The sequence below is a fragment of the Maylandia zebra genome, linkage group LG4, assembly GCF_041146795.1.
Source record: "Maylandia zebra isolate NMK-2024a linkage group LG4, Mzebra_GT3a, whole genome shotgun sequence".
Classification (NCBI taxonomy): Eukaryota; Metazoa; Chordata; class Actinopteri; order Cichliformes; family Cichlidae; genus Maylandia; species Maylandia zebra.
Window position 1 is genome coordinate 7498128 of NC_135170.1, and position 143461 is coordinate 7641588.

The window sequence follows — 143461 nt, forward strand, 5'->3', positions numbered from 1 at the left end:
TTGTTGGTAGACGTAAAGCCCATCTTGAACATCCGATGACCTGTATAGTGCACTCTATGTAATATTTTGTATTGAATTAATTGAAGACTGGGATTTCTAATTAGATGAAAGGTTTTTAAGCAAATCTGAGACCAGAAGTTTTGGTCTAAGTTAACTGATAAATCCGCTTCCCATTTTGCAATAGGAAGTGATATTGATTCATCTGTTTTAGAAAGCATTCTGTATATTTTGGATAGTAATTTGGGGGTTTTAAGAGTAAGAAATTGAACCACACTTGGTGGTGTTTGTAGTTCAACTTGACCCGGTTTAAATTTCTTTTTTACTATGGATTTAATTTGTTGATATTCTAAAAATCTTTTCTTGTTGATCCCATATTGTGTAACTAGTCCGTCAAATGAAATAAATTCTGTTCCTTCTAGTATATGTTCTAAATATTTGATTCCTTTACCACTCCAATCTGAAAAGTTTATCATATTATTGTTTTGTAATATGTCAGGGTTGTTCCAGATAGGTGTACGTTTGCATGGGATTAATGAAGACGCCGTCAATTTTAGAAACTCCCACCATGCTGTCAGAGAAGAGCTGATGTTGATGCTTTTAAAGCATTCATGTCGTTGGATGTTTGAGCTGATAAATGGTAGGTCTGAGATCTCTAGATTATTGCAAAGTGCTTGTTCTACATCTAGCCAAGGTTCATCTAAGAGGGTATGTTTTAGCCATCCTGAGATAAACTGAAGCCTGTTGGCTAAGAAGTAGTGCTGAAAGTTAAGCAGTTCTAGTCCTCCTTTATCCTTGGTCTTTTGTAGTGTTTTTAAGCTTATACGTGGGGGTTTATTTTTCCAAAGGAATTTGGACATACATGAATCCAGAGATCTGAACCAATCTTGTGGCGGTTTAGTTGGGATCATTGAGAATAAATAATTTATTTTTGGTAAGACCGTCATTTTTATAGCGGCAACCCTTCCCATGAGTGATATGGGTAGACATTTCCATCTAGCCAGATCATCTTCTACCTTCTTTAAAAGTGGGATATGGTTTAATTTAGTTAGATCTGCAAGCTTGGGAGAAACATTAATACCTAAATATTTTATATTTCCCGATTGCAGTGGTGTAGAAGAGGAATTATGGAAGGAGCAATTAATCGTTAGAACTGTAGATTTTGACCAGTTAATTGAGTAATCTGATATTCTTGCAAAAGAGTTTATCAATTCAATCACCCCAGAGATATTGGTTTGTGAATTTTGGAGAAAGAGTAACACATCATCCGCATAAAGGCTGATTTTATGTTCCACGTTCTTGCATTTTATGCCCTTAATTACTGAATTCTGTCTAATTGCTGCTGCTAGTGGTTCAATAAAAATTGCAAACAGTGAAGGGGAGAGTGGGCATCCCTGCCTGGTGCCCCTCAAGAGACAGAAGCTGGAGGATGTTTGGTCATTTGTTTTGACACAAGCTGTTGGGGAATTATATAATATTTTTAACCAGTTTATGAAAGAGGATCCAAAACCAGATTTGTGTAATTTTGCAAATAGAAATTTCCAGTTAACTCTGTCAAATGCTTTTTCTGCGTCTAAAGAGAATATTGTAGTTTCTAGGTTTTTACTGTATGAGTAGTCTATCAAATTAAGTAATCTACGTGTATTTGTTGATGAGTGCCTACCTTTTATGAAACCAGTTTGGTCAGGATGAATTAAGAGGGGGGTTATTTTCTCCAGTCTCTTTGAGAGAGCTTTGCAGATTATTTTAAGGTCTACATTTATAAGGGATATTGGACGATAGCTTGAGGGATATACAGGGTCTTTGCCTGGTTTTAGCAGGAGATTAATGTTTGCAGAATTCATATTTGATGGAAGTCTGCCCTTTTCTTTGATTTCCAACAACGTTCTGTCGAAAACTGGTGCCAGAATCGACCAGAATTCTTTGTAGAATTCTGCAGGAAAGCCGTCTGGACCTGGAGCCTTATTATTGTGCATACTTATCAGGGCTTCCTGGAGTTCACCTGGTGTCAGTGGTGAATCCAGTGCCATTGCTTGAGTGTCCAATAATTTTGGAAGAGTTATGTTGTCCAAAAACTGATCAATTTCTTTTTTAGATGGGTTTATTTGTGGTGAATACAACGTTTTATAGAAATCCCTGAAAATGTTGTTTATTTGTATCGGATCATATATTGTGTTCCCAGATGTTGAACAGCACATATAGTTGTTTTTTCTTTCTTTATTTTTAGCTGGTTTGCTAGAAATTGACCGGATTTATTACCATGTTCATAATTTTGTAGGCGTAGTCTTTGTACTAAGAATTCTGTTTTTTTTATCAATTATCTCATTTAATTCTAGTTTTGTTTTGCATATTTTGTTCAATGTTTCCTGATCTTGGTGGGACGCATAGGCTTCTTCTAGTGATTTGATGTTTTTTTCTAATTCCTGAATATTTTTGTTTTCTTTTTTCTTTTTATGTGATGAGAAAGAAATTATTTTACCTCTCATCACAGCTTTCCCTGCTTCCCATAGAACAGAAGCTGATGTTTCGGGAGTGTCATTATAGTCCAAATATGAAGTCCACTCTTTTTTAAAATATTTAATAAAGTCTTCATCTTTAAGTAGTGATATATTAAATCTCCAGTTTTTTCTTGGCGTAGTATTATTCTTGTGCATTAGTGTTAAAGATACAGGACCATGATCGCTGACAGCTATAGGATGAATCTCAGTGTCTGAAATGTCGCTCAGCAGTGAGCTGCTGACCAAAAAATAACCCAGACGAGAGTAGGAGTGATGGACAAGTGAGAAAAAAAGTATATTCCTTACTGGTGGGGTGAAGGGAGCGCCATGCATCGCAAAGACCAAAGTCGCTCATATACTGTTTGATTATATTTGTGGACTGCCAATTACGCTGAGTTCCTGCTGTATTGAGCCTATCCATGTCTTCATTTAGTCCAAGGTTGAGGTCGCCTCCAAGAACAAGTGTGCCATCTAAGTGTTCAGAGAGTGCACTGAAAAAACCATGAAAGAATGAGGGATCATCAACATTTGGACCATATACACTTGCAATACATAGCTTTTTATCAAGTATAGATAGTTTAATGATTAAGAATCTGCCCTCTGGATCTATAACTGTATCGAGTACTGTGAAATTAATATTTTTATGTATTAAAATTGCTACTCCCCTTTGTCTAGAATTATAACAAGCTGAGAACACATTGGGAAACTCAGGTGTTTTAAGTTCATTCGAACCTCTAAGAGGTCTGTGGGTCTCTTGTAATAGGACAACATCCGCCTGTAGTTTTTTGAGTTGGTTAAATATTTTTAACCTCTTTTCTCTGGAGCCAGCTCCATTTATATTCCATGTAATGAACCTCAGTGTACCCATAGATGTTTGTGTATAACTAGGGATGTATGCTGTGTGCGTCGCTTAGACAGGTGGAGAGAATACGTCACTTGTTCATAAATAAAGAGAAGGAGAGAGAGAAAAAATGTGTGGCGAGATGCTCCCTGAGTCTGACTATGTGTTTGCATATTTACTAATATGAGTAGGCTTGGCTTAAGTGTGTGTATCCTAAACGACTGTGTGCGCTGTCTGACTGATGTAAATGTGCTGCCGTTGAGTGCATGGTATGTGTTGTATGTGTCGAAATAAAGGATGTTTGTGGATGAGTGTCGAAGCAGGTGATCGAGGCAGTGAAAGGAATAAAGAAAGAAACCAAGGACAGGGGTGAGCAGCATAAAACCAAGAGGGGGAAAGAGAGGGAAAAGAAACGAGAAGAAAAAAAAAACAGAAACAAAACGTAAACATTCCAATTAAATCACTGACGGAGAGTGACGGTGTTAATTCTGCTATGAAATCACACTTTAAGGTGCGATTTGATACCGGTAAGTTAAACAGATGTTAATGCAAGTTAGTGTGAGTGGATAGGGAAATGGTGTAGCTGATTCTTATCTGGTGTGAGGTTAATACAGCCACGGAGTGATGTTGGGGTCGCGGTGGAGCTGTCCGTCCACGTACAGCCGGTCCACAGCGATGACAGCGCGGGAGCCCTTCTGGTTTAAACATCTTAAAAATGTTTAAACCTTCTTGTTTTCTACTGACACTACTGGCGATCTAGCGAATTTTGCAAGTGCCTGAGTATTTTGGCTCTAGTTCATCTGCCTGTTTGTTTTGGCCGTTGTCTCCCTCGGATCCTTACACCTGACTGTTTGGCTTACCTGACTGTCCGTGATGTGGCCTAGCAGGATCTGCGTCTTGCTCGTGTGGGTCTGGATTTTTATGTCATTGGTCTACCGACCTAGTGCTGGACGTTACCAATACTCAGCTGATGAGCTTCTCCGTCTCCGCTTTCACCTGGCTTCTCCACCGCTCAAACTCATAGTACCCCTGTGTCTAATGGGAATTATGTTAGTTTCTGCTTTTATGTGATGAAGTTTTGTGGAGAAAAAAGAAACCCTGACAGTTTCGACCATGTTCGCTAAGCTTTGGTACTAACATGGCCCAGAGCCAAGGTGGCTAAGGTCTATCATCCCACCTAGACAATGGTGAAGCCAGTGCTTAATACCAGCCAAAAAGTAAAGGCTATACAATATTCATTTTTGTGTTATTATTCTTTCGGAGCAAACATAGAGAGATTCTTACAGTACAACATTATTGCATGAAGACGATGATTACATATGGTATGTTTCCTCAAATGTCAAGGAAAGTTCGTTTTAAATGTCAAAGGGTAAACGGATCTTCTGACTGTGCTCAGTGATGGAAGTTTTGGTTGTAATTTAAGGATCCTCAACATCCTCATCATTACTGAAGCAGTGTGGGATCATCTTAACAAAAAAGGCAGCTAAGATCCCAAGAAGCACCTCAGGATGTCTTTCTTCTTCTACAGGGAGTGCAGAATTATTAGGCAAATGAGTATTTTGTCCACATCATCCTCTTCATGCATGTTGTCTTACTCCAAGCTGTATAGGCTCGAAAGCCTACTACCAATTAAGCATATTAGGTGATGTGCATCTCTGTAATGAGAAGGGGTGTGGTCTAATGACATCAACACCCTATATCAGGTGTGCATAATTATTAGGCAACTTCCTTTCCTTTGGCAAAATGGGTCAAAAGAAGGACTTGACAGGCTCAGAAAAGTCAAAAATAGTGAGATATCTTGCAGAGGGATGCAGCAGTCTCAAAATTGCAAAGCTTCTGAAGCGTGATCATCGAACAATCAAGCGTTTCATTCAAAATAGTCAACAGGGTCGCAAGAAGCGTGTGGAAAAACCAAGGCGCAAAATAACGGCCCATGAACTGAGAAAAGTCAAGCGTGCAGCTGCCAAGATGCCACTTGCCACCAGTTTGGCCATATTTCAGAGCTGCAACATCACTGGAGTGCCCAAAAGCACAAGGTGTGCAATACTCAGAGACATGGCCAAGGTAAGAAAGGCTGAAAGACGACCACCACTGAACAAGACACACAAGCTGAAACGTCAAGACTGGGCCAAGAAATATCTCAAGACTGATTTTTCCAAGGTTTTATGGACTGATGAAATGAGAGTGAGTCTTGATGGGCCAGATGGATGGGCCCGTGGCTGGATTGGTAAAGGGCAGAGAGCTCCAGTCCGACTCAGACGCCAGCAAGGTGGAGGTGGAGTACTGGTTTGGGCTGGTATCATCAAAGATGAGCTTGTGGGGCCTTTTCGGGTTGAGGATGGAGTCAAGCTCAACTCCCAGTCCTACTGCCAGTTTCTGGAAGACACCTTCTTCAAGCAGTGGTACAGGAAGAAGTCTGCATCCTTCAAGAAAAACATGATTTTCATGCAGGACAATGCTCCATCACACGCGTCCAAGTACTCCACAGCGTGGCTGGCAAAAAAGGGTATAAAAGAAGAAAAACTAATGACATGGCCTCCTTGTTCACCTGATCTGAACCCCATTGAGAACCTGTGGTCCATCATCAAATGTGAGATTTACAAGGAGGGAAAACAGTACACCTCTCTGAACAGTGTCTGGGAGGCTGTGGTTGCTGCTGCACGCAATGTTGATGGTGAACAGATCAAAACACTGACAGAATCCATGGATGGCAGGCTTTTGAGTGTCCTTGCAAAGAAAGGTGGCTATATTGGTCGCTGATTTGTTTTTGTTTAGTTTTTGAATGTCAGAAATGTATATTTGTGAATGTGGAGATGTTATATTGGTGTCACTGGTAAAAATAAATAATTGAAATGGGTATATATTTGTTTTTTGTTAAGTTGCCTAATAATTCTGCACAGTAATAGTCACCTGCACACACAGATATCCCCCTAAAATAGCTAAAACTAAAAACAAACTAAAAACTACTTCCAAATACATTCAGCTTTGATATTAATGAGTTTTTTTGGGTTCATTGAGAACATGGTTGTTGTTCAATAATAAATTTATTCCTCAAAAATACAACTTGCCTAATAATTCTGCACTCCCTGTACTTAAAGAACTTTCATGAATGCTTACCTAACAGAGTTCAGACTGTTGAAGAATAAACTGTTTTTGCTTTATATGCAGCATTTCCATTTGTTTACACGTTTTCAATAAATCAAGAAGGAGTCCTATCGGGCTTGGTTAGCCTGTGGGACTCCGGAGGCAGCCGACAGGTATCGACAGGCCAAGCGGAATGCGGCTCAGGCAGTGGCTGAAGCAAAAACTCGGGTGTGGGAGGAGTTCGGAGAGGCCATGGAAAAAGACTTTCGGACTGCCTCGAAGAGATTCTGGCAAACCGTCAGACGTCTCAGGAGGGGAAAGCGGTGCTCTACCTGCACTGTGTATAGTGCTGGCGGAGCGCTGCTGACGTCGACTGAGAAAATTGTCAGGCGGTGGAAGGAATACTTCGAGGACCTCCTTAATCCCACTGACACGTCTTCCGAGGAGGAAGCAGAGTCTGGGGATGAGGGGAATGACCCGCCAATTTCCGGGGGCGAGGTCACTGAGGCAGTTAAACAACTCCTTGGTGGCAGAGCCCCTGGTGTTGATGAGGTCCGCCCCGAGTTCCTGAAGGCTCTGGACGTTGTAGGGCTGTCCTGGTTGACACGCCTCTGCCATGTTGCGTGGAGATCAGGGGCAGTACCTGTGGACTGGCAGACCGGGGTGGTGGTCCCCATCTTTAAGAAAGGGGACCGGAGGGTGTGTTCCAACTACAGGGGGATCACACTCCTCAGCCTCCCTGGGAAAGTCTATGCCAGGGTGCTGGAAAGGAGAGTTCGTCCGTTAGTCGAACCTCGGATACAGGAGGAACAATGCGGTTTTCGTCCTGGTCGCGGAACACTGGACCAGCTCTTTATCCTCTCCAGGATACTTGACGGTGCATGGGAGTTTGCCCAACCAGTCTACATGTGTTTTGTGGACTTGGAGAAGGCATTCGACCGTGTCCCTCGGGGTGTCCTGTGGGAGGTGTTGCGGGAGTATGGGGTGTCTGGCCCATTGCTACGGGCCATTCGATCCCTATACAACCGTTGCAAGAGCTTGGTTCGCATTGCCGGCAATAAGTCGGACTCGTTCCCGGTGGGTGATGGGCTTCGCCAGGGCTGCCCTTTGTCTCCGGTTCTGTTCATAATTTTTATGGACAGGATTTCTAGGCGCAGCCAAGTGGCGGAGGGCTTTCGCTTTGGTGGCCTCAGAATCTCATCTCTGATTTTTGCAGATGATGTGGTTCTGTTGGCTTCATCGGGTGAGGGCCTCCAGCTCGCACTGGAGCGGTTCGCAGCCGAGTGTGAAGCAGCGGGAATGAGGATCAGCACCTACAAATCTGAGGCCATGGTTCTCAGCCGGAAAAGGGTGGAGTGCCCACTCCGGGTCGGGGATGAGTTCCTGCCCCAAGTGGAGGAGTTCAAGTATCTCGGGGTCTTGTTCGCGAGTGATGGGAGAAGGGAGCCGGAGATCAACAGACGGATTGGGGCTGCAGCTGCAGTAATGCGGACACTGCACCGGTCCGTCGTGGTGAAGAGGGAGCTGAGTGTAAAAGCGAAGCTCTCAAGTTACCGGTCGATCTACGTCCCTACCCTCACCTATGGCCACGAGCTGTGGGTAGTGACCGAAAGAACGAGATCGCGGATACAAGCGGCAGAAATGAGCTTCCTCCGAAGGGTGGCTGGCCTCTCCCTTAGAGATAGGGTGAGAAGTTCGGCCATCTGGGAGGGGCTCAGAGTAGAGCAGCTGCTGCTCCACATCGAAAGGAGCCAGCTGAGGTGGTTCGGGCATCTGACAAGGATGCCCCCTGGGCGCCTCCTGGGTGAGGTGTTCCAGGCATGTCCCACCGGGAGGAGGCCCCGGGGCAGACCCAGGACACGCTGGAGAGATTATATCTCTCGGCTGGCCTGGGAACGCCTTGGTGTTCCCCCGGATAAGCTGGAGGAGGTGGCTGGGGAGAGGGAGGTCTGGGCCTCTTTGCTTAGGCTGCTGCCCCCGCGACCCGGCTCCGGACAAAGCGGATGAAGATGGATGGATGGATGGAATAAATCACTGCATCCGTTTCCCCATTTCATAAAATGAGGGGTGGCTCAGGACTCTGTACTGTACAACTGTTATTTGACACTCTGTACAACATTTAAATAAAGACAACAAAGTAGCCTTTATGAAACAAATGTGTCTTTATTGCTTTTTATTGGGTTAAAATGTTACACAGTATTGTAATCAACTGCACTTTGGAGTTTGTTTAGCAGGGAGTGAAATTTATATATTTTTTAAAAATAATGTGATCATTATGATTGTCAGTGCACTTCCAGCTTGGATCAGAGAAAGGTGTTCAGGCCTGCTGGGTGATCATCTTCAGCATCTGCAAGGCCATAGGTCCCTGATCTGAAGGAATCTGTGAGGACAGACAAAAAGGATGACATTTTATGTTAAATATTAATATTAATAAAAAGAAATGAGGTTCTGTTTATCTACATTTCATCAACTGACTCATTCTAGCTTACCATGTGACCAGCTTTGAGAATCCAATAAAAGGCAAAGTTCTTAAAAGTCTTGCAGAAAGCTCCAGTAACGCCCGGGGTGGCAGGATCATCGAGGGGAGTCCACTTAAGCTCGTTAAAATTACGAATCCCCTCCCACTTTAGCTGCTTCACCCACAGCTCCTGACCTGTGAGAAGACAAAGATCCAGGTGATTAGACTCAACAGGGACATATACAGGGTGGGCCATTTATATAGATACACCATAATAAAATGGGACTTGTCTGGTGACATTAAAGTCCTGTTTGTGGCACATTAGTATATGTGAGGGGGCAAACTCCTGAATATGGGTGGTGACCATGGTGGTCATTTAGAAGTCGGCCATCTTGGATACAACTTTTGTTTTTTCCAATAGGAAGAGGGCCATGTGACACATCAAACTTATTGGTAATGTCACAAGAAAAACAATGGTGTGCTTGGTTTCAACGCAACTTTATTCTTTCATGAGTTATTTACAAGTTTCTTTGTTCACAGCCATTGACATGTCAGAAAGGTTAGGAGTGGATAGAAAATGTGTTGATATCTGGTGAACGCAGTAACCGGGTCATTGCAGCCGATTTCAATGCAAGACACCCTACGAGACCACCCATCTCCCATGCTACAGTTAGCAAACTGCTTGCTAAGTTTTGTGAAACTGGTTCAGTGTTGGATTTGCCAAAATGTGGACGCAAGAAAACTGTCACTAATGAAGAAACATCAGTGGCTGTCCTAGCTTCATTCAGCAAGAGCCCACAGCGTAGCACTCGCCGCATGTCACTGGAGAGTGGCATTAGTCGAACATCCCTTCGGCGGATATTAGCTACTCACAAATGGCACCCTTGCAAACTCCAGCTACTGCAGCATCTCAACGAGGATGACCCAGATCGGTGCACAGAATTTGCAGAATGGGCAAAACAAAAATTGGAACAGGACCCTCAGTTCACGCTGAAGATTTTGTTCAGTGATGAGGCAAACTTTTATGTGAATGGTGAAGTTAACAAACAAAACCACCGCTATTGGTCTGACACTAACCCACATTGGATGGATCCCTCCAAGACTGTTGGAACAACAAAAGTGATGGTTTGGTGTGGTATATGGGGTACAACGATAGTGGGTCCATTCTTCATCAATGGAAACCTCAAGGCCACTGGATATTTGAAATTGCTACATGATGATGTGTTTCCCTCTTTATGCACTGAAGCTGGCACGTTCCCTGAGTTTTTCCAGCAAGATGGTGCACCACCACATTATGGGTGCCAGGTCCGAGCATTCCTAGATGAACAGTTTTCTGGAAAGTGGATTAGTCGTCGTGGGCCAGTTGAATGGCCCCCAAGGTCTCCCGATCTGACCCCCTTAGACTTTTATCTTTGGGGTCATCTGAAGGCAATTGTCTATGGTGTGAAAATACGAGATGTGCAGCACCTGAAACTACGGATACTGGATGCCTGTGCTGGCATTTCTCCTGCGGTGTTGCTATCAGTGTGTGAAGAGTGGGAGAAGAGGGTTGCATTGACAATCCAACACAATGGGCAGCACATTGAACACATTTTATAAGTGGTCAGAAACTTGTAAATAACTCATGAAAGAATAAAGTTACGTTGAAACCAAGCACACCATTGTTTTTCTTGTGACATTACCAATAAGTTTGATGTGTCACATGGCCCTCTTCCTATTGAAAAAACAAAAGTTGTATCCAAGATGGCCGACTTCTAAATGACCACCATGGTCACCACCCATCTTGAGGAGTTTGCCCCCTCACATATACTAATGTGCCACAAACAGGACTTTAATATCACGGTGTATCCATATAAATGGCCCTCCCTGTACTTGGTGCGTCACCCATCTTCGTGATTTACTGAGTAACTAACCCAAAGTGTCCACAATGAGATCAAGCTGTCCATTGTAGACTGTGACTTTAACTCCAGCAGTCAGCAGCTGGTCAACTATGTCCACCACTGGCTTCATAAAGTCTCCTGCCATGTTAGTGAAGACCTCATCAGCCTGACCTGAGGTCACAGCAAAAACAGGAGAGGGAACAAGGTTTTATGATGTTTAGTATTTTCAAGCATCTAAAATGAAAGGACAAACAGTTCCTTGATCTTTCACTTCAAGAAATCGTACCTCCCCATGTGACATTGTCAGGAATGATACCCAGCTTCTTCCTTATTGGTCCATTCATCAGCTGACTCAGGGACTGGCTGTGGAGGGGGCGAATGTGACGATGTTTCTGCAGACCTGGTATAAAGTAGGAAGAGCATCAGTAGATAGTCATCGAAATTTTTTTTTTACTTTTTACTTTTACTTTACATTTAGACTTAAGTAGGACAGGTTTATTTTAAAATCACCAAACCCATGTGGTCTAGTTTACTAACTAGATGGAATCATTTAGATCAGAGTCTTACTGATAAAGTCCAGCCCTGCAGAAGAGGTGAGCTTCTCATCTGAACTCTGAGTTAGGATGTTGTAGAAGTTGACTCCATTGGTATTCTTAAGGAAAACCAAAAATAAGACAAAACAATACATAAATATGGCAAAAACTACTTTATTAACATTTTGTTTACACAAAAATATAACATATCTTCAGTGTGTATGCTCCTAGCCAAAGGTGACCATATTAATATATAGTTGTACTAATAGTCAGCTCAGTTAAACAGGTTATGCATGTATAACAGAATAAAAGCTAAAAGCAACAGCGATTCCATACACACACTATCTTATAACACTGTTGAAGAGATCATATCAGTTTCCACTATCAGTCAGATATGTACATCAGAAGTTTATGATGTACATAGGCAAACATGGCTTCTCAGCTTGACAGGCTGAAGCCATTTTTATTGGGACACAGATTTGCCCATGAAAACATTGGCCGATGCAGATTCCAAAGAATGGAGTCAAGCAGAGTTAATTCTGCTTCCAGAGCCATGAACAAACTATGGCCACAAGATGGCAGTAACTTCAAGAACAATGCAAACAGGTGAGAAGTTTTACGACAAGGTTGTTTGAGATGAAAGGAGAGATGCTTTCTCTTTTGTATGTTTAAATTAATGTCTGTTGGTAGATTTTACTAGACAAGCACTGCTTGCCCTGATTGCCCCGATGGAACACCACTTCCATAAAGCAATTTAAGATTAGACAATGCATTAAATATCCAGCAAGCATTTTCTCCAAATTATGTAGTGTTGTACAAACCCGCTCTACGGCAGACTCCGTCATAGACCACAGCTCAGTCGCTTTAAGAAACTGGCCCTGCTCCACGGCTTGCTTCACTGCCTCTGCTGCCTTACTGACATCTGCCAGGCCGTAATCATCCAGGAGGGACTGCAGACAGAATCATATGGAAGCTCAACACAATGGACAAAAAGACTCTGTGTTACATACACTGTATATGAAAGATCATCGTAGCTTCATAATCTCAACAGTGTCATCATTTTTTGTAAATGATGACACTGTTGAGATTAGATGCTAATTTCAGGTCATAGTGAATGCAAAATGGAGTTCATTTAGTAAGTTATGATCACTATTAGAGACAGAAAGGAGGATAAACTGATTATGCTAAAGGAAAAAGAACCCAATGATAAGTGGTAGCCAATGAGCTCGCAACGTTTTTCAGTCAGATCCATGTTTCACTCATCACATCCGGTTTTAAAACCCCAAGATCGCAATGGTGAAAATGCAGGATTGTACCAACTGGTGACATCAAGACAGGTTCATATATGCAGTCTATGGTGTGTTACTTACAGTGATGTAGAGATATGGTCCCCATGTCATAACAGAGTCTGTGGATGAAACAAAAGTGTATCAACAGAAATTCACTCAGCCTTGCTTGAAGTTTTACATAAAAGAATTCTCAGTTTTTAACGCCAACAGCAAAAACCTGCCATTTGTTCTCATCCTATGGTTAAAATGAAGTCTTTCTTGGCACATGGTGTTGATACTTAATATCTGATACTGACCCAGTGGTGAAATCCATGAGTCTCCAAGTGCCACACCAGAAAAGTTGCATTTGACTGTCCCTTGGGTTATGGCCTATAAAAAGATGAGAGACACAAATGAATGGTTTTATTTATTTTTTACTAATTTCTACATTGTAGATACATACTGACGACACCAAATATATGAAGCAAGATACATGGAATGATGTAACAAAGAAAAATATTGATAAATAAATATGTTTTATATTTCAGATTCTTCAAAGTAACCACCCCTTTGCTTTGTTGACAGGGCTGCAAACCCTTGGCCTTCTCTCAGTGAGCTTCATGATGTAGTCACCTGAAATGGTTTCACGTCACAGGTGTGCTGTGTCAGGGTTCATTTGTGGAATTTTGTGCCTTCTTATTGGGGTTGAGACTGAGAGACTGTGTTGGACAGAAGTCGTGTTAGTACACAGCTGACAGTCCCATTTGATAACTGCTAGAATTCATATTAGTGCGAGAACCAATCAGCTAAGTAAAGAGAAACAGCCCATCATTACTTTAAGAACTGAAGGTCAGTCAGTCCAGAACATTGCTAACTTTGAATGTGTCCCCAAGTGCAGTCGCAAAACCATCAAGTGCCTTAATGAAACTGGCTCACATGAGGACGCCCCAGGAAAGGAAGACCAAGAGTCACCTCTGCTGCTCAGGATAAATTCATCCGAGTCACCAGCCTCACAAATCTCAAGTTAACAGATTAGAGCTCAGATAAATGTCACACAGAGTTCCAGTAGCAGACACATCTCTACATCAACTGTTCAGAGGACACTGTGTGAATCCGGCCTTTATGGTCAAATAGCTGCTAAGAAACCACGACTAAGAAAAAGCAACAAGCAGAAGAGGTTTGTTTTGGGCAGAGAAACACAAGGAATGGACATTAGACCAGTGGACATCTGTGCTTTGGTCTGATGAGTCCAAATTGGAGATCTTTGGTTCCACCCACCATTTCTTTGTGCAAAGCAGAAAAGGTGAAAGGAAGTTCCTACTGTGAAGCATGGAGGAGGAGGTGTGATGGTGTGGGGGTGCTTTGCTGGTGACACAGTTGGGGGTTTGTTCAAAATTGAAGGCACACTGAACCAGCATGGCTACCACAGCATCCTGCAGCGGCATGCCATCTCATCAGGTTTGTGTTTCATTGGACCATTCTTCAACAACAATGACACCAAACACACCTCCAGGCTGTCTAAGGACTGTTTGATCAAAAAGGAGAGTGATGGAGGCCTGGCCTCCACAGTCACCTGACCTAAACCCAGTGGAGATGGTTTGGGACGATGGTCTGGGAACTCCTTCAAGACTGTTGAAAAACCATTATAAGTGACGACCTCATGAAGCTCATCCAGAGAATGCAAAGAGTGTGCAAAGCAGTAATCAAAGCGAAGGGTGGATATTTGGAAGAATCTAAAATATAAAACATCCTTTGAGTTGTTTACTATATAATTCCATATGTGTTCATTCATAGTTTTGATGCCTTCAGGGAGAATCTACAATGTAAACAGTCATGAAAATAAAGAAAACCCATTAAATGAGAAGGTGTGTCCAAACTTTTGACTGGTGGTACAAATGGCCATCATCTGATTTCATACAGCATACCTATCAATTTAACATTGCGAATGTCAGCTATATTTATAAAGCACATTTCATGTTACTTAACTCAATCAATGTGCTTTAAACAGAATATAAATCATTAACAGCTCTAAATATCTCTCTCATAAAATATAAAAAAATATGTGACCAGCTAAAAAAATAAAACAAACTACAATAAAAGTTATTGCTTAGTTCTCCAGAAGAACAGGCTTTTTTTTCTTTAAACGTCACGTTGTCTCTACTTCCCTTTTCTATCACATGACATCTTTATTACTGGGACTTTCCAATAGCAGGGAGCTCACACTGAACTGAATGCTGTGCAAAGAACAACAGAAAGATCCCAAAATAAGTCACCTCACCTTGCTGAGCTCTAAGGAGATAGCAGCTGCCATCTTCCCTCCATATGACTCAGAGAAAATGTAGAAGGGGATGCTCTGAAAAGAACAGAACAGTACACTTTAGGTCCTTTAATACTAATGTGTTTTGGAGTCACTTTAGACAACGTTTGATGAGCCCATCTTTCTGACAAACAGGCAAAAATAAAAATAAAAAATGCAATAATGGACATACCTGGAACTCAGGCTTTTCTGAGAAGAAGTGTTTGAGCAGCACCAGCATGTCTGAGGCTACAGTGGACACATTGGTAGCATAGGCATCTGGCCTGTCTGTGTAGCTAAAGCCAGTGCCCACAGGGTTATCTACAAATAACAAATTGGCTGCCTGGACCTAAAGGTGACACACACACACGTCAGCATGCTAATCTATTCATTCATACTTTCTTTGAAGCACTCTTCAGTTACAGTAAATCTTTACCCAGCTTGTTTTTCTGGGCTCTAGATCTCTGTTCAAGGGTCCAATTTCCTCAAAGTTGCCAAAGCCAGTTCCAGATCCTCCTGGGCCACCCTAAAACACACACACACACACACACACACACACACACACACACACACACACACACACACACACACACACACACACTTATATTTGCCATTTAACTCAGCACAAGCCACATTCGTATTAAATGAGCCATTAACGTACACGTCTCTATTACTGTTTGTTTGTTTTCGGTGGCAGGGGGTGGGATCAGAAAAATAATGCAATACAAGGTCATAAAGTGGAAAGTTTAAAATTAGACCATAATTGTTCCTCTTTTGTAGTTAGGAATAAAAACAACACTGCCATTACTCACTCTTACCACCTCTCAGTCTGAGCCCCATTCCATTTTTAACCAAAGGCCTGATCATTTGATCAGACAGGGACACAATCTCTGAACATCACAACTTCCTGCAGACATCACTGTACAGGAAGATGGAATGGTAGCATGATGCTGCACATGTTTGAGAATGCAACCATGCATGTGCTCGATTTGTCACAGACCTGATTGTTAAGCGATTAATGATGCTCAGCAAACAGCTTCAGGGGATTTCTTAGCTTCCTGTGGACTTTATTATTTATTCAATCAGTATTTGCTTACAACGGGCAAGACAGACAGTTGATATGGGATGAGAATCACTAAATAAGACATAAATACTTGAAGCATTATTAGTCTTGTGGACTTTTGTTCCCCCTCAGAAACATACAGACAAGACTGACCCCCACTTTCCAGTCTTACTCCAACTAATAGTTGAACGCTTGAGTGTCTGGGGATGGATCACTCTCTGTGTCCAGTACAAAAAAAACTTTTGCATGCTTCAACTTGAATGAACTACAAAAATATATGATACCCTACAGACAGTGCAGGTATTGTAGGTGCAGACTGTAGACAGCCTACTGCCTAAATGAAAAATAACTTTTTAAGCTGTCAGCATAAGGTCGTGGGGGAAGTTGCAGGCAAAGTTAGGAATTCAAAGTTTAAATTGCTATATAGGTTATTTATTTATTCGTGTAAAAAGAAAATCTCATTGACAATTTATTTGGTCTAAACGTAATGGGACTGATACTAAGCGACTAAACACGCGTAAAATGTTCGTAAATGGGACGAATCGGGAGTTTGATTGAAATGCTGACAACGCTGGAAGCCCAGTTAAGGTGGAAAACAAAAATCATGAAGTCCTACCTGCAGCCACATGACCAGAGGCAGGTCCTTGTACTGGGCTTGTACACTGTCAGCATAATAGAGCCACCAAAACATGTGGGCCCCGTCTCTCACCTCCACATAGTTCCAGGCTTCTTTGCTCCGCAGAGCAGAGGGGAGCCCTGCGCAGAATTCAATCACATCCACTTTGTTAACTTGGTGTTCGGTTACAGTGTGACAGTGTTACATCGTCATTCTACCAGAAACAATAAACCAGTCTGTGATGAGCGATCAAAACGTTACTTTCGTTTTGAAGTCAAAGTGGGAGGTAAAAAAAAACCCCGAGAAGAAGTCTGTAAGAGCCTCGTCCACAGTGCGGATATCTTACCTTTAGACAGCACAACGCTGAGTAAGAAACACAAAGTAAAGTCTACTCGGAAGGAACCCATCGTTAAAGTGTCTAGCTGTAAAGGCTCCGCATAATTTCAACTGCAACGAGAAATCACATGACCAAACCCGTGGTCAGCTGACCGACACGTTTTTTTAAATATTGCGTCACAAAGTAAAGTTGGAATAACCTCAGAGCACTGAAGGGAGTAAAGTGACCTACGGACTCTGAAAAACCTCAATGAACATCAAAAGAAAAGAAGAAAAGACGATGAGTTTGATCTAACATTCATTTCAAATCCCAGACACACTTAATTTATCCCCAAGGGGCAATTAACAATTAAAACAGGCACAGAGAGCACTGCACCTCGTAAGACAGACATAAAGCATCAATATAAATGCGCACAGTTCAGACAAAGTGAGCAGTTCAGTTATAAAAGAAACGGCAAGGAGGCAGGAAAGGCTCAGAGTTTAGGTGCAGAACTGCTGTATTGGGATAAAAGTGACTCTCCTACTGTGTCCTACAGAGACATACACGCTGATAATAGCTAGAACCATTTTAGATTTGACTTGTTTCCCCTCATTTTCAATCCAGTTTTTGTGTACTATGACATACTGCAGCCTTAGGAATGGCTTGTTTACAGCGACCTTTTCATTCAGACCATTTCCGACACGACTTTGGCCAAGAGTAGATGGATCAAGGTCTTAATATATCTCTTTTTTTATTTTTCCAGGTCTTGCTGGATTTTTCCTATTTCTAGCAGACATGGATTCCAGAAACTGGTCATCTGATGTAAGACAGTGCATCTAGGCTTGCCACTTTTTCTTTGGTCCTAATGTTTTTCTTTTTCGTTTTTTAAGGAAAATCTGATAACCATGCTGATATAAGTTGTCTATTATGTGTAGACAGACCAGTGGTTCAACTGTGCATTTTTAATGCTTGAATGAGTCATAAAGTCAGTTTTAAGGACTTTAACAAAAAATCCCAAGAAGAATAAGCTTTTATTCAAGTCATTTTTCAGTTCAGTTTGAGCTTAGTTTAAAGTTACGACAAGAGCCTCTGGTGAATATTTGGCTGCGATGGAGCTCTGTAATAATTCAGTACTTCCTCCACGCCGGCAGAGGTCAATATTGTAAACGAGGGTATTGACAGCGCCAAACACGTGCGCCTCACTTCCGTTGAAAAGTGATAATTTAAAATAAAAGTCTGAGACTACAAACGAATACGTGATAAGTTGATATGATGTGGGTATAGCTGTCATTACAGAGTTATTATTACTATAATAATCTTTTCTTTGAATAGGGAAATGAAATACATTTGAGTTTGCACTCTTATTTTGAAGAGCGGAAGTGTCGTCTTTGAGCTCGCAGAGGGAGTACAGCAGCCGGTGTGTTTTGGTGCTGTAGCCGTCATGGCTGCCCACAGTAACAACTTTATCCGACTGCGCCTGTACTTTGACTACCCGCCGCCGGCTGTCGTCGGTTGCCGCATGTGCTGGCTGCTCGTAGACCTAAACGTGTGTCGCGTGGTGGCCGACCTGGAGAGCGTCATCAGGGAGAAGTTTGAATTCAGCGGCGGGAGCATCCTCAGCCTGTTCATAGAAGACTGCTACCTGCCGCACACGGAGAGCATCTACGTGGTGCGGGACAACGACAGCGTCAGGTGCGCGTGCTTTGTTAGTTGTAACTTTCAAAGCGCTGACAGATCCTGGCATATTTAATACGAGTTATTTAGTTACAACATGTCTCTAAACACTCAGCTAGTACCATGTGGACGCTGCTTGCTTGCCTAGCTCTGGGTGGTATGAACAAAAACCTGGATCGTGGCACGGTATATCATGATTTTTTAGACACTTTGTCGTCATAAAGGGGAAAAACGTTAATAAAATACAACTAAAAACATCCTTTCAGTGTTATCTATTCTTAGGCTCTGTTTGCAAAAATGAAATACGCGTATTTGGCACAGGGCTATTGAGTGAAGTGTGGATTTGAAACAAACTTCATGTAGACTTAATTTTCCAAAATTTGTGGCACCATTTATTCTCCTGTCACCCCAGAGTCTTGAGTCTGTACTAATCTAATTTGAAGTATGCACCAATGTAACATACTTCAAATGACCAACACACCTCAAGTTTGTTAAGTTTAAGTCTTAACATAAGCGACACAATATTTAAATTCACACGTATTCATTTTGTTAGTTCAAAAGCTACAACAAACCAAATGCTGTATGCTTTACAACAGTCAGTTTTTCAGTATTCTGCACTGCCATCTGGGGTTCAGATCTGTGTGGGTTTCCTCTCACAACACAGAGATCTGCATGTTGGACAGACTGCTGATTCTAAATCATGTGTAGGTTTAAATGTGCTTTTGTGGTTGCCTGCTGTTTCTCAGTGTTAGCCCTGTGTCATCAAGAGTGTGTCTTAAGGTTCCAACTTCCCTGTAAGGGTTGGATAACTAGTAACTAAGTAAACAGGTTTGACGTTCATTTCGGTCATCTGTCCGTCCGTGAGAAGCAGGGTACACCCTGGATAGTTTGCCACTGACCTTTTTATTTGTGTCAAGGAAATTTGACATAATAAATCCATTGTATAATGTATAATGTTCAACTATTCCTTTAAGATGTGTTCTGTTTTTGTGTCAGGGTGAAGGTGGGCTGGATGAATGAGTTGAATGGATACAGCAGTCATCCAGATGCAGCAAGTGAAAGCGGCAGAAAGAGACGGCGAGCCACAGAAGACACTGTGCCAGAAGAAAATGGAGTGAGTGTCGAATGGAAGAAGAAAAAGAGGAAGAAAAATAACGAGGACAGAATGACAGACGGTGCCAACCTAGTGGCAAGTGATGACCAGAATGAGAATGTACAGGGAAACCCCACAGAGAAGAAAGAGAAGAAGAAAAAGAAGCCAAAGAAAAAAGGTGCTCCTGCTTCTCCCAAACCAGCTGATCTCCCGAAGATTCCAGCTGCTGTCAGCCGGCTGAGTAAAAGCACCAAGAAGCTCCAAGCATCAAAACCACAAAAAGCCTCCTCTTCAGATTCCAGTAGTAGCAGCAGTGATGAAGATGTCGTACCCAAAAAAACAACAAAAACACCCACCTCCACTCCTGCTCCCTCCAAGGTCCCATCAAACACAAAACCTGCCCCCAAAAAACCTCCACTGTCATCGTCATCCTCTTCAGAAACAGAGTCTTCTCCTGATGAGGCTGCCAGTGTGAAAATCCAGCCCAGAAACAAACCTTTAAAAACCACGGCTACCAGCTCAGAATCAAGTCAGGCTCCTTCAGCCCCGCAGCCTACAAACGATAATCCAGAACAGACCACCAGCATAGCCGAGCCACCTCATACAGCAGCAAAGGGTTCCAACTCGGACAGTGAAGACGAGATCCAGCTGGTGATACGAAGGCCGCTGCAGCAGCCCAGAGGTGGCATAGGTATTCAGTCTCCTTGGCAAGGCCGCGGCAGAGGGAAAGCCAGATGTGGCGGTGGTCAGGGAGCAAGTGTTACGGGTGGGGGTAGAGGAGGAGCAAGCAGAGGGAACAGTAGCAGCTTTGGGTCCAGCTATAATGGAGCCACAGAGCCGTCTTACCAGAATGATTCACTGACCAACACGTCAGTGATCCTGCAGGTTTGTCTGCATCTGAAGCCTAAAATTTAAGTGTAATATCTGCTCTCAAGTAAAATGAATTAAAAGGCATTCTTGACTTTCTGTCTCCATTTATAGAAGGAAGCTGTGAGTGTACCCAAGCAGGACTACAACTCCATGCCCCTGTTAGCTGCTCCTCCACAGGTGGGGCAGAGGATTGCCTTTAAGGTGGGTGTTGTAAGCTGCAGTCATCTCCAGGTTAAAAATGAAAGCTATCAGCCCTCGTACTGTTGTTCTGAAGGAGTTTTAGGGCTACACTAAGAAAAAAAATACTATTGATGATTTTGAGAATAATGTCATACTTTTATTTTGAAAAAAAAAGTCTAAATCTGCTGTACCCTCTGCCTTCTGTAGATGAGGTAGTGAAACAGGCTGATCAGCCCTCTTACAATACAGCATACTCCCTCTTTAATGCACAAGGATGTAGACATCGATGACCTTGCATCTGTCCACTGCAAGCCATTTCAATTTGTACAAATCAGGTCAACTCTTCCAAGTTTGCTTTTCTGTGCCTTGTTTGTTCAACATCCTTATCAGCTGTAGTACACTGTTGTAGCTAATATACTGTAGAACACTCAAAATTAGCTTAACTATGGGGCGGGGGGACAGTTATCAAAGATTTTCTGTTCAGGTGTAAACTTATGTGAAAAATCAAAATGCTTCACAGACATAAGCCATGAGTTTTACTTACAGTGCAGTATTTTATGTAATGTTTAAATCCAGTGTTCTCTAAGCAAATACACTGTTAGTGAGCCTCTGGGATTTTTTTCTCCTCTGCAACTCTTTATAGAGAAGTCGAAAAAGTGACTGAATAGCAGCAGTTTGCCCTGCCTAGCTAGAGGCTAGCTCGTTAGCTACAGTGGTTCAGAAGCTAACCACTATGGGTAGCAGTCGCTAAGAATTAGGAACCATGTTTTACAAAGATTTTTGTGAACCCATTATTAGCAGCTTTTTATGTTGTTTAAAACTGCATCCACAGTGGAAGCAGTTAGTTTGTTGCCCATGTCTTTGAAGCTGATGGCAGGTCACCTTTGAGTATTTCAGTTGCCTAGGTAACCCACTAATATATTTAAGTAGCTCATAAGTCAATCACCAATTTTCAGCTTTTCTCATAGGTAGTCCTTGGATTGTTTATCCTGTCCACTTTGGATCACCAGTCAGGGCTCCAGAGTGCGACCAAATTTTTCAGTGGTGCGACTAAAAAAATAATTGGTCGCACCACTGCGACCAACTGTTCGGGTAACAAAAAAAAAAAAAAAAAAATCTCTGCAACTCTCCGTGTGGTCAACAACAGACACACATTATGCCCCTATTGTGGACTAAACCAATCAGAGATAGTCAGGGGCGGGACCTCTCAAATTGGCCATGGTCCAGTTGAAAGTGCAGGTGGAAGTGGGAGGTGAGTAGCTTGAATAAAGTGATATTGATTCATTAAATCCTGAATCGACTTTTAAATATAAATGTGTTTTACCAGAAACGCCAGATTCTCAGATTAAAGCTCACAAAACTATTTCTACAACCACCAAACAGCAAATGAGAGCAGGTACACGGATTCCACACAAAGACGTAAACACAGACCTGACCCGACGCATCAGAATCAGCTTTCTCTTTCTCGGCTTTCTCACCCGACGGCCCGTAGACGGATATGTTGTCGGAGCTCAACAATCCTGATGCGTCCGGTCCGCTCTGTGTTTACGTCTTTTTGCGCTGATTCTGAGCTGCAGGTTTTGTCTCTCCAACCAAACTTCACCGAGCCAGCAGCAAAAGAAGCAGCAAACTACGCTTCACATTTGATCAATGTCGTCATGAATTCCCTCTGACTTTTGCTGTTTTGCTTCCACCATGATAAAAATCACACTTCATGCACAGCTCTCTCTCTCTCAGTTACTTTCACACAAAGGCATCTGCTGTGATGTTCACAATTCTGATGAAGTCTCACATGTATCAGTACTGATAAATGATCAGAATTAGAATATTTCTGACTGTCTGAGGCTAAATTGAATAGAATCAGGACTTTGAGAACCGGAATCGAATGGATTATAGAAATCAGTGATGATACCCAGCCCTAATGAGCAGCCTAGGCCTGACAGAAGTGGATGTAGCTGTGGGTAATAAGAAAAGATGAAAAGAAAGCACTTTAAGCACAAGATTGTTAGTTAATAGTTTAGAAATGAATGTTGTCAGTATGGACTGCAATTTCCCCCCCAAAAAAGTGCACATGTAAAACTGCGGTGTTAAGCGATGCGGTTGAAAAATTTGAGTGCGCCTAACTTTTTAAAGGTGCGCACCGGTGCACCCATGGCAAAAAGTTAGTCTAGAGCCCTGCCAGTGGTTATTTTGCCCATAATTGCCTGCAGTTGCTTGTAGCACACACACCTCCCACCTCAGGTCTCAGCACGTCTTTTATCGGGGAGCCATGGCTAGATGATGGAGCTCAGGTGTGTGTCAAACTCCCCTGACAGGCACCCTGAACCCGCTGCTCCACCCCTCCCCTGCGGCTGAGCCACAAACCACACCCTGCCGCACTCACATTTTTTCAGCTTATTGAAACCAAAGATTTCGGCCATTTCTGCTTCAATTCTATTTTTAAAGATAATAAAATACATCATTTTAGTATGTAATGCTTAAAGGTCAAAGGTCAGACATCAGTGTGTTGTTATAAAAGCAGGGTAATATTATAATTATGAGGGCATATTGTAATAAAATAAAATAAATACATGGCTGGCTGCTTCATGTCAAATTTCCTTGGGGAAGATACTAAGTTGCTCTCTGATGCATTGTAATAAAAACATAAAGCATCACAGATGTATTACAGCCCTCGCTCTTCGAGGGGAGTTGCGCTGTCAGAGTGCTTTTGTTTCCTCTGTGTTATTGTAGCGCCTCTGCCTTACAGAGTAAAGCCCCCTTAAAGCGACTGCTGTTGTGATTTGAAGCTATATAAATAATAATGTGTGAATAAAAAAGTGAATTGCATTCATTTCCTAATTCTATGTGTTTAAATGCAGCTGCTGGAGCTAACTGAAAACTACACACCAGAGGTATCTGAATACAAGGTGAGGGCAGTCAGTTGTGATGACCTAATCACAACCTTGGAATGATGTTACTAATAAAAGCTTATTTAATAATATCTAATATGGTATAAACTGTCATTCGTACTCTATGACCAACTATGGTTCTGTTTATATTAGGAGGGAAAGATTGTGAGCTTTGACCCAATCAACAGACAGATTGAACTTGAACTCCTTAATGTCTCTCAAGGTAGGAGATCAGTTCACCGCTGGCATACAATATCATAACTGTGTATAATCATGCCTTTTTAAAAATAATGTATCATGTAAGTAATTATATCAAAATTTAAAAGACGACTCCTGATGTCTTTGAATTGTCAGCACCTAATTAAACTGGTCATGTCACTGGTAGTGATATATAATACGTTACAGTGAAAACCTTTTCATTTTCAGAGAACTGAACACTTTCTCAGAAGAAGTTAAGAGATTTAAGAATTAACCTTCCTAATTTATTTCTGTTTCTAATGATTCCTAACTTGTTGCTTCTTCCAAAGCTTCCGGAGAACCTGGAAAATTTGATCTAGTCTATCAAAATCCAGATGGCTCCGAGAGGGTGGAGTATGCTGTGTCCAGAGGGTCTTGGGTAAGACTTTATGTGCTGTTAATAACCCTCTGAAGCCACAGGTAGTGTAAAAGTAAAGCCAGTGTGGGTGTGCTTTAAATCTGCTGTTTTTTAATGGAGCTGGTCACAAAGTGCACAGCAGATTTATCAGAGCTACTTGAGTCAATCTGCTGCTGCTGAATGTGACACTGATAAGAGCAAAATAAAACCATGAGATAAGAGGCTAAATATATATGTATGGATGCTGATTAGGGTGATAATTCTGTGGGTGTGACCCTTTATCAACCTTTTTACATTACATACATTAGTCAGGGGTGTCAAACTCAAATACACAGTGGGCCAAAATTCAAAACTGGAACAAAGTCGCGGGCTAACGTTAATATTTATTGAAATATATTTATTCCTCCAGATATAAGAATGAATCTTTTCTTATGGACTCAAACACGCTTTGCTGAAAAACTGAATATGGAACAAGCAAAGCTTAATACTAAACAATATATATATTAGCTGTATAATACCAGTAGGCCAGCTCTGATAGTAATTTGGTATGACTTCACGGGCCAAATGTAATTAGGCTGCGGGCCAAATTTGTCCCGCGGGCCAGAGTTTGACACCGATGCATTAGGTCATGTTACTTTATTATTTATTATTTAATGAATAAATTATTATTCCCCCCCCCCCCCATAAGGTGTGATTGTTTTAGACATTTCTCTTCTTTCATGAGTTAACAGGACCACATATCACTCGTCTTAGCTGCCAGTCAGTTTGAGATTGATTTTAAGGTTTTACTGTTTGTTTTTAAGCCTTTGAATGGGTAAGTGCTGTTTCGGTTTTTGTAAAGCCTTTACACTCCGAATAGATCAAAATCAGAATACTTTATTAATCCCTGTGAAAATTATGTGGTTACAAGTTTTATTTTCGACCCTCTGGATTGAAACGTGGGTCGCTGGTTTCCTGGTCCTCCTCAAGTCCACAATCATTTCCTTGGTCTTTGTCACGTTGAGCTGCAGATGATTCTGCAGCTCCACAGCCCAGTACTCTGTCTCATTGCCCCCACTGATGCATCCAGCTAGCATCCTACAACCATCATCTGAAGATGGCTGGTCTCTGTGCCGTGGCTGAAGTCTGTGGTGTAGAAGGGGAATAGGAAAGCGGAGAGCACAGTCCCTTGTGGTGCTCCAGTGTTGTCAGACTCGGACACAGTGCTTGCCCGCTGGTCTACATCATCGTAGACACGATTGAATTTATTGTCTTGCATTGTTCTGTTCTCTTAGCTGCACAGGTCTTATTTTTAATTGTGCTGTATAAATAAATCTGACTTGACTAGTCCTTAAATTAACATGTTCACTTTCTTCTCATAGGTGACAGAACGGTGGGAGTCTCTGCTGGAGCCAAGACTCATCATTTAAGTTTGAGAGAAATAGTGAATTCATACGCCCACATAGTTATTTTTTTAATGACCTGGACTTATCTTTTAAAAGCTAAAACATCCAATGGTTTTGATTCTGGTCCATTTAAACTTTCTTATCTGTGCTTCTCTGTTAGCACATTTTTAACAGCTCTGTTTAAACTGGGTTTAGAGATGAAATGGTTTTTATGCTTAAATCAGCTGAAGGGATGAGTAATGATTTTGAGCACTGGGCCACACTGTAATGGTTTTATTTTTTGTACAGAGATGTGACTGTGATAAGTCTTGTATAAACTGTTTTTTCCAATAAAAAAAACTGCATTCTCAGCCACATCCTCAGGGCAAAATTTTAGTGTGTTATCCACAAAATAATATTTTGCATATTCATTATCTGACTGTTTTATTTTGTAACAAAAAGACCTTGCTGAGAATTGATTTTGAAAAAGTGTTTAACCTAAAATGTAATTATGCTGATAATTAACAAAACACACACTTTTCAACTTTAACTGTTGTGATTTTCTTTTTTCCCTCAAATCCAGCACTTAAACGATTATTGTGTTTTCACTGACTGTTGTCATTTTGTTCTCAACAAATTACCTAATGTACGTCAGTGAAGGTTTTCAAGGTGAACATTTCATTCATCTAGATCCAACCGGTGATTTATGTGTTCCTTTAATTTTTTGAGCAGTATTTGTCCGCTTGAAATATTACCGTTTCCAAATAATACATTAATTCTTAAGTTTTCTTATTCAGTTTTCTGGAAGTCAGTCATATACTAAAAATTCTTTTTACGACGTGGTTAGTTCAGAGTTCAGTTATAGTAGCTAACATTTATGTTAATTTGTACTATTTATACTAATTTTATGTTTAAATTAAGTCGACTTTTTTGTTTCCCAATGTTAATTAAATATTCTTATTGCTTAGTTTTCATGTGGTAGGCTAAATAGTCTTACATGGTATGATTGAGTATTTCAATCTTGTGTGTCATATAGTTCTTTTATTATTGGCCAAACTGGGCTTCCATACATTTTATACATTGTCGTCAAAAGCGGGAGGAAAGTGACAGCACACCTGGATTATGAATTAGCAACTGGCCTGTGACGTAATGCCTCGTGACGAACTCGTAAGTCGTCGCGTATTTCCGACACTCCTCGCGCCTCTTGAGCGTGCCGTGCTGCTTGTATAACAGTAGCGGTACCAGTCGGTCCGGCGGAGCTGAAGGCTGGGATGGTGATGGCGACCGTCGGAGTCGGTGTCTTGCAGTCCGTTTGATTGAGGAAAACCAGAATATAAGCTGTGTGTGTGTGCAGCGCGAAGCCTGTATAATGGAAGGACGTGCCTTTCCCGAACAAGAACAGCTCCTACAGTTTTTGAGGAGGCTCAAGGAGGTTTTCGACGTCTGTGACGAGGATGCTGACGGCTTCATCCGGGTGGAGCACTTGATGGACCTCGGTCTTCAATTCGGTCAAGGAGACGAGGTGAGAGGCTGGAAGGGACTGGGTAACAAAGGACAAATAGCACATCTGCATTCATATTCGTATAATGTTTCCAATATGGTGAATCTGTAATACGTGGAGCTTTTAACAACAGACAACCTGTCCTGCTTATTAACAGTCACAGGTGTGTTAGAGGTGCCAGCAGCTTATTTGCTGCGGTATGACATAGGACAGGCTACAGGAGACTTGACATCCTCGGTGGTGGCTGACATGCTTTGTCTTGCGTTTCCCATTCACTTAAACTGTTCCAGCCTCACAACATTAGGAAAGCTGAAGACTGACGACAATGGGGGCATTACAGCCTCTGTAAAATTAGAAAGCCTAATAATGCAGCTTTACTGCTTATAGCTACACTTTTATCAATGATGAAGGTCTTCTGTAATCCCCCCTCCCCAATAGGGGTTAACTAATACATCAGTCTCAGTGGCTGTATAAAGTCAGTGCGGGGGAAAACAATTCTGAAATCTGATTTTTGCAGCATCATAAAATACATTGCTTAATACAGGTGCTCTGATTTTGTCAGGATAAGAAACATGTTTGGCTATTTTAAAAACATAGTATTGTACAATATTGTAATATTATCCTAGATACTGACTGTACTAATAGAAGAAAGTGGGCAAATGCAGGATCCTGAGCAGTGCTTTGTTCTCCAGTCTGAATGTTTAGACTGGAGTGAAGAATTTCATTTGTCATTTAAACCTTGATAAGAAACATACAAAGTGAAATGGCTTTACATTCTGTGTGCAAGATCAGATATCAGCGTGTTTGTGTTGTTCCTAAAACACTGTGATAAATGTCGCCCTGAAACCTTCACTGCAGCTAAACAGTTTGTCCACACCTGGGACGAGCGTGTTTAAGGGGATTATGCCAGAAGGCCGAGCCACACGTAGATTTCCACACATAGTTACCGTGATTAACCATCGATGAGCCTTGCTTCAGTGGTCAGAGTTGATCCTGGAGATGCACCATATCTTTGTCATGCTTCTGACCCGTTGAGCTGTCAGGGAGCAGCTAATGAAAAATGTGATGCTATGTAACATTTTATTACAGCCCCAAATATGTGAAGTGATGTAGTATTTTATCAAAGAGTATTTAATATTTTCTGTAGCAGAATTATATAATTTTCCATATTGGATGATGATTTTTGTGTGCCATGATAATAACCCCAAGCAGGGCTATAGTCCCGAACCAGGGACCTAACTATATATATATACACACACACACACAGAGTAGATCTTCAATTTATTTAGAAATATGCTTGTTGTTGTTCAGGTTTACATAAATAAGAAAGCTATATAAATAATAACTGATGACTTTAAGTGGGCTTAGTCTGCAAGTGTTTCCAGTCCTTTGCTGATTGAGTTTACATATTTGAAAAGGTGGAGTGATGTCTGCTTGTGACTGTGGAGTTTGCTTTAAAGTGCAACAGCGGCTGAAAACCCAGGACACATCACTAAAAATAGCTCAGCCATGCTAAAATGAAGCTACTTCCTCATGTCGCTCCTCCCCTCGTGCACTTCCACTCATCTCTGTGCTTTGTCTCCATGGGAACGGGAGCTTCACTAGATCTCCGCAAGTGGATTGGTTGATTATTAAGTAATTAAATGATCTGCTCAGCTGCTCAAAACAACTCAGGAGAACACCAGCAGCTCTGCATTTCTGTTTGTTCCAGCAGCGTCTGTGGATCGTGGGTTATACACACATCCTGTATTATTTCATCATATTTTTGAAGACATATTTCTGTATGTTTTGTGTAGAAATTTACTGCTAAAGATGTACATTTTTATATTTTATCATCTAAAATAAACAAATCCTATTGTACTCATTTCGACCATACACCTGCATGCCTCTTTATTAGGTATACCTCGTTACTACTGGGTTGGATGTCATTTTGCCTTCAGAACTCCCGTAATCCTGCATGGCATAGAATTATCAAGGTGCAGGAAACTCCATGTTGACATGATAATATCACACAGTTGCTACAGATCCCCTATTCCACCCCATCCCACGCTCTATTGGACTGATATCTGGTGACGGTGTAGGCCATTTAAGTGCAATAAACTCCCTGTCATGTTCAAGAAACCAGTTTGAAATTTGTGACTTGTGTTGCATTCTGCTGCTCATAAAGTAATGCACATGATCAGCAACAACTCTCAGGTACAATGTAGGATTTATGCTCAGTTGCTACTAAAGGGCCAAAAGTCTCATAAGAAAATATTCCCACACTATTAAACTACCAATACCAACCTGAAGGCAGTGCAGGATGGATCCATGCTTTCATGTTGTTTATACAAAATTATGAGCCTACAATCTGAACGTCACGATTCGACCAGGCAATATTCTTATGATCTTCTGCTGTCCAGTTTTGGTGAGTCTGTGTGAACCGTATCCAGACTTTCCTGTTCTTAGCTGGCAGGACTCAGGCCATCTGGCACAAACAACCCTGTATGTTTGGAATCACTTAAATCACATTGCTTTCCCATTGTGGTACTCGATTAGGACTTAAGCAGGCTGTCTTTATCACATGTCTAAACACATTGAACTGCTGCCGTTCGATCTGATCAGATTATTTGCATTGATGTTCAGTTTGAACAGCTGTATCTAAGTGGCTGGTGAGTGTATGTGCATGCAACACTAATGTAGCTTTTTCATTGATCTGCTTCTGACCATAGATAATATAAAGGAGAATGTACCTATAGTAACACCCAGAGACACTAACAGCACAGAGATGAGCATTTCTGTCATCGCCACTTTGGTCTTTGAAAAATAGACGTGATGAGTGAGAGATCGCTCTTAGTAAGATTATGCATGCTTTGGTTAATGATATGTAATTGAATATACTCCAGTTATCCTCTTTTTGACAATTAGAATGATCAGAATTTACAAAATGAACTTCATGTTTTATTCAGCATGACCCAAAACGATTGGTTTATTCTTTTCAATGCAATATGTGAAAAACATGCTCATTTTAATACATAGGCCACCAATACTTCATTGCTGTTGATTTCTTTTTATACATACGAAAACACCTGATATCTTTTCATCTATGTCCACTCAACATGGCAGACTAAACTATTCATCACTTTAATGTGGACACGGCCAACTGGGATCTGGTGAGCTCTCTATTCTATATTTAGACGTTACTTTCTTCCCTCCTCTCACTGTTCTCTGAAGCGTTGCACATTTCATGTTAAGTAGATGGACACCACTATGTGAAACAAGTGCGACATTTATTAGCACAGAATCCCTCTTGTCGCAGTCGCTGGGTCTAATACGTTTCCTGGCTGAAAGCCTGACACTGAATCATTGTTGTTTTCCCCTTTGGCAGAATTATCTTCTCACTGTATGGTAAAAACTATTTTCAGACCAATTGGAAAGGTCTACCGCTGATGTACTGTGTTGTTAAATGTTTGTGAAACACAAAATCTGAGATATGAGAGCTGGCTGGCAAAGAGCACTCCACTCAGAGCTTTTATTTGGGGAAATTAAAAGCAGCATCCATAAACGTAATATGAATCCTTTTAGTTTATTAGCTTCTTGTACTTTTCTTTAGCCATTGAATACAATACTACATTTTATAGTCTTTGTAAAAACATGATATGAAATGTTTCAGCACTCTGAGCTGTATATTTCCATTTTCATCTCTCTTACTTTTTTATATTTTGCACGTTTGCACTATTTTAATGTACCCTGTAGTACTGTATGAAGGTACACGAATGAAAACTTATCTTTGTAAGGTACAGGAAGCGAAGCTAAAAGCGCCCCTAGTAGCAGCGCCCCTCTGTACCTAGTGACAGATCGAGGTACCTGTATAAGTACAATGAGGTGCTATATTTGTGTGGACTTGGTTCCCCAGTAGCCTCTCGTTGTCTTCCTTTGTTCTTGTTATTAGTTTGAGCTTGCAGCAGTCTCGTTACCCTGAGGTAAAATTAAATTATTGATAATTGTGTCAGGTTTGTGGTCTCGATCTAACTTTCCTCACATTTTTCTGATGCTACATAGAAAAAACACCTAATTTAAAAAAAAAGAAAAAAAAGAGTTTTAACCGTAATTTAAAGATGCCAAAGTAAGTTAGTGGGCTGCATTTCTATTGTGCTCTGTTGGCTGCAGTCTGTATTTCTGTTTTGAGTATTTGTTCCTGAAGCTCTCTCCTGTCTAACCGTCCTGTGAGTGTCAGATCCACAGTGGCGCTACTTTCTGGTTTTGTACAAAATACTGTTGTCATGGTTTTATTATATACATGCATTGAGTTTTGTTGGCATTGGATGGACCTTTTTTGTCTTTTGGATTAAAGTTGAAAATGAGGACCCAAGAGAGCCTCTCGTGAATTCTAATGCTGTAAGAGGTTTGTAGTGTCTGGTTTCTGCTCGTGTGACATTAAAGAGTCTTCAGGTTTTTGAAGTCAAACCAGGTAGACAGCTGCTGACGTTTACATTTAATCCTCTGTGATAACGTGACACTGAACTCCAGGACGTGTCCGTTTGTGCTTCTATAGATGCTGACATAACACAACTTGTCCCACAGTATACCCTCAGCTCTTAACTGGTTATTTTCATCTTTTTTATCCTCACTGAGAAAGCTGAGAGCAAGATCAAAGCCTGTGTCACAGAGTAGTTCCACCACTTTCCAGACCCGGAGCTATAATCCTCTTTTGACTTATTTCATCTTTGTGTCAACAGAACAGCGATCCTAAAAGCTTCTTTACTTTTACAAATAAAACTACAAATTTGTCACATTTTAGATTTTAGTTGTCAGAGTTGTCTCACTCCATTTGAGCCTCCAAGGGGCCACTCTGACATCTGACAGTCTATATCAGGGTAGTAGTAGTAGTACTGTCAGAGTACTCATTGTTGCATATGAGGATAAACATCCCAGATAATTTCTTTTTTCCAGGAAATTTTTCCTTTACAACATAGATTTTCAATTATTTTCATAAAATTTTTATATTTTTTATTTTTTTCAGTAATGTAGATACAAATAAATAGAAAAAAAGTGTTTTAAGTTCCATTTTGATGTATGAAGATAAAAAAAAAAAAAAAAACAGCCCTAATCTAAGGACATCAGTAATAGCTGTGCAGTTTATTATTAATTTTATGCAATAGGATGTTTCCTACTTTACCGTGGCTGGCATCTTCTGGAGGGGAAAACAGGGACTCGATACTTTTTATTCAGTCTGCCACTTTTTCCAGAAAAGTAGGATAAATCTGGAGTTCTTTGTGAAGTCGGCTGTTTGGTTTATGTAATCCGTAGTTACAGGCAGTCTTTGTGAACCTGGACCCTGGTGTCTCTTCAGACGCCTCTAACAGTAAAACGTGGTTGATGTACTTGTGTGAATCGTCTAATATTTTTCTATGCACACCTTTAAGATTTTTGCTGATGTCAGTTAACAAGGGTACGAGTTACCTTCTGTGTTTTTATTAAAGCGGGTTTCCTTTAGAAAAGGCTGACTTTACTTTTGTGTCTTGCAGGTGAAGAAGTTGACAAGGTACCTGGATCCTAACGCTCATGGGAAAATCAACTTCAAAGACTTTTGCCACGGAGTGTTTGCTATCAAAGGTGAGACATGGACTTTGATTGTCCTGCTCTCTGTCATGAGAAGATGTGTGAGCTTTGTAACTTTGTAACCTTGTCACATTTAGTTAAAGCTCGGTAAACTGTTTTCTACTATTTAGTTTTCTTGCTAAGCTAAGACAAACATCTGCTGACCTCACACTTGTGTTGTTTATACAGACATCATAGTGTTGTCAGCACTTTCATGTAACTGTCAGAATGGAAACAATCTGCTCCATACTCTTCTTCTAATGCTATATGGCCCATTTTACCTTGAAAATGACAAAAAGAGTTTGGATATTATAAAATGAAACATGTAAACATTGAAGATGATACCACTTTATTCACGTAGCTCAAATTACAACAAATATTCTTACTGGTTTTATTACAGAGGAAACATCTGCTTATGTTATTTCCCCTCTTATTATTTACTTTCCTCCCCACACTTGTCCTCCTAGGTTGTGAAGAAATAATGAAGATGACCGTGGGTCCTCGCAGCCATGCCTCCAGCCAGCCATCTGTCACAGACAATGGCTATATATACCAGGTGATTGGATCTTCAATGGTGCACATAATTCTGTGGCATGATGTGAAAACACACCCTGAAACGTCTCCGTTAATACTGCAAATTATTTTAAAGACACTTTTTAAAGTTTTTGTAAACTCAGATGTCAGAGTGAAAGTGGACATTGTTTACATGGAGTGAAACAGCAATAATTCAGCAGTGAAGCTAAGATCATCGATAACTGTTCATTTAGAACAGTGTTTCTCAAGGTTTAGATTTATATTCATAATAAATGAAAATCACGAGGCACTGATTTCTTACCTAAACACCAGAGTTTAAGTGTCAAAAATATGATATAGTGACTGACTTTTCAGAAACAATTTTTTTTATATAAACCTGTACTGCTGGGCTTCCATACAGCTCTGATGATGCTGCTGGTTCCTAGCATGTGTACTACCTTAAATATATCTCAATTATTTTTGTATCATAAATTTACTGTGTGAAATGTATGTTGCTGTGCGTGGCTGATTATGTCCCTCATAGAGATTAGCCTAACTGGATCGTTGCTTAGCAACAAGAGGATGAGCGAGACAAGAGCGAGACGGAGAGCGAGAGAGAGCGAGAGAGCCGAGGTGTGGTTTTGTCCCAGCTAAAGCTTCGCTGTGCTTTCTACATTACTGCTGGAGCTGCAGTCGTATTTATTTGTGTCTAAGCTCTGAGGACACTGAGCCTTCAGGCATTGGGAATACAGTAGATTTTTGTTTTTAGCTCCACCACAGCAGATGCATTCACACGTACACACTCATTAGTGTGATTTGTGACTTTGTATTGGAGATGAGTGAGATGGTGTCCACACTTATTTGGTAAGTTGCACGAATGTGTCAGACTAACTGATTTCTAACTTTTTGAAAGAGAAGATTAGTCCAATAAAGGAAAAGCACACAGACTGGCACAAAGCTTAAAGTTGTTTTTCATTTTATGTGGCGTTTCTGTGTGTGGATGAATTGGGATATATTATGTTATTTTGTGTGTATATATATATATAAATATATATACATATGCTCCCACACCCCTTCATCACAGACAAAAATGTGTTTAATTAATGAGTGAAAGGTGGGTAGCAGACCCTCAGATGCCATATTATGTCTGTCTTGTGTCTTTATATGTGAACATCCACAATCCAGCAGAATCCTAAGTAAGAACAGAGTATGGAGCCACTGCTTTTACTGGTAATGATGAGAAACTTGACTTTGTGTGTGTGAAAGAGCGCTTGGGTGTGACCTTGTCATGGTACTACAGTGGGGTTAAGCCAGACAGCAGCATGATTTATTAATAATATACTATCTGGGGCACGCTAACTCCCACATGATAAATCAGCCCAAGACACTACCTCAAATACAACTTCATCATATTCTGTTCAAATCATGAGAGCAGGTCAGAATACCAGCTGTACTGCTGTTTCTCTCTTAAAGCCGTCGCTTTGTGTCGCTGATTTAAACTCCCCTCTTTGCTTTAGTGATTTCTGGGGAAAATGTTTGGCTCACACCTAAAGCTAACCTTAATGCTAATCACAAAGGTCCAAACATTGGATATTGTTAGTAATATCCAATGTTTGGACAATTAAAGTCATCTTAAATATCTTGAGATCAAACTTAAACATCTGAAATTCTTTGAGTTTGTACGTCTCATACAGTTAGTATGTGATGGGGTATTGAAACAACAGTAGATTACAAGCAGAAACATTTTTAAATTTCTATTTAAACTGTGGTTTAACCCTTAAAACTTCATTGTTTGATTAAATCTGCTAAAATAAGCACAGGAAGGCAAGACTGATTTCTCTAAATAGCCTTTTAATAAATGTAGGCTGACATTCCTGGATCTTATTGCTGGATTCGTCTAAATGCAGTGGGATTCTTTCTAGTTTGAGGTCATCTTTGTATTAGGTTTCTTTTATTGATAGTATTTAGTTTTCTGTTTGTGTTGTTGCTGTTAATTCCTTTGTAATTTAAGTCTTGTCATTTTTGCCTTAATTTTTAGTTACTGGTTACCCTGAGCTTATTTTGGCTCCTCGTGTCTTATATCTAGTTGTCTTTCCCTTTCGTTACTTTATTGTGTGTGTATTTTGGCCTGTTTTCTTCCTTTAGCTACTTCCTGCCTTTACTTTGAAAGGTTCAGTTTTCCTGCCTCTCTTATTACCTGATTATTCTCAGCTGTTTTTTGTTCCCCAGCTGTTTTCATCGCCCCTCTTCACCTTTTGTGTTTTTACACACAGTGGTTCATGACAGTTTCCTTGTAAGCAAGATTATAATCTTCGCATTTTTTATTTGAAATGTATATTTCTAAGAACTATATATTAAGATGCTGATGATCCGTTGTTCAGTGTAATCAGTGACTAGGCACTGTATCGGACTTGTATCTCATGCATGATTTTAGCTGTTCTTTGAATAACTGTTTACTTGTGATTTTAGTAAACATCTCTGTGTGATGATGTGATTTTGAACTCAAGGGTTTCTGCTTTGAAATTGAAAAAAAAATGTAAAGTTAACTTATAATTCAATTTGTCCTGTTGAAGCGATGCCTTGTGTTGAAGTGTCTAATGTGACTGTTACTTCTATTTCTGAAGTCCTGTAAAGTTCGATTTTTAATCCTAATTCACATAATTTTTCTTGTATGTTCAGAATGGTGAGGCAAAGCTTGGTCCTCCAATTATCATGTGTACACGGTCCTACCAGGAAAGCACGTGTGCTGATGGCGAGTGCGACATGGACAGCAGCACTGAAAATGGCAACAGCTCTGACTCGCTTCACCCAACACGGCAACGCAGGTCAGTCATAACCAGTCTGAGTTGGGACTTTAGGAAGACTTAGAATTTCTTTTGATTGTGGGTTTGTTTTTTTCCCCTTTAATTGTTTTGTTTTGGAATGCAACCCTAGCCGCCTGATTGGCTCAGCGTCTGCGCCCGTCATCTCTAGAGAGGAGCAGTTTGAAGACTACGGTGAAGGGGAAGATGTAGATTTTACTCCCAGCAGCCCTTGCCCTGAAGAAGAAACACGAACAAATGGTTTCTCAGATCTTGGATCCTCGCTTCCCTCCAGGTTGGTGTCTGATGAGAAGGAAGCACTCCCTTAATCGTATGCACACGCAGAATTACATACAAACATATCTTAAGACCCAGTTTTCATGCAGAAAAAGACAAATCAGACTTTTTGGCTGTTTACTTGTCCTAAAGAGAAAAGCACAGGGCTGTTAACAATGGGCCTGTTTGATTTGAATGCAATACATTGTTTTAGACAGTACTGCAAGTTTTCTGAACCATGGCTTGAAAAAGTAGAGCAGGGGTGTCAAACTCAAATACACAGTGGGCCAAAGTTCAAAACTGGAACAAAGTCGCGGGCTAACGTTAATATTTATTGAAATATATTTATTCCTCCAGATTTAAGAATGAATCTTTTCTTATGGACTCAAACACGTTTTGCTGAAAAACTGAATATGGAACAAGCAAAGCTTAATACTAAACAATATATATATTAGCTGTATAATACCAGTAGGCCAGCTCTGATAGTATTTTTGGTATGGCTTCACGGGCCAAATGTAATTAGGCTGCGGACCAAATTTGGCCCGCGGGCCACAGTTTGACACCTATGAAGTAGAGACTGGAAGACATTTCATTGACGCATGCCAATGTGCTCTGCAGACATTGCAAATATCTATAGCTAACAGCAAGAAGCTGACTTTCACTTTTTCAGACATGCTTATTTATATTTGATTATATATGTGGACATTAATCAATTCATTCTTTATAATTCCAGTGCTGGCCACACCCCTCAAAAGATGCGGCAGCTGTATAACAGTGAGCTGCTGGACATCTACTGTTCGCAGTGCTGCAAGAAAGTGAATCTACTCAATGACTTGGAGGCTCGACTGAGAAACCTCAAGGCCAACAGGTGGAGCACACATTCACTGATGTTCATTTCTGGGAGTGACCTGGAACTGTCTTCATCCTAAGACTGAATGAATTTCAGATTTTTAAAAAAGAAAAAATGGTGTGTGTTCATCATTGGGGTATCACACTACTCAGCCTTGAGCCCCGGGTCCAAGAGGACCAACGTGGCTACCATGCTAACCGTGGAACACCTGATTACCCTTTCAAGACAGGGAAGCACTTCCGAGTATGAGGCCTTCATTTTCAGTGAGAAAACGGTGGATTCGACCCTCTGGGATTAGATAGAGATGTTTCAAGTACGCTGCAGTCTTGTTCGTAAGACTGATGGTGTAGCATCAGTGCTAATGCAGGCAGGGAGGAGAGAGCTTAGCCTAAAAGATCAAGCTTTAATTTACCAGTCAGTATAGCACATTCGTACAGTTATCTATTTTTTTGGAGCTATTGGTAATGGTAATGACTCTTGCTGCCTCAGCATCGCCCTAATGTCACAAAGCTTGGATTAGCTGTCTTAGCCATCCAGCTAAATCCCCTCTTATTCATTCTTGGCATCAGATGCTGCATCCACATCAAAGGGTGAGCTCGAGTTGTTGCTATAGCAACTGTATCCCAATGTGGCGGGATGACTGGTTGTGAGTTTTTGTGTCTTGTGTGCGAACAGCAATACAGCTGAAACAAGAACACTGACTGTGGTTAAAACTGTATCGTATGGCAACCACAGAAGAACATTGTTTGAAACCACTGTGTGAATGAAAGCAGAGGTGTCATTGCACTAATTTTACTACCAGCAAATAGAGTTGTAGCAAAGGCTTTTGGATTATTAAAATGGATAGTTGAAGCCTGTGTTACTGTCAGTATGTGTGACTCGGTTCCTCTCCTGTTTTTTCAGTCCTAACAGGAAGATTTCCAGCACGGCATTTGGACGGTGAGTGACCTGACGTTCTTACAAAGCGCCTTTTTAAATTCTTGCTGCTCTAAATCATCTGTGCACTGTAGATATCATAAACTGTTGCTTAGTTTTGGCATCTTTCTCGTTACAATATAAAAAATGCAGCCACTGAAGAACATGGTGGTAGTAGACACTAATGCAAAGCATATACGGGATTTACATGTTTATGCAGTGTAAATATGATGTCTCCTGTTTCTCGGGTGTTTTCTCTCTCCCTGCAGTCAGCTGTTCCAGGCCAATCACAGCGTGTTTGGGTCCAGTCAGGGCAGCAGCACAGAGGATCTGTTCACAGACAGTATCGACTCCTGTGACCTTGACATCACAGAGAAAGTAAACACATAATAATCTTCACCTGCTGGATGATCCTCTAGCTCATAGCACATCTCCAGAGCAGAACAAGGACTACTGTCACAAACTAAGAGTCTAACTGGTGAAGCAGCAGCCTCGTTTTAGCTAATGAAAAATAAAAACAATGCTGAAATAAATTGAAGTCTGTGAGGTGGGGAAAATAGTGTTAGTGTGTAGGAGGATGGATCAATTTAAAACGGGCGATTGATCTCCTGTTAACAACGAGCTGTGTAGAGGCATACTGGGAATGTCTGTATGCAAATGAAGAAGATGCTCTTTAACCTTTAGGCCTTACCTGTGTGATGTGTCACTCAGGTCAGCTACCTGGAGAAAAAGGTGACCGAACTGGAAAGTGACAGTCTGGCCAACAATGACCTCAAGTCTAAACTCAAGCATGACAACACCCACCTTGTGCACAGGTAAGAATACTTGAGCTGAGTGGGTGCTTTGGCTGGGTTTGGTTCCTGTACAAAAAGGCGTGGTGTTTATTTTCATACAAATAACATTAATTGCACCTGTTTGATCATTCTTTACAAGTGGTGCAGATATGAGATATATGTGATGTGAATTAGTCCATAGATCTTATATAATCCTGTGCAGCATTTTGGTTCTAGCTGACTAGTCTGTACCAGTCTGAATGACCTCTGTGTTTTTGCTTCCAAGGGTTCATGAGCTAGAGGAGCAGGTGAAGGATGCAGAGACAAAGTCTGCAGAGAGTCTCAAAGAAGAGGTGAAGAAACACCGGGAGGCTTACACCAAGATGGAGAGAGATAGAAACACAGAGATAGAGCTGCTCTGTAACAGGTAAACTAACCAGAAATTTACCTGAAGGGAAGTTTCCCCCATAATCCAACTCCTAAACAGGCTGGTGCTAGATTTGGCTCTGATACAAGATCAACTACACATCTGCTGTTAAGGCAGGCATTCTGTAACCATAAACTACCACAGACACTGATTGGCTGTAGGTCTCATGAAATGAAACTGCTGTTAGCCTTGTTACCCTGCCGTTGCCTGCTATTAAGACAGGAAATAAGGAAATGTGCAGCGCAAATTTACAAGCTGCTGTGCTGATCAAAGACGGTCAGCGTTCTGGCACTTTAAAAACACCAAGCCTTACTCATGTCTTTTAACCTCCTAGGGCCTGGCGTCCATATATGTGGACATCACATTTTGGGTTGTCGGGCCCTTGTAGAGCCCTTGTGCTCTACAAGGGCCTAATATCCGCTTACAGGGACATTATACTGCCACTTCTATCAACATTTAAAACAAATGTCCTCATTTTTGGATCTCATTTTTCTCAGAAACAAAAATCTGGTAAAAAAACAATACAAAACAGGTAATTCTTTTTATATTCATCAGGTCTCAATCAGCCCAAATAGCAAAGAGAAATTGAAAATGCATGCCATGAAAGAGTTCAGGTCTTAGGAGGTTAAAGTTCACTGGGGTACCTGTGATACCAAACTAAAGCTGTTTGCGTTTGTTCACCCTAAGGTTACAGCAGTTAGAAGAAGAGAATACAGAGATGAAGTTGAATGTGTGCAGACTCAAGTCTCAGACTGAAAAAATGGATCAGGTATGCTGAAGTATCTTCCTGTGTCATCATGATGTAATCCTTTTATTATTTTATATAAACTTCATGAGTAGTTTCACCTTGACAAGCTTTTTTCTTTTAGTTTGTCTGTACTCATCTTGGTTGCTGCTAGGTTTCCATATCTCAAATGTTGCGAATTTTCCTACATATATCATAAAAACATGAGTGTTTCTTTTTCTCAGCCACTGTTTCCTGACTTGTGTATTTTGCAGGAGAAGCAGAGGGTGACAGACAAACTGGAGGACACTAGTTTGAGGCTGAAAGATGAGATGGACCTGTACAGGAAGATAATGGACAAGCTCTGGCAAAACCGCCACGAGTTTCAGAAGGAAAAAGAGTCCATGCAGGAGGTGAGACACTCCTCCCAGGCAATCATTTCTATGAAAATAACTTCATTTCCCACTGTAGTCACCAGGTAAGATAAGAAAAGGTTAATGTGGAACATGTTAGAGTTGTTTGACCGACTGTTTTGTCTGCAGCTGATTGATGATCTCCGTCGGGAGCTCGAGTATCTGCAGTTGTTTAAACTGGAGATGGAACATCCTGGGAAAGGCAAGGGGCTGTCTGAGTTTAACGCCAAAACCAGGGAGATGGAAATGGAACATGAAGTGAAGAGACTGAAACAGGTCCACACAGAACACACTCATCCTTGTTTTTCCTCATTGCAGAAAAGACTTTCTCTTCTACTTTTAATTCCACAATGGTCAGATTTGTGTCATTTCATTTATTTCTATTTAATCCACACAAAAAATAAATTCTTGAAACATGCATATATCCAAACAAGGAGCTGCTTGAGCCCCGTTAATGTCTATTGGGAAGTAGCATACTGAAGTAGAACTCCCAAACCTGTGTTGATACACTGATGGATCGCTCAGTCCTGCTAACTTTACTTTGCTGTGTAAAAGTCCCATTCTGACCACCTGTAACGTGCGCTCCATTTCGTAACTGCTCTCACATCAATTTCGGTTTCAAACTTTTATGTTTATGTTGAGCTGCAGAGAAGCCAAATATTAGTCTTTAGTTGTAAAGTCCACAGCAAGCCCAAAGGCGCTTTGTCAGGTCAGAAATGCTCTCTGTTGTGTCCTTGTCTGTTTTTCTCTTCCCAACAGTCACAGGGTAATCTCCAGTGTTGGGCAAGTTACTTTGAAAAAGTAATTAGTTGTAGTTACTTTTTTGAAGAAGTAACTAGTAACTTAGTTACAATATTATAAAAGTAACTAATTACTAGGAAAAGTAACTATTGCGTTATGGTTAACCCTCTGGGGTGGCTGTTTTTGACTACTTTTGATTTTACCGCTTTAAAAAGTGTTTACCTCGCCTTGTTTGGTATCGTTCTTTTCAGCACAACGTCACATGTCTGAATTTACAGTTTGTTTGTTTTTTCATTTTGAAATACTGCATTAGCACAATTGATCCGAAATCAGACAAAAAACAGAGTAGAAAAAAAGTTGCATTTTTTACTGTAGCAACCACAAACGAATCATTTTCATAATTTGAAATGCAAATATACATTGTAAACTTTACAAATCTATGCACAAGTTTTGCAAACCACAAAATTGTATGCAGCTATTTACCTAAAAAAAAATTAACCATTTCAAACTATTTACAGAACAATCAGGTGTTCTACATCAATCTAGATGCCACACAAACTATTTGTGCAAAAATAATTTCTGTCCACCATGAGATAAAGGAGAACATCACAGGCCTGATACCTGCAGGCCTGACAACAGGTGTATCACTCGTCCTGTTTTCTACCTGGAGACAGCGTTTATACTGTTATCTGCCTTTGGTGGCTTTATGGCAGCAACTCATTGTTCTGACACACACAGCAAAACTATCCACTACACTACACACTAACTGGGATTTGCTATGTCATCTTAAATTGGTCATGTGATTGGTTTAACCATGACTACTCTATTCTTTCTCAGCCAATCAGCAGTACCTGTGCGATTGTTTCGCGCCCCCCCCCCCCCCCCCCCCCAAGTGTATGTGATGTTTGGAGGGAGAGTGAGACATACACCCACAGTCAAAGGCAGGCAATCCTAATCACATGTAATGGATATGGCTCGGTTATATTTGTGAGATTTTTCAAGCTCACTGCTTTCTCAAATTCACACACACATCGAGTCAGGACCGGGTCCTTTGTGTCTGTAGGAGAACCACAAGCTGCGCGATCAAAACGACGACCTGAACGCTCAGATTCTCAGTCTGAGCTTGTACGAGGCCAAGAACCTGTTCTCCTGTCAAACCAAGGCCCAGTGCCTGGCAGCTGAGATTGACAACGCTTCCAGAGATGAGGTTGGTCTGTTACTGTTGGTTGGATGAAATGGTTATTCTTGATATAACTGCGCTTGTAATGCATTCCTCTTCTCGCTCAGCTTGTGGATGCTTTGAAGGAGCAGGAGGAGATCAACCTGCGTCTGAGGCAGTACATGGACAAAATCATTTTGGCCATTCTCGACCACAATCCTTCCATCCTGGAGATCAAGAATTAAACACAATGCACATTTGTATTAGTGAAGCTGTGCTGATCTACCGTTACCTTTAGTCCGTAAAGTTGTAATCCATAACATTCCTGTCCTGGCTGAAGCTGATGGAGCTGCTTACGCTACAGACAAACACATTCGCATTGTTCACTCAGTGATGTTTTTTTTCACAGATATTGTGCACGTTTGGTCCCCCCTGTGAGATGTAAATCTTAAGCTGCAGTACAAAATGCAGGAAATGTTCTGTTGGTGGACATAAATATTTTTTCCTGCTGAACTGCAGCAAACAGTTCACATTAAAGCTTTCCTGCATTTCAGCATCAACTCTTTGGGTATCATTGCTTTTACTTGGAAGGTGACACTAACCCTGGATATTTAATCCCTTTAATGTGTGACCACTTTGAATCTGGTAACACATTTTAATGTGTGGATGTTACCACAAATTACTGATAATGCAATAAATGGGCAGTTTTTGGTTTGGGTACAATCAGAATCTGATGTCACTAAAAAGTTAAGGATTACAACTTTACATTGCAGCTAACATTCTGAATGTTTGACACTTGCACACAAATGTATGTACATTACCACAGCAGCTGGTCTCCACATCCACCCGAAGTAAACTCCTCTTTATAAGGAATCACTGTAGAGCAACTTTGCCATTTTAATCTTATCCACCGATGTTTATCACTGTATGTTTGAAAGTACATAAAAGAAAAGCATCTTTCCTGTATGTTATGTAATTTGGACAACTGTCTTTGACTCACAGGCACCAAGTGGAAAACAGATTTAAGAAGTGAAGCAAATAAAATGGGAAGGTGAACCGTTTCTGTAGTAAAATCAGAAACGAGTTGTTCTGTAGAGATTGTAGATAGCTACACAGTACATGAACACTGATGTAAGCCTTTCTGGTGACACTCAACTTTTCAGTTCTTGTGATCATTTGATTGCGTTTCTAACCCTTTAATTTAGCTGTTTGAACACAGCCGAATGTTTACATTGAACCATATGCTTTTATATCGGTTTTCAGTAGTAGTTCCAAATGTTAATGTCACTAACTACATGAAGCCTTTGCTTTCTGAAGACTTTTCACTATAGAGATATTTAAAGGTGCCAATGAACAGAATTATGTGCCAAATCATTTGTTTTCCACAAATAATCTAGTAGATGAAGAGCATCATACTGCAGAGCTGGATGGCTTACATGTACTTGTATATTAGCCAAATTAGCATGTGTATCTATGAATCCAGAACTGTAACATGCATTTATTAATAAATGTGTAGAAATGTGCGCACATCATAAAAACTGCAAGTCCAGATCGTGTCGTGCTGTTCTGATCTGAGCTTATTCCAAATTTTCTCACCAAATATGAAAATATTCAGGTTCAGGAAATTGTATTTAGCTTTGCAAGGAAATGAATACATGTGACACATGTGAAGCTCGAGGATTTTAACAGTGTGAACTAATGATGTTCTTTGCATTGAATATAGATTACAAGAAAACTCTGTGGGGCACCTTTAAAATCAGGTTCTGCACTGTAGCCCAACTATGAAAGCACATAGCACGTGATATAGTAACACACTTGTTTCGTAGGCAAAGTTTATATACCTGGAACAATGATTTTAAAATAGGGTGTAAACATTCTTGTTCTGTCAAAATTCACATGTTCACATTGATTTCTTTTATTTTTGTACCACACATGGAGCAATGGGTGACTAGATGTGTAAATAAAATCCATTCGCTTAGCACCACAAAGTTGGTCCTGGTTGCTTATTCGTAGTCTTCTTGTCTTGTTACTGGGTACAAAGTAACAAATATGTTAATGCAGGTGTGATGTCATGTTGTACACAGAATGATAGGAATTCTGTCCAACCTCAGTTGGGACATACATACAGTCACTTTAATATATTTAATGAAGTCATGTGAATTATTAACTGGGGGTTTGTCCCCACGTTACAGCGTTGAAATTTGATTCCTTTTGGGTATTCTTTTTCTTTTTAGCACTCATTTTTACATACAGGAACTGGTCACATGTAAGCATATTTAAGCTCTGTGAAAGCTGCAACTAAGTCACCATATCTAAATAACAGGATTTATTCTGAACAAGTTTGGGCATTAATATCATTTGGTCTTATTTATGTTGGAGTTTCAATAGCAGAATCCCTTAAAAAATTGTATACATATTAAATGGGTTCTGTTTTCCTATTTAAACTATGAGGGATCAAAATTACTGGAAATTACTTGTAGGCCTGTAACTTGGACCATTTACATACGAAGGTAAAATTTAGTGTGGCTTTGTTAGTTTTAGTAAATAAGTTAATTACGTTAAATGAAATACTGTCATGTTTATTACTCAAAAAGATTCAAAGAAACACTTAAAAAGTATTTCTCATGTAATTATAAAACAAGTCCTCAAAAAGTTGATATTGTTTTGGCAGCTGTTGGGTCATTTCGTTCTCAAAAAATTACACACACTGCATTATGGTAAAGATTTTCGTCAGCATCCGATGTGTAAATAAACTGCTCGCTTAGTCTTAAAACCATTGCAAAGAAAATATGAAGCTTTGGTTGAAATTTAGCGTCTATGCGTTCATTTCGCTGTCATACTCCGGTCCAGGAGGCGGCAGTAATGCTCCATACGCTTCAATATACCCGCCGCCAAAACGCTCATTTCACAGAAACAATATTTTTCTTTTCGGAAGAAGATCCCGACAAAGCGGCCCTGTTTCTTTTCAGCTTAAAAAAATAAAACATAGTCGAAAATCTGAAAACCGACGATGTACGCTCGGACAAATACCAGCAGCACACATGGAGACTTCCAAGATAGAAACGGGGTGAACTATGTTACATCGACAGAGTCTTTCGGCCACTGCTCTCAATTGTTCTGGAAAAAGGACCCCAACGACTCCGGAGTAAGAAAGCCAGCAGCTGCCATCACTGTTAGCTAGCGACCATGGGTAGAAATAGCTGCACCAAATAACTAGTGGAGCGACAATTTTACAGCTAAGCATTTAGAGCAGCCTCTCTGTTACACGTGGGTTTTGGTTGAGTGTCTGTGGGTGAGCTGAAGCTGCAGGCTGTGTCACAGAGCAGCTTCGTTAGCATTCGGCTAACGTCATGCTGAGCGGTTTCCGGCCTAGTTTGACTCATAGCTGCAGAGCTAAGTAGCTAATAACTCGTTCCTTTTGAATTTCGTTTCTGTTACAACTCCACAAACTGTTTGGCGAAATTGGATGTTTATGTCCACGCATGCTGTCATGGAAAGAGAAACACCAAGTGACTACCTGCTAGGAAAATAATGATGGAGCAGCTAAGCACCGCGGTTAAGCTAACTTCTCACAACACTGTCTCAGTCAAAGCAGAGTACGCTTAGCCAGCAGCAGTCTTTGCACATTACGACAAGACTGGAAAAACAGTTTAAATGTGTAGACTTCTACACGTTAATCTGTCTTTGGTGTAAGACCAAAACAAGCGTGCATTTCTGGGCAGTGGAACCAGTTTTACATGTATCAGGCCTACAATATTAGCGAGCAGCGCAAAGTAAACACGGCTGGCTACCTCGCAGGAAACGGGAGCGGAAGACGCCCCGCGGAGGACTGCACTTCATTCAGTCTCCCGACAGATTATCAGCGACCACAACCACACTTTAATCTTTAGAATCGAAACATAATAGTCTGTGGGACGGCCTGCGGGGTATGAACCGTTGAGTTCACTGTAGCTCCCATAGCGTCCCGTAGCTTTTAGGTCCAAGGCATCTGTTGTGATTTGTGACTTGTGGAAGTCGTTCTGCGGTGTGTCACTCTGTATTCCTTCCCCTCTCTCCCTTAGTGTCCAACAGTGTAAAGTGGACACACCAGCATGATATTTGTCTCACAGTGTATACTCTTCCACAGAAGCTCCTTAGGAGTTGATATGTAAAAACAAAACGCTTGCTGGTGTGTTGTCACGTAGCATCTCAAACATGTAGTTCCAAATATGGAAGTTTAATGTTTACATTTCTGTTTGTCCTGATGTTTTAGTCACTCTGGGGGTGAAAAAACAAGTTGTCACACAAGCAGACAGTTCTGGTGTTCATCTCAGACTCTTACAACTAACGTAGTGAATTTTTTTGGGATGCACTAGCTGTAAGAATGGTCATAGTGATACTGAGCATTAAAATCATCATTTTGCTGCTGTAATGTGTGCGGGTTTTTTCTTTTTTCTTTAATTACCCCCTTTGTGGCAGGGGGCAAGGAAAACTTGATGTGGCACAACAGATAAACAGAGAGTCCCATTGATAGATGACATCTTATTTGGGGATACACATTAGAGGCTGATATTAGGCCTGTGTTTGAACTGTCAAAGCATCACAAGCGTTGATTTATCTAATTACTCCATTCTGCTCTATGCTTGGTGTCAGTCTAATGAATGACCTGAGGATTTTGAGTTGTTAGTGTCTCCACAGAATCTGTGTGTGTTTGGTTCTAGTGTTTCTAGGCCCACAGTGTAGTTCTACATGTGGTACTGCAGTAGTTTTTCAGAATTTACTCTCAACATACTGATTGAACTTATGTGAAGATACGTATGCGTGAAAGAGTAAAATTATATGTATTAAATACATAATAAGAGTCGTTAGCTGTCATTTAATGCAAATATAATTAAATGTTGCTTAAGTTTAATACATAGTAATAAATATTTAAGAAGGGCTGTACCCTTTATTTGAAGTGTTTAGATGTTCCCACTAGGTACTGAAGCTATGTCAGATCTGGGCTCTGATTGGCTGGAATTGTGTTCTAGCAATTTTCTTGTGTAAAGCTTTGTCTCAGAACTGTCTATCATCCCAGATATCCACATATCACACCAGGCAGCTGCATGTGCAGGTTTGTCAGGTGTTTCAAGTGGTCAGAAAGAGAGAGGAGGTCAATGATGAATTAAATATCAAGACTATCCAGTGCTATGAACAAGTGTTATGATTGAATTTTTTGCATGATGAATTCATTTAAGGGAAGAAAACCTCGCCCTGTATAAGAAAGTAATTCACAGTCAGTGGTTGCGCCTTGGTAGCAGTGACTGCAATCAAGCGTTTGCACTTATCGATGAGTCTTTTGCGTTGCTGTTGAGGAATTTTTGCTCATTCTTCTTTAATGTATGAATGTAGTTAGTGTTAACATTTCCTTTAACGTTACCGTCACAGCCAAGTTCAACGATCAGCTGGTGCGATCAGCTTCCTTCATCCTCAGCAGCCCTCTCCACCTCCAGCCTCTCCTCAGCATCGCTCTCCAGCTCCAGCCTTTCCTCAGCGTCGCTCTCCAGCTCCAGGCTCTCTATGGAGTCCCAAGCACCAGCACCGGCGCCGCCACCAGCAACAACAGTGTCAGACGACATGGAATCAGACGAGAGGCCGTACGTCTGCGACCTGTGCAGCTGCGCCTACAAACACGCCAGCTCCCTGCTGAACCACAAACTCACCCACAAGACCGGAGACTTCAGGTTGGGACGTGAGGCTTGTTTGCGTAAATGCATGAAACATTCTACTCCTTTCCTTGTTACTAATGTTCACGCCATTTTCAACTCCAAAACCCAGGTGCGACTTTTGCAGTAAGCCCTACACCAACTACATGTCCTTGCGCAACCACATGCGAATCCACGGTCAGAAGCGCTACATGTGCGACCTGTGTGGGAAGGCCTTTCGCCTGGCCCGGTACCTCCGTAACCATCAGAGGATCCACGACGATGGGCCCAACCGCTTTGACTGTCCCTCCTGCTGCAAGAGCTACAGAACCATGTTAGAGCTGGCTCAGCATCGCTGCAGCGCTGCTGTGTCCAACCAGGTAGGTCTGTGTTTCTGATGATAGCGTGGGCTTAACTGATGTGACTAACACTGTAGTTCTCTCGAAGCCGTTTTTTGTGTTGTATTTGAAAGAAATGTAAAATGCAGCTGCGTTTAAATGTGACTTGTTTTGCTACAAAAACACATCCCACTGATGAGTGTGTCTATTCTACAGCGTGATCTAAAAGAAAAAGGCTCAGTGTTTTCCTGAAACACCTGGGTATCGTAGTTGTTAAACTTTACTCACAGGAGGAAATGTAGTTCGTTAGGGATTATTTTCAGTGGTAAAGTAATTACACAAGTAGAGCAATATAGAATATCATTAAAGGGAAGTCTGCTTTCTCTTTTTTCCTAGCATGAATTAATGAATACACAGACTGGTTACAAATTGACCCTTTGACCCTTGTGTTAATGTGTTGTGGGAGTTGTGCATTTTGGGTCCATTTGTCCTCTTAACTATAAGGCAGCGGTCCCCAACCTTTTTTGGACCACAGACCCGTTTATGTCTGACAATATTTTCACGAACCGGCCTTTAAGGTGTCGTGGATGAATACAACAAAATAAAACCAGTACCAAAAAAGAAGAAGATTTATTCATAACACACGGGAAAAGACCCAGGGAACAGAGTTGACGATAAAAACTATAACAAAATAACGATAAAAACGGTAAAACACCCTGAAATCCATACATTTCCCACTCGATCCTCAACTCATGGTACCAAACGAATTATGGACCGGTACCGGTCCATGGCCCAGGGGTTGGGGACCACTGCTATAAGGGACACTGCACATCAATACAAAGCTGTTCTGTGTGATCACCTTCATGATAAAATGCTATACCATCATCAGAGAAACTAACAGTTATTACAGCTTAGCTTTTAGTTGGTCATAAAGTAAGTTTACCTGCATAAGAGTGAAAAAGCCAGACCCTGCTAGCTCAATGCACTGATGTAATGTGAGCTCCATGTAAGCCAACCTTATTGTATCTGCTGGGTCCTCTGTTACAAACTCCCAGCTTTACTATGCACATAAAATACACATTAGTAAACCAACTGTTCCCAGTAACTAGTTTGTGGAATAACATCGCACTCATTAGCTAACCTCTTAAAGAGTAATCTTGCAACTTAGTGTCGTGCCTCACGTCATCGATTAAAAGACTCAAATGATGAAGCAGCAGCAGGGAGATCCTGACTTGAAGCTTTGGTATGCTGTAGCTTACACTTTGCTAACAGAGCTAGCATCTTTTTTAATAAAACATAAAGAACAATATGAAAGATTATTTATATCATTTTTTTTACCCCTTACTCCCCTTACGTTCAAGTAGCTCTAGAGCTCGATAGAGATGCTCCTGAACAGACAAAAACACACTTATTGTCTAATCAAACAAAACGTATGTTATGTTGTTCTTCACTCATGTTACAGCTGTTAACCTTTAACATTAGCGATGCACTCATTTAAAGCTACTGACGCTTTATCTGTTGTGTCACACCAGTTTTGCATTGGGTGAATATTTGAAGTGAAGAGTAATGAAGACTTTAATTTTTCAGAAAATGTGTTATGTTTTTTCTTGTAAAGACGTTTCCTTGATTTTGCTGGAACAGATGTGGGGGTCAATAATATATATATATAATAATATATGTATGTATATGTATATTAGTGGGGACACTGGCATGTATGGATGTTGATGTGTATGGCTAGGACTTTTTCTACACTGAAGTGTGTGTGCATGTAATACAGTGTAGTTTGTACTGTGTTTTCCTTCCTCTCTCCACTGACCTGCTTGGGAGAATGTTTATCCAGTCTTCCTGTAGTGGAAGTGTGCCGCGGCACTAGGGTTAGACTAGGGTTAGGCTGAGATTAGGGAAAGGCTCAGGGCTCAGATGACAGAGAATGAATACATTTCAGCTGATTTTCCTAACAAGTACAGTAATACAAACTTATATGTGTGTGTCTGTGTGTGCATGGGGCTGGTTCATAAGAACCGATTCAACTGCCCGTCCTGCTTTAAGAGCTACCGAACCATGCTGGACCTGGCCCAGCACCGCTGCAGCGCCGCGGCCAAAAACCAGGTTGGTGTGAGCGTGAGTGAGCATGTGTGTGAATGTGGCGTGTGAGGCAGAATCGGCAGTTTCAGGGAGAACCAGCGCATACGGGCATTTTAGATTTTAGATCAAATTCCTGATGCAGCCTGCTTCTGATGTACGCGCGGCTCTTTAGTAAAAAACCATCACAATGTTCTTTTTAGATCGGATCTTTTTTCCTGGCGCTGTCTTCACAGAATGTATACTCTACACTTTTGGATTCCATATTTGGAGCTTGCTGTTGACTATAACATCTAAAATCTCTTAACAGAAATATTTGAGTCTTTTTTTTCCTAACACTTGACTGCTGATATTTGAGATGGAGTGCAAGGTGGCCAAAGTGGATAACTTCAGCTAGTACTAGCATCAATGTTCGAACTCTCAAACTAAACCTTAGTCATGGGACACGTCTCAATCCAATCAAAAGTAGAGACGGTGACCAGCAGGCACAGCCTTATGGGTTCTACTTTTTTTCCACTTATTTTGGCGTGCAGGTGTGTAACAATACTTCTTTGACCATATTTAAGTAGAGTTGACGTCAGTTTACTTAGCAAACCTTTTGACTTTTTTGTGGAGCTGTGAGATCAGAGGTAACTGAAAAAACAGCACAAGTGTGGAACAGTAAAGACTACTGCAGTCATCTTCTTTAAAAAAACAAAACAAACCAGCAAAAATGAGATCCAGTGCAAACCCTGCCAGGGAGAGCTAACACATCCACAAGTCTACCCCAGCTTTGCACAGCTGTTTGATGAATGGTGAATATTGAGCAGCATCTCTGCTTGAAGTGTGCATTGCTTGTAGGGATGCAGTGACGTATCAGCAGATTTTAACAAGCATCAGCCGGTATCAGTCCTGGAAACTGCAGAAAAGAAAGAAGCAAATTAAGGAAACAAAAAAAAATATATTGATACCAAAAGAGGCCATGAGCTAAATTATTATTTTAAACAACTTCTAATTTTGCTGTTCTCAGACCTGTGGTTTATTTACTTTGGTCTGAATCAGTTGATATGTTTGTGTACTTGTAGCGTTTTCCCACGGTTTGGTTTCTTTTCATACACAGAAAACAGCAGGCGAGCCAAAATGTGTCACTACAAACCACATCAGGATGTTCAGCCTGCCAGATATGTCTGAGGTCTGTGCAGACACAAGTAAAAACAGGAAGTTGGTGTTGAATTGTGGACTAGTGGATAGCTCCTAATTTACTTAATGGGCAAAAGTGTACTGGACACCTGTTGCATCCAACTACCATAACTAGTAGTTGGGTTGAGGTCGGATCATGTTTTAACCATCAAGGTAACTGTTCTAGAGTTTGATGGAACAGGGCTGAGACCAGCTACTCCAAAGGTCCACGCCTGGAATTATAACTGTCTTTTTGCACAAATAAATAGCATCAAAGTCAAACACTGTCCAGACTTTGGTTTAAATGGACTAAATCTGAGAGTTTGTGAAAACGCCCTATCAGTGCATTGATCTCTAGTGCTTTGCAGCTTGTAATGTATTGATTATACGTGTGGTTTTCCTGCTGTGGAAGGCCGCATTTTGAATATTTAGTATGTAGCCCAAACTGTAATTTAGCACAGGCTACATTAAGCTTTCAGACAAGCTCAGTCATGTCGATTTAAATTTCTGTTACTGATTAGAAAATCAGCAGCTCAGGAAACATCTGGCTGTTAAAGCTGAAGACAGCTGCTGGAGCAGCAGACGTCAGCGGGCTGAAGTCACGCAGCTTTGTTCCTGACTGGCTCACCTTTATCAGCTGGGCTAAATTGAGTGCAACAGTTACTTTGTTTGTACTTACTGTTGCCATGGCAGCACAATACAGAATCCCAATGCTACATTATTAAAAACACATTAGTGTTTGTATTTCTAAATACTCAAACATACTTTAATACTGCCCGAGTCTCATACGTTCGCATTTGTTTTCACTTCCATGTCACTGCTCTGTATAACAGTAGACAAAAGTAAATATGAGAGATATCCACAAAGATGAGAAGGTTGTAAAACAGACAAAAAAATCAACCAACCACAAATTCCCATAAAATAGCTCGTTTTGTTAGAGGTGTGAGGAGGCAAAGGTATGGGTGAGAGGGATTTATGTGCTGCTCAGGGAAACCGTCAGAGAGCATGTTAGGTTTAAACTAATGTCAGCAGAAATCCTGACGCTGTCGGGGTTGGAGGACGGCACGATGAGACGACGGTGTCTTCCGTGATTAAATAACAGAGACGAGATTGGAGTCGACTGTCCCGTTTTAGGAGCGGCAACCTTAATAGAAATACTGAATTTCTGTTTGAATGTGTGCGTGTGTGTGCGCACGTGTATATGTTTGTGCGTGCGTGGGTGTGTGTGTAACTTTACCACTTCATCTTCATCATATTAATAGGTTTAGACAGGGCAGTGAAAGGTGTGAGATAGATGTGGAAGAATCAGGTCTGAACAGCACAAGAGGTTTGAGACCAACCTCGACAGTAACATCACATTCATCTGTCACCTCTTCTGTTTAACAGCGTGTCTAACGACAGGTACAATCACCCTTTCCTGTGTCTTTCCCTCCTACCCTTGCTTCCATCCAGTCCGGCGGTCGTCGCTCCAACTTCTCAGCTACACCTCGTCGCCAGCAGCAACAACAGCAACAGCAGCAGAATAATGCTAACTCTATGATGCAACCGCATGGTGGACATGGCCAGCCGGAACCTCTCCCCTCTCACTGCGTCTCACCAATGTCCCAAGGAGGGCAGGGTGGGGGCGTGGCTAGTCAGTCTGTTCCTGACCCCCACCAGGTAATGTCAGGAGGAGCTCTGGTGAGCGATTGTTTCTTCGTAGCTCTGTTGTTGTCGGCGTTTACGTCGAGCTTTCTTTGTGTCTCAGCAGGGCCGCCCCAGCTCAGTGTCCTCTCAGGCCAGCCAGCAGAACATGAGGAGCTCGTCCTCCAATAAACACGTCTCCTCGTCCAGTGCTACCCCGTCCTCCTCCTACTCCCTTCTTCAGCCCCTGGTGCCTGAGGTAAAGGAGATGAGCTCAGGATACACTAGGCTGAGCGCCAACCCCATGGTATGAGAGAGCACCGCCACACACTCGCTGTTTGCTTTCTGCTGGCTAGCTGCCTTTCCTCTATCTTACCTAATAACACCAGGAGAGAGAGATTAGTGCTATAATACTCTCTCTACCAGGAGCTTCTCCTCACAGGTCTTTCTCACTCTTGACAAAGTCGCAGAGAAACATTTTCTGTTGCTATTGGGAAACAGTTTCATCTATAAGAGACAGAAATGAGTTTCTGTTATGATAAAGGTGGCAAGTTCGTGGCTTCCTCTTTGCAAAGTGAAGCGGACCGTCTGTCTGCACAACGCCAAATTAGTGTCGGTTAACTGTACGTGTCATTTTCAGCTGTGTAAGCAGAACTGCGCAAAGCTACCACTGAGCCAGACTTCAAGATGCTCTCCTTCAGTGTCCACTCTCTGTGAAGTGCTCACACTGGGAAAGTTCTGTAGCGGCGAATCCGTGACCCACGCTGGATCTTAAAGAGCTGTCCGAAGAGAACAACTGTAGGCTTTTAGAGTTTATTACTGGGTAACAGGAAGAAGTTCTCATCGTGCCAACGATGGTTGAGTCCCGTGTCAGAACGCTCAACTTCAGAAATGAAATGAACAAGTTTTACAGCATGGTACAAAAATGATTTGGGTGTCTGTGAATAGCTTCCCCCTTCATAGCTGTACAGGGTGTGATTCAGAGCTGACCTTTAGCTGACCCTCTGCTCAACGTGGTCACTTGTAACTTAGGTTAGGATGTAAAACTCTAAGCTTTCTAATTTAAGGAAAATTATTAAAAGAATCCAGGTAGTTTCACAGTCTGTAACCTCACGTACACAGGCAGTGATTCACTGACTCTAGTGTATTATTATACTACATGTTAGTGTTAACTTGGTCTTTACAGTAATGCTGTAACAATACAGGAGTAAAGGGCTTCAGTCATTGCTTGGTTGTAAACAATAAAGCCAGTTTAGTGCTGATCTTCTTCCATGTCCTGTCAGCTGATAAGCCCATCTGAGCAGCACTCCTGGCTTTAATTTAAACCTTAATCATTGTATTGAATCAAATACTGACATTCCGTAAGAAGGATGTTTATTACTAACGGCCTCCAATTATGGTAGAAATTTCATTTTTCAATTAGTCAGCCAGCAAAGAAAACAGGCTAAAATGTGGCTGCTAAGGTGATCCTTTGTCGTGGGCTGTGACCTGTGGACCTTCACTGGCGGTATGAGGCTCTCTAACATTAGTAACCTGGGGCTGTGCCTTCTGCTCTTTCACACCAGTCACCCTGTGAGCTTGTGTTGCACGTTTCCATGTTGTATTTTAGGCTTTACACCATCACATACTGAAACATATTTATGACATCCATGTTCATACAGCAGTCCAAAACTAAGTTTAAAAAAGTTGGACATCTGCAACATAGATCTGTTGCAAACACTTCTAAAAACCCTGGAGGAACATGTTCCGGGTCAGACGGTCAGGACCTGTGAATGAAAGGCAGAAAAATCAGTGTAAAAACAGTTTTGTTAAGTCTTTGTGTAGAAAACCTTTCAAATGTAAAGGTTTTCCTTCTTTGGAGTAGTTTATGATTAAAAGAATAAATGCCTAGTTCTTCTAAACAAGGCATACAAATAAGATTGGAGTATTTAAAATATATTTATGCTGCTATAATTTGTCATATTATCTAAAGAAATGAGAAAACCTGCTGAAGACTGTAGGATTTGAACCCACAGCCTTCTTCTTCCACTTTTGTGCCATTATTTTATTAGACCAGGGGTCGGCAACCTGCGGCTCTTTAGTGCTTATAGTGCGGCTCCACGTGGTTTGGGAAAAGTATTTAGCTGAAGTGTATTTTATTTATGTTAGTTCTTTTTTAACTTGTACTTCTAAATCGGAAGATTATTGTGATTTTGAAATATGAAAATAAAATTATATTCTATTATTTTTTCATCGCTCAAAATAAGCGTCACACTCGCGGAAGCCGGTATACCCGCCGAAACGCCGTGCATTTATCGAGACTTTCAACCCCAGGTAGGCCAGTTATGGATCTTCGGATCCACATTATATCAGCAGCTGTTCTCCACCGTGAACTATGTTAAAAACAAACACCGCTCACGCCTCACAGACGACAGCTTACAGTCCTGCGTAAAGATGAAAGTGACTTCGTACAGCCCTGATTTGCAGACGCTGTGCGCAGAGGTTCAGGAACAGAAGTCCCGTTGTAAACATATCACGGCAGTGATTGCAGGTGCCGCTCAGGTGCGTCCTCCTCCCCTGCAGCGGCGCTGCAGACCACGCCCCGCCACACACATTAACCAGGTAAAATACATATTTAGGCAGAATTTTGCAAATATCTATTTTTTTAGCAGCATAGTGCTTTTTTTCCAATTATTTTTTTAAAAGCCAGGCCAAGGCTCCAAAAGCCCAAAGGCGATATAAGGGTGGCGGCTCACAACAGTTTTTGTTTACTACATGGATAATTTTAGTTCAGCTGGGTGTCTTTCCTTTTGTTATATTTCTTTAAGAGTTCAAAATGTGTTAATTACATAAATAAAATGTAATTTTCTCTGTAGCACTTCATGGATTTAAGCAACACACCTTAGTTGTTCACACAAAGCATGAAAGTAAAAAACAATATATACAGTGTTATCTTTAATTTAGATGTCAAAAAGTATTTGCGGCTCCCAGTGTTTTCTTTTGCGTGGAAACAGGGTCCAAGTGGCTCTTTGGGTGTTAAAGGTTGCAGACCCCTGTATTAGACTGTCCAGGCTTAGTCTTTCATAGAGTGGTCGAGTGTTTCAACATGCTGTTTATAAAAACAATAACATCAACAGGACTGACTGTGAAGTTTATTTAACACGGGCTCTTGTTCTAGAACCACCTGTAAGAGTGTTCATGAAGTAAAGCAGTGAAATAACCAAAGATTTTTCAATGGTAAACTAAAATAAACAAAGTCAGTGTGGAAACTAACGAAAACAAGAAACACTGTCGACCAAAAACGAAGCTCTCGTCATTAAATCAGGAAACATTGCCCGTTTCCTTCTGTGTAGCGCGTCCACTCGTGCACATTCCCACAGCAAGTCAAAAATGGAGTTAACTCTCGATACGAGTTACTGTGCCCTGATGGTTTAATTCCACTTGAGTAAGAAGGGAGGATATATATCACAGCAGTCAGGTGTTGTGTTGCAGCTTTTGCACCGCCATTGCTTTTTGTGTTTTGTGCCCTTGCAGTGGCTTTTTCCACCGTTCATGCATCGCTGTGACTTCTTTCCTTTTGCCTTCTCCTCGTACATCCACTGCATTATTCATGACTGTCGTTTTATTTCATCCACCGACTCTTTTTCTGCACCAGTGACACAATTCTTTGTCTCTCCACCTCCCTCTCCAGCCGAAGCACCAGGACACTTTCTCTCTGCCCCCCCAGCGACCCCTCACCACCATCAACCCCATCGGCCACTCCCTTCATCCGAACGGAGCGCCCACACTCAAGCCCTCCCCCGTGCCACGCACCATCCAGGCCATGCCCTGGGAACAGCGCTCCCTCTACAACCAATGAGACACCTGGGGAACCAACACCTCCCTGTTCGCGTCACATCTATGACCACACACCCTCCTTCTCCACCCCGACCCTCTCAGATCCAGCGTCAAGGACGGACGACTGCCGGACGCCTGCCTTTTCCTTCAGTCCTCCTCTGGAACGTTGTTTGGGATTGGGGGAGGGCACCGTTGAGAACTAGTTGAGATTGATTACTGAGTAGTTAGGTTTAAAACGATGTGTTGCCTTGACCCTCATGTATGATCTATGCCATGTACTGGATATAAGTTAAAATGTCTGTCTCCTAATCTGTCCTCACTAAGAATTTATCTCCCTCGTCCTCCTCTATCACCCTAGTTATGAAATATTTATCCTTCCCATTATGAGTAGTGTCTCCCACCACCTTTTCCGTATGTTAAATGAAGCCTATTTTTATTAAGAGTGTGTTCCAAACCCATGAATGATAATGGATTCCTGGCGCCAAGTTGTAAAAATAATTGTTAAAGTTTTTTAAACATAACATCATTTTATTTTATTTTTTCGTCCAATGAGGTTTCTGGAAAAAGTAAGGACGGAGGGAACATGAACAGTTTCTTTGTATTTTTTTTTTCACCCGCCCCTCGGACGAGCTCCAGAACGAACATTGTGTATATTGTGCGTTAGGAGGTGTAATGAATTCCGTTCTCTCAGCAAGGACCACAAAAGAAACATTTCTGCAAAAAACCCATGTCTCCCTGTTCCTGCCCGCTCAGCTCAGGTGTGCTGTGGAGACTGAAGCCACCGAACAAGGACAGTCGGGGCGCTGTTCTTTTAACACACAACTGAAAGCTCACGTTTTTCTAAACTGGTGGTTTGTGGTTATTGTAGTTTTAATAATATGTTGGCTGGGAATCAAATCTAGAAGATAACAGCAAGCCTCCATCCCTTTTGTTCCAAACTGACTGTTACCAGGTTTGTTCCTTTCACTTTGAAGCATTTGAAGAAGTGCTGTATAATTATCACGGTCTCACTTCCACCCCTCTACCGAGAGCTGTGTCTGCTGTAAAGATGTGACATTGCCACCCCCTCCCACCACCACTCGCTCACGCCATCACCAGTGACTTAGCGGTCGCACCGGGCCTGGCTCCCACACACCTCCAGCTCCTGTAGGGAAAAATCAAACACACACAAGACACCACCTGACTCACTACTCCCAGGGTTTAGTTAAAGCCTAGATTTCAGTAAGCAGCCAATCACTTCTGGCCAAGTTGATAAGAATTTAGTCCAATCTGACAGTGAAAGACTGGCTCCAGTATGTAGTTCTGTTAGATTATCTCTCGCTAACATGGTGTTCATTGAAATACCCACAGTTCTACTGACATTGTATTTTCTCTTTTTAAAGTTGTTTCTATTTTTATTCATATGTTTTCATTGTTGCTTTCTCTATCCTTGTAAAGTGTCTTTGAGTATTTAGAAAAGTGCTATACAAATAAAATGTTTTATTATTATCACCATCAGTGCTGCTCTTCTCACAGAGAGGACATAGATGTAAATATTTGACTTGGAAGTAGAATTTCTGCTTTGCTCAACAGCAGCTGTTGAGAGATCACGCTCAACTTTACAGAGTCTAAAAGTTGCCTGAAGTTTTGGAAAGTATTAAATTCTGTGTGACAGAAAAGCCAACCCCTGCTGAAGACTGTGATGCAGCTACAATTGCAGAATAAGTAAGTTTTCATCCTTGTCATCATAGTCCACACATGAGCAAAATGGGACCCGAGGAATCGGACCTGTGATGTAAATGAGGTAGTTGTAATATGCTGCTGTTTAACATCAGTCCAGTCTGCTGTGTTTTCTTAGTGACCTATGCAGGGGTGTGTATATTTGCAAGATGCGGGTTAATTTAAACGATTATGTAGCATTTAGGTGGATTTTTATGTTTGAAATATTCAGAGGTTAAACCTGTGCTCTTTGTAATGCCCAGCAGAGGACTTGTTATATTTCTAAAGACCTCTGTGGAAAAACAGCATTTCATTTCTCTCGTTCTGTGACCTCCATAAACTTTAAATGATGGGTTTATGGATTTGGCAAGTTTATTTTCTGAATTTTGGGGGAGAAAAGGAGAGCAAGGCAAACAAATGTGTAGCTCTTTCTCACATCTGTTTGCTCATCACATCACTGTCTGAAATGCACCCAAAGCACTGATTTATATTTTAATTCAAATAAAAGTGAACTTTTTGAATGAATGGCTAATCAGATGAAGATGCCTGGTCTTCTGCATGGACATGGTCACATGACAAATGGTCTTCAGGTAAGTGTCTGTAGTTTAACAGTTAAGCCACAAAGGTTTTCCCCACAAAGACTTTTTGACTTTGCCAGAAAGTCCTTATGCTAAATCTATGAATTTTCATATAACAGTTCAATACTCCAAGTCATTCTTGTCCAAATTCATACTAGGATTTGATGTCAAATACATCCAGGTGATAACCTTGTCTGCCCAGATGAATGTGAAAACAAGCGGCACAGTGCAGCTTGAATGTTAGTCTGATAAGTATAAGAAAAGAAAATCGTTGAATGGTAAGGTGCTTCAAACCTCAGGTTTGCCCCATATGAAGTAATAGGCACTTTAGGATGTTTGCATTTAGCTTTTTGTGGGTAAAAACTGTCTCTCTAACGTTAGCATGTATTATATCTTAAAGGTTCCAGTCAGGACTGAAGCCACGTGATAAGAGACCGCTGTACTGGGATGGAAGGACGTTACGTTACTTGGAGGAATTTGTATTTTTTTTTAATATACTGAATTCTAAAAACAAAGGGGGGAAGGCAGATTATTTAAATGGAGAGTGATTAAATGCCTTGGTCGTGAAAGTAGGCTAAAGTTGTACAACAAGGACGTGGGCGTTTACACTGCAGCGACATCTTTTAATCGAATAATCACAATCATTAACGTGATCAATCGGAAAACCGGGAAGCCTTACAGTAAGAGATGAAATATTTATAAAGAGGGGAATGATTTGGTTTATTATGTCAGTCTAAAGTCTGCAGGTGTCGTCACGTTAAGTCTGATCTGTCCATATAGTGTATAAGACTGCGTGCACATGCCGGGAACGCGCATTGTATTCCATCTGATGGAGAAGTGAATGAGCCGGTCGCGCGTCCTTGTCGGACCTCCGGTAGCCTGTGAACTTTCCTGCCGCGCGACACTCCGGCGCGGCTGGCAGTGAATTAATTTCCACTCGTCAGTGGATGGAGCGTTTGCTCCATATGGACGCTGGTCACTGTTGAAAAATCGTTCGCCGTTTCGATGACCAGGCTCGGATTTTTCAGCGTGTGCGGGCCTCGGTGGATCTGACTCCCGTGTTTAAACGGATCCAAATTGTCCCCTTTTCGCTGACTCACCTACAGACCGGTGTGCCATACCTGACCCCGACAACCAATGATGCACGAACCAGGGCGTGTAATATTAGCAGCTGTGTTGGTGCGTTAAACGACTCAAAAACGTGTTTTTCTTTGTTTGTTTAATACAAAATCGAAATATGCGTTGAATATGAGTGGGTTGTTACAAATTAAATTGTATAAATTTTATAAAATAATATTATTTAATGCGTGATAATAATCTAGATATTATTTTCTATAAGTTATCCATTTAATAACGAAGAAATATGACCGCCGAAAAGAGCCGTTTAGAAAAATGAAAAAGTCGAAATCCATTATTTAAATATTTTTTATGAAGAAAAAAGTTTTTTAAGTACTTTATTTCAGGCAAATGATTACGTTTCTGCGTTACTTGGTTGAGACTGTTGCGTCTCGACAGGCCTCCCGGCTGAAGGCCTCGACTTCCTCTTTCAGGCCTAACGACACAGTGCAGCGACCTGAGTCAGCCGCTTGGTGGCGGTAATGGGTCGGAGAAGAGGACAGAAGCCGCATGCAGCAAATTTACTGTGGGCTGTTTTACTTTGCAACCTCCAATCACAAGCAGAACACAAAGCTTATGTCATTTTAGGCTTCATTGCCAAGATTTAAATGCGGCAGTGTGAGATTTAAAAAATAAAATAAAATGTTCGTACAGCATATGAGGCGGGATGATTCTTGTCTAAAGGATTTGTACGGATAAAAAGGAAGTTGACTTAAGAATAACAGTTTTAGAGAGTACATAGTTCCGCCTACATCCTTGTGCTAAATCTTCTAAATCTTGATGCCACTTCATGCTAATTGTAAACACAACATTTCCAAACAATAGCCCACTGCAAGGAGTTTACAGCTCAATAAAACCGCCCATTTCCGCTCATGAAATTGTTCTTATTACGTTATACCGCCTCGTTTTCGGCCGTTTTGTTTCTTCAAATCAGCGGGTTCTTCAGAGTAGACCCCCCCCTCACTCCATTTTGCGTGCTTGCTCAAAGGTCTCGTCCCCGGGTCTTCTCGTTGTCCACCGCGTGAGAGACTATTATTCTGATCGAGGTCGTAGCCGGTGAGTCCGATACACAAACAGTTAAATTCCCTTCTTCTTCTTCTTCTTTTTTTAATTCGGTCATCCAATCCTGTCCGACCATAATGACTGTTAGATCTAGGATCCGGATCCCCCCTCTGTTTAACCTATTTCACATTAACTAAAATCCAACCAGCCATTTAAATGTCTTTTTGTATTTGACCAGTGGCAGTTAGTTGATTGGAGCTGCATCTGTTTTGGACACAAACGATGCTTTTGATCGTGATAATTCACACGGAGCTGTGATTCGTGATCAATGCTTTCATCTCATTTCACGTAGAAAGTCGTTTTCGAGTTTTTGTCCCAAGAAACGTGGAAAAGGCTTCAGTGAGGTGCTCTCAGGCGACATCCTGTTTACTCATGAATTCACACGGCTTCCCATTCAGCTTTAACGAAGTTAGTTAAGTTGCATTAACTTTGGGGTTTGATTTCTCTGTACAATCTTTTCCCGGCTGCTGTGTGGAAACTTTCTGTTTGACTCTGCAGCTCTGTAAAGCTCACTCTGCTCGGTTGTACAAATACAATACTTCACATCGCTTATAGCAGCTGAACACTTCCCAGGAAAAAGCCACCGGGTAACAAGAAAAACTTTACCACAGTTTCATCATCAGACATCAGTGAGACATACACACGGTGCAGATGTATTTCAGCTTTGGTGTGCACGCACAGGTCTGTACTTTTCATTCATTCCACAACGAAACAGTCTGTATTCAGTCCCCTGTGCACAGATTATACAGTGTTTGCTGCCAATCTTGCTTTGACAAATACAGAACAACTTCAGTTATTGTTTCCGTAAAGTTTCAAATACACTTGCATACGTTTGCATGCACGCATACGTGTTTATGTCCTTCACAGCTTGTTTGCAGCCCTCTATAAAATCAGTTGCATATTACCACATAATTATACGTGCGTTTGTTTTTCCTTGAAACGAAGAAACAGGATTTCACTCGAACACAAAGGATTTGTCATCATCCCGATGATGATGCTTCTCTTAGTGGCAGACAGCACATCCTGTTTCCATGTCGGCACAGGAAGTGAAGCCTTGTGTCATACGATGTCTCATTTGGTTTTAAAATCCTAAACATGTTTGAAAGTTAACATTTGACCTCCAAAAACGGAAGCAAACACTGACAGCCTGCTATTGTGAGAATTTCAAAATATTATTTCAGTATCACTGAATATTGAAATATTAATTTTCAAGTTTTTTCCACAATTTGAGCAGATAAAAACATTTAGTTTTTTTCACAATCAAGTCTGCCATGTTTGACAAAAACCATAAGCATGAGATTGACAGCAACGCCACGCTACAAATCATAGCAATGAATCCTGAGACTGAACTATAAATGACCTGTATGACACACACACACATTAAAAAAGGGTTTGTGGAGTAAATATTGACCAAAACGCTTCAAATGTATCCTTTTTCCAAATACTAGTTAGTAAATGAAAACGTGTATTCAGGCTCATTTTTTTCAACATGAGTATAAAGTTTTCCCAACTTTTTTGTGGAACTTTTACTTGGTTGCAATAAGCTCGAGTTGGTAGTTTTTCTTTGACCGTTTTATTGTCGTATCTTTCCAATAAGACCTGTTCTCCAACCTTTTTACACTGACCAGTGAGTAAAGAGAAAATACAATAAAAAGCTAAACAAATGTCCTTGTTCCTCCAGGAATGTGGTTTGACAACTCCACTCTGCTGGGAGCGGAGGGGAAGGGAAAACAGCTTTTTTAAATATGAAAAATGTACAAAATCTTGTAGATTTTTTTTAAATTAGGTAAATCCACAGATACAGCAAAAATTTAAATAGTTAGATTTCAAAACATGGACGAGGCCTTCACCACTGAATGATACTGTGAAAACAAAGCAGACAATCAAAACGTGAATTTTCTTCCAGATCTAAGACGTGAAACATTCTTAAATAAGTCGATGACAGAAAAAACGTCAAACTGTTTTTTCCACAGTTCCACGGGGATCTCTTCAAAACACGAGGGGACATTCGGGACAGTTTCCTCCTTTGTGTTTTATTTGAAGCTTTCAACAACTTTTACTTTTTGTTTGTGTGACTGCACACAGAGGAGTCACATATGTACCAAATCTACAGCAATACTAAGGAAGTAAAAATGTTCCTGCGGTCATTTTTCTTACTTAAAAATGATCAAATGAAAACAAGAAGTGATGAGGTTATAAATGGCACGTTCTCCTTCTTTCCCACTGAAAATGTTGCACATTTTATACATTTTCCATGAGTTCCCCTGAAGCCTTTTTCACATTCCTGTCACGTTTCATCGAACATCTTTTTAAAAACGTGCAGACTCTAGTCTGCTTGAGTACTTTTCATTACTTACATTTCTACCTACTGTTTTTGTAAAACAGAAAAAACCAACATAGCAAAGATGGTAGAAATATATACAGCTGATTTGTTTGTCTCTTTTCTCCCCCAGTGCTTGTGGTAAAACCTGAAGGAAACAATACTGGCAGAAGGATGTTTCCTCCAGGTCCATTTAGCAGCCGATGAGGAGCTTTCGGTCATGATGGGTGCCCAGTCGTCATCGCGTCCTTTCAAAATATCCTTTTTGTCTGATCGCTTCTGAGGCTGCTGCGGAAAAAGAAAAGACCAGAGCAGGTCTTCATAGAAGCAGTGGAAAGTAACTATGTACTCAACTTTAGTGCTAAGGATTTAAAAAAGTGTACTTTAGTTACTCTGGAGGTTCATATTAAACGTCCAACATCTGAATGCTTGTTTCATTTTCTCATTTCGAATTTTCTGATATTATAAAGCCATCGAACCAGAATAGATCTGTCAGAAACAAATATTTAAAGGAGCCAACATTTGTTTCTGGACCAGATTACAGAGGTGTTGGCAGGTGGCGGAGGCACATCTGTAATGAAACAACTGCCTCTTGGTTCACATCTGTATCGCTTTCACTACACTGAAGAAATCTGTGCTGTTTAAGCACGTGAAGCAGATAATACACACAAACAGTGCAGAGTGTGAATGCTGGTACTTCCACATTTACATATTAAGACTCTTCGCTGTCCAGCAGGTCACATGACTACACTGTAATAGTCCCAATCAGCCAGCAGCAACGAGGCCAGAGGTCAGAGCAGCTGGAAAGTAAGTCTGAGGTCATAATTATGAAAAGGCAACACGGGGAAGAAGCAATGGGGAGAAATGCTGAGATGAACAGGACTAACGTGCAGGCTGTGCACACTGATGGTGGATCTCATTAATCCAGCAGCAGCACATCCTCTATCGACTGTGCGTGTGCAGCAGATAGCATGGAGATCATCTGCAGAGATGTGTTTTGAACTGCAGACAGGAAGAGCTGTGACACATGACTGACATGCATGTTTGCTCTGTGCTAACCCAGAGAGAGAGAGAGGGCACTAAGAAGGAAGTGGTGGAAGAAGCCTAACTGAAACTCTTCAAACGTGACAGAAACCGAATGACTATTATACAGTGAGAATGAAAGAGTGCTCGCTTTACATTTAATAGCAAAAATGTTACGTATCTGATATTTGGAAATTGGCAAGCAGAGGGCCCGAGCTTTACGAAGAGCATATTTAGCTGACTTTGTAGAGAAAACTGGAATCTGCGGTCAAACTCTGTTGCTCATTTCTGAAAAAAGGCAAATAAATAAATAAATAAAAGCTCAGACCTCATTATTTGATTTTGAACAAGGTCTCCTCTTTTCCTGCCTGAGCAAACTCATCATTACAGTAATGAGGACTGTTGTTTGTCTTTTTGTTTTCTCCACAAAGATGCTGAAACGAGACGTTTCCTACCTGCAGGCTCTGCAAGGAGGAGCACTGGGCCTAAAACGGGCACAAAGCAGGCGAGAGGTCCGACTTTTCTTCTTGAACGTTTTGGGCATAAATGCCCTCGCAGCCTCTCAGAACAGTGATTGTGTATTTTGTTTTTTTAAGTGATGAATGAAAACTTCACGTTGGGGATTTTGCAGCTTGCCTTATTCCGACAGCATCATACGTAAAAACACTCATTAAAGGGCTGCTCTGGTTGCTCCTCAGGCTTCATGAAAACACTGAGACAACAACGTCTTCCTGCATCTCTAATACTTTACCTGCAGCTTTTAGGCCCGTGCACATTTGTTAGGCTGGGATTGTTTAGCTGACTGATGCACAGGTTTCCCCCTGTAGCTCAGTGGCACAGAGTGGGCTTTTATAGACACACACACTGATGGTTTTGATTTTTAACAGCGAGCAGATTACAATAATTCCTATTTTCACCTCACACTTAAAGGGTTGCAATTAATGTAATTAGAGATCTAAACTTTCAGTTCAAAGTGGAACGAGGTTCCTGCGATGGTTCAGCTCTGACTGGAATTCGTCTTTTGCCGGCTCCTGACGATCAGGGATACACAGCAGCTAACTGAACTTCCACTGGAATGTGGCTGTTTCTGAAATGTGTCTTCACAAAGTTAGTTCCAAAAATCAAACATCATCATTTGTCCATCCGGGTGATTTTAAAGAACGACTGTATCACCTGCAATGCAGTGATCTCACATTACAAGTGTGGCAGGAAATAAATGAGAGATTTACTCATTCACATTTCCTCAGCCTGTTCCCCTCCTCCTGCAGTTCCTCTATTGCATCTGACCTCCGCCCATCAACCCTTCTGCCTCCAACACACACACACACACACACACACACACACACACACACACACACACACACACACACACACACACAGAAGAGTAACTGCAGACAGGATCTTGTGATACAGTTTTTAGAAAGTTTCAGAGAACAAAGGAAGGCATTTGTTGATTTGTAGGAGGAATCTGGTGGTTAGCAGTGAAGTTCATCAACTTAATTACTCTGCATTTTCATTTAGATGCTTCAGCTCCAGGTAAGCACAGGAGGACACTATTATAGTTTTCATGGAAAACTGAATACAGGGGACATACGCTCTGAGACGGCTGAGAGTATCTAGACAGTGTAACAACCCCACACACACTAAAAAAAAAGTATCGTTTAACATTTTAACTCTGATACAATGGAAATTTGGATTTTAGAGGTTTGACTTCATAAAAACAACGTTCACCTCGTCAGCCAAACAAACAATTCTGTTTTTAAAAAAAATGTCCATAAAGCATAAAGGTGTGCGTTTTAACGCTACACAACAAAAACACGAGATTATGTTTGAATCTTAAACAGGCACGTATGGAAGGCCAGGTTTTAGTTCCTGGTCTTAATCACAGCTGAGGCTTTAATGGACATGTGGGGGTTGGGTGGGGGTGTCCTTTGTGCCTTATCCATCTCAGGACAAAACCCCACCAAGGCTATTGTGACGTTTCCTGCTGAGTTAAGGTGAACTAAGGCACTATGGCACACTGAGCACTTTAACATTTGTTTTTAAATGCAGCTAAACTCCAATAAATGCTTGTTGTGACTGATGTCTGTCTGTGATTGAGACAAACAGTTGTGGACTTAATCTGACTTTGAATTAAAACTGGTAACAAATTTGTTCTGAAAGGAATATGTAAGTACAGATGTTTTTAACCATCGCTGTACTAAACTAAATGTCAAACGACACTGAGGAAAAAGTGGACACTGATTAAATATATTGTTACAAAATACAGCCAGTAGGCCTAGTTTAAAAAAAAAAAAAGGGAAATATGTGATGTGCTTTTCAGATTTAATGTCTCCCCCTGTAAAAAAACAAAAACAAACAAAAAAACCCACTCCTGATGATTCAACAGTTACTGGCGAGAGCTCCATTTCTCTTTGAGGGTTTGAATCCATTTTGTGAGTGGAAGCCATTTTCTAACCAAAGCAAGCTTCACCAGAGTGCCACGTATCCCCCCGGGCGTGTGCAGTATGGCTAAAAAGTCCAAACCTCGTGCACAGAGAAAAGGGGGCCCTTTAAAAGCCAAGACCAAGCCCGTCAAAATTAGAAAACCATGAGACGAGACTGGCACAACCTGGAGAGAAGGGAGCCGATATCCACAGCCAAACTCCAGCGTGATGAGTGAGTGGGGGAGAGGCAGGCCTGCATCACGCACTGCCTCCATTTTGAGGAGACATCCACCCAGAGGGGCGCGCAGTGTGCGTGTGAAGCGTAGCGAGCGACTTCGCCATGGTATTACTTCCTGTGTGCGCCTCACACCGAGAAATGTGCAGAAATTGCTGGAGAAGAGGCTAGCGCGCCATGTTCCCGCTGTACTTTAACTCTGGGTATCGCTTGTTGGGAGCCATGACCTCACAGGGAAACTACAACACACAGTAAAGTGTTTAAAGCGAGACGAACTACGAGAGTGTGCCTGGTTGTAATGCATCGACGCCATAGCTGACACATTGTTCCAGTTGGTGGGGAAAAGGACCCTGGCGACGACGTATGAAAACGAGGACATGGGTTTCCTACCATCTTACTACAGCACACTTGTGGCCCCTAAAACAAAATGGAGGCCCCGTCCCGCTGTTTGACAGCCACCATGGGTTCACCATAGGTCATTTATGTAACGTCACGAAGACAACTTCTTTAACTTTAGCACAAATCATACCCATCCAGAGGGCGGGAACAGCAACAACAGGGGTGGGGGTGCTACGCAGTAGAATGAGCGGGCGGTGCCTTGTTATTTAAATGTAAAACGGCTATGGCCACCGAGGCCTTCCACTAGACTGAAGGGTGGAGGAAATACCCCCCAACAAAATAAATACCAACAAAGTAGACGCTCACACGCTGTCCGCTATCAGCTTTTAGCTGCAATTCTCCATATTCGCCCGTATTAAGCGCGGGTGTCTACATGTACATCGTGATGCATACCCCCCACCGCTCAGGAAAACACGCAAACTGTACTGTTATCCACTACTGTACAGCACGGAATTGGGAGTCTCGGCTTCTGTTACCATGAAGGCGCACATACGCACACGCGCTCATCTGGTGAAAACCCTGGGATGAGAGGGGGATGCCCCCTCCCTTCCGCCTTGCTTACCTACTCCAACTACACCACGTGGTTTCCTCTCTCACACAAAAAAAACGTGAATTGGAGTCGACGAGGGGCGGCGTCACCCCTCTGCCGGCAGCAGGCGGATCGCCGAAAGAGGGAAGGATAGAAAACTAGAGAGAGAGGCGGAGAGAGAGAGGAAAACATTTCTCCCGATCTGATCCCGCCATAGTTTTTCCCACTCTTCTGCCATAGACCCATCATCAGACCCAGTCCAACCCACCTCCTCCACAGCGCGATAGAGGCTATAGGCTGCTGCTTTATTCGTCTGTTGGGGCCGGCTGCAAGTCAGGGGGTTTCATTTCTTCTCCTGCTCCACTTATTCAACTGGATTTACAGCAATATTCAACGTTACCACCTGATTCTACTTTTTTACATTTTTTTTATTTGAATTTGTCATCGTGAATTCAAATTTATTTCGTACTTTTGTCCTCTAGCGTGATTTACACTTTCTGTTTGAGTGGCAAGTGTGACAATATCTTGTTGCGCTATTAGCACATTCAGCAGAAACTTTTTGCTGGCTCCAATCTTTAGTTATTCTGGGCTTTGTTTTTTGTTTTCTTTTTTTGGGCTCGGGAAAACAATTTCCACAATGCACAAGCTATACATTGGGAATCTAGGCGAAAGCGTGACTGCCGAGGACTTAGGAAAAACCTTTGACGAACACAAGATCCCATACACCGGACAGTTTCTAATGAAAACCGGCTATGCGTTTGTGGATTGTCCGGACGATCACTGGGCCATGAAGGCTATCGAGACATTTTCTGGTGAGTTAAGGTGGACTACAAGTCACCAAAAAAAGCCTTCTCTTATTTCCACCTTTAATTTCATTCATTCTATATATAGGGAAGCCGTAGACGCCGGCGCACAGCCCCGGTTGCATGCTCACCTTCAGCGGTGTATCCCAGTTTTATTATCCGTTCGCCTCCCGAGGCTCCACGCGAGATTAAATAAATACATAAATTCCTGAAATTATTTTATTGGTGTTAGAATAAGGAATATTAGTGTGTGGAAAGCTACACACCCACGGGAGCCATTCAACTTTTGCAGGAGGGGGGGCGCACGTAGTGTAAAGCTATACTGTAAAACACAGCCATTGGTGAAGCTTTCCTTGATATCGTTGTAATTTATCAAAGGAGATTCTAACAGTACTGTGCTAATTATGACACGTGCATTTCAAGCTAATGCGTGCTTCTGGTAGGCGTTTTAATATCTTGCACCCCTGAGCACTGGATAGAGTAGCCTACTCTCTTGTGATATAGGATGAAGCCTTGCTGCTTCCCCTCCCCCTTTAAGCCGGGAGTCCACTATGACAAAGGCAGAAACAAATAAATTAGCCCTTACCAAACCTGGCCTCAGACCAACCCAGAATTTACACAAACCTACCCTGCTATGGTACAGCTCGCTTTCCTGCGTGGCGACAGCTCTGTGGCCCATTTCTCATGGTTCCCTACACATGTAACGTGAGGAGGCAAGGTCGCCATGCCAGTCAGCTCCCTCTGATCCTTCCTGAACCCTCACCAAACTCTCCAAACAACCCTCTCACACTACAACCATGTGGGCTTGAAACCTTTTAACTGCCACTCAGAGTTAAACTGATAAACGTATAGTTATCGCTTGGCATTTCTGAGGGATTCAAGCAGACGGAAAGTGACGTGATGTACACTATTCACTTGCTCCCCGACTTTAGGGCATGTTTTGAGCACTTTCAACATAACTGCTTCTTAGTACTTTTCACGAGTGCTTGGAAGATCACCAGGTTTAATTGGAAATAAGTGAACCGCAAGGCAACCCACACTGTGTTCCCTGAATACAGTAGATTCCCTTCGTAGGCCTTTGCAGCTAGTACACAGTTAGCATTTAGCCACACTTTGTTCTGAACCAGTTTTCCTTTTTTCAGGTAAAGTGGAACTTCATGGGAAACGTATTGAGGTCGAACACTCCGTCCCCAAGAAGCAAAGGTACATTGAGCACTTGTATCACCCCTCCCCCTCCTTTCTCAAAAAGAAAAGGGGAAAAAACCTTTCATGTGTTGCATCACCTTATGTGGGTCTTTCTCTCATGGGGTAATAAGTGAAAACAACGACTTCACTGAATGATTTGCTATTAGTGGGACACAGATTTCGGCCCTTGCGCCCACTTGACGTTAGAAGCCATTGTGAGGCTAGCAGTGGCTAGCTTGGCTGTGTTTGTTGGTGTGGCAGTGTAGCGTGGACCCTCAACTTTGTCGGCCATTGCTGTGGAGCTGAACTGTGACAGCTTTAGCTAGGTGCCTGCCGTTCTGTGCAGTGTGGTTGGATTTTTACTCGTCCTTTTAAAATGCTGCTGTGTTTTTAGAGTGAGCTCAACAAGCACGTAGATATAGGTTCTTCGTAAAGTCGCAGTGTTGATGTGAGCACGTCCTGTGGTTTACTATATGCTCTAGGCCCAGCCTTTTATGTAATTACTCTTTCCTTACACTACAGCCACTACACAATTTCTTTAACACGATTTTAAAAATGCACTGGCACATATGTATTTTATAAATGTATAGTGGTGTGGTTTCACGTGTTGGACAACCTTTCAGTGCTTTAACGTGTGCATGGATAATATTCGCTTTTTGCTTTTATTAAAACTCTTCGGTTTAACGTTCACACTCTGAAAACAAATCAGTTTTTAATGATGCTGTGAGTTGTGACGGAAATGCGGTGTGTTGATTATTTTATTTCGTTTATAGGTTTCTTTTAGAATGTATTTGACGAGGAAATTGTGATTTAATGGAGCTGTTATTTTATTTTTTTAGTTAAATTAATAACACGTCTTTCCAATTAAAACACAGCTGTGCTGTTTAGTAATTGTAGTATTTCTTTTAAATATATAATGCTCGTTTTAACCCAGACTAGGTGCTGGGTGTGAATATTTCACATTTAAATACCTTTTGCTTCACGCCAACTCGGACACATTTATGTGGCAGCCTGATAGTGTACCTGTGGCTTCTTTGTAATTGGGTGAGTGTCAATGAAATTTCTGCGGTTCAGTAGTAGCTCTAACTGGTGTCCATTGTGCTCATTTGACCTGCTTCATTCAAACAGCACTATGCAATTCTCTTATAGCCCATCATTTATGCCCGTAACCTTTGGCACAGATACGAGTTGAGCACAGTTCTCCATGTTCCGCCATTTGGCCACATGTGTGCGTATGTATATGTGTGTGCGTATTCACCATGAGCCAAAATGGCCAGGAAATGTAGAAGATTCCACCCCATTTCCACACTTGTTGCCTTTTAATAAATGCTACGATTTGGCGTAATCACTCTTCGTGGGATTTTGTATGAAAAAGGCCGAATATTTCAAACTGAGCTGGCTTTTGGGGCGCCCGCCCTGCGCCACGAAAGCAGAGTAAAAACGTTGCAACATGGCTGTGGCACACACATCCCAGCAGCGTGGTCTTTGTGTGGATGAGTGGGGCCGAGTGTGGTCACTTATTGCCAAACTCGCCTTACACACGGAGCTAACATGGCTGTAATGCCTTCAGGTGTCTTAGCGGGTGCGTGAAGAGTCCCAGATCTTGACTGTGATCACCTTAAAGAGCCATAATAAAGGTGATTTGTGAGTGGGTGGGTGCGGGGGTACCGTGGGACGAGCTTGTGGCCCTTCGTGGCTTCACAACACGTGGTGCGTCCACGCAAAGAGGAGTTGCACCACGTCAGGCATGGAGGGCAAAATGGCGAAGCCTTGAATGAAGCAGCCACTGTACAGATTGCTCCTTATTCTTTTTTTTCCACAGTGTGTCACTTTGGGTCTCGTCAGCGCCCGGGTCGCCCCGTGGCCTACATCACGTGTTCCAGTGTGTGTGTGTGTGCTTTTCTTTTAAATTTAAGTAAATTTTAAAAAATTAGAAAAATATTAACATGACGGAAAACTGTGAAATTTGTGGAAGCCCTTTCTTAAAATGGCTGTTCGTGTAGTCCGTCAGCCAGAGCTAAATTATCCAAATTATGTCGCAAAATGATCGCGTTTAAATATTTATGCAAAACATCTGCTCATCTCCAGCATACAAGCGTGTGCGAGCTGTTTGAGCAAACGCTGATTTTACGAAATTATTTTGTAAATGTTTAAAATCCTCCAGTTGTCAAACAAAGACTGTGGGGCAACGAATCAGGCGTTTTCTGGCGACGTGCGCATTTGGGCAAAAACACTCAAAATAATAGATTCCAGCATATATTTTATTTTTATCTACTTTCACTCAATAAGCTGCTTGTTTTGATACCGTTTTGAATGTTTCTCATTTATTGTGATTCTAACGTGGAAGTAAAAGGTTTCGGGGGTGCTCGCGTTTCTACACGTGTTTAAAAGAAAGTTGCCAGAGTACATACGTTTAAACGTCTTAAAACTGCTCTCCTGCAGTTGCTTCTGAACCTCAAGGAGGGTGTTTGTGTGGGAGTGGCGGCTGTTCTGAAGGAACAAGCCCTTTGGGCTATTTGAAGGAGGTGGGGTGGGGGTGTCAGTCCCTTAACTAAAAGAATGAAGGTTCAATTCCTTCTTTATATTCCACAAGTCTCAGTGCAGGGGGCGCTGGCCCTGCCTGTCCTGACCTCTGACCGTGTTTTGAACGGTACCTTTTGCGTTTGTGTGTATGGACGTTAAAGATGGACGAGTTATAAGTTTCAGAGAGAGCTGTTTGGTTACTGTGTAAGGCTGCAGAGGGTTTGGCAAGGTGGAAAGCTGGGGTTGTAATAGCTACAGGAAGAAGAGAGGGGAGAGAAGGGAGGGGAGTTTTTGTGTGTGTGTGGGTTCTCAGAGAGAACAAGCCTCCCTCTTTGGAGAGGGGAAATGTATAGAACGCTTGCTGTTGGCGTGAAGAAAATCAGTGGTGACGCCCACCAAAAATCCCGTTAAACCCAGTTGAAATATAAATGGCATGGGTAGGTGTGTGTGTGTTTTTTTTCCATCTGTTACCCATGCTCTGCAAAATTCTGTTGCAGCAACCTGGCACTTAAAAAAAAAAAGTCTTGTTGGATGTCACAGGTAAAACGAGAGCTGCTACAGATTATAGGCTAGCTTATTTATTGTGTTTCTTTTGCGTTTTTTAAAGTCTTTGAAGTCTTGTAATAATTGTCTTACACTGATTCTACAAGAGATGTAGTCAAACAAAATATTAAAATTAGCCTTTGATTTTAGGTGCATTCCTGCAAAGTTCACATTTTTTATTACACTCCCTCTAAACATTCGCACGGGCAACTTGCAGAATATCAGTATCAACTGGTATTAGCCCCGCTGTCTGACATCAGGAAATATAATGGTATTTACAGACGCCATTGGCCAATACTTAGTTGTTGGGTCAGTATTATGCAAACAATTGTACTTTAAAACAGATCGATTATTTATTTATTTTCCACTGAAGACTTTTTCTTCCTTGCACTAAAACTATAAACAACAAACAAAGCAAAAAGAAAAAAAGTTGGAATTTTGAATAAACATAATTCACCCATAATTAGTGTGTGGCTAAAAACCATTATAATAATAATTATTATTCCCACTTTGTAGTATCTTTGTATGTCCTTGCTTCTAGAGGCAGGGTTTAGTGTCTGATTCTGGTATGCTGTGACCTTTGACACCAAAATGTTATCTTTAGCGTTCAGTGTGCTAGGATTTGCACCCCGCCTTCACCGCGACATGAGGCTATTATGCACAGCACACCAAAATTTTGTAATTTCATAATTGTGGGAATTAATTCCAGTCTCCTTTGAGTCTCGACTCATTTTTCCATTTGTATCCAAAAAGGAAATGATGATGTTGGCTCCTTTCAAAACAGGAGAAATTGCATTGGAGGCTGCAACCTGTTCTACTTTCTTCATGCATTAGTCTTCATGTGTTACAGCTTCCTGTTTGCATTTCCTTCAAAAGGAAAAAAATGCATGGAATCCTGAAAATACTGCTGCACGTGAAGCATGCCAGCATATCTGCTGTCATTGTTTCACTGTTTAGGAATCTTTTTTTTAAATAATAATAATAATTATTAATTTTCACTGAAAACCTCTAAAAGAGAAAAAGATTCCTGCGACTCATAGACTGACTGATAGATCACGTCCAAATAACATCACAGTGTTAGCAGTTAAATGGCTGGGAACATCCTCTGAAATACTGATATCCTTCCATTTTTCTTATGAAAGTGGCTTCAAAAGCTAAATGTCATTTCCTCCCTTTCTGTAATGGTGTTACACATTTTGTATTGGCTTTTTTTTCTTTTTAGCAGCTGAGTGAAGTTACTGTACATGTTGTGTCCCCCCACTTTTTTTCCCTTTAATGGATGCAACAGCTATATTCTAGATATTTTAGGCACCATTTGTTTGTCCATTCTTGTAATTGAGTTTGATGTATATAAAATCATCTCCACAACAAGCTTGGCTGTAAATGCTTTTGTAATAAACCTGCTATCTGGTTTAATGGGGCACTGTTTAGCATGCAGTGTCCAAGTCAGAAGACGAGGAAGTGGTTTTAGATTTGACCCCCCCAACCCAAAAAACAAACAAACAAAAAAAAATCTTAACACTTTCCCACTTGAGTTGTTGTTTTTTTTCTCTGAGGTGGACAAAACAGTTTCCATGATCAAAACTGCCCTTCTACTTCTGACGAGTCTAAGAGGTCTGTCAAAGTTTTTGCATCATTAGGTGATGTTGTCTTCATCGCATTAGTGAATCCCAAACTCCCTGGCTTGTAACGTTTAAACGTCCCCCTCCCTGGCCACTGTGTCAGGTCTTCTGGGGAGATGTTAAGACCAAAGTCAGAATGTCCTGAGTCTGCCCCAGACATCTAACGTTCAAGCCACCGTAATTAGATGCCTGAACTACCTTAACTGGCTCTTTCTGCTGTGGATGAGCAATCGCTCTACTATGAGCCCCTCCCAAGTGACAGCACTCATAACAATCTCTAATGGGCCCATTTCACTCAAGTTTTGCTGCACGCTAAAAGTGATGTCACATCCGGTAGTGCTCGCTGCATTTTGGCATCATGTTGGCTGGTTGTGCAGTCCTCAGTTTTTTTGAAGACATGAGTGGTTGATCATGTGACCATCATTTTAGGGGGAAATGTTGCAACAGTTTGAAAAGAGGCGATTTTCTGTGGAAAAACTTTTTTGTCTGAGTGTTGACATCTGTTTGGAAAATACTGCAGGACTAGTACTCATGCCCTCAGCACTGGTATAAATGTTATGGAGCTATGGTGACGTCACCGTTTGCGTGCAACACGACCAGTCCAGTGAGCGTTGTGGGCTCATTAGGATGAATCTGGACTTCCCTTGGAGGAAGTTAATTTTTGCCATTGTATGCATTATCTTGGTGACTACCCACAGCCTGTGGCCATAATCCACAGTTTCTCCATGACGCTGGTGTCTTCACCACAACAGACTGGTACAGCCTCTCCTGCAGACACCAGTCTGTCCATCAATTTTCTGTCTTACTCTTTCCCCACTCATGAACACGACCCTGAGATACCCAAGCTCGACCTCGAGGAAGCAAGTTGTTCTGAACCCAGAGCGCACAATCTATCCTTTTCTGGCTCAGAACCATGGCCTCAGACTTTGTCCCACCTGCTTCTAAAGTTTGAATCTCTTGGTGAAGCTAACATGTAGTGGTGTGAAAAAGCTTTCGCCAAAGCTGGAATTTTTGGTATGTTGCAGATCACTGCTCTGCTGCATAACTGAAGCGGATTTGAGCTTCTGTGCACAATCTGACTTCTGGATGTTCTCCTTTAGGATTTTCTGATAGAGAGCAGAATTCATGGTTCCATCAATTACTACAAGTCATCCAGCTCCTGAAAGCAGCAAAACAGTCATAGTCTTCATGCTTCCACCACCATGTTTGACTGTTACGTTTGTATGAAGTGCTGTATTGGTTTTATGCCAGAAGTAACAGGACACTTTTTGACATTTCTTAGCCTACTTCACCTGCCAGACAGGTTCTATTTAAGCAGTTCCTAAATTTAACAAGTTGTATTTCCAGTAGTCTGAATAAATCTTAAGCAGGCCTTTCCCCATCGAGAGGTGATGACTGTGTAAAACATCTCAATTTTATTCTCCCAAAATTATTCAGAATGTCTGGATGACCCAAGTTTACCAGTTTCCTCCACAGTGTTTAATCTCTGGTCATTTGTAGCCTCGTAGGTAAATTTGCTAAACCAGCCAGTATTCTCTTCTCCTTAAATAAACGAATGGTTTGTCCAGCATTTGGATCAATAAGGTACATGAATGCAAATGTTATATTTTCTACATGATTGTAACAAAATTGTATGGGCAGTGAATGGAGTACAGAGAAGGAATCAATTAGTGACATTTTATAACTCCATTAGCATCCAAAAATGTGTGTTATGAGTTTGTAAACTACCGGTAAGCCCAGAAAATCCTGTATACGTGATGAGGCTGTAGGTTTTGTACCACAGTTAAACTCTGTTCATAAAAAGCAGTGTTTAAAATATCAGATGCCTGAATATCTGCTGACAAAGCTTTGTTGGAATAAAGATCTTGTTTATCAGTGAACACTATGCTATCGAAACATTCAAGTTTTTTAGCAGATTTCTTTGTTTTTTCTTAGCTATGAAATGTATGCAGTGTGTGTAAATCTTTGCTCTGTTTTTCACCTCTGTGTAATTTCCCTTGCTGAAGCTTTGTGCCTTTTCCCCCATGTAAAGTGTGCCGCAGCTTTAAATGCACCCAAACGATCATGCATGTGAGGAGCTGGATGTGTGTGGCTAGCACTTTCACACAGCAGTACACAGAGCTGAAGGAGAGAGGCGAGCTATGGTTTTATTTCCTCCTCTCTCATGGCTGGCAAAGGAGGAGGGGACAAGTGGGCGGAGGGAGCAAGAGGGGTGCGACCAATCGTCTGGTAGCAGCACTGTGCCTCGCTCACCCACATGCATGCTCTGACTTTATACTTTATCCTCGGTCTCTGCTCTCTCTGCTCGCTCTCTGCTCAGCGTGTTCATGGTCTCATTGTGCTGTTTTGGTTACTCTCTGGTACAGTGTGCTCGTTTCGCCCTCTTGTTTTTTGCCGTGATCCCCGAACCATTTCAGCCCCGTCTGCACAAGAGCTGAGACCGGGTAAGGGAACGAGGAGCAGACAGACAAACCAAAAGGATCCAGAGAGAGTCACAGGAAGGAGGATGAATGTGGTTTAAATTTTGATGTCAGCTGAACTGCATTGCTCGGGGATGTTGGACAAACAGTTTTGAGGGATAGCTCAGTTGTAATCTGATTAGACAGGCTGCTGCTCTGCAGTGGTTGATGCACTGAGAGGTAAACCGTGCATTCAAACTAAAAGAATAGCTGTGGATAATTTTGAGACGGCATGAACAGATTCCTCAACTCAACTGCAGCTACGTGAAGGCAGATGAAGGACAGCATTTGTCTATGCCAGTTACAACTTCGCAGAAACAAGAATAATCCTTTTACTGTTCTAACTGGCATTCATCAGCAGTTTTATACTTCTGTTCTACTGCAGGGAGATAATGTCCCACATACTTGTGTAATTCATTTTTTCCTGCAATAGAGACAATCTGCTCCTGAAATGCAAATTATTGAAGCTACAGTTAAAAAAACAAAAACAAAACATTCCGCTTGGCAGCAACAGTCTTAACATACATCAGTACTACAATTCCTACCACTATACTACTACTAGTAATTTGCCGTCTTACTCAAATGGAAGCTTGCAGTATAAACAATTTTCCGTTTGCTGATTAAGTCGGATGTAATTTCACAGAGCTGCTGTTGTGTGCGTCTAGTGCAGTCTGTACTCTTCTATGAAAAGTATTCCAGCATCCAGACTGGGTGTATTGTGGAAGTTTATTTTCGGCTGTGTTCTGTATTTCATTAGTTTTGCAGTGAGAATAGCAAAACATTAATGAAGGTATTTAGTCATTGAGGGTCACTGTAGTCGCACAGAAGCACACAAAGAGCTGCTCTTTGTTTTTCTTTCAGGTAAAAATGTTTTGGTGATGCTCATTAAGTTTAGGTTTTGCTCACTGCATTGAAATAATAGGAACTACAGTGAAGTCAGTTTCCTATAAAGTAATGGAATTAAACTGATCTGTTTTTGTTTTTGTGAAAATCTAACCACTTATTATGAAAGCTAACCATGAATAAAAATGTGCTTTATTTTAACTTGAATTAGTGCATAAATGATCCAATCAGACAACGTAAAATCATTTTGCAGTGTGTGATATGACTGTGATATTTGAGTTCTTGCAGTAACTGGTTTCACTTGGTCTACATTTTTGGACCAAACTGGTGTCGTATATATTCATGCTGAGTCTTCCTATCTGTGTGAAAGCTTTGTTTCAAATGGGTGTTTGTGTTGCCGGAACTATTTAATGGTTTTATCCCGTTTAGTTATTATTTCTGTCAGCATACATGTAGAAATGGTGTTTTGTGCAAAGTATTTCGATTTCAAATATTTTACTCTGTAAAAACAAACTGTACTGATCCAACTATTAAAAGGTTAATTTCTACAGGCACAAGTCTGTGATATGAACTGGTCTGTTTCCTGGCCCATGACTGCTTAAAATCTTCTGTGGAGCATTGTCAGATTTTTGCTGTTTGTTTCTAAATCCAAATGTAACAAAAGGAAAGAAGCAGCATTAGCAGTGTTATCTGAGCAGCCTGGGCAATAGAAATGGTTACATGTGAGCTTAAGTGAAATTTAAAGATGTAAGAATGCATTTTCCTCTACTTTCTTATTTTGAAAGGCAAAAACAAAGAAACTTAGCTAACCACTGGTTCTTCATTTCTAAGTCTATAAAAGAGAGAAAAGACATTAAAACTTAAAGAACAATATTAATGTAGAATGTAATTACAAAGGTCCAAGCCAAAATAAGGTGAGGAGAGGGTGTAAAAATGAAGGGATGAGGACAGTGGAGGCACGCGTGTAATGTAGGTGAAGGGGTAAATGAGATCTGTCTCTTTAAGAAGACCCCCACCTACCCCCTCCACCCCATCTTTCTGATTGTTTCTTCTGTCTGGTTCAAACCATCTGTCCTCTCCCTACATTAGTTCGTGCACACACATTCAAGGGGTGGGGGGAAGAAGGAGTGATCAAGAAAAGAAGACAACAAAAGTAGGAAAGGGAGGAGGGTTGTTGGGGCCAGGGGTCGGGTGTGCATGGTGGATGGGGCCCCTCATGTTTACGTGTGTGTGTGTGTGTGTGTGTGTGTGTGTGTGTGTGCGTGCGTGCGTGCGTGCGTGCGTGCGTGCATGTACCTGAGTCCTGCCTCACTTGCACACAGTAATGCCATTAAATAGGACAGATTTCCCCCCCCCCCCCCCCCCCCCCCCCCCCCCATTCTTAGTCACTTGCTTTTTTCAGTTTTTCTAAAAAACTAAAACGTGCACATTTAAGCCCACACTTTGGTCGAACGGGTACTGAAGTTGTATGAACTGCACCTATTATTCCTCCAATATGTTAGTGCTGTATATTGCATATGATTACAATTGTGCTCTATTTATAAAATAAAGGAAGAAAAGAGTAAACTATTTAAACCATTTCACAAAGATTTAGAAATAATTGTCTGCAATAAAATCAATAAACTGAAAACTAAAACAGAAAAGTCAAGTTAAATAGAGAGAATGCAATTCTGCCACAAGATTGGTACATCTAGTCTGTAGTTGTTAAAAATGTTGTATTTATTCTCTTTAAAGGATTTTTACAGCACTGTAAAGAATTGCTTAAATTGTACTATGGCCCGTTATTGACTGACAATATTGTCAATGTGTTTTTTAACCTTTTTTCATTTTTATTTCTTATATGACATATATATATATTTAGAAGCTGACTGCTTAGGCTGAAAAGCTAAAGCTAAGCTAAAACTTTACCAACTAGTAAAAACAAGCCACAAAACCAGTGCTAACCAAATATAACACATGCTTTTATTACAGATAACGCGTTTCTTTAGCAAAGCAAAAGCTTCCCTGCAAATATTGGCTAGCCAGGTTGCTAAAGCATTTGTTCTATACATCAAGTGGTAATCTGTGTTTCTTGGTGTTTCTCAGCTTTTGGTTGAATGTGGAAGCACTAAAATAATGTTTTACAGGATGTAAGTCACTGTCATGTATTTTGAGCTGGTGTTTTCACCCCAATCATTTCAGGGTGTTACAAAGCTCAGTCAGCATTAACCCTGACAGCAGACAGTTACACAAATAAAAATACAACACCACAGAGAACACAGTTCAAAAATGCTGTAAAATTGCAAAAAATCCTACACGTTGGAATTGATTTATAACATTTAAATACAAAAACTGGTTTAATTTTATAATTTTTTGCATAAAACAATCGGAGCCACATTCATTTTAAATAGGAACTGTGATTTCAAGGGGAGCCGTAGCATGAGATCAGTTATCTGCAAAGGCGAATGACACTTTCATGTATTTCTAACAGGTCAGAAATGGAGGTCTTCCTTCGTGCTTATGCAAGGAAACTGAACTGCATTGATTGCAGACATTTTCCTTCAGCTCCTCCACTTCCGCTTCTGTTTTCCGAGAACAACAGGCCTCTTGTATAAACAGTCAGACAAAGAGCACAAAGCTTCACTTAATCTCCCGACCAAAGTGGATTTTACGTAAACCAACGAGTAGAAATCCATAACTTTACAGCACAGTTTGGATGCTTTTAGTTTTATAGAATACGTACATCAAACCTCTACGAGGAAAAAAACTAAACTTAAAAAAAAACAAACCCCTCCTTCAAGTAAAAATTTTAAACAATTACCCAGCTGCTGTAAAATGAGGTGTTGAGAATGGTGACCTAATCTGAATCAAACTGAATCTTTCTTACTATTTCCTTAACTTATTAATTTTTTTAAGTTAATGAATTTTTAATAGCTTTTTATGACCTTTTACAAACTTGAGCTCCTCACCAACAGGCGACAAAACCCCCGTTCCTGAAGGGGATGAAAACGTGTCTGTGTTTGCGTGCGTGTCTGTCAGATGGAGCTGAGGGAGCTGGGGCCCAACGCCGTTGCCCGCTAGATCTGAATTCTTGAAATTTTTGTCCGACAGGACACACGTTTGTGGACAGGAGGCATCAGCCTTGATGCAATTTGTCTTTATCTTTTGCTTTTTTTGTAGGGGGCATTTTATTTCTTTAGAATTGGGCAAATAGTCTCAAACATTATCACAACACAGCATTATATCCAGTGACACAACATAAGAGAACCATCACGTTCAGTGTAACTAGCAAGTGCTCCAGCAGCGCTCGGTGGAGTCATTTATTTACATTTGGGTCGTACATCACCACCTACTAGCATCTCTTCCTTTGTAGCCGGGTTGTACTTTAATGTGTTTCTGCCTCTGGTGAAACGTGCTTGTTGCTTCCATCTTTAGGATCAGTTTTCCTACACATTTTGCAAAATGCAGTGCTTCCTGGGAGGTGTTTGAAGTAGCTCCCTTTTAGGTACTAAATCGTCAGTGGCTGACATGAAGCTTTCAGACATGCCCAGGCTTTTCTCGCTGATCTGCACTAGGGAGCATAAAAGCATGCTGTTGCTATAGCAGCAATATCACTATCACACTTTTATATCATGAAAAAATGTACAGTGGGGCAAAAAAGTATTTAGTCAGCCACCGATTGTGCAAGTTCCCCCACCTAAAATGATGACAGAGGTCAGTAATTTGCACCAGAGGTACACTTCAACTGTGAGAGACAGAATGTGAAAAAAAAAATCCATGAATCCACATGGTAGGATTTGTAAAGAATTTATTCAGCCACAGTGTTTTGGAAAGCAAAATAGTGATGTAGAAACTAATTTTTAAAAAACATGCTAATGATATAAAACATTCAGTTAAATTGCAGATTTTCTTTTAAGTATCACAATTTCCACAATTCATCATTTAAGCAATACATCTGTTAGATCCTGCAATTCCCATAATGCAGCTGAACAGAGTTGTCATTAAGAGGTCACAGAAGACATTTCACTGCTGTTTTCACGGGCTAGTAGTACTAGTAGCGGCATGTCAAATAATCATTATGTAAAATGGGCCTTGCCTATTTAATAAACATATCTGTAAGAACACACATGAGAGTGAGTAGTTTAGAGTCTTGTGTCTGCAGACCCTCAAGAAATTCAGTGTATAAATATTAAAATGAGAATTTAAAATGTCAAGAAAGTGAAGATCTACTGATTAATAATCAATAATCAGAGGACTGGGGACAAATACACGCATTTGTCCCCAGTCCTCTGATTATTAATTTAATAAGATTGTTGCGAAGTGTTAAACACTTCTCAGTGTCTTGTAGTGATGGGGTTTCCCTTGGTGGTGTCGGTGGGGGAACCAATCAGAACATTTACACCACTTTTCCATAATGAAACTCGTGAGCTCCATAATTCAGGAATTATGTGATTTTGGGTTTTCTATTTTTTTTTTTCTCAACCTTTGATAGAAGACTAAACTTGATGTGTGGTCTGCTCTGTTTTTTTTTTTTTTTCCTCTCCTTCTTCTTCTTTTTAAATATTCTTTGGACATTTTGGCCTTTATTTGATAGTAGAGCAGTGAAGATGTGGAATACAGGCAGCAAAGGGCCACAGGTCGTACTTGAACAACTCCAGCCATGTGCAGTATAGCTGCCTGCTCACCCACTGAGCACCACGGAAGCACTGAGCTCCCATTGGTCTCCCCCTTCATCTGTAACTAATTTAAGGATTCTTAACTTTTTAAAATTGAACATTAATTTGAAAGTGTTTTTTCTGCACTCCACTTTCTTGTATTTCCTCTTGCCACCAACCAGCCGCAGTAAGTGGGTGTCCTGTCCTGTGCCTCGTTCTGAGAGGGGCCTTTTCCTGTTAAAAGGGAGTTTTTTATGGGCAGAAATCTGTGCCATCAGAAACTGAATTTGAAAAAGTTAAATTTGAATTTTAATGGCTCGGATTGAATCTGAATTGTAACTTGAATAAATACTTTTAAAAACTGAATATGAATTAGCCTAATTTGAAATTCAATTTATTGGTTTGAAAATGAATTTATTTGCTTTGAAACTGTATTTTATCCTTTAAAAGTTTAGCTCTCGAATAATCTCAGATTCACTTCACACCATTCAGTTTCAGTTCTACAATTCAGTTTTTTGGGACTTACACCCGGTTCCGGTTCAAGAGTAATGAGCGCAGATTAATAGAACTACGTTTTACTAGCGGACCGAAAGTGTTACTGACGGGAATCTACAGCATCTTGAGCTGAATTAAGAAGTCATTCGTCATGTCGAATGACCAGCGGATAAACTCTCAGGTTGGTAATAAATGTATTACATGTACATGTATTACTGTAGCTGCCTCCACCAGTGTGTGAATGTGAGAGTGAATGAATAGTGGCATTGTAAAGCACTTTGGGTGCCTTGAAAAGTGCTATATAAATCCAATCCATTATAAGAACAAGCGTCACATTAACAAATGATAGCCGTACGGTAACTTTTATGCTTCTTGTAGCTGTTAGCTAAAGATGCCAATTTAGCCTAGTTTGCCCTGAATTCAGCTTTGACAAACAAATATGATCGACTGTTTCTAGTAGAATTGCAAAGTTGTCATCTTGTACCCTGTCAGAGCCCTGTATGCTTGCAGAGACCCCTACAGTAGGGAAACATGCAAAATGGTGTCCAAACCTTTGTATTTTAGCTTTATTTATGTCTTACACAGCATCCCAACTCTTTAGCTAAAGTTATTAAGTTAGCTAAAGTGAATAGTTTTCAGCCATTTGATTCATGTTACAGCAGCTCATGAGTGAATGAACATGGTGCAATAAAAGTATTTTAGAAGTATATGTTTCCAAATACATACATTTACTTAAATTTACTTGAGTAGGGTTAGGGGTTGCCACCTCAGCATGCAGTCAAGTGCTATACTCTTGCTAATGACCTACTAATTGTATTCAGGTGTGTTGCACCAGGGACGCATGGAAAAGTTGCATGACACCGGCCCTCGAATATGACAGGTGTGGTTGAACTGCATGAAGACTCTGAAGTTTCTCTTCTCTTCTGGCAGGACAGGAATGTAACCTTGTCCTGTGAGCCACCGTAAGGATGTACTTAAAGTAGAACTGGACCATCACCGGCCGCAGGCTCTTCACCTTTTCAAAGACAAAGCAGTCATTTAGATAAAATATTAGATATTGTTTACCTGTAAATGCACAAAGAGAATTTAGAAATGTAATTATTGTCTGGGGTCTGGAGTGTGGGGCCTCCCTGCTGCTGCGGAGTCGAGGCGGTCTGCTTCTCCCCACCCCAGGGAAAAGGGTAACACCCCCTGGGTCTGGGTGCAGTTTCCCCCTCCGGGGGCAAGGGTACCTAGACCCGGTTCTTAGAGTACGCTTGGGGAGTGTGATCGTGTGTACAGTGTCTCTCTATGTCTGTCTCCACGTTGGTTGAGTGTGGAGTAATTGCATATGAGAGCATGAGGGTGGGAATGGATGTCTGTATCTGTGTGTGCCTGTATGTCTGTGTCCATATGTCAGGTTGGGTATCAGACGCCACCTCTCTGGGGACATCTTTTAACATCTTGGTCTCTTGTGTTCTGAGGGCCTCTGGATGTCTGGAGTTTTGATCTCCTCCATACCTGCTTCATGCCCTGGAGGACGGGGCTGTGGCTCCCCCACACCCTCTAGCAGATCATTACATGAAGGAACCTTTTAAATACAAGCGCGCTCATGCTCACAGGTGTACACACAGGTGCTCACACAGATAAGAAAAAAATAAAAGAGAGGAAAAAAAAGAAATGTAATTATTGTCAAGAGTGAACAAGCACTGATAGTGTAATCTACAGCTGTGGCCAAACGTTTAGAGAATGAGAAGTGTTGTTTGTTTATTTACAAAGTTTGCTGTTTCAGTGATAGTTGTATATCATATCACTTCAGAGGTGATCCAGTAATGCTGCACTAATGAATTAGACTAACTATTCACTTTAGCTAAAGTTATTAAGTTAGCTAAAGAGTTGGGATGCTGTGTAAGACATAAATAAAGCTAAAATACAAAGGTTTGGGCACCGTTTTGCATGTTTCCCTGCTGTAAGCATACAGGGCTCTGACAGGGTACAAGATGACAACTTTGGAATTCTACTAGAAACAGTCGATCATATTTGTTTGTCAAAGCTGAATTCAGGGCAAACTAGGCTAAATTGGCGTCTTTAGCTAACAGCTACAAGAAGCATAAAAGTTACCGTACGGCTATCATTTGTTAATGTGACGCTTGTTCTTATAATGGATTGGATTTATATAGCACTTTTCAAGGCACCCAAAGTGCTTTACAGTGCCACTATTCATTCACTCTCACATTCACACACTGGTGGAGGCAGCTACAGTAATACATGTACATGTAATACATTTATTACCAACCTGAGAGTTTATCCGCTGGTCATTCGACATGACGAATGACTTCTGAAGTCTTAATTCAGCTCAAGATGCTGTAGATTCCCGTCAGTAACACTTTCGGTCCGCTAGTAAAACGTAGTTCTATTAATCTGCGCTCATTACTCTTGAACCGGAACCGGGTGTAAGTCCCAAAAAACTGAATTGTAGAACTGAAACTGAATGGTGTGAAGTGAATCTGAGATTATTCGAGAGCTAAACTTTTAAAGGATAAAATACAGTTTCAAAGCAAATAAATTCATTTTCAGAATATAAAATTCAATTTAATGTTGATCATTTTCAAACCAATAAATTGAATTTCAAATTAGGCTAATTCATATTCAGTTTTTAAAAGCATTTATTCAAGTTACAATTCAGATTCAATCCGAGCCATTAAAATTCAAATTTAACTTTTTCAAATTCAGTTTCTGATGGCACAGATTTCTGCCCATAGTTCTTCTTCTCCACTGTCACTAAGTGTTTGCTTGTCAGGGGCCATGCAATTTGACTAATTCCTGGAATGTTGTAAGATGTTAAAACGTTTCACTCTTTCTGCTTCTTCACTTGATTAATTTCTGTGTGAAATTGAGCATAATTTGCAAAAGTTGTTGAAATGCTCTCTTCGGATGAATGTTCGTGCCACATAAATGCGTTGCAGGCAACTCTTTTGCCTTTGATCAGCAAAATGCGTTGACGGGCTGCTCGGTCTATATTTAGACTCAGAACAATGGTTTTTAAATTTCAGTGTTTTGTTTTGTTTTTTTAAGGTTTGTTTTTTTTTTGTTTTTTTTTTGCCTTTTAGCCTTTATTGGATAGAGACAGTGTGGATAGACAGGAAAACAGAGAGGGGGAGGGAAGATGTGCAGCAAAGGGGTGGGTGGGACTCGAACCTGGGCCTACTCTGTCTATCAATGCGACATATGTTACCCACTGAGCTAAACTAGCAACCTTTTAGTGTGACTCACTGACTGTGTCCAACATGGCTTCACTATGTCTGTCTGTCTGCGACTTGAGTTTCCACTGCTGAGAATCTGCACGAGTGCTGGGTTCATCGCATTCAGAGTGAAAGGAATAAAGAGCAGGCAAAAGCAAAAGCCATTGTCCTTGGGAGAAGGATTGTTTTTTTTTTTTTTTTTTTTTTTTGTGTGTGTGTAAATCGTGATTGTGTGTCGAGGTTTACGACCTATAAATTTATCCTAGGTATCCACCAATCAGCATCAGTGCAGAAATTCTGTATCAGCAACTTTTTTTGTTGACTAATATCAGCAAATGGGATGACACTAACCAATCTTTTGGCCAATAATGTGCATAAATAAATGGTTAAAGACATGATGAAGAGCTGAAAACCTTTTGTGCTTGACACACTGTTACTATGACATTTGTCCCTGCCACAAACAGGAATAAATGACTGCAAAAGGAATAAAATATCACTATCACAGTTATCATAACGATAACAAAATAACGCTGAAAACCGATAAAAACCCTGAAAACCATACATTTCACACCTGAGCCTCAACTCTCGCGGCCCAGTGCCGGTCCGAGGCCCGGGGTTTGGGGACCACTGGGCTTAGGAACTCGGAGAAGCCAACATTTGGTCAAATCCACTAGTGTTTTCTGCAGTATTGCTCCAAACTGCAGCAGCAACTCGTGGCTGACAGTCAGGGGAAGAGGGATTTAGTAGTAGTAGTAGTCCAGGCTTCATTGTCCAAAGGATGACGGTGGGGATTTGTGATCATCTCGCTTTTGATGTGTCAACACTGTGATTTATCGAATCATCCTGTGGCTTGATCCCTGCTGTGGACACATAAATCTGGGTGAACTCTTAACCCTGAGGGTTTCTGGACATCACTTTGTGGGAACTTGAGTATAAATGTTAGTTCAGTTTTAAATGCATTGCCTCTGAATGAACGTTAAATGAACTGAAATACATAAAGCTTTTTCCTGAGCCACATTATAGATTTTGATTGCTTTCTGTCAACTTTGCTCTTCTTTCTCCTTTCAATCTGCCGTTCTCAGAGTTAAAATAGAAGCTATGCCTGCTGGTCACATGTCTGACAGACAGGCATGCGGTGTGGCCGCGCACATGCATATGCACACTCGCACACACATGAGCTGCAGAGGGAAGAAGAAGGACTGATAGAGAAAGAAAGAGGAAACCCCTCCCCCAGCAATAAAAGTGTGCTATGCCTCTCTCCCTCCTCCCTTCACTGAAGTGGGTGTGTGCAAGTCTGGGGGTGTGCCATATCACATCCACTGCACTAGCTCACGTGGTGCTGAGGCATGTGTGTATGTGGAAGGAGGTGCCACGGTTGTATGCTGTGATGTTGGGTGAGAACCTTCGAGAAGATACTGTGAGAGTTTGAGGGGTCTGCACAGGTCAGAGTCGCTGCACAGTGTCGTCTGTTATTCTGAAACTAAATCAAGCAGGCTTCAGTTCTTCTGTCAGGGTGATGGAGAGTTGCCATGTTCATGGGCACTACGAGAGCGTATTTATTGGCTCTGCATTTCAGCAGCATGTGATGGTAAAGCTTAGGGAGTCTCAGGCGAGGTGTATGAGAGATGATCTTCATTGTGTTGGTAATGAGTTAGCAGGGAAACGGCTGGCAGACTCAGACTAAGTGATGTGACGACAGCCACTGCCAGGCAGGCTCCTGCCATAAACTTTACAGTGTTATGATGATGAATGTTTACCATCTTCATGTCTTTGTTCTTGACTGGACTGGCTTTCATTTTAAGACGAGAAAAAAACGTTTGTTTGTTTTTTTCCTCTTAAAATTATTTTTAAATGAAAGAAATCTGTGATAATGTTATAGAAGATGTGTATGCATTTTCTAATTTGTGTTAGTTATTTCATTAGTATTTTCCTGCATATTTATTCATTTTAAAATTGTTTTAAAAATCTCACATGTTGCTTTTCTTATTTTATTTTATTTTTGAGTACACTGCCTAATTAATGCAGCTGGGTTTTGTTACATTTGCAGCATGAATTTGTATTTTTACAAATCCTTTTCATTCACTTAAATCTGATGTAGCTGTTTGCTACCAGATAAGGTTTGTATGAAATACAACATGAAGACAAGTGGTTTAAATAAAGTTGGAATGAAAGCTCCCCTCATGTTTCACAATAATATTTTAAAAAGTGTTTCATAGTGACGATTAGGTGTCACTCTGCAAAACATTGTGTGTGCAGCAATTTTTCCTTTTTCTGTTTACACTTTACTGTTTTACACCTGGATTTATGAAGCATGACTTAGTTTGTACACGAGAAACTTAATTACACATCTGAGCCTGGATAATATTTGCACACAAAGGGAGAGGTTATTTTGTTAAAACTGGGTGAAGAGTTTCTCTTTTATTTTCATATTAAACTTTACTTGGCTTAAAAATTGTGATAAAACAAAAATTCAAAACAAAATATCATTAAAAACAGTTATTATAATGTTGTTATGTGTTATTATTATTTGTTATAATAATAATAATAATGATTATTATTATTTTTATTAAAACAACAAGGGAGTTAAATTGAAAGCTTTGGTAATATTTAAATATTTAAATTCAGTACATGTAAAGTGTTGTTAATTATCTGTCACGTTTAAAAAATAAAGTTGAGTCTAAGGACTGAGCTTTGATGTTGTGGGAAAACAGTTTGAAAGATTTGTTTGCACTCTGAACTCTTACTGCTGTCATGTTTGTCAGACACAATCTGCTGAGCACCACAGTCACGTCTGGGTGAGCCGTGCTGCATGCAAATGTTAACAGTGTGGGGACGCAAAACCAGGGATTTTATTCCTGCGAAAGTATGATAACGATGTGTTTTGTCATTACTATGTTTATTGCAGTACAGTTTGCAGTTGTAATATATTTATGTTGATATTCTTGATTAGTTTTCTCCTTTTTTCTCCCTGAACTGCTCATTGCAGTGACCACAGACCTAAAATTCTCATCTCAATATGAACTCAACTCCACGTTGTCAGTGTTTTGCTGGCTATGCTATAGAAACTTGTTTCACTGAGGTCTGAACAGCAGTGAGGAGCTCGATGACTCACTCGGCCCTCTGCTGTTCAAAGCTGGAAACTCAAGGAAGGAAATCCAAGGCGGTGAGACAGGAGAAGTGTGTAGTTCGTGTTAGTGTATATAATATATATATGTATATAACATACACAATTTTTTTTTTTAAATTAAAAAAAAAGTGTCTGTGTGTGTGTGTGTGTGGGCGGTGAGCAGACGGGCCCCTTTTCTTGCTGCTTTTCTATAGGCTACTCTTGGCCCCACCCTGTTCCTCACAGATTCAAAACAAAGCAGAGGCTGACATCACTCTCTCTCTCTCACTCGCTGTCTCTCTCTCAAGACAAAGCAGGAACTCCCCTCCCTTCTTACTCCTTCTCCCCCATTTTGTTTTTGAAGCGGGGAGAGGCAGAAGCTGGGCCCTCGTCCACTTTCTGTTTGCTGTCCACGAAATAAATCCTTACAAAAATGCAAAACTTGGTAACTTGTTGTTTCTGTCTCTAAAATATTAACATAAGAAGAGTCCGTTTTCTGGACATATGATGGCTGTGTTGCCTTTAAGGAATGAATATGTGGAGTGTTTGTGTTTTATGTGTTTGAAGTCTTCCAGTTCTGGACCAGAATTATTGTCCTGACAAATATTCTTTAATGAACAGTAAGAAAAAGCTCTGTGTTCTTACCCAGACACAGCTGCACAAATGACTCGATAAAAGTCTGTGGAGAGAGTAAAATCTGGAAGCTTGTTGAAGTTCCTAAATGCGCAGACGCACTCTCGTTTCATTATTTTATGACAGAAGATTAATGCTGTTGAAAAAAACTGAATCCCGAAGCTCTCGCTCAACAGTGCTTTACCTTCACAGCTGAAACCAGTGTAACAAATCAAACAATCATGTGTCGCTTTCACTCGTTTTTTCTGCACAATGTTTGACTGTATGTTTAGACAGTATAGAAAGCTGCAATGTTAAAAATCAGCTGATGGCTTTTTTCTTTAGTTCCCTGCTGACTGTGACAGGATGAATGGGCTGGACTCTGTATTTTTGTTGAGAGACATGTTATGAAGAAAGAATCTGTCTGTTTATAAAATACTAAGACCTACTCTTCTAAAAGATTATAACACAATTTTTCCTCAAAGTATTAATTTTTTTCCCTTCATATTCATGCGTCCCATTTTCAGCTTTCCCTGAAATTCCACCTTAAATATTGCTCAATTATTATTATTATTTTTAAATCATAAACATTTGACAAGTTAAAATAAATATGTGAAGAGCAAAGTGAATCCTTAAATTCTAATATTCGATTTTGGTATTTGTTATCTCTGGTTCACAGAAGTGTGCCCTAGTTTTAGACCTTTTATTTTTTTCCTTTAAAATAATGTAAACTTGGCTTTCTTTGTAACATCATCAGCTCATGTTGTTTATTTTGTAGAGGTGAGGGGATCCAACATGAACAAAAAAACCGTACTTAAAACCAGTTTGTGAGTTGACATTAAAACTGTTTGTTTGCTGTTTGCAGGTGAAAAATAGGCAGGCCTTTACTCTCATTTTGTTCTCTTGTCTGCAGGGAATCTTAATTATTCCTTTTTCCTTCTGACTGTTTTGCAACACATTTGTTATAAAACGTAAAGAAACTGGAAACAGTAAAAATATTTGCCTGTTACTTTTTTTCAAGAAATAAAGCTACCAAAAATCAGAAAAATGTAGTAATTGGATTTAGATGGTAACATTCTTCTTGATTCTTTAACCAAGATTTTTGTTGGAGTTAAATGTCTTTAATTGGTCCAAGAACTATTGTTCAAATCTTTCAATATTTTCCCGACCGTCTCCTGTCATTAAAATACATGTTATGAGCAACAGCCTGCCGTTATCAGGTTAACATGGCGGTTCACTCATATATCACAACTACAGTCACCTCAAGGCGCTTTATATTGTAAAGACCCTACAGTAACAGAGAAAACTCGCCATGTTACAGTAATTTAATATTGTCATATTATTGAGTTGTTCCTCGTGTTCAAATTAAACCCGAGAACGTGGCTCTACGTGACATTAATCTGTTTTCAGCCGCATCACAACTTTGTCGGTTGAGCTACGAAAAAATAAAAAAAATGTAGAGATGCGGTCATACAGCGGCTCGTTCTTTTAAGTGTTAAACTCGAAGCGTTCATTCGGGACCTTAAAAAACCCCTCTACAACCTTTACTCAGGTTGGAGTTTAATCGTTGCTGTCGGCTGCAAAAAGCAAACAGAAGCCGACACTTTTTGTTTCTCCAATCCTCGCGGCCACACAAACCCGAACAACAACCCCCAAACGTGTCCGCTATATCAGCCGCGAGCACTCGTGGCACACATTCTATAGAAGGCTGTTAGCCCCCTCCTCCCTCGCGCCGCTGGAGTAACTTCAGAGTAGTTTTTAAGCACTTTGTGAATGGACATGCGCGTTCCCCACTACACAGGCTGCGCGTGGAGGGGAAGCAGAGCGTTCGCGCGCGCTCACAGTGAATCCCTATGTTCAGGTGATTAAGACGAGATCGGTGTCTGCACGCACTCCCGGCCTGCATATTAGTTCCCGTAAACATTTCGTGGCGGACTTATCTCCGACAGTATGCGGAGACTGAGAGTAAGGCACCTCGCGGAGGGATGTGTTAAAGGGGTGAACCGTACTCACACCACAGCCGTGTTTTAAATATTACTCAACTGTACAGCTTATAACAGGACTGAATCAACTGTTATGGTGGTAGCTGAGAGATAAAACAGACGTATGAAGAAGCCCACAACCCAACACATCGCCTGCATGATCCCATGTTCATGTAATGGCGTATGTGGGCTCCTCGCCCTCCTCCTCTCATGTGCTGTATGTGCTCTCCGCTGTCATGTGACTGCACATTCATTGTAGTAAATGGGCGTTGCCTGGTCAACATGGCCGATGACTGGTTCTCACATGTATGTAGTCTATAGTATTATTTGTGTGTGTGTGGGGGGGGAATACAAGGAAGGAATATGCTTTTCTATTGAAGCCGCAAACCTGGCTTTCTAACACCTGTGTATACGCTGGATACCATTTCAGGGCGGACCGTAAAGCTCTCTAACTCGACAACAACGCCAACGTGTGTTTTGTCTCCACGTCGCGGGTTATCCGTGGAGACTTTATTACAATCAGCAGGAATGGCGCACAGACATGTGACCTTACAATCTGAACATGAGGAGCACCTCCGTCTCCGGCCTCGTCTCCCGTTTATCAATAGGTGACCGCTTTCTGATAAACTGTGCAACAGTGTAACACGCGAGGTTACTCCCTGATCCCGCCTGTATCACTGCGCAGACTGCATTTCCTACTATAGGTTAACGCCACTGCTTGGCTGTGGGGCCGCAGTTCCTCCGCCTGGTACAATGGTTATATGACACGGCTATAGGAACACAAAATGGCGAGAAGAGGAGGAGGGGCGGAGGCGCAGAGGGGAGAGCTGGTGGAGGTGCTGAAACGCCAACAGCTGATGTGATTATTATTAATAATATAATTTTAAATACAAAACCAAGGTTTAGACGAATGTTAAACGCAGGGATTATTTTAAGCGTAACGGGCTAACTCGTTTTCACAGAGGCTGAATCACACCTATATAAACGGCACACGTTGAATATTAAATAATTTAAAAAGTCTGATTTGGTAAGTTTGTCCACGGTAACAATGTCACAGGCCTAACCCTGAGATGGAAGCTGTGCCTATAGACCTCAAGTACAAACGGCCCACCTAAACAGCGAGGCGCAATTCAACTTCTCAAAATGGAGACCCTCGCCTCTCCAAAATGGAGACCTACCGCACGAGCAGCGGGCGGGGTCAGAGTGGCGAACAGAGCCTGAACTTTGACCCGTAGCCTACTGCTACACCCTCCCCCCTTTTTAACCTAAAGGAATTCCCAAACGGAGGCCTCTCTCGCCAACACGTTAAATTCAAAGTTCTCACAGGCAGTGAATCAGTTGTTTTTCAGTTTTCTCTCTTTTATTCTGTTCTTGTCTCATGAGTATGTGAAAAGTGTAAAAGGGAATAAAGAAATAAAAGTAAGAAATAAATGTTTTGGGGTTTTTTTTTGGTTAAAGGTTATTTTCAGTTTTCAGCAAAGTTTTTGCATATTAATTAACCAAAGTTAATAACTCTGTTATTATAAGTCGGGGATATTTACGAGTAACACACACATATTGTGCACCTTCGCATGTAGCTGTTGCACCGTCGGCTTCCTCCACAAAGCTCGCGCTGGACTTAGATTTAAGTTGTGGAACTGGGTGTTGATGGACCAATGAGAGTGCTGTCGGTGAGGGAAACAGCTTTTCCCCTATAAATCCAGGCAAATCCAGAAATGGTGACAGTTATGTTCTCAGACCTGGACAGTTCTCCAGGTCTGTGTTTAATTTTGCACAATATTGTTTGTTTTTTATTTATTAGAAAAAAATGCTGACTTGGTATTTTAGAGAAGAGAAGTTCACAGATGTAACAGACTGGATTCAGCTTCCAAATATGCTGAAGATGGGGAGTGGTACTCATCGTGGGTTTGCTTACTTATTTGGAAAACAAAATCAGTAACTAACTTATTGTTTACACACCGTTAAATTGCCAGACATCATGAACCCATTGAGAGCATGCGGTTTTCTGCCTTCTGTAATTCCACGTGGATTTACTCTTTAGGAGATGTTCCCTTCTTTTCTTTTACAGTTCTTTTCCACACCTGTGCATTAACACATATTTCCAGCTGGTAGGTGACGATCCTTTCCACTGACTGATATGCTTCACTTGTCTCTTCTATCTAGCACGGACAGGCTACGGCTTTATTCTCCTTACATTGCACCACCCCCCACCCACCCGTTCTTTTCCTCCCTCTCCCCTATTCCCACCACCTCTTGCTCAGTTTCCTCCTTCCTCCTCAGGTTTGTACTGTCTATTTAAAGCTTTCATGCATCTAAAGTTACTTCTACTGAAACTGTCACTCCGGCCTGCAGCCCTGGGGAAAACTCCAGGGCATGGAGGAAGGAGGAAACATACAGAGATGTAGAAAGGAGTGGGAATACGTATGGAAGAAAAGGATGAGACACACCTGGGCCTGGTTTTCCACACCCACAGTGAGGCAAACGAGATTTACCGGAGAGCAGATTTTCATTCTACTGGCTTTGGCATATCGCTCGAAAAGTTCTGGAAAAATATGAAGGCTCTTCAAAAGGAAGCACCACTTGTTTGCTTAATAAAGACTGAAAATAGCCCACTGTGACTGTTTTCTCATTGCAGTCTGTGAGGTTATTGTGTTTAAGTGAATTTATGATGAACCAGATTTTTAAATTCAAAGGCCGATCCACCTTTTCTTTATCTCACCTGACCATCGATGGTCATTCCGCGTCTATTTAACCTGCCAGCTCAGCGCTTTGAGGAGCACTGTCTTTGAAGGGTAACCGGGCAGAGAAAGGATGGTCTCCATCTAACTGATGGATGTACAGGTGGGACTGGACAATGGGTCTTTGGCCGGTGACAACGTTGGTGGGCAGATTGGGCCATGGTGTTTGGTCGCCATCATCCTCTCACTCCTCACTGTTAGCGATAAAATATTCATCCACGATTTTAAGCCGGCCAGATAGCTGTTATAAAATATTAACCCCCTGCACTTCTGTGCCCTTGTGCCAGCAACCAGCTTTGCTTCTTGCTAGGGGATATTTGAGTGTTGTAAGGGTTTTGTAATGGAAGCAGGTAATGACTTCTCTCTACACAATGGTCTCAAATTGTGTTCATGGGCTTTGCCAATCAGTGGTTACACACCTAGCCAAAAAATAAATTCAGTCACATATTAAAGAGATTTATTTTGTACAATAAGGCTACAGCTAGTTAGCTTAATTACAGCATATCTCTGTCTGGAAAAAGAGTCGCGCTTGTTTAGACCCACAAAAAAAAAGTTCAGTTCTGTGAAAGTTAGCCACCGCGGTCGCTAATAATGAAAGGTACAAACAAAGCAGTGAGTGTTGTTATTGGCTAAATAAAGTGCAAAGATGTTCCAGTTTGTATAATTTAGCTGTTTTTATTTTAAACCATAATAATTTTCCAGGTTTTCGTTTCTGACTATTTCTCACATTCATTTCCTTTAACACTTTTGAAATTGTAAGATTTTTGATTATCATTTTAAGTTAGACTTGAAATTAAATACATGAATGCATGAGTTTTAAGGTTTCAATTTTTAAAAATGTGAATTAAAATGGCGAATAGAAAGATTCAGAAGCATTTCTTTTAGGGGAACTTTTGGCACTTGCGATCTCCATTTGGAAATTCCCAAAAAGAAAAAGTGGAATTGTTGGCTGCTGTTAAACCTAAAAATGTATGTTGTGTTAGTGCTAGAGAAGAGAACTGTGGCTGTTTGATGTCTCATCCAGATGACAGACATTTAAAGTTGTTTGTGAGCTGCAATTGAAAAGTGTTTAGGAAATTTCTTGTGGTGAAGTCAAACTTGTGGCCTGTGTGGCCACAGGTGTTAATGCAGTCACCTTTCTCACTCATTATGTGTTAACAGACCTCTCTGCTGGAGGTTTCTTCTTTTAACAGGTTTCTACCTGTTAAAAGGGAGTTTTTCCTTCCCACTGTTGCCAAAGTGCGACAGTGGGACAAAGGGGCTCATAGCTTGCTAGAAGCTTCTTTAAGCCATACTCGCGTCTTTTGATTTGTTTATTGAGCCTGTTCGGCTCATTTGTGGTTTAGTGGTTTAGTAGAGTGATTGTAGGTGAGGTCACTCTGCAGAAAGCAGTTAATGCTCAATAATAAAAATGCAGATAAAAGACTTTGAGATGTATTGATGAGCACTTGTAGAGTAATTGGCACCATTTGTATGCATTTAGTTTTCCTATTACTGGGAGTATTTGTTTGACTGAGGTCAGTCCAGCTGCATCATCTTAATATTTATTGGACTCATTCTAAGGTTTGTTATCTGCAGACTTTAACCAAACTTTGTTTGATTTGATTTGACAAGAAACCATTCTGAACCCACATGCTGAAAATCTTCTGTCTTTGACCATGTATCCTTTCTTTTTACACTTAAGACTCTCCAAATATGTCTCATTAATATAAATGCTTATTCAGTAAGTAAAAATAGTAGCATTTGTCATCTGGGTTTTATTTGCTCTGCTGGAAGAGTTGGCAGTGAAACCTGTCAAACATGTTTTTGTGTCACTGAAAAGTCCCACTGGGAGCAGTAAAACACTGTTGAAACACATGCATGCACACATCACAGCCCTGACTGTGGGTGACTTTACACTTTGTGGCTTTGAATGCTGCCATGTTAGATTGTGTGTGTTATTACATGTATGTGCGTTTTGTGCTACTCGACTGCTGGGGACAGTTTTCATTGATTTTTCAGCTCTGAGCCTCTTTCTTTCATAAATGAAATGAAAGGAAACACTGCTGCTTGCAGTGCCATTACACACAGCGTCTCTAAAGTTCATTAAGCATAACTAAAACCACTTGGATGATTTCTGATGTTAACAGAAAATGCTTTGCCTTATTCATAGAGGGTAAAACAGTCAAAGTTATTCGTGGTTAACTCATGGTCTACAGTGCTGGGTGAACACTGTCCTTTGACTTCTAACAGCAAGATAAATCTAACGCTAAAATTAAAAGTAAAATAAAAAAAACCAAACCTGTATATTCTGAAATGGAAATTTTGAAATACCCATTTCCAAATTTGTCGATTAAACTATAACTATGAATGAATGTTTCATTGTGGCACAAGCGTCTCCCTAAGCAAAACAAACTAAAAGTAGACTGAATTATTACAAAAATGCATTTTTGTTTAAGTAACGTTTGCCTCTTAAAACATTTTCATGTGTCTCATGAAGTATGAGTGTAATGCTAGAAATACTACATGTATACGTCAGAGACTAAAAATGTGGTTTTAGAGATGTGAAATGTTGGCGAGGTCCTAGTTCGAAGAGGGAGAAGGCCCAGTCTCCTCTGCTGTCGTCTGCTTCTTGGTACCAGAAGTATCTGATCAACTGACTGTAACGATCTATTAGCAGGACGCCAGTTAAGAGTTCAGAAAGGTAAGAAGGTCCCAATCTAGTTAGTGAGTAAAGCAGTAGTAAAGATACTTTTGTGACGACTAGTTTGCCCTTTGTAGCCTTGTAACCAGCAGCATACTTCTCACATCATCAGTGAAGCTCTGAACAGGCGTTGGAACTATTTTGTGTATAGCTGCCTTGATGGTGGACACGATGACATTTGGGGGACATAGAAGGATCCAAGAACGGGATTGTTATTGAGTTCCTGTTGTACTTTTTGCTGTGAAAGTGTAGGACGTCATGTTTACACCCACAGACCTGCCTCACTGTGGTATTGGAGACTAATCTGAAGAGCTCTGACCCTCGGCCTTTGACCCCCCCCCCCCTCTAGAGCAAAGACCTTTTCCTCTCTCCTCTCCTCCACCACCTCCTTGAGGACCTCACTTTTCATTTTTTTTTTTGGCTTCTTTCCTTTCTTCTTGTCTTTCTCTTTGCTCCATTGTCCTGCTGGGGACTGGAGCAGAGCTTGGATTTAATGCCTTCACAGCTGAGGGAACCTCATCACCTTCAGGTTTTATATTCAACCTTGGGCATTTTCAAGCTGCATTGACAATGGGTTTCCATCTTTGCGCATCAACGCGGACTCGGGGCGGGGGGGGCGGGACGTCTCAAAGCAGATTTCTTTCTTGTTTCGTTAATTTATGTTTATTTTAAGCTGTGCAGTTTGACACTTAAATTAGTCTTGTGCACTTAAAATTGCCTTTACTTTGTTTTTTTTTATGCATATATCTGTAGCTAACAACAGTCTAGTTCAGCATTATTGTTTTCACTACTTTGCCTAATGACAAAACATATATTATAAAAATAACATCTTAATTTTGTGAAGCAGCTGAACAGATATGTCAAAGGCAGGCAAACCCACATGTAAGTAAAAAAGGTGATACTTAAAACTGAAAAGATATAACAGATGAGCGATGTAGCACATAAGTAAATGTGACGCATTTTGTTGTGCTGTCCATCCGCCCACCCATCCATCTTCTTTTCCCGCCCATTCTTAACTTGTTGCCATGGTTTCAGCCAATGGTGTAGGCTGTTGGTTGGCAGGTGGTGACGCCAGAGGTCAAACAGGTTCAGTGGCCGTGGCCTGATGGGGGGTTGGGATATATTTGTCTGTGGGGGTGATGGGTTGGAATGACAACGGGAAGGATAATGAGGGGCTAATGTGTTGATAAAGTTGAACTTTGGTGTAGTCGGTGGTGTTTAAACATGTAACATTTGGACAGGTCTGTCCAAAAAAAAAAAGTATTTATTTGGGCTGGAGATGGTGACGTAGCTGATAGCCAAGCGCTCATTGAGGATCAAAAGGGTTTTTTCTTTCTTTTTTGGTGAGGTGGGGGAATGGAGTATGGATGGAGGATGTCAGGTATTCTATATGTACAAAAGGCTATTCATCTGTGCTCCAGCCTCCTGGGGGGTTAGGCTGGCGTTTAGTATGGGGGTTGGCCGTTTAAAGCTATTGATGCTCAGTTGGGTGGGGTGCATGGTTCTTAAAGACGGTAAAGATAGAAGAATGATTGGCTAAAGGTTTTTGAGTTACTTAGCCAAATAAAATAACCATTCTAACATTAAAAGATGCCACTAGCATGATTCTTTAATATAAACGGCTTCATTAAAAGTGAAAGATGTAGCAGATAGAGTAGTCTTGAGTAAGGATGAAAATGAGGAACCATCACAGAGGGGGAAGGTTCATGCCTGTGGAAATCTATCCACTGGTGAACTGGTTAAAGAAGAGATGTGGGCAGGAAAACCAGATCTGTTCACACATTTTTAAAAAAGCTGATACAAATGGGTTTATTCGAGGGGAAAATGTGTCGGACTATGGTTCTCTCATTGTGTGTGGGTGGTGTGGCTACTCTTCAGGTCGAGGTGATATAGGACAGATCTATATGAGAAATGCAGAGAATTTCCCAACTGGCTACCTCAAGTCTGACATGTTCAGATAGAGACGATTTAAAAAGCTTTGTTTTGAAAATAGCATGTAGGTGAGTTTGGCAGAGTCAATATTGAGTCATTGATGAAAAACTAAACCGTTGCAGAATGGAATTTCAAACCTTCACTGTAATTAGTATTTCAGTTAAATTGCCATGTTTATTAGCTGCAAACTTGCTTTAATCACATAATTAGTTTTACCAATGCTGTCTCCTTCTGGTTTAATTTTCCACTGTTGTAAAATATGGTTGGCAGTAGTTTCAAAATACTTGGTTTGTCTTATTGTGAAGCTCCATCCACTGACGTGTGGATGAGACATTGATGCAGACTTGGAATCATTTTGGCTGGTCTGTTATTCCTGGGAAGGTTCACCACTGTTCCAAGTTGTCTCTACTTGTGGATAGTAGCTGTCATCATAGTTCGCTGGAGTCCCACAGCCTTAGAAATGGCTTTGTTTCTCCGCTGTTCTTGGGTTTCTTTAAATGATAGAAAATCATTTAAGAGCTGCGTGTGTGTGTGTGTGTGTGTGTGTGTGTGCGTGTGTGCGTGTGTGCGTGCGTGTGTGTGCATTTTACCCCACTTTGGGTGCCACAAATGTCGTGAACTGAACACTGTCGGTCAGTCTGTACACACCTCCATCCATTTTCTTAACCACTCAGCTGGTTTAGGCTCATTTTTGCAATAGGGTCCATGCCCTCTGTCGCAGGGCAGGACAGGTCGCCAGTCTGTTGTAGGTCACCACAGTGTTGTAGAGAAACCTAACTGTTCGCTGCTAGAACAGCAAATGTGCATCTTTAGATCTGTAGCTCACAGGGCTTGTTTCTAAGTGATATAAACGTCTTCATCTGAACTAATAATAGCAAAGAAGGTTGGTGCACTGTTTCGGTTTAGTGTTGGACCAAAGGCTATCTTGCTTTCATCACCTGTTTGTCACTCAGGACACGTTCTGGCTTCATTCAGCAGCTGCTTCTTCCTGTCACTCTCTTGTATTTCTGAGTCTCTCTCACACACACACACACACACACACACACACACACACACACACACACACACACACACACACACACACACACACACACACACACACACACACACACACACACACACACACAAGCATTATTTCATTCTCTTGAAACTTTTAAAAGCTTCTTTCTGTTTGCAAAGCGTTAATATTTCCTTAAATCTTCTTCTCTCCACAGAACCAGGAAACTCCAGATCAGAAACATTCCACCTCACCTGCAGTGGGAGGTTAGTTCCCATTTCCTTTATTTTTTTTAAGGTTATAACGTACAAATTTTATGGCTGACACTTCAGATGGCCACATCACATTACAAATACGTTGCTTGCTTATGTGTAAACTGTTGCCCAGGTAAAAGGGAAACAGTGTGTGCAAAATGGCCACTACTTTCTCTCCCATCCAAGATGGGTTTTCCAGGTCTGTCTGGCAAAAAAAAAAAAAAATTGAAACAGGAGTCGTAGGTTCGAGTCCCGACTGGGGCATCTGTATGAAGTAAGATTCCTAGGCTAGACTAACCCCATGCTAACCAAGCCTACCTCAGACATGCCCGGATTAACAATGTCTGTGTCAGGTGACCCTGATGAGAAGTGGGCTACTGGAGCAAGAAGGCATCGGTGGGAAAGAGACAAAAATAGGGCACTGTTGGAATGCTACATGAATAGGATGAGCTAGGCAAGTGGCTCCTGGAGAGCCCAGGAAGAACATCTAAGATCTCTGTGCAGAAGAGCGCAGTCGTAGGAACAGCTAAGATACTGTGCCGAACCCTCAGGCTCCCAGACCTCTGGTAGAGACTTGAAGCATATATATGTGTGTATATAATGCAAACAGAAATGGAATGGAAAGAAGAGTGCAGAAGGCACTTTTAGGGCAAAACTACAGACTTTTCTTCCCCTGTTAGGCTTTAAATCTGTTGATTCATCAAACATGACTGACTACAGAAGAATGGAAAGTGGAAGGATCACTGTTCCCTACATTTGGTGTGTAGCTCTGTGCACTTTCATTGTTTTTGTGAGGGCGTGGCACACCCGTCTGCCTCTTCTGGCAAGCGAGCGCCTGTGGGAGTGGCTCCATGTGTGCATGTGCGTATGTGTGCGTGAATACGAGCCAGACTTCTGCCTTTGTCCACGTGAGGGCAACGTCTCAATGCAAAGTTGACTGAAACGTGCTTGAATCAACCTTAATAAACATCCAGAATTTACAGGCGCGCATGATTTAACCTTAGAATCACAGTTTTTGGGGTCAGGCATTTACGACATCATCATCTATGTATGAATGTAAAATAATGAAAGTTCATTAAGTATGTTGGGTTTAATAGTTTTCTGTTACATTTAAGTTGAAAAATTTCAAAGGGGAAAAAAAACAATTCAGCTTTATCCTGGTAAATTTAGAGCTTTAAGTTTGTGTAAATATGTGAACGTCTGTCTTTGGGGTGGAGTTGGGGAATCATGATGACTCGTTTCCTTTAAAATCTCCTCAGTTATTACTGGTGTGATCTCAGGTTATATTTACATGTTTAACATTTGTAGCTGATTGTCCAGCAGCCTCATTTTATTTCTCTCTCAATCTTTTTCTGCTAAATTTATCTTGATTTTTCACAGAAATGAAAACAAAGTCATTTTGTTGTCAAAGAGTGACCAGCTGAGTGGTGTTATTCTTCGTTTATTGCGTCTTTTGCTCCTGAGCTTGCAGACCTGTCAACAAACACATAAATGATGAAATATCTTATTTAAGTGAATGCCTGTCTTATATTACTCTACACATATGTTTGTGAAATAATCATTTGTGCTAACAAAAAGATGTTTTGAATTGAATGACATTGTCTAGGATTTCCTTAAAATGGTTTTGTGCTGGGATTTTATAGTGTTCCCTTCTCTCCGTCTCTCCATCAGGTGCTGGATGGACTCTTGGGCCAGTGTGGAACCGTAGAAAACTGTGAACAAGGTGAGATCTCAATAAACTTGAAGCACATTTTATTTTAGTACTTGTTACTTATGTTTTTTATCTCCCACATGTGTCATTAAATAAAAATATCTGGCAGTTAAACTTCTCCTTTTGCGCTATTGTTGGACAGCATAATGCTTTGCTGACACCTAGTGGCAGCACATTGGTAACTGCAGCTCAGCTGAGCAAGTTTGTGGTGAAAAGTGAACCACCAAAAACCTTTTGGCAAAGAGGTTTCTGCAGCGTATTTGCAGGTTTGATTTGGCACAGTTCTTTGACCTGGTGTTAAATCAGAGTTTAGACTTTACAGTCGCTCCTAATTTCAACCAATGATGTAAGGTGACTGTGTTCAACACTGCACCGTGGATTCACAAGATACTTTCGCTTGGCCCTCATCTTAAACCCACTGGTTCAGTTCCATTTATTTTATATTTTCACCATAAATTATTCAAATGAATAATTACTATTATCTTTTAAAGATTTTTACTAGAGCTCAGGGCGTTCCTATCAATGATCCAATGCTCAAAAGATATTTGATTAATTCAGATTGTCACGTTTTACATGATAGCGTTCAGTGTTGTGGCGTGAAAACCAGTGATTTGATCAAAGTGGTAGGTTATTGTTAATAATAATAATAATAATAATAATAATAATGGATACTTTATTGATCCCCATGGGGAAATTACTTGTTTTTCTCTGCATTTGACCCATTCACTCAGTGAAGCAGTGGGCAGCCCACTAAGCAGGCGCCCGGGGAGCAGTGTGTAGGGACGGTACCTTGCTCAGGGGTACCTCAGGGTAGCCGTTAAGTGATCTCTTGATTATTGTAATTAATCAAGTCTTTGCTTCAATTGTTTAAAAAGTGGGCAAAGAGAAAAGCTTCTTTTTTTAATGATGATGATGTAGAAATCCAGTTAACACTTTCCACACAGATTAAACCCCTGCATCATCACTTTTTGAATTCTCAAGCACACTACCAATATATATATTATTATTATTATTATTATTATTATATCAGTTCTTGAACATTAGTGAGAACAAGTAGATCTAGCAGGAATGTCACTGTTGAGGTACTCCATGGGACAGAAGTAGAAAATGCTGGCAGTATCATATAACCGACTGGCTAACTGTGGATATTAATCACTGATTCAATTTGAGCCTGGACCAGACAGCATGCTATTGATCCATAAACCTTAGAGTATGTGGTGCATGGAAAAAGCACAGCAACTCTTTCTGCATTAGCTGCTGGTAACATATATTCTGATCTTCACCTACAGTACCTTATAGTTACAGCCATATTATGAAAACATTAACCTATGTGTTAGTGATGCACAGTTACACCTGTACTCACTGCAGACACTTTTTTTGGATGCTTGTTATTTCCACGATTTAAGATGAGATACTCGAGTTATTCCAAAAGTTCAGAAATGACTGCGGGTGCCAATATTCATGCTTTAGAGAGCATATCTAGGATTGAGTTATTCAGTTAGAGTACACAAAAAGGCTTCTGTCTTCTAAACCATTTTGGTGTTTAGTTGTTTTTAAAGAGAACCGTAACTCTCTGTGATGTGCTTTTTAAATGTAGTAGCAAAACACAAAGAACCTTCCTGTAGCTGTCAGATGAGCAGAGATGGTGCATGACCGTGATGATTAAGGGGGTGGTTTTCTTTCTATGTGTTACATGAGCTAGTACATGAAGTGGATACTTTGTTCTATTCGGTTCAGTTTTATTTAATTATACAGCACCAAATCACCACAACAGTTGTCTCAAGGTGCCCTATATTGTAAGGTAGACCCTACAATAATGCATAATGAGAAAAACCCAACAATCAGATGGCCCCCTTTGAGTAAGCGCTTTGGCGACAGTAGGAAGGAAAAACTTCCTTTTAACAGGAAGAAACCTCCGGCAGAACCAGGCTCAGGGAGGGGCGGCCAGAGAGAGCCAGAGATTAATAACAAGTGTGATTCAGTGCAGAGAGGTCTATTAACATATAGTGTTAATACTAAACCTGTTGCAGCATAACTAAGGGAGGATTCAGGGTCACCTGATCCAACTATATGCTTTAGCAAAAAGGAACGTTTGAAGCAACCCGCGATATAGTGAAGGACCACTGTAAATGACTGATTCATGTGTGTTTTCACCCCTTTATGTAATGTTTTTTGTGCAATCACACTGTAAGTGGCCAAACTTACCTGTTTAAATGCAGTTAGGCTAGTGCAAAAAGTATAGTTCTGCCAATGATAAATATCCATGTTGACCTAGGAGCTTGTAATCACCCATGTCCACCAGTGATAAAGGAATAAATATGTCATTGAATACACATGAAAAAGTAGTTTTTGATGACAAAAGCACACGTGCACTCTAGAACGCTCTGAGAGACGTGCACTAATGTGTCACACACATCAGTCAGTCAGCGAGGATGCTGTTTAACCTGGTAATGAAACAAGTTACAATGTATTCAGACTTCCTCTTTTCTTTCTTTCAGTCAACACAGATAGTGAGACCGCAGTGGTTAATGTTACCTATGCAACCCGCGAACAAGCCAGGCAGTAAGTTGCTCATCTTAATATTTTTCCATCTCTTGTTCTTTCCACAGTCTTTTGAATTTTGGTCCATTTTGTGTATAACAAACCGCTAAGGTGTGTGTGAAAAGTTGAATCATGACTTTGTGTAGCATTTGTTGCAAAATCTACCTGCAAAGAGTCTGTTGTTATGCTCTAATTAATTATGTATTGTATATATATATATATATATATATATATATATATATATATATATATATATATATATATATATATGTATGTATATGTATGTATATGTTTGTCGCGGTGACCTCTTAAAACTGTGCCGTGTCGATAATCAAAGTAAATATGACTTACTGCTGCTGTGCTGGGTCCTCAGAGCCATCCAGAAGCTGAATGGATACCAGTTTGAAAACAATGCCCTGCGTGTCTCCTACATCCCCGATGAAACCTCTGAACTGGAGGGAGGCCAGCGGGGGCCTGATAACGGCCGGCGACCTGGCTACGGGCCCCGGGGCGGACCCCGCGGTGGGTCCCCAAATTCTGGGATGCCCTCCAAACCTCCACATGCCGACATCCCTCTGAGACTGCTGGTGCCCACACAGTACGTTGGCGCAATCATCGGCAAGGAAGGAGCCACCATTCGTAACATCACCAAGCAGACACAGAGCAAGTGGGTAACAGCGTGATGGGTTTATTTCACACTTAATGTATGATCTGTAAGATAGTTTGATGGATGGATGAGAGCATTCTGATATGAAACCTTTTCCTAAACACTCCAGATTAAATGTATGATTTTAAATGCTCAAATTTAAAAGTTTGATATCTATTGCTCTTAGAAAGAAAAATCTGCTTTCATAACTGTATCGAGACACTCTGGTTCTTGTTAAAAAAATGCTTTTTTTAACATTTTAAAACTCTGCTTTTGAGCTTTTTCCCTGTGTCAGAATTGACATACACAATTCCATGTGTGCATTTCTTTCTGTTGCTGCAGGATTGACGTCCACCGCAAGGAGAATGCGGGTGCTGCTGAGAAGCCCATCAGCATTCACTCTACCCCTGAGGGCTGCTCAGCTGCCTGTCGCATGATCCTGGACATCATGCACCAGGAGGCCAAAGACACTAAGACGTAAGTTATCATAGTGATCCAGCACGGTAACAACCTAATGCAGTAAAACTGATCCTGGAGCTGATGAGTTCTCTATAGCAGCAAGCATGAAAATAACAGTGGGTTCCACTTGCAGTGCTGATGAGGTCCCTCTGAAGATCATGGCTCACAACAACTTTGTTGGGCGGCTGATTGGGAAAGAGGGACGCAACCTGAAGAAAATTGAGCAGGACACGGATACCAAGATCACCATTTCCCCGTAAGACACACACCAACTTGTGGTTGTGTATTAGCTGAGGTGAATGATTTATTGATTTAAAGCACAGAAAGACGCCTCACTGCAGCTCACCCATGAGCGGATAAAATTTCTAGTTGAGCCACATCAGTGAGTAACACCTCGCCGTGTGCCGTCTCTGTGTGCAGTCTCCAGGACCTGACGCTGTATAATCCAGAGAGAACCATCACAGTTAAAGGCTCCATCGAAGCCTGCTGTCAGGCTGAGGTGGAGATCATGAAGAAGGTCAGGGAGGCTTACGAGAACGACATCGCAGCGATGAATGTGAGTGCACGCTCACAGAAAACTGGAGGGGAGCCCAGCGACGGACTTTGAACTCTGTGAACTTATGATAGCAATATGATGGCGAGGCTGTTTGAATCGTATTCAAATAATGTCAGTAGTACAGCACAAGTACGAGAGATGTGCTTTTTTTCTTTGTGTTGGTTCAACACTAGAACCAGCCCACCTATTGTAACTGTCATTGCGGTTTCTTACCTACGCTGTCCTTCTCTGCAGCAACAGACACATCTGATCCCTGGCCTTAACCTGGGTGCTCTGGGCCTTTTCCCTTCTTCCTCCAATATGCCCCCACCACCACCTGGAAATGCAGTTGGTGGCACCCCCTACGGCTGCTTTGGGGTAAGATTACCTGAGAGATCAGCTGATTATAGTTTTCTTTCTTTTTTCTTTTTAAAAGACTGTTGCTATTTATTTAATGGGATTTTCTTGGCTTTGTTTTTTTTTTTCAGGCTCCAGAACAGGAGACGGTCCATGTTTACATCCCAGCACAGGCGGTGGGAGCAATCATTGGAAAGAAAGGACAGCACATCAAACAGCTGAGCCGCTTTGCTGGAGCCTCCATTAAGGTGTGTTGATAAACAGATGCATCTTGTAAACACTTTTCAGGGGAAAAATACTTTGTTTGCATCTGCAGAAAGGTATTTTGAAAATACTAATATTTCCTTTTCCAAATACTGCTAGATGGTGAGGACTACAGAGCATTTACACTTCTCAAACCAAACACTGAGATTTGAATAATGTATTTCTTGTATCTCCTTCAGATTGCACCAGCTGAATCTCCAGACTCCAAAATGAGGATGGTGATTGTGACAGGACCCCCTGAGGCTCAGTTTAAGGTAATCACTGATAGTCATTTACCTCTTTTGTTTGACATAATATCCCTGGTTGGTGGAACAACTGGTTGTTGGAAAGTGTTAACCTTCTTTTGTTTGCCCTCTCCTCCAGGCTCAGGGCAGAATCTATGGCAAACTGAAGGAAGAGAACTTCTTTGGGCCAAAGGAAGAAGTCAAACTTGAGACTCACATCAAGATGGCAGCTGCTGCTGCAGGAAGAGTGATTGGCAAGGGAGGCAAGACGGTAAGCCACAAAACCGTATACGTTGGTGTACTTCCAGTAGTAACATATTCTGCACATCAGGGTGCTTTAAGTAAGGACTGTTGCTGCCGCACTAACCAAGTCTCGTGTCTCCAGGTGAACGAGCTGCAAAACCTGACAGCAGCTGAGGTGGTGGTTCCCAGAGAACAGACACCTGATGAAAACGACCAGGTCATCGTCAAGATCAATGGGCATTTCTATGCTAGCCAGGTACACCTTTACTGTTTTGTAATGTGCTCATATATCATGTTCTCAACAAACTGTTCTATGGTTATGAACTATGAAGTATCACTACTGCTACAATGACCTTTGTAATGTGTCATTTTAATTGTTTTGACACATAATTAGGTCTCAGTTTTTGTTTGCAGGTATTTTTCTTTGACTCTCATAATCCAAAAAGTGTGAGTGTGAGACAAATTCAGTGACCACTTCTAATTAGCAATGATGGAAAAAAAAGGAAAAAACCTCTCTGATTGGTTGAAATTTGAACTCACATCTAGGTGGTGCTAATGGTTACTCAGTGCCCTGTTGCGTATTTAACACCTCATACATTATAACACATTCATGGCTTAGTCATATTTATTTTATTCAGCACTGTATGCTCGCTATGCTAAGCTATGTTAGCTTAGCTACCAAAAAGATGTTAGCATTTATAAGTAGCCAATGGCATGTGATTGTCTTCCTGCATTTATGAGGTTAAGTATCTGTGCTAACATTGATTCATTTTAATGGTGCATATGTTCATGCTGCTGATACTCAGAAAGTTCATCTTCTTGTCATCCTTGATTGTCTAAAATATCATTTTTGTGTACTTGAACTTTTTCTTGATGCCTTCTAAAAACCTAAAATTGACCAAACTCTGAAGTCGCAGTTTTGTCTGCTATATCTAATGTGTTGCTAACTTTGTCTCCCTGCAGCAGGGGAAAAAGGCGTAACTTATGCAGCTCATCTTCTCAACTCTGCTCTGTCTCCTAGCTGGCCCAGAGAAAGATCAGAGACATTCTGACCCAGGTCAAACAGACACAGAAAAGCGGAGTTGGCATGGGCCCTGGCCCTCACTCGCCGGGCTTCACAGAGATGGGCAGACCTACGCAGGGACTGACTCAGGACCACCAGCCACGCAGGAAGTGAGGGGTCCCCGCACCCTTCTCACATGCCGCGGGCCCCCTGCCTAACGGAAGGACAGACAGACAAATGCACGAACGGATAGACGGACGGATACATGAGAGCGACACACGGACCCAGCGAGAGACAGGGAGAGATATAAAGAGGGAGAGAGTACGCCCAATAATCACAGAGAAAGACAAAGAACAAAGACGAGTGAAATCAAAAAGATGAAACAAATAATAAAAACAGGATTAAGAAAAAAGAAACAGAACAGAGATCAGATTCCAGGCCAGAAGAGAAACTGAGTGAGGATGGTGGGATTGAGGGTAAGGAGGAACATGGAGAGAGAGGGTATAGTTTCCTCCTAGTGTGCCTCGGTATGGCTGCTGCCAGCTCCTCATCTGCTCTAACTTTATGGGATCCCACCCAGATAAGTCGAAACAACATGGCCGACTTTATTCTCCATGTATGGATGAAGCAACGCTATGGTGGGTTCCGATTTATAGCAGATCTGCGTTTCCCAGGCACACTAGCAGGTGCCTTCTTGTCCTATCGCCTCCAAGAGACCTCTCCAACCATCTGCAGTCAGTCCTATATTTTAAAGGTGGTTTTTTTTTAACATAGAGATATATGTATAGAAATGTTTTATTCAGAGCTATTATTAATAGAATGCAGTGAGGTGGAGCTGGGAGAAGGAACAGGGGAACTGCTGTAGTGGCACAGGAGGATAGGTGCGGGGTCTGGCACTGCCTCGCCCGCCCCTAACCTACTGGCCAAATGAGAGCGTAGAAGAGGGGCCGCAGATGTTAACACTGCTCTTTTAAAACCTTTCAGGATAGTAGAGAGATTAAAAGGAAAAAAGAGAAAATATGAGGTTGTAAATATATAATCTTCATGTAAATGTAAAAAAAAAAAAAAAAAGCTGCGCCTGGCCGCCTTGCCTTTCCTCTTTAAAAAAAAAACGAGGACGTCTTCTCTATTTTTCTTAGTCCCTTGCCTGTACTGTGTAGCATCATTTAGCCTACAATAAGGCTCGGGGCTGGGGAGGCACTGAAGATGCCCTTCCAATATTTAGCTATGTGGCGGAAGGCGCGGCAAGAGACAGTAACGGGAGTGGAGGTCGCAGCTGGTCCTGCAGTTCTATTGCAGCGGCTTAGCTCACGTGTTAGATTAAAAAAACAAAAAAACAACTGCCAGCAGCTGTGCTCGCTGGCGAGCGACCTGCACCCCAAACGGCATATTTTATATATATTATATATATATGATATGTGAGTTAGCCCGGCCCCTGGTGTGAATGTATTGACGGCTTCGCTTAACAAGTATGAGTAAGTGTGTCAGCGACAGACATTATGCTCATTACGTTTGTGCAGAAAGTCAAGGTCAGTCTCGGACGGAGAGTCGGGTGCTTCAGCCATCCCTGCGTTTTTTCTCTTAAATAAAAATGCCTTTAATGTCTGCAGTGATGAAGGCAGTCCGAGGCTGATCTTGGTCGAGCACGAAAAGCAAAGTCTTCCAAAGCTCCTTGCCTTGAGCTCAGCAATGGTAATGTCGTTATGAAGGGAGCAGCTTCCTCGTTCTCTCTCCCTGTCTGCTGAAGGCCTGTGGGCGGAGCCTCCAGACCCTGCCTGCGTATGATAATGAGGGGCGGGGTCGATGCTTGGACGCTCTCGCCAAGATTAGAACAGATTAGAAAAGAAAAAGAAAAAACCTACCTCAGGGTAAAGTTACCTCAGTATTCCTTTTTTTGCTTGCTGGTCTTCTATATAATAGGAAAAAAATTGCTGAGAGTCCTGAATATTTTTTTATTTTTTTAAGAAAAATTATTTTTTTTTCTTTTTAGGTATTGAGTTATGGCTTTGGTAGTTTTTTTTTTCTTCCTTTTTTGTGTTTTCTGGTGTGATGGTTGAATGAGTTCAGGATGACAAAGATGCTGTTTTCTTTTTTCCTAAGTGGAGAGAGATCGGTCTGCTGGTGTAGAGAAGAAACGGGTCCCATTTTTCCATCTTTTGGGGGGAAACATGCTCGGTCTTCCTGACGTGTGAGTGGAGCCTCTGTAGTCTGAAACAGAGAAATGGCCAAAAGGGAGTTATGTTTAACTCGAGAGAGGATCCTCAAGTGCACATGGTGACCAAGCTCGCCACCGGGGTAATCGGATAACCTTTGTGTCATACCCCGTTCCTGTGGCTTCTGGCCTGCCGTGTGCCCTGAAATACCCTCCTCTCCTCGTCTTATTTTGACGACATTGCCACGAAGCGCCAAACATTATGAGACTGCTTTACAGACCTGCAATATTGGCATATGAAAATGCGACCTTTCTCACCTGGAGGTTGGGACTTTAAATATTAGCGGTCCACCTACAGAGTAGCTGTACTGTGTCAGGTGTTTTACTTACACACAGGAACTAGCTCGGACTTCTCTGAATGTGAATATTTATTACCTGTGCACTGACCGTGCCACCTCAGATGCTCCCTGTTGGCTACACGTGTGCTTGTTGTGTGTATGTGTGAATGCAGGCACGTCTGTGTTCGCTGGTTTTAAATGTTCCTTTTTTTAAAGTCAGGGGATGTGTTTGGGTGATGTGGTTGAGGAAAAAATAAGCAGATAAAAGTAGGATGAGAACCCAGTGGAGAAAATCCACAAATCTTTTAGAGGAAAAAGATGGGAGCTACAGCAACGCAGCTGGGATAATATTCTAACCTGTACATAACATGTTCGAAATGTGATCTCTAACCTTTTGTACTTTTGAAGAAAAAAACCTTAAAAATCAAAGTGGGAAAGAACCATCAGACAGAAAGGTTGCGCTTAGCCAAGTTGCGGAAGGACACTGCCAAATAACTGTCTTTTTAATGTCTTACCTGTGCTTGGTACAAGCTTAATCGGCTACCCCACCAGCTCATCCACAAACAGGGAAAAATCTATTCCACCTCGTCTGCGCTTGTATTTTTGCCCAGAGGCGCTAACGTCACAGCTCGACTCTGTTAAGTTTCCACCTCTTTCTAAACCACAGCGCTCCGTTCACAGCCACCAACATGCTATTCAGGATTCATCCCTCAGCCTGCGGGCTTCTGGAGTGGTTCGAACGACATTTTTTTATTTTTCATTCTTATTTAGTACAGCAAGCTTTGTTTGGAAGTGACATCTGGGGACGTACTGTTGCACTAATCGATTAAATATTTCAGCAAACAACTGAGAACATCTGATGCAAATCTAAAAAAACAAAAACAGTGGATGGTGAGGAGTCAGTTTTCTCCCTTCTTGCTCTTTCACACCACGTTTTCATGCTTTGTCGTTGCTCTTCTGTCCTCTGGTAGAAGAGTGATTTTGGAGTGGGCGGGAATGTAAGGGTCCCTTGCCCTCTCTTGCGCTGGTCTCCATTGTGTTCGTTTTGCTCGCTTCTGTTCAAAAACGTTTTTCTTTATTTTTCCCAGAATCCACACTCTGAGTCTTTATTGGAAAATAGTTGAATTTCACCCCATCTTATTGTTTAGCTTTTTTTAATGCAGAAATCTACAGCTACTTAATGAGACGAAGTACTAACATGTAGCTCAGTATGTCACAGTGACTGTGCCAAACAAACAGGAAGGGGCGGAGTCCAAAATGCAGTATAGAGCCACGTTAAGCAAATGAGCTCACTGAGAAGGACTTGAAGTATTTTAGAACTCAGGTGAAGTTTCACCTGAACCCTTCTTGTCTCGTTACGATAGAGAGACGACAGTACAGTTTAAACTGAGGCGCGCCCGTGCCGCTCGCCACGCCCCCGTGCCGCTCGCCACGCCCGCTCTGTAAGTAAGAATGTAGAAAGAATGGCTCACACAAATTGCAGCCGGAGACAGAGACAAAAATCATTTATTTCTTCATTTTCATCTGGTTTTCCTCTCTGTTCTGTTTTTTTTATTGCAATTTGAGTGATTGAGCCAATAAGTTGTATCAGCTAGTGGACAGAGTTTGGTAGTGAGAGGTGCCACGTGGTATAAAAACAGTATCATTGCCAGCACGCTAACATTTGAGTTAAAACCGACACGGTTTCTAACATTGTTTAAAGGACCATACCAGTGTTTCAGACATGTTTACCTGTTGCTTGTGTGCTTGTTATGGCTGACCATTTTCTACAACGTTTCCCCACTGGTTTCATTTCACTTTGATATAGAGCTCCAAGAAGAAAGGCAAACCTACTGACAAACAGTTATTTGGGGCATCCAAAAACATCCTCTCATAAGTCTAATATTCATAACAGTCCCTGTTCTTGTTATGACTTCTGGGAGAAGGTTTAGCTGTTTGCGCCACCTTTGCCCGTCTCTTGAGCAAGTAGATGGTGAAACCTCATGTGGCTTGTATGAATTAGTCACTGATGTCATTTTGTAACCTATAAAAGATTCAGCCCTAATATTGGTTCCAAAGTCACATATTTTCACAACTTACCAGAGCCAGAATTTTGCTTTTGTTGCTACGCGATCACAAAGTTGATGCTGTGGGCCAAAAAAGCAAAACTGTGAGCTGAAAGAAGCTAAAATGCTCCTGGTGATGAGTCTTGGCTGTGTCACACGTAGTTATTTGAGTTACGCCTGTCGTACTTTAAACCCGGCATGCTTTAGAACATGGTCAGCACTGATGAGAAGCACACGCAGTAAACTGGCAAAACAGATCCTGACTGGTATTGCCCCTTTCCGACCGAAAGGAAATTCCGACTTGAGTAAACTTATCTTACCTGATCAAAAAACAGACAAAAGACGCACACACACGCACACACACGCACACACACGCGCACATACACATACTGACTCCAGGATGGGCAGAGTTTGCTCTAAAACAGCACAAACTCCTCCATGTTGTGTCCCTAACACTTCCCCACCTCTTACCCCTCTGTCCGTCAGCAGGAATGGGGCTTTGACAATTCAGAAACAGAATCTGACAGAGGGACTCCTTTCCCAAGAAGGAAACACAAACAAACAAACAAACAAACAAACAAACAAACAAACCTCTTGACACATAACTAGGAACGCTACCTCAAAACACAAGCAAACTCAGCTAGAAGATTGTCTCTTGTTGGTTTGTTCAAAGAAAAAAGTAAGAGCGAGCAGTCAGACAACAAAGTGACAGTGTTTTAGTACAACCCCCCCCCCCCCCCCCCCCCCCCCAAATTCTTGGACTTTATTAATTTATTTTTCAGCTTTTTGCAATTGTGCCTCTTCAGCTTAGAGATGGGACTGTAAAAGTAAATGCAAAAAAAATAATAAAATAAAATAAAAAATACATGAATAAAAAAGAGAAAACACACACACACACACACTCACTCTATGGACACATTGTGATGCAGGGTGACATGAGCCAGACGGGATGAAGATTTTCTTCATGCGTAGGGAGGAAGTGAGCCAGTCATAGCAGGGCGTCAACTTGTTGACCTGGGAAAGGTGTTTCAGTTAAACTGCTCAAAGCTACCGATGCTACTCACTAACCCTACTTCACATCACAGCTTAAGACAAACTTCAGTTCTTCTGCTCGTCTCGCTCTGACCACACACTAAAATTACTCGTAACCCTCCCTCGGCTCTGCCCTGCTGCTCACCTCCCAAATCAAGGGGCACAACACCTATAACCATGTAATTATTTTGTTGATCTACCTCTTAGGAAAAGGAAAAAATAGATAAATGGTAAAAAAAACTTTTGAAAAAGGACACAAAATAACTAAAAAAAACAAAAAAAGTCATTTGAAAGAAATATAGGTAAATAAATAACTGGGTAGTGGCATCTCCATATACTGTAGTGGATAGTCTATTAAAGGAAAAAAAACGTACTTCTTCCAAAGATGATTTTGTTTTCTTTCTGCATTCTGACTTGTATTTGAAATGGAATATTAAGGAAATTGGGAGATGGAAACTCTTGCCACCAATTTTTAATTTTCTTCTGTAACAACCCAGCATAAGAGATTTCTTTATCCAATTTGCATTTTATGTAGTTTGTTTCATTAAGCTTTCTTTAACTTCAAAATATTCTTTTGGTTGACTTTACATTTTTCTCTCTTCTTTATGACAGCAGATTGAATCTCTTGTGTTTGGGTGCATTTAGCATTTTCTTTCTCTCTGTGAAAAGCCTACATGAGTTAGTGCCCTGCAAGGACCTTCTATGCCGACTGATGATTTATTTTCAATTCCAATGAAAAGCAAAAGGACCTGTTGTTTTAGCTGATAATGTAGGTGTAGCTGGAAGGAGGGAGGTCCTCTGTACTGAGCTGGATCTAGAATAATCACATTTTGACCTAACCTCAAATTAATAAAAAAAAACCCCATCTCACTGTTGACTGCGCAGCCTGAGGCGACTCCTTGCTCATCAGGAGTGTCAGGTCTTCCCTCCTTCCAGCAGATGGCACCGTTGGTCTTTACAGTATATGGACTTTCACCTTCTGCCTGCCTGATTCCTTTAGTCGTCATCAACACTTGTTTTAAACTCCTTGTAAACAAAACAGAGCATAGATATGAATGTGTTATTAAAAGACGAGAGAACTGACCTTCTTGGCTTTTTGTCTTTTTGTGTGGCCTTCACAAAATCTGACACATTATACAAAGACAATGAATGATTTGTCTAATGTGGTGAGATTTTGAGGATTTTTACAGCTGTTCAAACCTGCGCAAAAGCCTTGAGCCATTTAAAAAATATAATTTATATTTCATTGTGATTTCTTTTTTTTTTTTTTTTCTTAAGTGGTCTTCAGCTGTAGTTCTCAAGGCATTCTCAAAATTGTTTGCTTTTTCATTGGACATTGAGGTTTGTTTGCTAGTCCACTTAACACCAACCTATGAACTATTCAAGTATAAAAAAGACACCTAACCCAAATTTTCTCTGCATAAGAAATGGGCAAAGAACCAATTTTAAGTTGCATCTTTAGGTACTTCTAAAATAAAGTGACTTCCAAGTGACTTCTTCAGTCTCAGCTGACTGCAGGTTTCCCCAGTAAACGGTGTCTTTGAGAACCTTTGACCTCACAGCCTGTTGTTCATTCAGTTGACTAGTTTTAGTCATTCTGCAAGTGTACTGTTTATAAGGTTGTAAATAACTTTATAAATAACTTTTATTACATTTAGTTATTTGTTTACAATATTTACATGTTTATTATATACGTATTTTACTGCTATTACTACTATTTTGGGAAAAAAAATCAAAGTTGAAATTTTCAAATGTCTTTACAATGTTGGGTAATTACCACAAAATAATGCTAGAATGGCTGAAATAATGTGATTTATTATTATTTATGATCCTTCATAAATTGAGTCTGGAGGTGTAGACTTGTGTACTACATATGTACATGGTTTCTAGCCATGTACATAAAACACAATTAGTCATAGCAGCAGTGTCCGTCTCTGCTGTATTGATGCAGAGGGCACGAGTTTGTGGAAGCAGCTATGTATTTTTGGATTAGGATTGATATTAAGTTTGTGATAATGATTCAGTTTGGTATGTAATTACGTTCAACAACAATGTATTTTTGACTAAATTATTATTTTTACGTCCTTTAATGAAATAACCCTAAAAATTGACAGTACCTTTTAAGGAAGGGAAATGGGCACAAAAGGCTGAGGTATGCCTTATTACACATAATCTGGAATGAAAATCAGTGGGAACATCAGAGCGATGAATCCAACTTTTAATTTTTTGTTTAAAATTCTCTTTAACACACAGAGGTAAGGAGAGGGGAACAGCAGTGTCTACAAATGTAAAACAGATGTCTATAGATGCTCATGAGTGGGGATCGTGTCATAATTGATGGAATTATGAGCACAAATATTGATCCACTTGAAAACATCTGATTTCGGCATGATAATGAACCCAAACTTACTGTCAATGCAATGAAGGCATAGCTGTGCTGAAAAAGACACAGTGGAACGCTATCAGTGACACACTGACCTCCCCAGAGTTCGGATCTCACCATCACTGAAGCAGTGTGGGATTGTCTTGGCAGTGAACAAAACAAAAAACAGACAGCAATCAAAGAAGAACTTCAGAACGTCTTACAAGAACCCTGGAGAACTACTAAAAGCAAGACCAAAGATCGTCTACGAGAGTTCAGGCTGTGCTGAAGAATAAAGACGGTCATGCTGCCTTTTCAAGCTGCATGCATGTTTGCTCATGTTTCAATAATCTGCTGCAAGCCTCACCAAATGATAAAGGAATGAGGTGCAACAACTTTGTTTAATTTTAATATTTTCTACATTTAAATATCTGTAAAGACTTACTGTTATACCTGACCTCCTGTGTACATATTAAAGGTGTTTAAACTAAAAATGTCAAATTTACTCTTCTAGACATGAAGGTTATGCATAAGGTCAATAAGGAAGCTCTGTATTCACTCATCTCTCTGCTCTCCCAGCTGTCCGACTGCTAGTCGAAACCTTTACATCACTTCCTACGTGTAAGACTCGATGCTTTATTGCTGTAGTCCAGTCGTCTTTCCTCCTACCTTCTTCAAGTCAATCTGAATACTTTAAATTGCACGTCTCATTCTCTTGCCTTCAGTCTCTCTCATGTGTCCTTCAGCAGTGAAGGACCTTCCTTACACTTCTTTTTCTTCTTCTTCTTGTGATTTTAAAATGCTGCCAAATTATAACACTGGATTCATTATACTGCTGCAAAACCAAACATGCAAATGGTCCGTTTATTATGCCTTTAACCACTAGCGGGCATAATTTTATCAAACAATGTCACACTCTTTATGACGTTTCATTTTGTATAACTTTTTGAATAGCTGTCGAGGACGATTCTGTAAAAAAAAATAAATAAATAAATAAATGAATAGTTGCACAGCTGATAGCACTACCCACCACAAAAGCAAATCATTTGGGGGTTAAAAGTTGCAGGTTTTATTCATATAGCAATTATTTATATTACAAATGTATAATAGCAATGCCAAGTACCAAAATCAGGTGATTACAGTCGAATCAGTTGCAGAATTGAACTGAATAAAGAACTGAAGGATACCATCTTAATATCACACAAAGTTAAAACTAAACACTACTACTGAACAGACTAAAAGTCGATGTTTGCAGTGTAGATGCTATAAAAGAAATGAGCACTTTTCTGAAACAAGCTTCTTAAGTCAATTGCAAGCTCCTTTTTATTCTATTTTTGTGGACACAACACCTTTCAGGGTTGCTGGCCTTTCTTGAAATAGAACAATAGAAAGAAGAAGAAAAAAAGACCAGCAGGGCTCACCTGTTATATGCCTTTAAACAGGCAAATGCTCTCATGAAAACCAACGATGAGCAGCGGCTGAACAATGAAATTCTATTTTGAGTTAAACAATGGCACCCTCTAGTGGGCGATTCTAGGAAAAGCGTGTTTCTCCAGCTAAAATGATAAGGCAATACTTGAGTCAGAGTTGGATGTGTTCCTCTGTTGGATAACAAATGAGATGAAACGAATGTGTGGGTGTCCGTGAGCACCTCAATAATGTCTGTTCAGCATGCTCAATGTTCTTACTCCAGGTTTGCTGGTTTAGTAAAATACATGAAGAAACATGATTTAAACTGGAACTATTTAGACACTCCTGCTAAATGAGCTTTATCAACACCCCCCCGCCCAGGAAACAAAAACAAAAAAAAATCACACACAAACTATATTGCTTAACAGATAAACTATAGATCTACAAAGAAAAAAGGAAAACATGAAACAAGCATTCTTTACTGCTACACATTGGACAAAAATCAGGACATATTCAAATTCATTGCAAGGACACAACTGCCTCGTGGTGTCCAGTGTCCAGAAAGTTGTCAGACAGTCACGTTTCTTCTCAATTCTAGAACATTCATACATGTGTATCACACCTGAAATATGTCCCGATGAGTTTGGAGAATTGGTCGAGAGCGAAGCTCAACATGCTAGCTATTCACCACAACTTATCGCACCAATGACATTAAAATTTTCCTTCTGTTTCCTCACTACTCGGCTGCATCTTCTCCCTCAGTGTTAGATCTGGGAAAGAGTACGCTGGTTTCACTTAAAGAGCTTTATGAAAAGGGTAAACAATTTAAGTGAAAAAGCTTCATAAATTGTTACTAATTACTAGTTAACCCCCCCATAATTTACAAGTTCCTGCATTTCATTTTTATAGACATTAACATCAGTGACTTCTAACATCTGCCTTCAAACTTCTGGTTGATATGGTCAGTTGTGGAAATTCAGAGGTGAACGTTCCCCAACATTTAACTCAGTGTGAAGAGTCTGAAGTCTGAAGAGTGTGGGGTCATTTCTTTTTAAAGAAACCATGGTGGATTTCAGTCCTGTAGCCACTAACTTTACTGGTTCCATTGTTTGACCCAGTAGTTCTGTTGTGCTTTAATGGTGCCACATTTTGATTCTAGTAGAATTTGTTTTGTTTTATGTCAATAAAACCATACAAACAAACAAAAAATTGATAATTTTGTTTGAAAAACAGAAACAAAACAATGTGGTTCCACATTTCTATTGGAAAGAAGTAATATCCACATATTGTTTTAGTTTGTTGAAATCTGAAATATCTGCGGATAAACTATAACGTGGTGGTAAAAGAGAAAAAGAAATTCTTTAAAGCCAGTCTGGGAATTCTTATTTGAACCAGTCATTTGATGAAGTGTTTCTTTGTGCCCATTATCATAGTGCAAAAAAATTCAACTATAATTAAATGCATTCAATGCAACACATGAAGGAAAAAAGAGAGAAAACTTTTCATGGATATTTGATCACCGGGACCTGAAATGATATTAATTTGAAAAACTATTTATTGCACTACTAGTATCACCACTCAGTGGGTCTGGTTTGTTAAAGCATTGAACTAAATATGCTATATGACACATTTACGCTGTCATAGCTCGTGTTCTATCCAGTTTCTGCTTGGAGCCTGAGTTAAAGACACATTGCTGTGTAGATACAGTCCATGTGTGTGTCTGAGCTGAACTGTAGTCCAGGTGATCCAGTGGTGTTTATAAGGTGATGAGGCAGGGTTTCGACTAAAAACAGAGACTAGACTAATGGACTAAACAGTTGTTCAAATCCCTGCAAACACTTTTTGTCCTACTATCAGCAGCATGTGTTTGACAATCACCAAAGCTGAAAACAGACTGAAAGTGCCTCAAGATACAGATCTACCAGAGATCCTTGGCTGGATTTTGTGTTGTTTTCCTTTCCTTCTTGTTGACTGATTGGACCGTTTGAACAGGGTATGTATTTTTTTCTCTCATAAATGCGTCTGCGTTAGTCTTTACATGTTTGTGAATCTTCATCTGTGTAATGTTCACTTCTCAGCCTTCTGGTTCTCATCCCTGGCAGGGCCACTCCCAGGAAACATCTCTGGGTTTTCCGTCAGTGTGGCTCTCACTCTTTTCTTCTCCTTAAACCTCCCAGAATGTGACACTTTGACGTGACGCCCCTTACTGGCTGTCGTCTTGTCCACGATCTTCCCCAGTCGGGCTTCCAGCTGGGCATCTTCTGTTTGGGCAGCAGCTCCTGAGGCTGCACTTGAACGATGCTGACTGCTGGGTGAGTTGGACACAAATTCTGGAGAGATTTCATACAAAACCTTTGGTTGGGATTTTTTTCTCCTCATAAAAGTGAGCTTCCACCAGCCTGTCGATGACTCTGCCATGATGAATAAAATGTGGGGTGGAATAAACCTTAAGAGAAGAAAAAAAATTAATTAGGATGGCTATAAGAAAACTAGAGACTCGTTAATTTGTTATAAATAATTGTATTTAATAAGAATAATGTGCATGTGTGGGTAATAATTTCTGTTTATATGTGTGTTTGACTGTGTATCTAAACACTTTCTGCCCATGGCATTGTTAATATTTCAGTGTAATCCAATAGTTTCCACATTTCGTGGATACGGACATACTCATATTACTATATGTGCGTGTGCCTGCATGTCTGTGTAAAAAAAGCTGAATAAAAAGGCAAACATATAGGAAGTCATTGTGATTAATCCCCAGTGGGTGTGTGTGGGGTGTGTGCATGTCTGATGTCAAATGATATGTTACAGCTTTATCGTGTTCCTGGCTGTTTGTTCAGTGTGATTTTTGGAGTCATGATGAGCTGACAAACGTGACATGTGCGCTGTAAACTTCATACATACAGTGTGATTAATCCATGAATTATGGCACTAGTAGATTAAACAGTAACAATCACAATAATATTAATAATAACAGTAATACTAAACAGAGTGCAGGTCTATAGTAAATCTTACTATACTTTACTGTTAGTAAATAACCATTCTGGCCCAGATTGAAATATTTACCTATAATAATGACTGATTGGATTTGCTGTTAAAGTTACAATTGATATACTTAAGGATGGGAATTGAGAACCAGTTCTTATAGAGCTTTGGTTCCCAGCAGTTCAGTTCCTTGGAATTGTTAGTCTGCCTGCTTATCAGATCTACTTGCACTTTGCGCTGCAATCAGCTGATTTCAGTTCAGTCTCTCAGTCTACAGAGTGGATTTGGACATTGGACATTTTATTTTTATTGCACAGAAGCACGAGTTACAGGGTGATCTGTCCATAACAGAAAACTCTGGCTCTTTGCAAAGATCTGCACCACACAGCATGCTAACGCTAGCCAAGAACCCAGAGTGATATTAAAAGTGACCAACCCCAGCCTAGCAGCTGGACTTCAACAGCTAACAAACCGATAACCAGTCAGGTAGCAGCCTCCATTTCTATCTGTTCAAGTTTCTGCAGTAGAATCACCGGAAGTCTCAGTGGGCTTGTTTTCATCTGTGTTTTGTGTCGTCCACATTGTGTTAATACCCAAATACTAAGATCATGTGTGTGTCCTCATTAGGGAAGAAATAACCCCAACACTGATCCCGGTAAACCTCCAACATGCACGAACATTTTTATAACGTATCTATGAATCTGATTGGCAGCTGTATCTAATAGTTGTTTGATAGATGTTACCTCCACTAACTGTACTCGCTGAGGTGAACCCCTTGACCACTTGTGTGTTTTTAGTGCAATAATCCCTATATGGGCCTGTGTGTTGCACCCATACAGTTTATTAATGTATCTTTTTAACTAAACTTGGTTGAAAATATGGTCACTTCATATTTCAAAAAGAAAACTAACAAGTTAATTTAATTACTGTACCTTATTGGGTAATACAGTAATATAACAATTGTGTTGATAGCTGCATTACAAAGCTTTTCAATTCTTTGCATGATGAAGGGTTTAACGAAAAACACAACAAGCGCTCTCTATAAGCATCTACATCGATAACATGCTAACAGAAAGCTAACAGAAAGCTAGTCAGGAGCTCAGAGGGATGACAAAGCTAAGTGACCCCAGGCGAGCAGGATAGCCAACTCTCAATACTTTGAAAGATTCTTCTTCCTTTGTGTGTGTGTGTGTGTAAAAAAACAGTGTGACAGCAAGCTTGTTGCATTGTCGTCTCTATTTCTACCTGCTCATGTTTTTACAGTATAATTGCAGTTGCAGTCACTTTGGTTGGTTTGCAGCTTGCTGTGCATTGTCAGCCTTGTGTTTATACTTAATAACTAGATGGAGGAATTGAACTTGCTGTGAAGTTTGACCATCCTGCTGTGAAGCCAACAGTGCTGCCCTGCAATAAACCTGACATGGCATTTTCTTATCATTTAATCTTTACTGTTATACCTGCTGAACATTAGCACGCTAATACTCTCATGTGTAACTTTAGACAGAGAGAAGCTAACTCCTTCCCATGGCACTCAGTGTTTATGCAAAACTAAGCTAATTTTCTTTTATCTGTGACTTTATTCTGTGTTTTGCATACAGATTTGAGATTGGTACAGATCATTTATCCAATTCTCAGCAAAGCAAGAAATAAATCCAAACTATTCTTTGGCTTCAGTAGACTCTGATTAAAACTATGCAACAATATGTGGACAGTACAGGCGATATAGTGTTAAAGTCTCCTACATGATCAAATGGTTCCAGTGAGCATAATGATGGGCGTACTGGGCGGGGCAAAATACTATTAAATTTAATATAGGTAAAAGGGGAAAAACAGGAAATCACCCAGCTTGATTCACATTGAGGCCCCTTTTAAAAAAAATAATGTTCTATTATTTCGGCTTTAAAATGACCTATCAACTAAAGATCACCTAACTCTCCCAGCTGGCATGCAAACTGGCTGCAGGCCAGCTCCTGATCGCCTTGTGGCCTGAGGCAAGTTTTTCTCTCAGCTGAGCAAATAGAAACTGACCACATTGTTTTATTTTGTGTTCCGTTTCTTTTCTACTCACTCACACACATGCCCTCTCTCTGTTTCAGGAGCATATGATACGCTCAGCTAACTGACTGTTGTGGAGCTTCTTTTGTCTCTTTTGATGTAGGTTCTATTCAGCTTTGAAGTGATAGCGAGCATCGACGTCTGAACCACTGTCTTTGAACACCTTTTAACTGCGGCAGCCAATTTCCTGCTTGTTGTTTAAATTTAAATCTTCTCTCTTTTTTTTGTCGGCTTAAACACGTATTTGTCACACAATTCCTCGATGCGTCCTCACAACCGGTAGCTCCGAATTTAGGTTATTCTTCTCATCAGGATAAATTGCAGTAAGCTTGGTGAGCCTCTGACTTTTGCTCTAGTGTGATCATCAGATCACATCCCTAATTATTCACATATTTTAAAACTGTCATCTGTAATTTATGCTAAATAACAAATACTGAGATGCTGAAAGAGGATGGTAAGCGTGGTAATGTTAAATTCAAGGCTTTTCCATTTATCTGCATTTGTGGCAATTCTAGAGTCTGTTGGGGCCCTAGGCAAAAAGTAACAGGGGCCCCTCCAAGAATTTATCACCATTGTCTGATGAATGCTGGTCAGAGGGGCCAGCGTTGGTTGTTTGATAATCATCGGGTCACAGCCTGCAGTGGTGGACACACTGAGAGGTTTAGTTTTGTTAAATCAGTCAGGTGGGCCCTGATCAGGTCTCTCCAACTGTAAGCTTCACACAGCCACTGCTGCAGTTTGTCTGCCTGCTTATTTTCATGCAGCACCTCTGTCTTTAAGGAATAACTGGCTGAATAAATCTTGACCTGAAAATCCACTGGTCCTGAAAAAATGGGGGTAATTTATCAAGCTAGCTGATGAGATTAGTGAACTGATGTCACAGATGCACATTGTTAACCAATAAATGTTGCTGACTAAGATAATGGCGGCCAAAGTCCAACTTGAGGCCTTAAAACAGGAGTCCAAAGACCCGTGATTGTGAGGATTCTCTGCCCTGTAATGTACACACAAAGTAGAGATTCATGCATTTAAAAGCAACTTCGTGGCACCAAATGGTCAAAGTCCACAAAGGAACCTTGAGGTAAAACAGTTCATCTAGAAGGGATCCTCTGCCAAGCTCAATGCTGTGAGTTTCAAATTGAAAGAAAAGGAAAATTAAGATTGAATGGGTTCTTCCTTTACTGATGCTCCACAATGCTCTATTCAGTTTGGCTTGGTGTCTGTTGTGTTGGCTGTTGTGTTGTAGGAAGAGCAACTGTCCTGTTAAATAACAAAATCATACATTTTTAGAAGATTTTTTGAACAGATTGGATCACTACTGTCACTGCAGATATGATGGTGCTCTGGGTGTAGTCTCTGCATTAATAGCCATAATGTTTACGATATGTGAGTGTGTGTGCGAGAGAGTATTGTACCTGGCAGGTACTAGACCAGAGTAGTGCTGTCAGATGATCACACAAAGCAGACATTAAAATGCATGTGCTTACAGCCACACTGTAGTTTAACAGCTCCAAGGAGCACATCTCTACAATCCAAGAACGCAAATGTTTTGTACAATCAATGAGCAGATTTATAGATGCACATATGTTATATATGTCCAGTAAACGTTGGCAAATTCAATGACAACTGGACTTTATGTGTGTGGATGAAATTGATAGCCAGCCTGACAGGCAGACGTACCTAAGAAACCAAAAACCCACAGATCACTGATGAATGTAACGCTTTTTTAATGTATTGAATTAATCCAACTGGAACTTTTAATAGTCAAAGATTGAATGCAGGGTGAGAAAATGTCCGAAGCTCAGAAACATTTCCTGATTAATGCCTAAATGCTTACTAACAAAAAACGATGTTCCTGCAATTATCAGTGTTAAATAGCTTTGGGATAGCAGGGGAAAAACAAATGCGTGGTCTGAGCTCACACTCTTCTGCCTGTGGAAAACCTACAATGCCAACGTTTTCTCACATTGTTTGTGGGTTGTTTGTGTAAAAGTTAAGTCAAAACGTATTTTGGCAGTGTTGAGAAAAATGACAATATTTGATCATTAAGTGAGAATCTGATACGGTGCTAATTTAAATAAAAAAATTAAGCATTAACAATGTAGCCAAAGTAGCAGAAAATAAATAAAAGCAGTGTTTCAGCAGTCCAGTGACGCTGCTCCCTCACATTTTAACATGTCAGCTTTCTACTGATGCAGAAAGGAAAGAAGTAGTTTATTAAGATGCAGCTACTTAAAAGTAAAGTAAAAAGTAAAAATAATTTTATTCAGTGGTTCCTAATCAAATGTACTGACGGACCTTGCTTGGAATTAGATGAAAAATAGAAAAAAATATTTGAAGAAAAATCTTTTTCTACTTCTTTTTTGTTTTCTAATCTTTATCCTGTTTGTCAAACATTAACTACTGTAATGACATTTGATAAAATGTATTACTTTAACAACGCAAGGACTTTAGAGCTGCTAACACCCACATGACAAACGGCCACTTCTATTTTTTAAGTCTTCAGAAGGCAACGCGTACATGGCAACAATGCGCTGCAGCTGTCATTTTTTCAAATCTCAGTTTAGATATTTTATTAAAGGCAGAGATGATTCTGGACTCACCTGCTGTAGTTGTGTTTAGCAAGTTTCCCAATCACTTTCCAGCCTCTTTACTCCAGAATTTAGGCTTCCAGGCACAAAAGTTCAGCGTTCACTGTCCTGCTGACCTTTGTTTCAACGCTCTCTCAGACAGAAAGTGGGTCTGAGTTTACAAGGCCCAAGTTAATCATAAGCTGTCTTGGGAATCTGGCAGAAACATGGAATCTAATGTTTCACTTGACAGTTTTCAATCCTCGTTTCTTCATACAAGAGTGTCCGCAATCCATTTTGTTCCCGCACAACTACCCTAAGAAAGATTACACCTGCATCAGGAGGCCGTGTGGTTAAATGAGGACGTCTGACATCATCCACCCCGCTGAAGGTCTCTCTAAAAGACTCGTTCAGTCATGTCTTTGTGTTCATCTCTGTATTTCCTCCTTTTTTTCTGTTCACTGCTCTGTCTGTCTCTTCTCAGGTGGTGCATTACAGGTGCTGCAGTTGGCCCCTCCCACTGACACACACAGACTGCACTGTGTGTGTACAATATTAACCACATTTCACTTCCTGACCTTAAACTAACCTTCACTTTATCTCAGCTTACATCTTTCTCTTCAGGTTTCATAGAAAACTTTAAAACTGCCAAAGTATGTCAGCAAATAATGATCCAAATTTACTGATAACTTTCATGCAAAACATATATTTTGATTACCGTAGTCTAGCAATCAGTGTAATTATTATTTATTAACAATAATACCTATAATGTCAAACTGAAAGCTAGACTGACTCAAACATAACAAAGCTGGCTATTCATACTGTACCCTTGTTTCTCACAACATATGCAGAAGTCATAGTAGCTTTGGATCCCTGTAGTTAGTACTTGGTTGCTATAATGTTTAGTTTGTTGAGCTGTTCCTAGACAGTTGATAGTTTTATTTACATGGTCAGTAGGAACTGCTGTTAAGTGAGTTCCCAAGGTTCATTGTAGTATTTACTCCTTCACACTAGCTTTGAGCCAATGGACATTCTGACATAATGTGACAGACCAATGCTACATTATATTTCTGTAATCAACCAGATGACAGTATTTTGTAACCTGTACTTTGAGCAAAATCTAAGATATTGCAGACGCCTCTGCATGGGTGTCATATCTGTACACCATAATCAGTCTGTATCAGATACTTATATGTTAATTATCAACATTTCCTTATTACTCTGACTGGAAATTCAGCACCAATTATGTGATCATTCTGTGCAAGTTTAATGTTATCTTTATTTCACACAAACTGATACCGTTTTTTTTAAAATGTAGAATTATGAGCAAATAAATCTCAAAGCCAGACCTCTGTCTCGCATTTATGACTTGGTTTCTTCAAGATAATGCATTCACATTCTTTCTCCAGCGAGGTGTTTGCTGCCTAGACTAAAGTTCAGTGTGTAATTTGGAACTGTGCCTTTTACAACCCTGATGGAGCTGAACCATCCCCTGAGGATTAATAATGAAGTAAATGAAAATGAAAAGAAAGAGGAGGAACTTGGAAATCACTTGATGTCACAAGTGTGCAGATAGTTGTCCTTGAAACGCATGCAATTCTCCCTCAATGTTGGATGGAGAAGAATGCAGTGCAAAACTAAAAGAAAATATATGACATCCGCTTCTTTTGATTTTGGTGCAGTAGTTTTGGAGCCAGTGTGCTCACTATTCTCAGTGAGCCCCTCAAGTATTTCCCAGGAGGACTGTGGAGGCCACAGAGTCAAAGGACAGAGTACTACACATAAAAGACACAGGTGCTCTCCTAAAGGCTTTTGATTATCTCCAAATACAGAAGCAAGGGTAGGGTTATGGTAAGTATCATCACCTATACTGAAACATAAAGCCAGAATCAACCTGGCAACAACTCCAATCCGGCCCACTGGATGGTTTTTGGAAATGAGAAGGAAGGAATCAATTTTGGACCTTCTACTAGGTGATCTAAAGTAAAAACAAAACAAGAAAAGGACCAAATTAACAAAAGCTTTCTGTTTTACAATTACAGCACAGTCTGAGGAATGACCTACCAGAACTTTTTCTGTAATCTTATAAATTAAATTCTAACAATTTAAGCCAAAAGAGTTAGACTGAAAGATTTCTTTTATTTTACGACAAGCAACATTTCTTTATCATTTCAAAAAACAAAAAACAAAACTGAGACGTAATGTTGAAATTGCACTTCTTTTTCTTATATAGTGAGGATTTAGTTAAACTTCTGTACAACAATAGAAAGGAGAATTTCACTGGTCTGCTCCACTTAAGATCAAACTGGGCTGTATGCGTTTACCTCTGAACACAGGTCAGGTCACTGGCAAACCACTTAGGGGTAATGTTATGGTTAGATTGCACTTTAGCCACATAATAAACAAGCATATTATCAGAAACTGGAAGATGTTACCTTTCAAGTTAAATCTTTTACATGCATCTTGGCCTAATAGTTATTTTTTTAATAAAAAAATAGATGTGGATCCAACCTTAACCATACACTATCTCTTAACATGCACCAGGTGGCTTGGTACCTGTGTAGAGGTAGTAGGTTAGATTCTGTGTTTGTTTAATGTGTAGTTACAATGCAACCTAACCTTGCCCCTAAGCGGTTTGCCTGTCAGCTGGTGAATTTTAAGATGTCAGCTGAAGTCATTATAATGTTCAGTGGGTAACAATGGAGCAACTGAACGTAGTATTTTGTTCTCACAAAATCTTCAGGAAACAAATGTTGGGGAAAGAAAGTGAACTTGCTAACAACAGAAGAAATGTTTACGTGGTTATCTTTCATAGTCATTGAAACTGCATATTTCTTTGTTGACTAGTTCAGTACATGAAAAAATCTACACAGTTAACACAAGGTTTTCTGTTGTTACCTCCTACTCTAGTACTTTTCTTTGTTTTACTTGTTTGAGACTTTATGGAAGTACAATACTCAAGTACCTGTCACACGCACACTTGTCTCTATTGGACACGTAGCTGTTGAACATGGTGACAGAAAACTGTATCTTCTCTGTCAGCACTGACTCATGCAAATCAAGAACAATAGCAGCCCTGTGAGCCTAATCAGCATGTCCTAATCTCTTTATCCAGGCTATGGTGGTATAGTTAACAGTAGATGCATCGATATGAAAAAATAGTGATATGTACATGTTAAAACACCTGTTATAATGCAGCCTTTAGCAGAAGGTAAGTATTCTCTAAATGCATTTTAAAATAGATCACATGGTGGAAACTAAAGCTGTCAGATCTTTATTAAACTAAAGCAGAATTTCTCTGACATGCTGACACATTAAGATTAAACAGCTTTAATGAAGCATGGCTGACCTTCTTTTCTGACTTTATTATTGTTATAAAAATGTGGCGCTGCTTTTTAAGTTAGCTGTATATAATAAAAATCATCCCAGAACACATGCGGTATGTTCTAGATGTGCAATAAGGATGTGCAATGTATTCATAGGTGACACAGGCTTTTAGAATATAATTCTATATTTATATAGAATTATATATTATTACACACTATCCACCCAGCATCCATCCTGTCAAAGTAGGTAAAAGCCCCAAGGTCCCCTCCCACCAAGATGACTGGTTGTCCATTCTTATAGTATAATGAATGTAAAAATAAGTTGCAAAACGTCAGTATAAGAAGTAATGAGTAAAAATGCACATAAATTACATCGCTGTGGTAATTTATCCTGTAGACTAACCTGCTCTGGGGGAGGTCAGGTTCCATATTAGAGATATGAAATCACCAACTACTGACCAACCTCCTCAATCCCCCAGAAAATAGCATCACCATTCCTGGACGTTCTCTCTCAAACACCCAGGCCTATGGTAGAGGGCCTGCTTGAGGAAGACATACATACCACTCCCTGAGGTTTGTGTTCCTGCCAAAAGTGTTGACTCACCCAAGCAAATTCATTTCATTGAATTCACGTGTTCCAATCACTTCCATGATTATATAAAATCAAGCACCAAAAAGACTCAGGAGCTCGGTGAATTCCAGTTTAGTACCAAATTCAAATTCAAATTTTATTTGTCACACACACACAACCATACACAGTATGACATGGGGGTGAAATGCTTGTAGCTGTACAATGCCCAACCATTAAATGACAGAAAAAAAAGTTTTACAATATTTACAATTTACAGTTTACTACAAAATTTACAAATTAACTTAGGAATTTACAGTAAAGAATGTGCAAATAGCTAAAGAGATTATAAAGATTATAAATTATAGGAATTATAGGATTATAGGTGCGTGTGGTGATGTGATGTGTGTGAGAGTCCAGTCTTATAGTGACGTGTTTGGGAGAGTCCAGTCCTACACCTGGTTCAGGCCCCGAATAGCCTGGGGGAAGAAGCTCCTCCTCATTCTCTCTGTTTTGGCCTTAAGGGAGCGGAAGCGCTTCCCAGACCTCAACAGTGAGAAGAGTCCATTGTTGGGATGGGAGAGGTCCATCATAATCTTCCTAGCTTTGGACTTGCACCGCTTGGTGTAGATGGACAGCAGGTCAGGGAGCTCTGATTGAATGATGCGTTCGGCCGAGCGCACCACTCTTTGCAGATCTCGTCTGTCCTGCTTGGTGCTGTTCCCAAACCAGGTGCAGATGTTTGCCGTCAGGACGCTCTCGATGGTGCAGGAGTAGAAGTTCTTGAGCACCTTCAGTGGCAGATGGAAGTCTCTAAGTCTTCTGAGGAAGAAGAGACGCTGACGGGCTTTCTTAACCAGGGTGTTGATGTGGCAGGACCATGACAGGTCCTGAGTGATGTGGACACCCAGGTATCGGAAACTGTCCACTCTCTCCACTGGCGTGCCACTGATAATGAGGGGTTTGTAATTCCTCGCCTGCTTTGTAGTGAAGTCCACGATCAGCTCCTTAGTCTTGCTGATGTTTAGGAGGAGGTTATTCTCCTGGCATCAGGTCTCCAGGTTCCTAATCTCCTCCAGGTAGGCCGTCTCGATGTTGTCGGAGATCAGGCCCACAACAGTAGTGTCGTCAGCAAACTTGACAATGGAGGTGGTGTCTGATGTGGCTACACAGTCATAAGTGTACAGTGAATACAGCAGGGGGCTTAAACACACAGCCCTGAGGTACCTCAGTGCTGAGTGAGATGGGGGGAGAGACTTGTTTTCCCACCCTCACTGATTGGGGTCTGTCTGTGAGGAAGTTGAGGATCCACTGACACAGTGATGAGCTGAGTCCTAGATCCGTCAACTTGGTGAAAAGCTTAGAGGGAATTATTGTGTTGAATGCTGAACTGTAGTCCACGAACAGCATCCTAACATAATTCCCTCTGCCAGTGTCCAGGTGACTCAGGGATGTGTGGAGCAGGTGAGATATGGCATCGTCTGTGGAACAATTAGTCCGGTAAGCAAACTGAAATGAGTCTATGGTGGCAGGAAGTGAAGAAGTACCACCACCTACACACTCGTTCACTGCGTCCGTTGAACTAGCAGACCAAAAAGGTTGAATCTTTTCAGCTCAACCTGTCTTTTCTTGATCAGTGCCACTTCAATAAGAGCTATGATGAGCAAACAGCTCAGTCTAGTTGCTTCTGTGTTCAGATGTAGTATTTTAAGGCTTATAAAAGAACACATTTTCTTACACCTTATATGCAAACTGCTTTTAAGTGTGTTCATGGTAGCTGACTGGTGCATATCTAATCAGTGGTGTTTTTAAGTCTCAAATGAATTTTGTTTTTAAACAGACTTAAAAGAGAGGAGTTGATATGTGACATTTCTGTGTGAATACTGTAACGAATGGGATTCTCCATTTCACAGACAGTACAGAGTAATAATACTCTTTTGTAACTGATACATTTCTCTTACATATATTAACACACCAGCTTTAAAAAACAACAAAAACCATGTTTACCTGCCCTGGTGAGGAAGCCCTGGGTGGTGTTGTGCACATATTTTGGTTGAACATTGCCATCCTGTGGTGAGTTTTGTAAAGTGCATCTACACAACCTGCTGAACTCCCACATGGACTCCGGGGAACGTTTGTCAGAGACAGCGTAAGACTGATGATCTTCAACAAACATTTTCAGAAAAATAAAAAGGAGTCCAGTGCAATGTGTTGGTGGCTCAGGCTGTTATATTGAGTATGACAGCTACTTTCAGCTGCTCCCTTATTTAAAGGGAGGGGTCATCACAACAGATGGCCTTCCTGACACAGCCCCAAAGATTTGTATCTCCTCCTGGAATACAATGGGGAAATCTTTCACTTGTTAGGCAGATGTGTAAATCATTAAACTATAGTGTTACCAGTCTATAGTACTGAGTCATTATTACTTATTCATATTTGTTTAGGTGCAAAAATGGAACTTATGTAACCTCTCGACTCATACAAACCTTTTATTTTTGTTTGAAAGTGGTGAGTGGACGAGGTCAGTGATAAGGGCTGGGTCATTCTACACTTGGACGATAATTTAGGTTTCAAAAGTGATACAAAATGGACCCTTTATTTTATTATCAGTTATGTATTTAAGAAAAACAAGTAATAAATGTCACAGTTGCTGTGTGGATGTGGAGAAGAGGGGACCCAAACATGGGACTCGCAGGCTGGTTGAGGATGTGGACGATGTTTATTATGAGAACAGGATGAAAAGAACATGAGAGACAGACTGACTAAACTCAGCTGAAAACAAACATGTGAAATGGATGATTCAATTTCAGATAAGACTTAATCTATATGATATCAAACAGAGTGTCTGACTCCAGCTTCACAATCTGGTGAAGCAGTATTGCACCTGACTCAAAGAAGCTATTCTCCAAACTGTCCTCAGTCCAAAAGTGCTGCACAAACCTTAACATTAAGGCTAATAGCTGGGTTTTCCTGTATCATCACCACAAATCAGTGGTGGAGAACATCTTACTGCTTAAGAGCTTAAGAGTAAAAGTGGACAGTATCCTTGATTTTTACCATAAAAAAGTAATTGACTGCTTTTCAGTTTTAGTTTCCTTGTTTTCCACTGAGTTAGGCAAGGCAAGGCAAGGCAAGGCAAGTTTATTTGTATAGCACAATTCAACAACAAGGTGATTCAAAGTGCTTTACAGAGACATTAGAAACAAAAACAAATAAAAAGCATGATTTAAAATTGATTAAAACAAGCAAACAAACTAACTAACTAAACACACACATTTCACACCTGTTCGCGCGATCTGAACCCTTATCGTAAGGGGAGCTACCAGTCCTTCTGTGGACGAGCTACTTTCTATTTTAAATTCCCTGAATTTAAAATACTCTCTAGACCCAGTCTAGACCCAGCTGGGGAGCTACCCAGAGCTCTAAACCCACTTAACAAACAAACAAACAAACAAAACAGTATATAAAATCAAAACAGATAAAATCAGAACAGTAGATAAAATCAGTAGTTAATGTAAGTTTTGAAATTTAAGCTTAACAAACAAACAAAACAGTATATAAAATCAAAACAGATAAAATCAGAAATAGATAAGATCAGTAGTTAGTGTAAATTTTGAAATTTAAGCTTAAAAGTGTGGATTTGGTGCTTTATTCAAATGCAGCTGAGAACAGGTGAGTCTTCAACCTGGATTTAAATAAACTGAGTGTTTCAGCTGATCTGAGGCTTTCTGGGAGTTTGTTCCAGATATAAGGAGCATAAAAGCTGAATGCAGCTTCTCCGTGTCTGGTTCTGACTCTGGGAACTGATAAAAGACCGGATCCAGATGACCTGAGGGATCTGGAAGGTTCATACTGGGTCAGGAGGTCACTGATGTATTTTGGTCCTAAACCGTTCAGAGCTTTATAGGCCAGCATCAGAACTTTAAAGTCTATCCTCTGACGGACAGGCAGCCAGTGTAAGGACCTCAGAGCTGGACTGATGTGGTCCACTTTTTTGGTCTTAGTGAGGACTCGAGCAGCAGAGTTCTGAATGAGCTGTAGTTGTCTGACTGATTTTTTAGGTAGACCTGTAAAGATGCTGTTACAGTAATCAAGCCTACTAAAGATGAATGCATGGACTAGTTTTTCCAGGTCCTGTTGAGACATCAGATCTTTTATCCTTGAAATATTCTTGAGGTGATAGTAAGCTGACTTTGTTATTGTCTTAATGTGTTTTTCTAAGTTTAGGTCTGCATCCATCACTACACCCAAATTTCTCGCCTGGTTTGTGGTTTTTAGATGTATAGATTGAAGTTCTCTGGTGACCTGTAATCGTTTTTCTTTGGCGCCAAAGACTATTACTTCAGTTTTGTTTTTGTTTAGTTGGAGAAAATTGTGGCACAACCAGTCATTAATTTCCTCAATGCATTTACCAAGAGCCTGTACAGGGCCTCGGGCTCCTGGTGACATTGTGATATATATTTGTGTGTCATCTGCATAGCTGTGGTAGTTTATTTTGTTGTTCTTTATAATCTGTGCCAGTGGGAGCATGTAAATGTTAAACAGAGGGGGTCCCAAGATGGAACCTTGGGGAACTCCACATGTGATACTTGTCTGCTCGGATGTGAAGTTACCTATTGATACAAAGTATTTCCTGTTTTCTAAGTATGTTTTGAACCAGTTTAGTACAGTTCCTGAAAGACATGCCCAGTTCTCCAGTCGTTTGAGTAATCATAAACCAACCATAAACCAACCCAGTGATGTCATGTTCTGTAATGGCACAAGGTGGCACTAAACATGCTCTAAAAACTTTAAACACATTTCTTAAAGACGGCTTCACGGTTCCCTTCACCTGTATGTTGATCGATGTCTGATCCAATCTGCTCTCAAGAACACTCTCTACCACTTTGTCTGATTTATTCCAGAATTCCTCTCTCTCCTCTAAATGTGTGACTGTGGCACATACATGTTGACAACATTCAAATTCCCTCCTTCAATTGCCTGCTTCAGATTCTTCATCCTGTCTACTTACACAACACTATTCACACACTCTAAGTAAGTCAAAATTAATCAGACCCAATATCCTGAGCCAGGCCTGTTTTTATAAACATAAAAAAGTGAAAATAAAAACAAACCAGACCAGTGTCTCCTTTCTGAAAAACCAGCATCAAGGAACCAATACCATGAAATAACTTATGTTTACGGGTGGAAGCAGGTGGCATCTGACAAAGCAACATTTCATGATGCATTTGGATAAGAATGCCTTGCAGCTTTCTAACCTCCCCATTTTTACTTATGTACCTCTCTTCATCATTATAATTTCTTTCACACTGTCTTAACACCTCCATTGTTCTCCACCCATTGCATTCTCGCATATTTATTCGCAAGGCAAGATTTTTAAAAAATACTTCTATCTCCTACTACAGAAAGTTTTACACACACACACACACACACACACACACACACACACACACACACACACACACACACACACACACACACACACACACACACACACACACTTTCGTCATTAACACTTTAAGACAAGTTAAATGTTGGTCTTAATCCAAATTCCATCCTTGTATTCTATCACACACACACACCTAGACACACCTAGACACACATGCACACGCACATACACACACATACAGTGGGCAGTACTGTGCTGTAGGAGGATACATTTGTCACTGTGGTAATGCCTGACTGTGTCTGAGGAGGGAAAAAAGAGAGGGATGCAAATGGAAACGTGGCAGAGACAAGACAGGGAGGTGAGTAAGGAATGATGGAGTGGTGAAGGATGGAAGTCAGAGAAGCAATAAGGATGATAGGGTCCTGAGGTTAAGAATGGAGGTGTGGAAAAAAGGAAGGATAAAGGAGTAGAGGGAGGAGGAGAGAGGAAGCATCATTAGTTCTCTTTAGCTTCCATTATGAAGATTAAAGTGAAGACTCCCTGTTTATCTTAACCCTTTCTTCTCCGTCTGGGCTGGACTGCTGAATTTCATGTTGCTTTCAGCACTTCCTACTAGCTTTAAGCACACGTTCAATATGCCTCAGTTTAATAACATCCACCAGATTACCGGTAGATGTTAATCCTAATTTAGGGATGGCATAATGAGGTTAGCCTTACTTTCATTACATTTTTGAATATTTGGGATTTGGGAATATTTGGACTATGACACTTAATATGACAAATAACTTGTTGTTATTAAGTATTTCACTAAAATGCAACTGAATCATAGCCTTGAACCTAAATGTGCTGCTGGATACCTGCTGAATGTTGACATTAAACTAAACAAGTTCTGAGATCCATTTTTTAAAAATTTACCCAAAAGCCCAAAAAGTTTAAAAATGCATAAAAAACATAATGTAAAAAAAAAAAACCACACCAACCAACCCTTTTTGTTCCCTTGGGGTGGCTCAGGAGGTGGAGCAGGCCAATCCCTGGCTCCTCCAGTCTGCATGCCAAAGTACCCTTTGTTAGGATACTGAGCTCTGAGATGCTCCCGATGGATTCGTCGTAGTTTGAATGTCAGATATGAGCTACTTAGATATAGAAAAATGATTGAGTATTAATTTGTGTAAGAGGCTTGTGAGAACGTGTTCAAGCAGAATAGTAAAGTCCTAAATAAGAACCAGTCCATTTTTTTGAGCTTTTTTCTTATGAATCATATTGTGACACTTATGTTGGAAGTTGATATATAAACTTTACATGTTCAGGTATTGCAGGAAAGATGGAAGAATTTTTCCCAGAATGTTTCAAAATCACCTCTTTGATGACTCATTCACTGTTCTTGATAGAATAAACACTGTAGTTTGCTCAGTAATAGTTTAGTACAGTTTGAGTCGTATACTTCAGTTTACTAGTAGCTCAGGTGGCAGAGCAGATCAGCCACTAACCAGAAGGTTGGTGGTTCGATCCCAGGCTGCTCCAGTCTGCATGCCAAATATCCTTGGGCAAGTTGTTGCTCTCCGATGCATCCATCGGAGTGTGAATGTGTATGAATGTTAGATACTTAAGCTTAGAAGTGATTGGGTGAATTAATTAGTTGTATAAAGTGCTTTGAGTGCTCAGACAGAGTAGAAAAGCGCTATATAAAAACCAGTCCATTTACTAATCACTGGGAATTTGCATCTTGACTGATATGCTGCTGTTATTTTGACATTTATTAATGCTGAATTTACATGAACAAATAGCTGAGATAACTGAGAAAGTTCTCATTTCCATTTTCAGATATCTGCTGGCGTCTTAGTGATACTGTCCTTTGGCATCAGTGTGCTGACACTCTGGTCAGGGTAATAGTGAGTCTGGTGTCAAATACTTACATTTTAAAAAAACAAGTTCCAGCAGCACTCCCAGCAACAACTGACAGCAGCAGCATTCTGGTCCTCTCCTTGGCCTCCAAGCCCCTCCAAAACTCCAAGCCTCGAGTTTTCTGTAGTGAGGCGTTAGTGTTGCTGTGGACATCAGCCTATTTGTATGTAGCTTGTTTATCAAGAGTTAGTTAGAAGTTAGAAAGGCTGAACTGCCTTTTAGGACTGCCAGTTCTCTTTATTATTTTGGCCTTGGTTTACCCCTTCAAGTTGCAACAACTAGGAAAATTGGTGAGCGTTTTAAATCCCCCAAAGAGAAGACGAAAGCTTAAAAACCATGTTAAGGAGATGCTAAATTAATCAGCCTATAGTCTACCCTCAACAGACATAGAGGAGAAGTAACTTTAAGAAGTTAAGAGGCCATCTTCAAGAAGAGAAAGCCAGCATGGGTTCACTGAAAGAGGAAAAAGTGCAGAATAATCAGATGATGGCGCTGAGCAAAGAGCAACAGAGGAGCAGCTAAAAGCCTAATGGTAAAGCTGCTTGCATTAATCCAGTTTGACTCATCAATAAGAGTACCGAAGTGTTATAAAAATGGCAGTCCATTTTCCATTGACCACTCATAGAACCTTTACACTACACGCCCCAGTTTACCATTCACATACTTTTACTGTTATGAGTGGAGGAGAGAGAAATTAACTTCCTGACTGGCTTAAAAACTTTGATTATTATTGTCCCATTCTGAGCCTGCAGGGTTTTAATGCAGGATGTTATCCAACGGAAAGCCTTCACGCATTCGGAAGTATAGAGAATAGGGTTCCTTGAAAGCCATCACTCATGTGCTCACAGTACAAACGATACTCGAGGGTCAGAGTGCACCCTGACTGGACTAGAGAAAAGTTGTCCTTTTCTGAACATCTGAGACGCCCAGTTCAGGGGAACTTGCACCAGAAGATGGAATTTTTAATCTGGTCCCCATATTGTGTAGCTGTCTGCTCTTTAAATTGTACACCGACTACTTTGTATCTAGCTTTGCTTGAATGAATTTATTTCTTTGGCAAATGCCACATGATATAGTGTCAGCCTTGGAATATGTAGATTACTTAATTTGTAATCTTTGTAATATTGAATAAATAAAAAAAATAAAATGCAAATAACAGGTTTATATGCAGGTTTTCACATACATTCATTATTCGAGGGATATGTAGCTGCCTAGATAGTGGGTAGGCCCATCTGCACACTACATTTATCTTGGCCAAACATGTACTCACACACCAACACACATTCACACATTCACATTCACCCAAAAAACCCAGACCATGTGAAGGAAGCGGCGCAAATTTAGATTTTTGGAATATTTGTCTTCTTTAAATTTGTTTCTCTTCTCTTTGTTTGTCATGTGCGCACACATCACCAAAGAGCATGCATTAAATCATGCCCCCTGCCCCCATTATCATGCATGTGATTCATTACATGTGAATTCAGTCTCTGTTGGCTGTTCAGCTTTGTCTTTATGCTGCTATGCAGATGAGCAGTTATTAAATCTGGGATAATGAGTTCATTACTTGGTGACACACACACATGCTAAACATACATACACACATAATATGATTTGAATAGCAACAGCCACAGTTTGGCTCTGTCCTTAAATATGACATGGACTGTAATTATAAGTATTACAAGAATATAATATGAATGTTTCAAAATGTGTGGCACCACGTGCAGGTCTGTGCTAATGTTTTTTTTTTTATGAAAACACATAAAATATATTTAGGTGGTAAGATAAACTTCACAAAAGAATCTTTAGTTAAGTAAACACATACTACTATAAAAAATGAAATTACTCAAGTTAGAGACTGAGCCATTTAAAATTACAATAAACAATATCCGATTAATTAAATAACTCAGCCACCAGGGGGCCACAAGCCTTCTACTTCTACTTCTAGCACCCTGGATAAATGTTGAGGGTTGCATCAGTGCAACTTGGGGATCATAAACAATAAGATTTCCGTACTGGAATTTTTTGACATGAGTTTAACAATGAGTACCTGGAGTCCTGTTGGCCACCTGGAAGCCAGTGGAAACTGTGCATCCGTTACCCATAGACAAAGGAAGAAAAGAGGGGGAGGGGATGGTAGGAGGCAGCAAGAGAGAAAAAAAAGGCAGGACTGTGGGAGGAGGGATTCCAAATGTAGGGACTGAGAGACTGGTCATTTTAGCAGATTTCAGTGGACTTACAGGTGAAAAGAATAGAGGTGGCTAGGAGGTGTTGGTATGGAGGAATGGAAGGTGATGTATGAGAGTGGAGGAAGGTGTGCACAGGCGGACTACATCTCAGCCAGAAGGTGTGATCTCAAAGAGATAGGACACTGAGGTGGCAGGTGACAATGTGCGTATGCAGCATCATATGGTAATCTGTAGATTTACTATGGACATCAAAAGAAGGAAACAAGTGGAAGCGGAGACAAGGACTAAGTTGTGGAAATTAAAGAAGATATAAATTTGCAAAAAATAGTAAGGGCTTAAGATGTCTAGGAAAGGACAGCTGAAGTACTCAGGGAAACTGCCATGGAATTCATGTTGGTGGCTGTAATGTGACAAAATGTGGAAAAGTTCAAGGGGGCCAAATACTTTTGCAAGCCACTGTAAATGTTGTGTGATGGCAAATGATCATATATTTTAACAATATCACTTTCTCACTTAGTTATTTACACGTAGAATAGCATCACAAATGTGTCTTATGCTCTATCACATGTGTTCTACACACACACACACGCTGGGCCATTGTAGAAAGTAAGATAGCATGGGGCCTTCTTGCTCATCTATGGAAGAAGGGAGGCAACGGCTAAGTGAAAAACATAGTAGTAATTCTCTCTAATAGATACTACATAATCTTACTACATAGATTACTACTACATCATCTATTCATTTAAATCTGCTGAACTGATTCTTATGCAGTTAGAGGTAAAATTGGACCCTTGGTCAGTATCAAATTCTTGGGCATCACCACCCCCAAGAACATTTGCATTAAACAGTTTGCAATCTGATGGGCCAAGAACTTTGCTTTCTTCAAACAGAAACTCACTCCAACTTAAAGTCCTTCTGAGTGGTGCTTATCTAAGTTGGTGCTTATCTAAGGCTGTTGCCTTAAATTTCTAATTTTGTGACCATTCTCACACACAATCTTCCTTACGATTGCAGGGGCTGATGGTTTGGGATTTGTATAGTCCTTTATTGGGAGTTGGGCTGCAAAGAAAGCGTCAGGCCTCTATGCTACTTAGATGCACTTAAGCATTGTTCCTTTATCCAAGTATGCAAGTCAGCATTTAGGACTCTCAGAAACTGCTCCAAAACAATGGCATCTTCTATTTCCTAGTATTATTTTCTAGTATTTTTTTTTCTTTTGGCCCTATCTCTCAAGCATGTACACAACTCTTTAGGTGTCTAATCATCCTCCAGTATACTGGGGCGAAATCTGAGCCTATAAGTCTCTGCACATATTTCAGTTTTTTCAAGAATGTCCTTCTTTACCTTTATAACTGAACTGCACTTCTGACTGCACTTACTTCTGGAACTGAGTGAATTGGTGTCCATTTTTTCACCAATGCTCCTTCTGCCATTGCTTATCCAGTTCCCATCCAGCCTCTTAGTTAATTTGCTGCTGGCTCAGGCTATGCAAGAAGTTAGAAAGTTCAGCAATGTTATGTGGTTCAGTAGATTACTCATTAGCTACAGTAGTAGCAGCTAGTTGACATCTGGATACTTATATCTACATTGTGCATTACTGCCACCTACTGGCCTTCAGCCACCACTGCCACCATTTGTAGAGTAGTCTGGCTCAAATGTGAAGGAAAGTACCGGACAGACTCAGCATAAATTCTGGGTAGTGATGGTCTATTTGAAGCTGAAGCACAAGTCAAAATAAATAAATAAAAACAGTGCTTCAGAGACATGCAGTAAGGCTTGATTTTTTCTGACCAGAGTGACGTGATGAATGACATCAGAAGCTTCAATCAGTACGTCACTTCCTCTGTACCCGATTCAGTGGTTTGTAAGGAAGTAAATCAGAGGTTTGATTTCTGGTGTGTTTTGGTGGTGATGTTGTCTTTTTGCTTTATTTTTAAAAAAATATTTATTATCCTCTTATCTTGAAATGTCAATAAGTCACAAGCAAAGAAACCACACCATGACACGTTTAAACAGGGGAAACTTTTTTTTAATCAAAATTATTTATTAAATAAATAAGCAAAAGTTCAAGTTGCAGATCTGAGCTGCTCTTCATACTTTTGACCACCAGATGTCACCAAGGAGGTCGGTGTTGAAAAGCTCTGAGTGATGAACCCTTTTTAGATACAAGCTTTGATACTAAAGAAAGCTTCACTTGTCCATCAGTAATTTTGAGTTCCTATGATTTGTAAACATGTCGATCATGACACGTGAAACTTAAACCAAAAACTCCCCAGATTAACTCGTAATAATAACAATGAAAATAATCCCAGCTGTAGTGAATACAGGATACAATGAGTGATGTCAGTGAGTGTGAATCTGTCCCTCGCTGTGACAGATTAAATGGTGTCATGTCCATGCAGTAAACTAGAACCATGTTTTTTCTTGTCTGGATGTTGACGAAATATATTTTAAACAGCAGCAGGTTGCTAACAAGTTAGCTCTGGCTCCTTTGGAGCTGAATAGAGCTAGAATGTGGGATCCCCGGATAGGTCCCACCCCTGAAACACAAGAACTGATGTTAACCCATTCACACATACACTCACACACTGGCAGAAGAGAGAGAGAGAGAGTGGTTTAAAATGATAAGCCAGCACAAGACGACTAGAGGACTTTGACTTTGAGGAGATCAAGACTCCAGACATCCAGAGGCCCCCAGAACACAAGAGACCAAGGAAGACCAACAGAGGGGCAGCTGCACCACATCCCAGAAAGAGCTGAGGAAGCCCCAGATGAGGGCTCTCACTCAGCAGCTGCGGAGCAGAAGCCAGGGGGGGTTGCAGTGACGTGCCCATGAGCTCCGCCGGCAGCCAGCTGCGCCAGAGTGACCGAGCCCCAGGCCGAGGGCACCCCACCCCCGAAGTGGCCCGAGCGAGCCCCAGGCTCCAGGCCCCGACAAGCAGCCACCAGGAGTGAGCTGGTGTGTACCTGGACGCCCATCCCCGGATACAAAGAACCACCAACGCACGGATGTCTGAGGGTGTCTGCCACTGGCAGGGGAAGTGGTGGGGGAGATCGACCTCCATACCTTGGAGGGCCTGAGATGTCCCCAGAGAGGTGGCATCTGATACCCAACCTGACATATAGACACAGACAAACAGGCACACACAGATACATACATCCATTCCCACCCTCATGCTCTCATATGCAATTACTCAACACTCAACCAACGTGGAGACAGACATAGAGAGACACTGTACACACAATCACACTCCCCAAGCATACTCTAAGCCCCAGGTCTAGGTACCCTTGCCCCTGGAGGGGGAAACTGCACCCAGACCCAGGTAGTGTTACCCTTTTCTCTGGGGTGGAGAGAAGCAGACCGCCCGCTCAGCGGCAGCAGGGAAGCCCCACATTCCAGACCCCAATTGGATGGCCAACTCCTCCTCCCAACAGAGAACGGGGGTGTGTGAAGACTCCAAACCTCCCTCCGCCCGCTCATATGTAGTGTTGACGCATGTGTGTTCTAAGTTGCATTTTATGATATTGTAAGGTAGACCCTACAATAATACTACAGAGTACAGAGAAAAATCCAACAATTATATGACCCCCTACGGGCAAGCACTTTGGCGACAGTGGGAAGGAAAAACTCCCTTTTAACAGGAAGAAACCTCCAGCAGAACCAGGCTCAGGGAGGGGCGGGGCCATCTGCTGCGACCGGTTGGGGTGAGAGAAGGAAGACAGGATGAAAGACATGCTGTGGAAGAGAGACAGAGATTAATAACAGTAATGATTCAATGCAGAGAGGTCTGTTAACACATAGTGAGTGTGTCTCCCAAATTCAATCCAAACTCTGATAGGGTGATATGGTACTACAAAGTCATTAAGATAAGATGGGGCCTGATTATTTAAGACCTTGAATATGAGGAGCAAGATTTTGAATTCAATTCTGGATTTAACAGGGAGCCAATGAAGGGAAGCCAATACAGGAGAAATATTCTCTCTCTTTCTAGTTTTAGGACATCCTGATAATAATGAATCACAGTAGTCCAGCCTAGAAGTAATAAATGCAAGAGCTAGTTTTTTAGTGTCACTCTGAGACAGGATATTTCAAAAAATCCTTCAGTATTTGACTCATAAATAAATATTCAAAGATTTAACAACATGCTGTTAACATGCTGTGGCATGCAAACTATAGATCTACGGATTTTTTCTGATTATTAATCACCAAAAAAGGCAGTTTTGTGGCTATTCATACATTCAAATTGCCCTCTAAGCACTTTTGGAGACATTT

The 143461-nt window shown here is 40.9% G+C and overlaps 6 protein-coding genes across 12 annotated transcripts; 4 read left to right on the top strand and 2 right to left on the bottom strand.

Annotated features, from left to right (window-relative positions):
* Positions 1 to 8563: 8563 nt before the first annotated feature.
* scpep1 (serine carboxypeptidase 1) lies at positions 8564 to 17013 on the bottom strand. Its single transcript, XM_004568619.3, has 13 exons — positions 16881 to 17013; positions 16535 to 16674; positions 15292 to 15381; positions 15049 to 15204; positions 14838 to 14912; positions 12877 to 12949; positions 12662 to 12699; positions 12113 to 12241; positions 11326 to 11410; positions 11045 to 11158; positions 10792 to 10929; positions 8910 to 9073; positions 8564 to 8800 (listed from the first exon to the last, which is right to left on the bottom strand). The coding sequence occupies exons 1-13, from the start codon at positions 16939 to 16941 to the stop codon at positions 8738 to 8740; spliced, it is 1326 nt and encodes a 441-aa protein (XP_004568676.1). The 5' UTR covers positions 16942 to 17013; the 3' UTR covers positions 8564 to 8737.
* Positions 17014 to 18114: 1101 nt separating this feature from the next.
* On the top strand, positions 18115 to 26064 carry coil (coilin p80). Its single transcript, XM_012923947.4, has 7 exons — positions 18115 to 18542; positions 19521 to 20502; positions 20599 to 20688; positions 23526 to 23573; positions 23709 to 23778; positions 24083 to 24171; positions 25512 to 26064. Exons 1-7 carry the CDS (start codon positions 18292 to 18294, stop codon positions 25557 to 25559), a joined length of 1578 nt encoding a protein of 525 aa, XP_012779401.1. The 5' UTR covers positions 18115 to 18291; the 3' UTR covers positions 25560 to 26064.
* A 595-nt stretch (positions 26065 to 26659) lies between these two features.
* Positions 26660 to 44175, top strand: rab11fip4a (RAB11 family interacting protein 4 (class II) a). 3 transcript variants are annotated; one of them, XM_004568621.3, is made up of 15 exons: positions 26660 to 27036; positions 32523 to 32610; positions 33063 to 33151; positions 35788 to 35933; positions 36043 to 36204; positions 36919 to 37053; positions 37939 to 37974; positions 38220 to 38328; positions 38662 to 38765; positions 39010 to 39150; positions 39838 to 39919; positions 40150 to 40287; positions 40417 to 40563; positions 42092 to 42235; positions 42316 to 44175. In XM_004568621.3, the coding sequence occupies exons 1-15, from the start codon at positions 26884 to 26886 to the stop codon at positions 42430 to 42432; spliced, it is 1791 nt and encodes a 596-aa protein (XP_004568678.1). In that variant the 5' UTR covers positions 26660 to 26883; the 3' UTR covers positions 42433 to 44175. The 3 variants fall into 3 exon arrangements, with proteins under 3 accessions (XP_004568678.1, XP_076739046.1, XP_023009191.1); XM_076882931.1 differs by lacking the exons at positions 26660 to 27036; positions 32523 to 32610; positions 33063 to 33151 and adding an exon at positions 33818 to 33972; XM_023153423.2 differs by lacking the exons at positions 26660 to 27036; positions 32523 to 32610; positions 33063 to 33151 and adding an exon at positions 35274 to 35401.
* Positions 44176 to 45087: 912 nt separating this feature from the next.
* On the top strand, positions 45088 to 58361 carry LOC101482975 (uncharacterized). Of its 4 annotated transcripts, none has more exons than XM_004568622.3 (7): positions 45088 to 45332; positions 47594 to 47889; positions 47984 to 48230; positions 50208 to 50297; positions 52881 to 53087; positions 53176 to 53358; positions 56722 to 58361. In XM_004568622.3, exons 1-7 carry the CDS (start codon positions 45198 to 45200, stop codon positions 56887 to 56889), a joined length of 1326 nt encoding a protein of 441 aa, XP_004568679.1. In that variant the 5' UTR covers positions 45088 to 45197; the 3' UTR covers positions 56890 to 58361. The 4 variants fall into 4 exon arrangements, with proteins under 4 accessions (XP_004568679.1, XP_004568681.1, XP_004568680.1 ...); XM_004568624.3 differs by having other exon boundaries at positions 53176 to 53310; XM_004568623.3 differs by having other exon boundaries at positions 53179 to 53358.
* A 9981-nt stretch (positions 58362 to 68342) lies between these two features.
* igf2bp1 (insulin-like growth factor 2 mRNA binding protein 1) lies at positions 68343 to 115519 on the top strand. Of its 2 annotated transcripts, none has more exons than XM_076882932.1 (15): positions 68343 to 69065; positions 70199 to 70259; positions 100849 to 100897; positions 102557 to 102608; positions 105095 to 105158; positions 105511 to 105804; positions 106126 to 106260; positions 106376 to 106498; positions 106663 to 106798; positions 107039 to 107155; positions 107266 to 107382; positions 107578 to 107652; positions 107762 to 107893; positions 108008 to 108121; positions 108887 to 115519. In XM_076882932.1, exons 1-15 carry the CDS (start codon positions 68891 to 68893, stop codon positions 109040 to 109042), a joined length of 1800 nt encoding a protein of 599 aa, XP_076739047.1. In that variant the 5' UTR covers positions 68343 to 68890; the 3' UTR covers positions 109043 to 115519. The 2 variants fall into 2 exon arrangements, with proteins under 2 accessions (XP_076739047.1, XP_004568683.1); XM_004568626.3 differs by having other exon boundaries at positions 68344 to 69065; positions 107033 to 107155.
* Positions 115520 to 120274: 4755 nt separating this feature from the next.
* On the bottom strand, positions 120275 to 120625 carry prr15la (proline rich 15 like a). The gene has a single exon (XM_024802109.1). The coding sequence runs from the start codon at positions 120623 to 120625 to the stop codon at positions 120275 to 120277; it is 351 nt and encodes a 116-aa protein (XP_024657877.1).
* Between the last annotated feature and the right edge of the window lie 22836 nt (positions 120626 to 143461).

What these genes read in the sequence shown, in the direction of transcription:
- LOC101482975 (XM_004568622.3), top strand. Translation starts at nt 45,198, where the DNA reads ATGTACGCTCGGACAAATACCAGCAGCACACATGGAGACTTCCAAGAT. An exon ending in AGGACCCCAACGACTCCGGA is followed by an intron (nt 45,333 to 47,593) that starts GTAAGAAAGCCA and finishes TTACCGTCACAG; the next exon opens with CCAAGTTCAACGATCAGCTG. An exon ending in GCGCCGCGGCCAAAAACCAG is followed by an intron (nt 50,298 to 52,880) that starts GTTGGTGTGAGC and finishes GCTTCCATCCAG; the next exon opens with TCCGGCGGTCGTCGCTCCAA.
- coil (XM_012923947.4), top strand. Translation starts at nt 18,292, where the DNA reads ATGGCTGCCCACAGTAACAACTTTATCCGACTGCGCCTGTACTTTGAC. An exon ending in ACACGTCAGTGATCCTGCAG is followed by an intron (nt 20,503 to 20,598) that starts GTTTGTCTGCAT and finishes CTCCATTTATAG; the next exon opens with AAGGAAGCTGTGAGTGTACC. An exon ending in ACTCCTTAATGTCTCTCAAG is followed by an intron (nt 23,779 to 24,082) that starts GTAGGAGATCAG and finishes CTTCTTCCAAAG; the next exon opens with CTTCCGGAGAACCTGGAAAA.
- scpep1 (XM_004568619.3), bottom strand. Translation starts at nt 16,941, where the DNA reads ATGGGTTCCTTCCGAGTAGACTTTACTTTGTGTTTCTTACTCAGCGTT. An exon ending in AGCCCAGAAAAACAAGCTGG is followed by an intron (nt 15,205 to 15,291) that starts GTAAAGATTTAC and finishes TGTCACCTTTAG; the next exon opens with GTCCAGGCAGCCAATTTGTT. An exon ending in TGACAATGTCACATGGGGAG is followed by an intron (nt 10,930 to 11,044) that starts GTACGATTTCTT and finishes CTGTGACCTCAG; the next exon opens with GTCAGGCTGATGAGGTCTTC.
- prr15la (XM_024802109.1), bottom strand. Translation starts at nt 120,625, where the DNA reads ATGGCAGAGTCATCGACAGGCTGGTGGAAGCTCACTTTTATGAGGAGA.
- igf2bp1 (XM_004568626.3), top strand. Translation starts at nt 68,891, where the DNA reads ATGCACAAGCTATACATTGGGAATCTAGGCGAAAGCGTGACTGCCGAG. An exon ending in GGCTATCGAGACATTTTCTG is followed by an intron (nt 69,066 to 70,198) that starts GTGAGTTAAGGT and finishes TCCTTTTTTCAG; the next exon opens with GTAAAGTGGAACTTCATGGG. An exon ending in TTGCTGGAGCCTCCATTAAG is followed by an intron (nt 107,383 to 107,577) that starts GTGTGTTGATAA and finishes TATCTCCTTCAG; the next exon opens with ATTGCACCAGCTGAATCTCC.
- rab11fip4a (XM_004568621.3), top strand. Translation starts at nt 26,884, where the DNA reads ATGGAAGGACGTGCCTTTCCCGAACAAGAACAGCTCCTACAGTTTTTG. An exon ending in AGACTGAAAAAATGGATCAG is followed by an intron (nt 39,920 to 40,149) that starts GTATGCTGAAGT and finishes TGTATTTTGCAG; the next exon opens with GAGAAGCAGAGGGTGACAGA. An exon ending in AAGTGAAGAGACTGAAACAG is followed by an intron (nt 40,564 to 42,091) that starts GTCCACACAGAA and finishes TTGTGTCTGTAG; the next exon opens with GAGAACCACAAGCTGCGCGA.